This window comes from Helianthus annuus, chromosome 17 (genome assembly GCF_002127325.2).
Source record: "Helianthus annuus cultivar XRQ/B chromosome 17, HanXRQr2.0-SUNRISE, whole genome shotgun sequence".
In the NCBI taxonomy this organism is placed as follows: Eukaryota; Viridiplantae; Streptophyta; class Magnoliopsida; order Asterales; family Asteraceae; genus Helianthus; species Helianthus annuus.
The window spans coordinates 113,113,443-113,257,621 of NC_035449.2; positions in this window are offsets into that span (position 1 = coordinate 113,113,443).

Sequence of the window (144,179 nt, forward strand, 5' to 3'; positions counted from 1 at the left end):
TACTCCTCTCGTATCAACTCCTTAAAATCATCCCAAGTCGTTGCATTAGCCATTTCAATGCCCAACATCTGCACCTGGGCATTCCACCAAGTTAAGGCACCATCCTCCAAGGTGCCTGTAGCATACTTCACACGGTCCCCCTCGGGACAGTTACACATAGCGAAGACAGATTTAGCCTTCTCAAACCAACGTAGCAACCCCACAGCCCCTTCAGTCCCACTGAACGTCTCTGGCTTACAATCCATGAATGTCTTGAATGTGCAAGCAGGTGGATGGTTGTGATTCTGATGCGCTTGCTGACCTAATGGACGAAAGAAAATACAACACAGGGGTAAGAGTTGTGTACGCGACACAAGAATAAAGGGTAATTGGCACATATCGTACCAGCTTGATAGGCTGCCAAAGCCTCAGCCACGCGTGTGTTAATCAAGTTCGTCAGCTCAGCCTGGGTCATCGCAATGTGACCACGTCCGTGACCTCGTCCGCTCATGATTCTATATAAGAAGAGGTGAAGGGTTAAGGGTCGAGATAAGGTAGGAGTCAAACCTCACGATGACTTCTACAGACTACCAAGTTTTTGCCAAACACAGGGCGGAACCCCCCTCACACTCGTTAGATCTCACTGGGACTCACATGCACCCCACATTGCTATTATGTGTGCACCCATAATAGAGATGCGATTTGCATGTTCATCTCAGTTCCTCCCAACTCATGCTAAAAAGGTTCCTCAAATTCTCACAACAAGACAAAACACCACGAAAATCTAACGGAATTTAGCAGTGTGACTCTATCAATCACAAAACTCAGGTAAATACACATGATTTCAATTCAAAATGTTAAGTGTGTGCAATCGCATGCAACATTATACAATAGTGTATACTAGATATGTTGGGTTTTTCACATGTTTATCAAAGTAATTTATCCGTATAAAATAAAAATGCAGCGGAAAATTTTATTTAAAACATGTTACTTACAAGATATAAAACCCATTTTATATGTAAAACCCAATACTCGGATCCATATACGAACATGCATGCTATCAAAAATTAAAATACAACCATAGAGTGTTTAGAATACTACCTTCCAAGGAGTAAAGGATATGAAGAAGATGATGCTTCTTCAACGGTTGCCTTCAAGTGTAGAAGACCTTAAGCTTGTATACCCCAAGCCTTCCAAGAAACACCTTAGTTTTAGCTAGGATTTGAACACTTGTGAACTCACTAAAATTTCCTTCTTGGATCCAACCCTTGGCCTGTAACACCCCGAAAATGGGTTTGGTAATTAAACCCCGTTAATACTAAAGACGGGGAAAGTACCGTTAGTGGTAAAAGTAAACCGACAAATATTAGGAATTAAGGGAATAATCCTAATATTTATTTAAAGTGAATAAGAGCTTTCAAGAAAATAGGATGGATAAAAGGCCCGATTTAACGGGACTTAAAGTAAAACGGGTTACGACTTCTCGAACCCATTAAATTAACTAGGAATAATTAACCTAGTTACTAGTATGTGCCTAGTGATAAATGGTAAGTTATAGCTTCAATTGACCAAGATAAAACATGAGGGACTAATAATTGCCAAGTGGGGAAACTTGTTTTAATTAAAAACAAGTAATAACACACAACACACACACTAAGAGTGTGTGTGTGTGTGTGTACGTGATCGACCAGGAGACCAAAAGAAAAGGGGATGAACCCTAGTTCAACAAATCACCAAATTGAAGGAGTATTTGGGTCTCAAATTCGTGCATGAACGCGTAGAAACGATCACCAAGTCATGGGGATCACAAGGTATGTCACAAAACCTAGATTGGTTGAAGTTGAAATTTGAGACAAGTAGGTTACTTGCAAATAAATTGATGGATTATGATCCAAGGATGAAATTAGGAATGATTTTTATGTCTAGGAGTAAACCCTAGTCGTTAACTTGTTGAATTGAGGTTCATAATTGTGAATTTCATGATTATCCATTTATGTGTTAAATGGGTTTTGTAGAAATAAGATGAACCCTAGAATTATGACTATTAAAATGGTGATTAACGGATTTCCATGAGATGAATCTGAGATTAGTATGCATGCTAGACATAATGGAATTGAAATTATGTTTATGTTTATTAGAAATAACTAGTTATGAACTAGTTGTAAATGTATAAAAATTTATGCACATTAGGTGTTTGTTAAAATGCCTAAATGAGAACTAAAGTGTTGAAATTAGAGTGAAAATGTGTATTTGAATGACATGGCAATTGCGCATAATATGAAGTGATAAGGGTTCTAAATATTATGTTGATTTAGACTTAGTATTGTAACCCATGTGATCAAAAGTAGTTAACTTTAGATAAGCTAAGTTAACTAATCATGAAGTCGAATAGTAGCTTCGGCACAGAAAATAAGTGAGGTGGGATAGTCGTGATTTTATGACTAATTTAACCGCCTTGTAAATGATTGAAAATAGTTTGACGCCTAACGAGCTAGGTGGAGGCTTGGGAAAAGAAAGCGGGTCGAACAAATCAAGAATGGAGGAAAAGCATAATTCGGATGCAAGATAAGTATAGCTTGCACTAGTCTTATATTTCAGAATATCCTCTTATCGTATTAGTTACGAATAAGATAAATACATAATTGAGGTATGATGTTCCAGAGTGTAGACGTACGGAACAAGATAGTCGAGCATGACAAGAAACCATGTTGATGGTTTAAAAGGAGTTAAATCGGTAATTTCATCATTTTATGAATAATGGAAAATGAACTTTTGAATGGTTACCTTATAGGGTAAACCAAAACAAACAATAAGGGTAAAACGGTAAATTGGTCACGCGTTGACCATAACTATTGGTTTTGAAAGACATTGTATGACGTAAGTCATGATAGGCTAAAACGCGTTAAGAAATGATTAATAAGTGAAATGACCGCACGGTGTAAACCGGAGCGAGTCATGTAGATGAGATGGTAATAAATATCATCTCGCCAACATAATCGGTCACTTAGACCAAATGGGTCAAAAGGTGAAGATATCACCTTTTGACAATAACGACTAATGATTATTGTCGAGTTATATTATTTCAGGAGTAAATGTCAGATGGGTATTAGCAACGCTATGAATTAGCGGTTATAAAAGCAAGGTATTAAAAACGGGTCAATATATTGATCCGCGCCAGGTATGTGAAAAAGGGTAACACTCATTTAGAACATCTGGTTCAATGAGTGTTAAGAGAAGTCAAAATAAACATTTGGTTACTTGATAAGTAAAACCAAATGATTTAAATAATGAACATGGCGTTTGGAAAGCTTAATGACTTTTCAAACAAAATCATAAGTTAAAAAAAGGGATTATGGGTCAAATATACTTTCAAAAGTCCTTAATCGTAAATGATTGGCTAAATGGACTAAAACACCCTTATAAGCTAAATTGGACAAACGACCTTTAAAGGTAGTTTTGAAACAATTTTTATGATCAAATAAATAATTTGAATAAGTATAAGAAGCGAAAGATGTAAACCTTTGGTCAAATGACTCTATATGAGTCTTTGTCGTAAATTAGCAATCCGACGAGAAAAACTCGGATTATATAGATCGCCTCAGTAAATCCACCACAAATATAGTTGTGGTGGAAGATTACTTGATAAGAAATGTTGTATAATAACGCTAGAACGAATGAAAGCGTTTCATGCTCAAAATATGCCTAAATACCCTTAACGGGTCAAAATACGCAAATGAGCGTAAACGTGTTTAAGATACGTAAGAGACCCGCGACTTGAACCTAATATGATAGGAATTATCGAAATTATGAATATCATGAGAACAAGGATCAAATAAACATGTTTGTGTGATAAAATCACGAACGGGTCAAAATTTGGTAAAAAGGGTAATAAGTCGAAGACTTAAAAGTCTGAAATTTTATTAATCCGGATATTGGATTTTAACTCCATAAGATGGAGAATTAAATTACGGACGCGTAGGAAAAAGAATCACGCAAAACGAACATCTAGATCAAAAGTTATGAAGTTTTGAAGTTAAAATTTCGATCGAAAACGGAGCTGGGCAACTGCAGCAACAGTTTAAGCATATTCTGTGAAAAAGGGGGCTAGGCGTCACGCGACGCCCCCTAGTTCTGGGAAAAATTTTTATTTTTTTGTTGTTTGAATCATGAAACTTGTTTTAAACGTGTTGTTAACTACCAAAGCTAACTTTTATGTTGGTTTTGGTCTTAGGTGAATGTCAGGGGATTCCCGGATGAAGATCAAGCTCGAAGAAGAACCGGACACGATAAAGTTAAAAGCTTCCGCGCGGCATTTCGTCATATCTTTTAAACGACGAATTCAATTACATTAAGTTGTTCTATAACTTTTAAATTGTAAAAGTTTTAGTAAACTCGTATTGTCATACGTACGTGTAATCGTATAAACATGTATTTTTACGAAACTTATATAAAATATTGTATTAAACAAGCAAGGGTGTTACATGGCCAAAAATTCCACAAGGGAATTTGAGAGTTCTTGCCACTTGAATGTTCAAACTTTGAAACCTCTTGAACAACTACACCTTGGCCGATTTTTTAGAGGAGTTTTTCTTGAGTTCTTGCACTTAAAATTGAATTTGAAAACCGTTGAATCACACCTCTCTTGGCCGAAAATTTTTAGAGCAAAAATCAAGTCTTACCATAATTTTTGTCATCTAAAAATGTTTTATAAAAGTTGAGAGAATCTTGCCATCCTCCTGCCCAATCAAGTTCCCACTAACACATGCAAATGCATGCATCCCCATTGGACCAAAAAAAAACATGGGAAGAACACAAGGGGGTGGCCCACTTATTATTTTTATAAAAAGAATTCAAAATTTCTTTTAATAATAATTTAAGTCTTATATAATTTTATAACTTTTATAAAATTATAACATCACATGTTATAAGACTTATACTACTTTTATTATGTTATTTAACCCATTAAATAACAAAATAAAATATTCTCTCAAAATAAATTATCCATATAATTTATTAGTTTGTCAAGTGCAATTATTTAGAAAACCGATTTCTAAATATTATAAGTGTTAATATTTATTTGTTTGATCATATCTTAAATAAATATTATAAGTGTTTGTCTAGCTTGTATTTGGGTATGACTCGACTTGGATCATAACGTACTAGCCACATCAATTTAATATGTGTCTTGGGCATACAAAGTCCAACAATCTCCCACTTGCACAAGATACATAGAAAATTGATGCAAGCAGTAAAGACCACCTAACTATAGTTTACTATCCCTAATATGTATGACTATATGTCTCATTCAATCACATCATCCCCTTCAAGTCCCTTACTTGAATATGATTTAGGTGAATCTATCATTTATCCTTTCGTTACAGATGTCATGTCAAATCTAGAGACATAGAGTGATCACTCTCTGTTGATTTAACTTTAGCAGGCCTTAGACATCTTACTCTCAACGATAAGAGGAACAAATCCCTTCTTGACTACATACGTCTCTCACAATCACCTTGTACCACACCTGAGCTTAGCCTTATGTACTATCATATTACTGACAGCGAAGAAATAAGTTAAGGTACAATATTTGGTGAATATCAAGAACCAATATGTATCTCAGGTCAGAGGATACTATGATATTCTCCTTTACTCAAATTTACTTATGATCAATCACAAATGATTCCATGAAGTAATATTTGAGAGCGAGTCAGTCCAATATTTGTATCCCACAAATATCTATGAACTTTGGCAGCAACACTTTGCTCTATATTCATAACCAATGAACATCCACCAATCCAAGTTCATAACAGTTTTATATTCATATTTGTTCCCACAAGTATGATCGACTACGAACATTTAGAATAAGCAACTTATTCATGGATTTAAACATGCAAAAATGGAACATAACTCAAAATACCATAAAGAGTTATAATAACAGTTGTTCCAATATCCAAATACAAAATAGATCAAATCCAATCACTAGAATATCGAAGTCCTAAGGCACAAGTATGACCCCTCATGCTTTGCCCGTTCAAGGAGCTTCGTGAGTGGATCCGCAATATTTTGATCAGTGTGAACTTTGCGAATACATATCTTTCCCTTTTTCAACTTCATCCCTTATGTAGTTGAAACTTGTCACACCCCGACCACGTAGAACATACAAAACGTGGCGGAAACGTCGGGGAGTGTTGTAACAGAATCAATTGTTTCAAATCCATGGCAATTGAAGTTTCGTTTTATTAATCAAACATGAAAGTTTACATTGTTTTAAACAAGAACAAAAGAGTACATAACATAATTTAACTAGTTCTTGTCTCGTTTTAAGTCACTAGGGCACAGGTCCGCCTAAGTATGTCTTGATAAGTCCTATGCATCATCTCCTGAAAACACATGTGAAAATAGGTACGTCAGCATAAAAATGCGTGTGAGATACATTGGTTTTGTGAAAACGGAATTCATGACTTATGTTTGAGAGAATGTTTAGTCATGAACCTTGTAATTTGCTTTGTCTTGTAAATCATTTGAAAAACGATAAGATCAGATGATATGTATAAATAAGAGAACACTGTATGGTTAAATGGATAACCATGTAAAATGAGTTTGTATAAGATAAGTCGTTTGTAAATCAATGTTTCGTGAAAAGTGTATTATTTGTATAAAATGTTATATGTCTCAAATTTAAATGATTCAAATAACGCTACGATATGTAATACCATACAAACACTTATATATAGGAAGTACCAGCAGCGTATCCACCATGCTTGTATCATATTACACACGCTTCGTTACTTAGATCACTTGCTCAAACCAAACCATCAAGATGAAATGTTTAACAATGGTAGAAATGTTCATGTATAGTCAAATGTCTATTGTCAAATGTAAATCATGTCAACAGATACAACTGGTTCACACGGTTCAATGGTTACAAACGGTTCATATAATCAAAGGGTTAAGACGGTTCACATAGTCAAATGGTTACAACGGTTCGAAATGTAGTATAATGTGTTCATATGCTGGATGAGCATATGCAACAGAAATGCAATGTAAAACATTGTACTAAGTATGCACACAATGGGCGTACGTAACATGAAATGTATTGAAATCGTGTACTATAAATGTACTAATGAACATAGCAAGTATATGATGTGAAAACAGGAAAGCATGAAAGTAACAAGTAGGCACATGTGTTTCACCCCAAAACAGTTTGGAAAACAGTAAAAGAGGGGTTCAATGTACTCACCTGAGATTGCTTTGAAGTTCTTATATAATAACCAAATAATGCTAGATGTCACGGAATTTCAAACGGCACCTAATAGGTAGCTATGTTAATATACCGGACCTAAATCGGAGGATCGGATAGTATGCGAGTTCGTAAACCAAACGAGTATGGAGGCTCGTGTAATATGGTTTAACAAAGCCTACATACTAAAATGAAACCTAACCTAAGTGCTTGCGACCCATTACGACCTGTTTAGGTAGCTTATGCTACCTTAACGCGTCGTTCGCGTATAACGCGTTTGGAACGCCTAACATCGTGACCACAAGGTATAACCTCGGAAGGTTACAGCTATGGTCACCTAATGTGTTTGGTCGGATCCTAATGATCGACCAAATGGGCCGGGTTCGAAAGTATAAGCGATGGTTTAGATCGCTTACCTTACGACCCTATATAAGTACTATACTAAAAGTGACGAGCTAAGCATGTTAGAACATGCTTAACTAAGTTTAGAAAACAGGTTTGGCATCAAAACAAACGGTTTTGATGCTCACGAGTAGTTTGGTTACAAAATACGCAAGAATGCGCATTTTGGCCAAAACTACGACTCGTCACTGAGCCTAGATAACGTGGTAATCAGTAGGTATAGTCGCCATGGACTATAACCATCGTGATCACGCTCACGTTATGAAGTTCCAATGAACTTCGTGTTGACCATAGGCTGGTCAACGCAGAAAGTCAAACAAAACGTTGACTTTCGGACTCGAAAAGCGAATAAAGAACGAAAGAACAGTTACGAAGGGTCCCCGAAAGCTAATCTCGATCCAGGAGCTTAGGTATGAAGCAAAGGCCTCAACTTAGAGCTTTATATCAGATTTTGTGAGATTTTAACCAAAGGGGGGGGGGTATTTATAGGAAAAGTAAAGCCGTTAGGATCGTTTCTTGAATATCGTGCCACGATCTTATGCGTACACTTGTCGCAAAGTTGTGGTGGCTCAAAATAACCCTAACTCTACAGATTGTGAAAGGGCATTGCCCTTTGGAGTGTTTGAAAGGCCAAGTTCAGCCAAGAAAACATGTTTCTGCATCTGTAGGGGCCATGCGGCCCGCGTCAGGATATGCACCAAACTTAGGCGGGCCGCCTGGGCATGCCTGATCTGCACAATTTTTCAGAAATGGCAGTTTTGGTCCCTGTTGCATGTTTAAGCCATTTCCGACACTTCTAAGGCCCGTAAAGCCAACTTTAAGGCCCTAAAATGATGCCTAAACATTGTGGACATGAAACATGCTCGAAAATATGTCGGGTGTTGGTTCGTTTGGCCGTACGAATGCGATGTTCGGTTAATTACGACGGAATGCGCATAAGCGTGAAAAACGATCCAAATGACGCGACGAATGGATTTTTCTCATGCCAAACACTAAGGCATAATATTAGGATGCTTACATAAATTTTTGGATGTCCGGATGTATTCAGAACGTAAGTTATGCGCGAAAGTGCAAACTTGTGCACTTTTTGACGCTTTTAGCCACTGAATGATCCAAAAGTTTATTTTAGCATACCAAACCCCTCAAAGCCTATTTCTAAGCTATGTAAAGGATATTTAGGGTATGTTTAACTTATGGACATGTTCCGGAATGTTTGTTACAGTTCAAATTGGCATACTTTCGTAGTTTGTCAAGTTTAGTCCCTTTAAGCGAATTAACTTGTTTTTGCCATACCAAAGCCTTCAAAACTTATTTCTAAGTTATGTAAGGGTTATTTAAGGTATGTTAAGTATATGTTGATGTTCCGGAGTATTTATCGCATTTAAACTGAGTACGTTTACGCACCAGTTTGCGTATAATTCTCCAGAAAGCGATATAAAGTTTGAAATTGAACAAGAATTGATATGTGCAAAAGATACACATATTTATACAAGATCCCAAGTATGAAATACAATATTTCATCGGCTTGGTATTTGTTTGATGGTCGTGGTGACACAGGTGTCACAAAACTCCTCTCAATGTGCCTAAACTTTTGATGTGCACGAGATTCCTTGATTTGAGCAATCACACCATCGTTATCGCAAAGATTTCTAGGGGTCCTGAATGGTAGGGACTACCTCTAGATCGGCATTAATTCAAGTGGCAAATCCACATGAATCATCTCGATGAAGCGGCGATGTATTCTGATTCTGTAGTGGACAGTGCTACCCCGATTTTAATCGAGAATCATCTCGATCGGTTTGGAAACTCGTATCCATGTAACCCTTTACAACGAATTCCGAAACTCGCATCCCTGTAACCCTTTACAACGAGTTCTTCTTCACCAGATCCATATATTAGAAATATATCCTTAGTCCTTCTAAGGTATTTCAATATAATTTTTAACAGACACCTAATGACCGTTACTCGCTGGTATCTTCTCGTCATGCTTAAAACACATAACATGTCCGGTCTAGTGCATATCATTACATACCTAATGAATCCTATAGCAGACGCATATGGGATTCCATTCATTCTTTCTTGCTCATCCTTTGAGCTTGGACATTGAAACGCATTCAATATTGTCCCTCTTGATTAGGTACCAAACCTTTCATAGAGTTCTCCATCTTGAACCTTTTTCAAGACTTTGTCAATGTATGCACTTTAGTTTAAACCTATCAAGCGCCTTGATCTATCCCTGTAGATCTTTTATTCCCAAAATATAGGCGACTTCACCATGATCCTTATTGGAAAAATAACTTCCAAGCTAGGTTTTTACACCTACCATGGTTGGAATATCATTTCCATATAGTAGAATGTCATCGACATGCAATACTAATAAAGTAAAATGCTCTCACTAGCCTTCTTATACACACAAGCTTTATTGACGTTCTTGATGAATCAAAATTCCCAATTTCTTCATCAAAACGGTGATTCCAACTTCTCGATGCTTGTTTCAATCCAGAGATTGATTTCTTTAACTTGCATACTTTGTTAGGATGTTTTGGATCGACAAAACCTTCAGGCTGAACTATATAGACATCTTCCTCAAGATATCTATTAAGGAAAGGTGTTTTGACATCCATTTGCCAAATCTCATAATCATATTATGCAGGTATGGCAAATAATATCCTTATTCACTTTAGCATCGCCACAGGCGAAAAGGTCTCATCATAATCAACCCTTTGAGTTTGAGTGAAACCTTTTGCTACAAGTCTCGTTTTATAAGTATCCAAGTTACCATGCACATCCGCTTTCTTCCTGAAAACTCGCTTACCTCCAACTACTTTGGAGTTAAGAGGTGGCACAAGCAATTCCCATCCTTGGTTGTCATACATGGATTGCATCTCTACGTTCATGGCTTCAAGCCATTTGTCACAATCAGATTTTGACATTGGATCATGGTATGTGGTAGGTTCATCCGAATCTACCACGTAGCACCCATCCATGAAAAAATCCATATCTTTCAGGTGGACTACTAATTTTACCAGATCTGCGAACGTTTTGTGTGTATTGATCAACCACTTGATCGATTTTCAACAACCTCTTGTTGAGTGCTAGTTTTAACCAAACGTGTATCGGCTTGTGGTTCTTGATCCTTATCAAGTTCCACTGTTCTACTAATTCCTTCCACAAGGAACTTAGCTTCCAAGAACTCAGCCTTTCGAGCAACAAATACCTTTTGCTCTATTGGATCGTAGAAATAATATCCTATACCATCTTTAGGATATCCTACAAAGGTACACTTAGTGGATCGTACTTCCAATTTGTTTTGGGTGTATTGCTTCACATAAGCTTCACAACCCGTACCTTTAAATATGATAAATGATGGAGCCCTTCTATTCCATATTTCAAAAGGTGTCTTATCCACTTTCTTGGTTTGGGCCACAATGAATGTACGGGCCGCGGAGAGCAAAGCGTAAAATGATAGAGATAATGTGCTCCAAGCCATCATAGATCGGACCATATCCAAATAGAGTTCGATTCCTCCTCTATCAGAACGAAGAACTTCGATTGAGTTGATTTTGTACTTCACCTTTTGAAGGCTTTGAATATTTCAAAACTTCAACTTTGTGTCTCAGCATGTACACATAACCATAACTACTATAGCTGTCGGTAAAATTAATGAACTATCTTTCACCATACCTATTCATTGGCTTAAAAGGACCACATACATCTGAATATATGATACCTAATAAATCTTTTGTCATTTTCCACTAAAGGGTTTCTTGTGACATCTGTGCTTGTGATATCATTTTACAACTCTGAACAATATAATATTAATAAAACAGTGTGTTTTGATCCCAATGTTTGTCATTTTTGTTTGGTTTTGTGCCCATATTGATTTTTGATCGATTTTGAACTCTATATCGTTTTCTGGAAAGTTATACGCGAACTGATGCGTTAACACGATCAGTTTAACGCGACAAACACTCCGGAACATCATCCTAAACTTAACATACCTTAACTAACCTTTACATAACTTAGAAATAAGTTTTAAAGGCTTTGGTATGGCAAAAACAAGTTTATTCGCTCTCAGGGACTATTTGCGTCAACTTGCAAAAGTCTGCCGTTTCGTAAGGCAACGTACAGTCCGGAACTTGATCATAAGTTAAACATACCATATATAACCTAAACATGGCTTAGAAATAAGCTTTGATAGGTTCGGTGTGCGAAAACATGCTTATATGATCTTACAGGGACTAAAAGTGTCAAAAACGACGTAAGTTTGCAGTTTCGTGCATATCTTAAGTTCTGGACACATCTGGAAATCCAAAATTTTTGTACACACTAAAATATTTTTATTTTAGTGATCGGCATGCAAAAAATTCCATTCGTTTCACAATTTGGATCGTTTTCGCGCTCCTTACGGTTTCCGTCGTAATTAGCCGAACAACGCGACCGTACGACTAAACGAACCGACATCCGTGAGTTTTCCAAGCATATTTTGAGTCCCCTAAACTTTATTGACCTTGTGAAGCCTTGAAAATGGCTTAACGGGTGTCAAAAGTGCCTGAAATGGACTTAAACAAGTGCAGGGGCCAAAGCTGTCAAAATGTGAAAGTTGCTGATCAGATGCAGGGTCCTTACGGACCGTAAGGAGTCCCTTGCGGACCGTAAGGGATGCCCAGCGACCAGAAAATTCATTTTTGCTGCTGTTTGATAATTTAGGGGCTGTTTTGGTAAATTCTTTGTGTGGTAACCAAGTTATCTCTTCTCCAAGGCATGCTAGCTGTCCCTAAACACATGTATGGCTAGGATTTAATGCTTAATGACCAAGCAAAACACTTGTAATGACCCTAGTGCATTACTACAACTATAAATAGCTTGGTCCTTTCACTCATTTCTTTGCTCATTCCTTCTTTTCTCTCTTCACATCTGCTTTGGAGCTCTCTCTCAAGCATTTGGGACTTTGTCTTCTTGTAGAAAAGATAGCAAGGACCCTTAGTGAGTATTCTTTCATTTCTTTTTATGGTTTTTTCCTTATGTAGTGCAGAAAGTCAAACGTTTGGCCAACAGTTTGACTTTCGGTTTTGACCATCAATTGGTCAAGTCAAAGTTCAATTAAACTTTGAAACGTGATTGTAATCACGATAGTTATAATCCTTCGTGATTATAACCGTTGATTACCACGTTAGCTAGTTGTAGTATCGAGTCAAAGTTTGGGTCAAAATGCGTTTTAGCACGCATTTTGCCTCGGAACTACTTTAGGGTATCAAGGCACTTTGTTTTGATACCAAATCAGTAGGTTAAACATGTTTTGACATGTTTAACTCGACACTATTAGTTTGTGCTTGTTTAGGGTCGTAAGTTAAGCGGTCTAAACAATCGCTTATACTTCCGAACCCGACCTGGTTGGTCGATCTTTAGGATCCGACCAAGCTTAGTTAGTGATCATAGTTACATAGGGAATAACCTCTGAGGTTATACCTTATGATCACATAGGATTGGTTAGTCATTTGCTAGTTAGCTTGTATGCCCATAGGAAATGACCAAAATGCCCTTTTGAAGCATAAATCCGTATATTGACTATGTGAACATATTTTTGACATATAATCTGATTTAGTAACATGTTTAGGGATAATTGGGCATGTAAGACTTGACATAGCACATAGATAACCATCCGATCATAGTTTTACACTAATGACACATTATAGTGACTTATGTTACCATAATGGGTCAAAACGGGTCAAAAGCACTTAGGTAGGCTTTCCAATCAGAATGTAGGGCCTATTAAATCATACCATATGAGTTCAATTACTCATTTGATTTATAGAACCTAATTCTATCCTATCTCCCGATTTAGGGCCGTTTATTAACATAGTTACCTATACTAGGTGCCGGTTGATTCCGTGACCCTTGGAGCTTAAATTGGTCTTATTCTCAAGACTAATTAGCAATCCCAAGTGAGTACATAGTTCCCCTCTTTTACCGTTTTCAAATATTTTGGGGTGACACACATGTACATACGTGTTACTTTTGTGCATTTCATGCTTTTATGACATAAACATGCTAGTTTCACCTAGTACACTTATAGTACATGCTTTCAATTGCGTTTTGCTATGTATGTCAAGCATGCTAGCACATTGATTTGTTGCACATTTGTTGCATATGTTTACTTAGCATATGGAACACATTGTTTTACATGACATTTCTGCTATGTATGTTTACTGAGCATGCTAGCACATTGTTTTACATGAACATTTCTACTAGGCATGTTTACTTAGCATTCCTAGTACATGGTTTTCAAATGCTACATTGGTTATGACATTTGCTATGTTCAATCGGGACAATAATACATTCATTAACATTGATCACGCCGCTCGGACTTATGTAATGGTACCATAGGAATTGACAACTCCCGTTTCCGACTTCCTAGGTTTGTTTGGAAGTTGGGAATGACAGAATCCGACAACATAATTTAGATAAACCTTTAATTCGTTTAAGGGTTTGTCGCCACGGTCGCAAGGCTTGAATGTATGCGATTAACATTGCTGCATAAATGTTTGTAATCATAAAGCATTGTTTTTCTGCAAAACATAACATTTGATTTAAACTTAGGTTTATTCAAAAACATTGCTTTATACATTTTCTATGGGGTTGAGTAACTTCTAGTTATTCACCATACATGACATTTGTTTTCACATTTGACATCATTACATAGTTAAGTAGATGATTTCCTACTTGCTATGCATTTCATTGATTATACATGATACATATTACACATGACATTATACATGGTTTATACATGAACATTTTTGACATTGAACAAGACATTTTGGTTGGCTATTTATAAGTGACTTATGTAACGGGGCTATGTGTTATATGATAAAAGCATGGTGGATACGCCGCTGGTACTTCCTATATATAAGTGCTTTTATTGTATTATATATTGTTCCGTTATCTAAATCACTTGGACAAGGCATGAAACATTTTATACAAGAACAAGACATCGTTTTTACAAAGTACACATTTTATCCAAATTCATTTTCACTTGGTTATTCATTTAACCATGCATTATCATTTCATCATCATTTGATTTTCATCGATCTTTCACATGGTTTTACAAAGGAAAACATTTTACAAGGTTCATGACTACATTTTATTAAACACTTCTTTCAAATACAAGTCATGAATCTGCATAAACAAAACCTATGTATCTCACAGGCATTTTTATGCTGACGTACCTATTTTTACATGTGTTTCAGGTGCTAATGCATGATGATGTTTGTGCTTCAGTTAGGCGGACTTGGGCCTTAGTGACTTAAAAGACAGTTATTATGTAGTTTTAGTTGAACTCAAAGACAATGTAACTTTAATTTTAATAATACAAAACTTTATTTGCCATGGTTGTTGAAACAATAATTCGGTCGCTACTCACCTCCCCGGCGTTTCCGCCGCGGCTTTCGTTGTTTTACCACGGCCGGGTTGTGACAGAATAGTTGGTATCAGAGCCAATGGTTATAGGGAATTAGGTTATTAGCAATGCTTTGACCTAGACTATAACTTTAGGACCCTAACACAAGTTTACTTGTGTTTAGATTTTAAAACAATACCTGTCACCTATCCTTAGGTGATAACCACAACGAGAACACAATAACAAATCTGCTTTGAAAATTAATCATCTATCCTTGGATGATTGATTATATGGTTTTGAACCCTTCCGGTTTGATTCATTTTCGGCTTTATGCCTTCCGAAATTTTCAAATTCTCGTCAAAGTTTTGGGTCTAAATAATGTGAACACGTGCAAACTGGAAGAGTAAATGCCTATACCCTGAGTTTTCTGTCTAAGGCTAGAGTGTTCGTACAAATCCGCAGTATCAGACCAGTCACTCTTACCTGGGAACTCTTGGGGTGAGTGTTCACTTATAGGCGAGCATGTCTTCGTGATACATTGTTATGACTCATTTACTTTGATTTGTCACCGTGTGTTGTTTGTTTGCTTTGTGGTAACAAACAAATGACCACCTTCCTTGCTTTTTGTCAATTTTATTGTTATCTCATTTTCATCACATCATCTCACTCGTTTTCTCTCATGTTTCCTCTTTTAGAATGCCTCCTCGATGTAATGTTCCTCAACTTGATGCCGAACTGGCAGCTATTATAGCACAGCAGATGGCTGCTATGCTACCTGGTCTCATAACTCAAATAAACCAAGCCACCAATAACAATGTTAATGCACCTGCTCCGTGCAACTTTAAACAGTTTAACTCGGCTAAACCACTCAAGTTTAGTGGTACTGAAGGAGCAACAGGGCTTCTCCAGTGGTTTGAGAGTCTTGAGAGCACATTTCGCCATGTTCAGTGTCCGAACAACCGTAAAGTCGAGTTTGCTTCAAGTGTATTCCAAAAGAGGGCTCTTACCTGGTGGAATGGGGTAATGAGAGATAGAGGTGCTGATGTTGCTTGGGGTCAGACATGGGAGGAACTCAGGGCTCTCATGATGAGAGAATTTTGTCCTCGACACGAGTAGAGGGCACTCGAAGATGAGTTCAAGGATCTGAAGCAAGTTAGTGGTGAACACCGGGCTTACACTAACAGATACGAGGAGTTAAGCTTGCTCTGTCCGACAATGGTCACGCCTTTGGATAAGGCAATTGAGAAGTACATAGACGGTTTGCCAGATCCTGTTCAGGATATTGTCACTGGCAGTCATCCTACTACCGTCCGACAGGCCATTGAGCTAGCTGCTACCCTTACTGAATCGCAGATCAAGAAGGGTAAACTCCACAGGAAAGGTGACAAAAAGCAGAAACAGTCTGATAGTACCAAGGATAACAAGGGCAAGAAGGCTGCTGAGTCATCAAAGAAATCGAGGAAGCGTAAGGCTTCCAAGAACTTCGCTGTTACCACTCAGACAAACCAGGCTGCTCCTAATCAGGCTGCACAGAATCAGGCTGCACAACCTGCTGCCAAAAGGCAGTATGCTGGTAATGCACCTATGTGCAACAGATGCAACAGCCACCACCAGCCACAGATGCAGTGCCGCATCTGCACGAATTGTGGCAAGTCTGGTCATCTTGCAAACACCTGCCGTTTTGTTCCTAATCTGAACCCAGCTGCACAGAACCCTGCTCAGAATCCTGCACGACCTCACTTTCCGCCTGGTTCATGTTTCAACTGTGGGGATCTGACCCACTACAGGAACAACTGCCCGAGGTTGGCAAACGCAAATCAGGCACCAGCTCGTGGTAGAGCTTTCAATCTGAATGCCAATGAGGCGCGTGCAGATAACGAAGTGGTGAACGGTACGTTCCTTGTTAACAACCATCCTGTTTCTGTTCTATTTGATTCGGGTGCCGATAAGAGTTTTGTGTCCTTAGCATTTGAGCCTTTGCTTGCGATGACTAGAACAAAACTAGGAAAGCCCTTGACAGTAGAAGTAGCTAGTGGTGAACCTGTTGTACTCGACTCTGTTCTTCGAAATTGCCAGTTGAATCTCAATAACCATCTTTTCCCTATCGACCTCACACTGATGCAACTCGGGAGCTTCGATGTTATAGTAGGAATGGATTGGTTATCGAAGTACCATGCTGAGGTGGTATGTTTTGAAAAGTTGGTCCGTATACCGCTTTCGATTGGTGAGATCTTAGAAGTTCATGGGGAGAATCCCGTCAGTGGTCTTAAGCTTATGTCATGTACCCAATCCCGCAAATATCTACGCAAGAAATATGTTGCTTTCTTAGCACATGTCGTAGAGAATAAAGGCAAGGGTAAGACTATCCAAGATATCCCTGTTGTTCGGGGTTATCCAGAGGTATTTCCTGAAGAATTACCTGGTTTACCCCCTGTACGCCAAGTTGAGTTCCGTATTGATCTTGTACCTGGTGCAAATCCCATTGCTAAGTCACCTTATCGTCTTGCACCGTCTGAGATGCAAGAGTTATCTAACCAGCTTCAGGAGCTATCTGACAAAGGATTCATCCGTCCAAGCTTTTCCCCTTGGGGCGCTCCTGTCCTATTTGTGAAAAAGAAAGATGGATCTTTCAGGATGTGTATCGATTACCGTGAGCTTAACAAGCTTACCATCAAGAATCGATATCCCCTACCTCGCATTGATGATCTCTTTGATCAGCTACAGGGTGCTACTTGCTTTTCAAAGATTGATCTACGTTCTGGGTATCATCAACTTCGAGTTCTTGAAGAAGATATTCCCAAGACAGCCTTTCGTACGCGTTATGGTCATTATGAGTTTACTCTTATGCCTTTCGGTTTAACAAATGCTCCTGCTGTTTTCATGGACTTGATGAATAGGGTTTGTAAGCCTTACTTGGACAAGTTCATCATCGTCTTCATTGATGATATTTTAATCTATTCTAAGACTCGAGCTTATCATGAACAGCATCTTTGTCTTACAATGGAGCTCCTAAAGAAAGAACAACTTTTCGCCAAGTTCTCCAAGTTTGAATTCTGGCTTAAGGAAGTTCAATTTTTGGGGCACATAGTCAACGAACAACGTATACATGTAGATCCCGCCAAAATTAGTGCGATTAAGGATTGGGATACTCCTACTACTCCTACCGAGGTTCGTTCATTTCTTGGTCTAGCGGGTTACTACCGCCGTTTCATTGAAAACTTCTCCAAGATTGCGGTTCCTCTCACTGCTTTAACTCAGAAAAGCAAACCTTTTGAGTGGGGACTTAAACAGGAAGAAGCTTTCCAGACCTTGAAACAGAAACTCTGTGATGCACCTATTCTATCTTTGCCCGAGGGTAATGACGATTTTGTTGTGTACTGTGATGCATCCAACTTAGGCCTTGGTTGCGTTCTTATTCAAAGAAACAAAGTTATAGCCTATGCATCAAGACAGCTGAAAGTGCACGAGAAAAACTACACAACTCATGATCTTGAGTTAGGTGTAGTAGTCTTTGCTCTCAAAATCTGGAGACACTACCTTTACGGTACAAAGTGTGTAGTGTTTACTGACCACAAAAGTCTCCAGCACATCTTCGATCAAAAAGAACTAAACATGAGGCAACGACGTTGGGTTGAACTCCTAAACGACTACGATTGCGAGATTCGCTACCACCCTGGTAAGGCGAATGTCGTGGCTGATGCATTGAGTTGTAAGGAACGTGTCAAGCTTCACTGTGTTTAAGTTCGACCTGACATTCAATCCCGCATAATTCAGGCTCAACATACTTGTGTTGCACAAGATTTGATGGGTAAAGAGATACCGTGTCATACCAATCCTGAGCTTGAACTAAGAGACTTTGGGATATTCTATTACATGGGCCGTTTGTGGGTCCCAAGCATAGACAATCTTCGCACCTTGCTAATGGATGAAGCTCACAAGTCTCGTTATTCTATTCATCCTGGTGCAGACAAAATGTATAAGGATCTTCGAACCCAGTACTGGTGGCCGGGTATGAAGAAAGACATTGCCTTATATGTTTCAAAATGCCTTACTTGTCTTAAGGTTAAGGCAGAATATCAACATCCCTCTGGATTATTGGAGCAACCAGAGATTCCGGTTTGGAAATGGGAAAACATTTCTATGGATCTCATTACCAAGCTGCCGCGCACTAAAAAGGGTCATGACGCCATTTGGGTTGTTGTTGATCGTCTAACAAAGTCAGCACATTTCTTGCCGATCCGTGAGGATCTATCTGCTGACAAGCTTGCCAAAATCTATGTTGATGAGATTGTATCTCGACATGGTGTTCCTTTGAACATTATATCTGACAGAGATGCTTGATTCTCGTCTCGCTTTTGGAGAACCATGCAATCTGCCATGGGTACTCAACTTCATTTGAGCTCAGCGTACCATCCGCAGTGTCACACCCTGCTAGTTGCGGAAGCGTGTTGCGTGTGACGTAAGAAAGGTAATCATTGCATCCAATCATGTATCACTGGCTCAAGACTTGGTTCCTGAAATAAATGTAGTTTTAAAAAGTCAACAAAAGTTGAGCGAGTTCATGCAGTTTTTGTAATCATATGTAATCGTAGTAGTCATGAAAATGAAATCTTGGTATCGTAGTATTCATGAAAATGAAATCTTGTAATCGTAGTATTCATGAAAATGAAATCTTGTAATCATGGTATGTTCTGATTCATTCATGGAGTCTGTTAAGGATCTATCAGTGGGTAGCGAGCCCCTGACATAATGTACCATAAGTAAATAACCAAACCGAGAACACTTTGTTATCATTTGGGATCACAAAAGCACTCCACGGTTAACAACTAGGAGTGGGGTGTGCCTCAAGCCCAATAGATCTACACCTTTTGCACCTTGGTCACTAAGTGATTAATGGTTACTAATGTTATCTCCCTACTTATGCACATTGATCATGTTATCTACTACTCCGTAACTAACATACCAATAGTTTTAGCATGTATTTCCCCTCGATGTTTTTGAAAACAAAACATTGAAAACAGTGAAATGAGGGACATGAACTCACAAGTTTGCGTTCCGTGTATTATGATATCGAAGTGAGCGTCCGTACGTGTCAATAACCTACATGTGTACTAATCTCGTTAGACACTAGGTCTTTCGGACCTCGTACACGTTGTTCATCTTGAATTCTTTATTATGTTCTCGTTTGTCATCTTTGGAACAACTTTGTATTTTAGAGCGTTGATAGTTTACTCGCTCGATTGTTATGTATATACATATATTCTATACGTATTGAATTCATAAGCGTATTCATGTGTTTTATGTGTATTGACTTATGTGTGAACGGGCTTCGTTCTTCACATGTCCTCGTGCAGTGCACGCATGTCATTGAGCCTTTGCTCATGTCATTGGGCCGAGCCCATGTCATCTATGTTATCGTATTTAAACCATGTTTTAATGTTATTGGGCCGAGCCCATGTCATTGGGCTGAGCCCATGTTATCTATGTTATTGGGCCTAACCCATGTTTTATTGTTATTGGGCCGAGCCCATGTCATTGGGCCGAGCCCATGTTATCTATGTTATTGGGCCTAACCCATGTTTTATTGTTATTGGGCCGAGCCCATGCTATATCGTTATTGGGCCCTAGCCCAAGTATTAAGGAATTTGGGCCTAGCCCATTACTAGCTTTGATATGCCCAATTCTAACTTTAGGAGTCCATTAACATAATCTTGCAATTTTTTTTACCAAAATGTTACCAAGTAGTAAACTTTAAATAAGTTCATTTTTCCTATGAAAAATATACTTGGTAATTTGTATAGTTTTCGACTTTCCGGATTCGTGTTATTGATCGTTTAGATATGTGCTCGTTTTAATGTCTAAAATATGTTATTTTAGACTCGACTTTGTAGTAACTTGTTCACGATGTCGATACGCCCAATCTGTTGTCTTCAAGTGTTATGTATTGGCATTTCGGGCATTTTATTTAATTGTCCGATTTACTAGCATTTCTTGGACCATGTAGGAACATGTATGTGTATTTATTTTGATCACCCTCTAGGTATCTAATACATGCACATATAGCACATATTATACGCACTTGACATGTTTCTAAAAAATATATATATAATTTTTACCAAAAATTATATATACATATGTGGTTACATTTTTAACCATTTATTTTTGTAAAAATATAAGTTTAAGTTCATAAGAACTTCTTGAATATTTAAACCTTAAATATTCCCATCAAAGTTTCCATAAGACGTTAAAGACCACTAATCGCGTTTAACCTTGTTAATCACCCTTTAATCCCCTCTTTAATCGCGATTAGATTTTTAGAAAAATTCATCATAGTTTCCCCTAAAACTATGACGTTTCCCACGTTACAAAAACGCGTTTAAATCAATAATCAATTTCCAAACATCACTAAACTTATGTTTACATCACTAATCATACTTATTCCTTCAAAGATTCTCATGAGCATTATTTTGCTTAAACTTCCAAGTCTTCAAAGTTAACCATTTTTTTTAAGTTAATTACTTACATAAACTTGATTATAATTGTTTTTCACTTTTAAAGATTCACACATCTTTATGTAAAAAAATTCCAAGACCCCACTTTTGATAATTAATATCACATAAACTTATTTTATGTCAAAAAAATCAAGTTCATTAGTGTTGTTAAAAGCCTTGTCCCGTGATTATTCTTGGTTTAATCTTTCAAGGGTCACTTAATCAAGTTTATATACAAATGCTCATAATCTTTGAAGTTGATGATCTTGTGTGATTTAAATATACACATGTTTAAATCACATTTTAAGTGTAACATGGCTAGATTAACACTAATCTAAAATACTACATGAAACTAATCACAAGATCATCATAAATATAAACTTTAAACCACTAATCTTAACAAAATCAACATAATAATCAAGATTACACTAACTAGTTACACTAATCTACACAAATAACCACATAATAAGTTTAGATTAGTAGATTATTAGCTTTGAGATTAGGGTTTTTGGTGTGATTTTTATTAATATCTAAGATGATCAACTTGTACTTCCATAATCTATACATAATAAGAAGCTTAAAAATGGTTTAAAGAAGGCTTACAACTTTGCACAAGCTAAACAAGGTGATTAAGAAGTGATTAAGGCTCCAAAGAACTCCCTAATGCTTCTCCATGCTTAATCCTTGCATTAATGAACTTAAAGTGCCTTGAATGTGGGTAATTTATGGTGTTTAATGGTGATTTATGGTGGTGTATGTGGTGGTGTCTTGGAGCCGTGAACAAGGGAAAGAAAATGGAGGTTTTTATGTTTCAACTTTTGTGAAAAAATAAATGATAGATGATGGTGTATGTAGGTGTTATAATTTTCCAAGATCTTTTCAAGACTTATAAGCCTTACTTCCATTAATTTCCACCATACTTGAAATCTTATTATTTTCAACCAAATATTTAGTGGGTGGGACCCACTTTGACTTTTTATATAAATGGGGGGAGGTAAAGTGTAATTTTTTTTATAAAAAGTCTTAAAAGTATAGATATTTTGGTAATTAACCAAAGTACGGTGATTAAGGGTTAAATTGCACCATTAAGGGGTTATTAGGGATTCGGAATGATAATCGACATTAACTAGTTCACTTAACTAGTAGAAATTGTATTTCGACGCTTTAGATGTCTTCCGTTTGGTCGTCGGCGAGTTTACGGCACTTTTGCGTCGTACCGACGGAGTTTTGTCGCAAGTTGTCATCCCGCCGTCAAGCGATGCATGAAGCGATTCCGAGTCCTAAAATAAGCTTAACTAGTTCACCAGCTTCTTCGTTTGGTTGTTTTGTGACAAAAATACCGCGTACTAGTCTTTCGGGTCGATAACGGACTAGTTATATGAATGGCGATATAATACCGGGAGCTTATAATTTTGGACCCTACAATGATATTCCCAATGTGTTTTAGTGTATATGTCATCAATTGTCATAATTCCGGTGTTCCAGAAATGCTTAATTATAGTTTCGGACGAGTTAAAATTGTCATATTTTTAGCGAAACGGACGTTTTAGTGATCAGGGCGTTGTACCGAAAAGTCTTATATTTTTGCAAGATATGTTTTCATATTAGTGTTTTCTTATGTATATGGACTCAGTCATGTTGTTCGTGTGTCGTTTTTAATTGTTTCGTTTTTTTTTTCACGGTTTGCTTGCATGAATAGTGTAACCGTGAATAGTGCGCGCAACACTTTCTACCAACACTTTTAGGACATTGTTTGATTGGTTTCGAAATACGACGAAAACCAACATATGTTTTAGCATTGTTTTCTTGTCCTAACACTGTTATCTGTTTTACGACACAGTTACGTAATTAATTTACGCTAAATGCATGAGATTATGTGAATAAAATAGTGATTAGTTTGTACGGAATCACTGGTTATTTGCCATTTGTCACATTCTCCCCCTGTTAAAAAGAATTTCGTCCCGAAATTCACGTTGAGTTATCCTTTGCAGGAGTCTTTTCAAACAGGTGGGGATACTTTGTCTTGATTTGATCTTCACGTTCCCATGTATACTCGGGTCCGTGACGTAGTTTCAAGGGATCTTTACTAGTTTAATACGACTTTTCCTTGTCGTGTGGACTTTCCAGTCCATAACCTCAACAGGTTCTTTAGTAAACTGGAGTTCGTCGTCTACGTGAATTTCATTCACTGGGATGATAACGGTTTCGTTGGTTGGACTCTTTATTGAGGTCCGACACATAAACTGTCGTGTATGGCATTGAGTTCTTCTTTGCAACTTTAGTTTTTAAGCAACCGTACCAACCATTGCCACAATTTGAAAAGGCCCAATGTATTTCGGTTTTAGTTTTCCGCGTTTCCGAATCTAGCTACGCCTTTCCAAGGCGAGATTTTCAATAAGACTTTGTCTCCGCCCTCGAATGATAATAGTTTAGGTCTTCTGTCCGCATAGCTCCTTTGTCTGTCATGAGCCACTTTGATACGGTCTCTTATCTTCGATATCTTATTAGTAGTCTCTTGGACTAGTTCGGGGCCAATGAGTTGTTTGTCTCCGACTTCTGCCCAACACAGCGGTGATCAGCACTTTTGTTCGAATACTGCTTCGAATGGGGGCGGCTTTAATTCTTGTGTGATAACTGTTATTATAGGAGAACTCTACCAAAGGTAAATGAGTATCCCAGTTTCCGCCCAAATCCATCACACAAGCACGAAGCATGTCCTCCAACGTTTGGATGGTTCGTTTGCTTTGTCCATCGGTTTACAGATGAAATGTTGTGCTTAGATCTAAACAAGATCTAAATGATGCTTGAATTGATTGTCAATTCCTTGACATAAAGCGACCATCTCGGTCAGAGATTATTGAAACATACACTCCATGACGTGCCACAATCTTTCTAAGGTAGAGTTCAGCTAACTCCTCGGTACTGTCTTTTTCGTGAATCGGTAAGAAGTGAGCTGACTTGGTTAATCGAGCAAAGATAACCCAAATCATGTCATGACCTCGAGAGGTCTGTGGTTGTTTTGTGATGAAATCCATTGATATCTGTTCCCATTTCCAAATGGGAATCTAGGGTTACTGTAATAAGCCAGACGGCTTTTGGTATTCGGCCTTGACCTTTGCACAAGTTAGGCATTTCCCAACATAGGTAACAATATCTCCCTTGATATTAGGCCACCAATGGTATTCTTTTAAGTTTTAATACATTTTATCTGGATTCTGGATGTATTGAATATTTTGGCTTGGGTGTTTTATCCAGCACCAAGTCTCATAGACCGCCTAAATATGGAATCCAGATCCTTCACATGAAATATAAAGTGTCATCTTTGCTCGTTTCCCTTTGTTTTTCTAATCCTCGCAAGGATTCTGCTTAAATGTTTTCCGGCTTTAGAGCTTCCTTTTATACATCGTGCACTCGAGTGGTGAAAGTCGTTTGAATTGTCAACTCCAAAGCTCGTACCCGAAATGTTTTGACTCGTTCCTTCCGGCTTAAAGCATCCACTACAACGTTTGTTTTGCCCGGATGGTACTTGATTTCACGATGATAGTCGTTCAACAATTATACCCATCGTCTTTTGCGCATGTTTAGTTCCTTTTGATCGAATATGTATTGAAGACTTTTATGATCGGGAATATGGTACACTTAGTACCATAGAGGTAAGGACGCCAAATCTTTAAAGCAAACACCACCACGCCTAATGCTAGTTCGTGGGTGGTATAATTCTTTTCATGGACTTTTACTGTCGTGACGCGTACGCGATGACTTCCTCACGTTGCATTAACACACAACCCAAGCCTTGGTGCGATGCATCACAATACACCACAAAGTCATCGGTACTATCCGGGAGTGATAAGATTGGTGCTTGATATAGGTTACCTTTGAGTAACTGAAATGTTGTTTCTTGTTTTTCACTCCAATCGAACTTGTTAACCTTTGAGTGAGTGAGGTTAGCAGTTGAGAAGTTTTTAAGCAACCGTACCAACCATTGCCACAATTTGAAAAGGCCCAATGTATTTCGGTTTTAGTTTTCCGCGTTTCCGAATCTAGCTACGCCTTTCCAAGGCGAGATTTTCAATAAGACTTTGTCTCCGCCCTCGAATGATAATAGTTTAGGTCTTCTGTCCGCGTAGCTCCTTTCTCTGTCATGAGCCACTTTGATACGGTCTCTTATCTTCGATATCTTATTAGTAGTCTCTTGGACTAGTTCGGGGCCAATGAGTTGTTTGTCTCCGACTTCTGCCCAACACAGCGGTGATCAGTACTTTTGTTCGAATACTGCTTCGAATGGGGGCGGCTTTAATTCTTGTGTGATAACTGTTATTATAGGAGAACTCTACCAAAGGTAAATGAGTATCCCAGTTTCCGCCCAAATCCATCACACAAGCACGAAGCATGTCCTCCAACGTTTGGATGGTTCGTTTGCTTTGTCCATCGGTTTACAGATGAAATGTTGTGCTTAGATCTAAACAAGATCTAAATGATGCTTGAATTGATTGTCAATTCCTTGACATAAAGCGACCATCTCGGTCAGAGATTATTGAAACATACACTCCATGACGTGCCACAATCTTTCTAAGGTAGAGTTCAGCTAACTCCTCGGTACTGTCTTTTTCGTGAATCGGTAAGAAGTGAGCTGACTTGGTTAATCGAGCAAAGATAACCCAAATCATGTCATGACCTCGAGAGGTCTGTGGTTGTTTTGTGATGAAATCCATTGATATCTGTTCCCATTTCCAAATGGGAATCTAGGGTTACTGTAATAAGCCAGACGGCTTTTGGTATTCGGCCTTGACCTTTGCACAAGTTAGGCATTTCCCAACATAGGTCGCAATATCTCCCTTGATATTAGGCCACCAATGGTATTCTTTTAAGTTTTAATACATTTTATCTGGATTCTGGATGTACTGAATATTTTGGCTTGGGTGTTTTATCCAGCACCAAGTCTCATAGACCGCCTAAATATGGAATCCAGATCCTTCACATGAAATATAAAGTGTCATCTTTGCTCGTTTCCCTTAGTTTTTCTAATCCTCGCAAGGATTCTGCTTAAATGTTTTTCGGCTTTAGAGCTTCCTGTTATACATCGTGCACTCGAGTGGTGAAAGTCGTTTGAATTGTCAACTCCAAAGCTCGTACCCGAAATGTTTTGACTCGTTCCTTTCGGCTTAAAGCATCCACTACAACGTTTGTTTTGCCCGGATGGTACTTGATTTCACGATGATAGTCGTTCAACAATTATACCCATCGTCGTTTGCGCTTGTTTAGTTCCTTTTGATCGAATATGTATTGAAGACTTTTATGATCGGGGAATATGGTACACTTAGTACCATAGAGGTAAGGACGCCAAATCTTTAAAGCAAACACCACCACGCCTAATGCTAGTTCGTGGGTGGTATAATTCTTTTCATGGACTTTTACTGTCGTGACGCGTACGCGATGACTTCCTCACGTTGCATTAACACACAACCCAAGCCTTGGTGCGATGCATCACAATACACCACAAAGTCATCGGTACTATCCGGGAGTGATAAGATTGGTGCTTGATATAGGTTACCTTTGAGTAACTGAAATGTTGTTTCTTGTTTTTCACCCCAATCGAACTTGTTAACCTTTGAGTGAGTGAGGTTAGCAGTTGAGAAATTTTAGAAAATTCTTAATGAATCTTCGATAGTATCCCGCTAAACCCAGAAATTGTCTTACTTCTGTTGGGGTCTTTGGGCTGTTCCAGTTCTTTATGGGTTCTATCTTAGCTGGGTCAACATGTATTCCGTTCTCGTTCACCACGTGACCGAAAAATTGTACTTCGCGAATCCAAAATTCGCATTTTGAGAACTTGGCATACAATTGTTCTATCTTAAGTAGCTCCAGAATAGTTCTCAAGTGTTGTTCATGTTCCACCTCGGTTCGTGACTATATTAAGATGTCATCAATGAATACGATCACGAACTTGTCGAGTTATGATTTGCATACCTGGTTCATCAAATCCTTGAACACGGTGGAAGCGTTTGTTAAGCTGAAAGGTATAACAAGGAACTCATAATGCCCGTACCGAGTCCTAACGACGTCTTCGAAATGCTTTCCTCTTGAATTCTCAGCTAGTGATATCCGGGTCTTAGATCAATCTTGGAATAAGAGCTGGAACCTTGTAATTGATCGAACAAGCCGCCGATCCTTGATAAAGGATACCGATTCTTGATAGTTAGCTTGTTTAGTTCTCTATAATCGATCCACATCCGAAAGGTTCCATCCTTCTTCTTGACAGATAACACCGGAGCTCCCCAAGGTGAGAAACTTGGCTTAATGAATCATTTGTCAAGTTGTTCCTGAAGCTGAGTGGATAATTCCTACATCTCTAAGGGTGCCAATAGATATGGAGCTTTCGCCATAGGTGCAGCTCTTGGCACTAGGTCGATTCGGAATTCATCCTGTCGTGGTAGAGGCAGTCCCAGCAAGTCTTCTGGAAAGACTTTGGGGTATTCCTTCACTACAGGTATGTCCTCCACTTGTGCTCCTTGACCTTCTTGTCAAACCCATGGGCAAGAAAGGCAATGCATCCTTTTCTCAGACTCTTCCGAGCCGTCATGCAATTAATAATTCATAGTGGCATGTCTTAATTCTCCCCGTGCACTAAAATATGTTCTCTCGTCAGACAGGGGGATGCGAATGATCTTCTCGTGACATATGATTTCAGCTCGATTATCGGATAACCAGTCTATGTCAAAAACTACGTCGTAACAACCTAATTGAATGAGTAAAAGGTCGATATTAAATTTTCGCGCTCGAAGTTCGAGTGTACATCCATTAACATCTTCTCCAGACTCAACTAATTTATCGTCGGCCAGTCCTATGGAATGAGGGGACGTCTAGTTTACTTGACTATAGGCCAAGTATATTTCGAATTCTATGGGGATGCAACTAATACCGACACTGGTATCGAACAAAATGAATGCAACGAGTCGGTTAATAGAATGTATCGGTGACCCTTAATGACTTCACATGACTCCGCTAATTCCCCGTTAGCTAACTTGATAGAGTAAGACATTTCTAACCTACATGAATCTGTTTCGTGTATATGCATAGTAGCTAAAGACACTAAGTTAAGCCGATGTTGGTAACCAAAGAATTGATATATACTGGTTGTAGAGTAGAACGTACCCATGGCAACAATGGGATTTTTGGGGAGTATTCCTAGCTCTACTCATACACTCACTTATTCACTTGCTTGATTCGTCCTTAGACATCCATGCTTGTCGTGATTTCTTTGCCACAGTTAAAATCTCCTGGTTCTTTCTTGAGTATATCTAACTCATTAATTTCCATTTTGTGCCCAGTCTCACCACACTGCTACTCTTGGCACTTTTGCAAGTGCCCTTATGGTGAGAGTTTCACTTATCTCACTCAGAATTTTTGGCAAGTTATTAGCTTACTCCTTGATGTCAGATTCGTATCTCAGGCTAAACCCCAAATGTAGCGCTACGTGCATTTGGATTCGGGTGTTATCTAGTATGCAACAATCTTTTAGAGATCGTAGAGGCGTCGGGGGTAACCAGCTACGTTCGCTTTAATCATAATCGAGTTCTAGAGTTCGGTTCCAAACCTTGGAATTTTCCCACTAGCGAGCAATACTCTTCTCGCTTAAGATTCTTGAGTTCTTCCCACAATAACCTCTTTGTTGTATTACTCCCTATAGTTTGCACTTGGAGATTCCACCAAGTTAACGCCTAATTCAACAGAAGGCTATTCGTTTACCAAAACATTTACTTAGGAGTACATTTATTAGCAAGGTTAACTGACTTCCTTGTCTTTATCTAGCAGATAGAACTCACCGCACCTTCCATATCAATGAGGTCTCGCGGCTTATAATCCGGAAAAGCCTTAGGATTAAAATATGGTGTGATTGCATCTCCAAGTGTGGCATTGCCACTCATTCTCGTCCCATCGGGATTTGAACCACTTGAACTACCGGTACCATCAGTACCATCACTAGGGTTGACTCGACAACCTCATGTTGTTCCATATGACCTCTAGTTCAACTTTAATAGTAGGGCGCTGATTAACTGACCCTCTTCTAGGCGTAGATTTTCTTGTCGACGCCACGTTGTTTCCGATACATAGTATCATTGGGTCTAGGCTTTTATTTGGACAGATATAGCCTATCGTGCGCCTAAGAATTAAGAATGTGAATGGTCATGCAAACCTCAAGACAACGTTGCTCCAGTATGTTTGAACAATGATATTCATGAATAAATGCATTCCAAAATGCATAGTACCTCTTGAGTGTATTAGCCATGTGCCTAAATGGGAAAAGAAGTAATTCGTTGAGGAGGAGAAACCAAACAGTCATCTCCAATTTTTACAACGTGTATCCCATACTTCCTAGATCTCGATCGCCCAAAGTAGGAAAAATCCTTCGCCGTACTAGCCCGTGTGACGAATACGTTGACACTCCTTGAGCTCCACGAGCTTCGACAAAATTGTTATAATTTCCATAGATGCCGAATAATACAATGAAGGGATTGTAGCTTGGCTCATGCCATAGTATCCCTTGGAATAAGACAAATATCAAGCGACAGAGTTTAATGTAATCATCTCCGATAACTAAGATAAGGTAGGGTGTCATAGACACCAAAGAACCAGCCCATGTACAAGAATTTCGAGAATGTTGAGGAAAAATCCTCCATGAGTGGCTAACGAGTTTTGTTTGCTTTCAATGACTAGTCTCAGTCGACTCGTGTTATAGATCGAATGTTAAGTGCAAACAATACGTGTAGTCTTCCTGTATCATAGAGTGTTATAGTAACCATTCCGGTTAGTGTTCTACTAGATAGAAATTTGAACAACTTAAGAACTTCGAATGGATAGTGATCTCTTGGTTTGACCCGCAAGCCAACCAGGATTCCCATGTACTACAAGTTGTTATTACGTAGGCCCCCGTAATAATAAATTGTCTTGCATGGTCACCCCAGTGTCTCTCGTTCAAAGCAGACGATCAGTCAGAGAGAGGAGTCTATTATCTACATACCTTCAACATAGAAGGGACCTTCGTGCTGGTCCACGTGCCAATGCCCCTTGTCATTATTCGTGAAAGGGCACAATGTTAGTCTAAAAAAAATTCGTAATAATAACCACTGGAGGGGCACCTTCAAGATGAATACCTCATCTTCCTTGCCTTAACAAGAATGTAATCAATCATGACCTTTATGAATCTCAGGGACCTCTTCCCACTAGTAAAGTTGTTGTCCAAGGCTGCCACCTCCGCCTCGTCGTCACAACCGAAGCTAGACATATACTACCCGAGGGAAGCAACCATCTTCCACGGAATCAATGCTTTAGGGTCTCGATTAGGGACCACTTCCGCCAAAAGCTTCGTAATAGATGCGAGGTCGTCATTCTCATCGAGTGAGTTAAGTGTAATAATAGAATTTATAGTCGAAGGTATTTTCATTCATGGCAAATATTCCATACAACACATATATAAATATATTATATATATGATTAATCACTAAATCTCATGTTGTTTTTGTTCTCATGTTTCACATGTAAGCCTTAGTGTTTTCAAGTCTATTCCTTATAGACTAAACATGTATTGAAGCATATCAGTTACTTATGATTGAGCCCGCGTGATAGATCCTCATGTTATAGTGACACAATGAAAACCTTTTGTCATTTTGTCATACTTCTGAAATCGTTTTTGTAATGCTATGAAGTTTGTTTTCATGTAAGAGCCCTTTGGTGATTGTAGACCAAACTTTAATAAAAGTTTTTCCTCGGTTCACTACAATCGGAGCTCTGATACCAATCTGTCACACCCTGCTAGTTGCGGAAGCGTGTTGCGTGTGACGTAAGAAAGGTAATCATTGCATCCAATCATGTATCACCGGCTCAAGACTTGGTTCCTGAAATACATGTAGTTTTAAAAAGTCAACAAAAGTTGAGCGAGTTCATGCAGTTTTTGTTATCATATGTAATCGTAGTAGTCATGAAAATGAAATCTTGGTATCGTAGTATTCATGAAAATGAAATCTTGTAATCGTAGTATTCATGAAAATGAAATCTTGTAATCATGGTATGTTCTGATTCATTCATGGAGTCTGTTAAGGATCTATCAGTGGGTAGCGAGCCCCTGACATAATGTACCATAAGTAAATAACCAAACCGAGAACACTTTGTTATCATTTGGTATCACAAAAGCACTCCACGGTTAACAACTAGGAGTGGGGCGTGCCTCAAGCCCAATAGATCTACACCTTTTGCACCTTGGTCACTAAGTGATTAATGGTTACTAATGTTATCTCCCTACTTATGCACATTGATCATGTTATCTACTACTCCGTAACTAACATACCAATAGTTTTAGCATGTATTTCCCCTCGATGTTTTTGAAAACAAAACATTGAAAACAGTGAAAGGAGGGACATGAACTCACAAGTTTGCGTTCCGTGTATTATGATATCGAAGTGAGCGTCCGTACGTGTCAATAACCTACATGTGTACTAATCTCGTTAGACACTAGGTCTTTCGGACCTCGTACAAGTTCATCTTGAATTCTTTATTATGTTCTCGTTTGTCATCTTTGGAACAACTTTGTATTTTAGAGCGTTGATAGTTTACTCGCTCGATTGTTATGTATATACATATATTCTATACGTATTGAATTCATAAGCGTATTCATGTGTTTAATGTGATTGACTTATATGTGAACGGGCTTCGTTCTTCACATGTCCTCGTGCAGTGCACGCATGTCAATGAGCCTTTGCTCATGTCATTGGGCCGAGCCCATGTCATCTATGTTATCGTATTTAAACCATGTTTTAATGTTATTGGGCCGAGCCCATGTCATTGGGCTGAGCCCATGTTATCTATGTTATTGGGCCTAACCCATGTTTTATTGTTATTGGGCCGAGCCCATGTCATTGGGCCGAGCCCATGTTATCTATGTTATTGGGCCTAACCCATGTTTTATTGTTATTGGGCCGAGCCCATGCTATATCGTTATTGGGCCCTAGCCCAAGTATTAAGGAATTTGGGCCTAGCCCATTACTAGCTTTGATATGCCCAATTCTAACTTTAGGAGTCCATTAACATAATCTTGCAATTTTTTTTTACCAAAATGTTACCAAGTAATAAACTTTAAATAAGTTCATTTTTCCTATGAAAAATATACTTGGTAATTTGTATAGTTTTCGACTTTCCGGATTCGTGTTATTGATCGTTTAGATATGTGCTCGTTTTAATGTCTAAAATATGTTATTTTAGACTCGACTTTGTAGTAACTTGTTCACGATGTCGATACGCCCAATCTGTTGTCTTCAAGTGTTATGTATTTGCATTTCAGGCATTTTATTTAATTGTCCGATTTACTAGCATTTCTTGGACCATGTAGGAACATGTATGTGTATTTATTTTGATCACCCTCTAGGTATCTAATACATGCACATATAGCACATATTATACGCACTTGACATGTTTCTAAAAAATATATATATAATTTTTACCAAAAATTATATATACATATATGGTTACATTTTTAACCATTTATTTTTGTAAAAATATAAGTTTAAGTTCATAAGAACTTCTTGAATATTTAAACCTTAAATATTCCCATCAAAGTTTCCATAAGACGTTAAAGACCACTAATCGCGTTTAACCTTGTTAATCACCATTTAATCCCCTCTTTAATCGCGATTAGATTTTTAGAAAAATTCGTCATAGTTTCCCCTAAAACTATGACGTTTCCCACGTTACAAAAACGCGTTTAAATCAAAAATCAATTTCCAAACATCACTAAACTTATGTTTACATCACTAATCATACTTATTCCTTCAAAGATTCTCATGAGCATTATTTTGCTTAAACTTCCAAGTCTTCAAAGTTAACCATTTTTTTTAAGTTAATTACTTACATAAACTTGATTATAATTGTTTTTCACTTTTAAAGATTCACACATCTTTATGTAAAAAAAATTCCAAGACCCCACTTTTGAAAATTAATATCACATAAACTTATTTTATGTCAAAAAATCAAGTTCATTAGTGTTGTTAAAAGCCTTGTCCCGTGATTATTCTTGGTTTAATCTTTCAAGGGTCACTTAATCAAGTTTATATACAAATGCTCATAATCTTTGAAGTTGATGATCTTGTGTGATTTAAATATACACATGTTTAAATCACATTTTAAGTGTAACATGGCTAGATTAACACTAATCTAAAATACTACATGAAACTAATCACAAGATCATCGTAAATATAAACTTTAAACCACTAATCTTAACAAAATCAACATAATAATCAAGATTACACTAACTAGTTACACTAATCTACACAAATAACCACATAATAAGTTTAGATTAGTAGATTATTAGCTTTGAGATGAGGGTTTTTGGTGTGATTTTTATTAATATTTAAGATGATCAACTTGTACTTCCATAATCTATACATAATAAGAAGCTTAAAAATGGTTTAAAGAAGGCTTACAACTTTGCACAAGCTAAACAAGGTGATTAAGAAGTGATTAAGGCTCCAAAGAACTCCCTAATGCTTCTCCATGCTTAATCCTTGCATTAATGAACTTAAAGTGCCTTGAATGTGGGTAATTTATGGTGTTTAATGGTGATTTATGGTGGTGTATGTGGTGGTGTCTTGGAGCCGTGAACAAGGGAAAGAAAATGGAGGTTTTTATGTTTCAACTTTTGTGAAAAATTAAATGATAGATGATGGTGTATGTAGGTGTTATAATTTTCCAAGATCTTTTCAAGACTTATAAGCCTTACTTCCATTAATTTCCACCATACTTGAAATCTTATTATTTTCAACCAAATATTTAGTGGGTGGGACCCACTTTGACTTTTTATATAAATGGGGGGAGGTAAAGTGTAATTTTTTTTATAAAAAGTCTTAAAAGTATAGATATTTTGGTAATTAACCAAAGTACGGTGATTAAGGGTTTAATTGCACCATTAAGGGGTTATTAGGGATTCGGAATGATAATCGACATTAACTAGTTCACTTAACTAGTAGAAATTGTATTTCGACGCTTTAGATGTCTTCCGTTTGGTCGTCGGCGAGTTTACGGCACTTTTGCGTCGTACCGACGGAGTTTTGTCGCAAGTTTTCATCCCGCCGTCAAGCGATGCATGAAGCGATTCCGAGTCCTAAAATAAGCTTAACTAGTTCACCAGCTTCTTCGTTTGGTTGTTTTGTGACAAAAATACCGCGTACTAGTCTTTCGGGTCGATAACGGACTAGTTATATGCATGGCGATATAATACCGGGAGCTTATAATTTTGGACCCTACAATGATATTCCCAATGTGTTTTAGTGTATATGTCATCAATTGTCATAATTCCGGTGTTCCAGAAATGCTTAATTATAGTTTTGGACGAGTTAAAATTGTCATATTTTTAGCGAAACGGACGTTTTAGTGATCAGGGCGTTGTACCGGAAAGTCTTATATTTTTGCAAGATATGTTTTCATATTAGTGTTTTCTTATGTATATGGACTCAGTCATGTTGTTCGTGTGTCGTTTTTAATTGTTTCGTTTTTTTTTTCACGGTTTGCTGGCATGAATAGTGTAACCGTGAATAGTGCGCGCAGCACTTTCTACCAACACTTTTAGGACATTGTTTGATTGGTTTCGAAATACGACGAAAACCAACATATGTTTTAGCATTGTTTTCTTGTCCTAACACTGTTATCTGTTTTACGACACAGTTACGTAATTAATTTACACTAAATGCATGAGATTATGTAAATAAAATAGTGATTAGTTTGTACGGAATCACTGGTTATTTGCCATTTGTCACACACAGACAGGTGGTCAATCTGAGAGAACAATCCAGACACTGGAGGATATGCTTAGAGCTTGTGTGATTGATTTTGGTGGTAGTTGGGATTCGCATTTACCTTTGATCGAATTCTCCTACAACAATAGTTATCACTCTAGCATCAACATGGCTCCTTTCGAAGCTTTATACGATCGAAAATGTCGTTCACCGGTCTGCTGGAATGAAATAGGTGAAGCTCAGCTTACTGGACCTGAACTCATTCTAGAGACTACAGATAAGGTCAAGAAGATTGGTGAAAACCTTCAGACAGCTAGAAGCCGTCAGAAATGTTACGCGGATCGACGACGCAAGCCCTTGGAATTCCAAGTTGGTGATCATGTCCTACTCAAGGTATCCCCTTGGAAAGGTGTGATTAGATTTGGGAAGAAAGGAAAACTTGCACCTCGTTATGTTAGACCATTTAAGATCGATGAAAGAGTCGGAAAAGTAGCCTACAGACTAGAGCTACCTCCTGAACTTGGAAATGTTCATCCAACTTTCCACGTGTCCAATCTCAGAAAGTGTTTAGCTGATGAGAACCTCCACATACCACTTGATGAAATTCGTGTTGATAACACGATGCACTTCGTTGAGAAACCTGTGGAGATAGTGGACCGTTCATTTAAGCAGTTGAAGGGCAAGCAGATTAAATTGATCAAAGTTCGCTGGGAATCTAAACGTGGCCCAGAGTTTACTTGGGAACGTGAAGATCAGATGAAAGCGAAATATCCGCATCTTTTCTCACAAGTTTCCTCTAAATAAATTTCGGGACGAAATTTCCTGAAGTAGGGGAGACTGTGACATCTGTGCTTGTGATATCATTTTACAACTCTGAACAATACAACATTAATAAAACAGTGTGTTTTGATCCCAATGTTTGTCATTTTTGTTTGGTTTTGTGCCCATATTGATTTTTGATCGATTTTGAACTCTATATCGTTTTTGGAAAGTTATACGCGAACTGACGCGTTAACACGATTAGTTTAACGCGACAAACACTCCGGAACATCATCCTAAACTTAACATACCTTAAATAACCTTTACATAACTTAGAAATAAGTTTTAAAGGCTTTGGTATGGCAAAAACAAGTTTATTCGCTCTCAGGGACTATTTACGTCAACTTGCAAAAGTCTGCCGTTTCGTAAGGCAACGTACAGTCCGGAACTTGATCATAAGTTAAACATACCATATATAACCTAAACATGGCTTAGAAATAAGCTTTGATAGGTTCGGTGTGCGAAAACATGCTTATATGATCTTATAGGGACTAAAAGTGTCAAAAACGACGTAAGTTTGCATTTTCGCGCATATCTTATGTTCTGGACACATCTGGGCATCCAAAATTTTTGTACACACTAAAATATTTTTATTTTAGTGATCGGCATGCAAAAAATTCCATTCGTTTCACAATTTGGATCGTTTTCGCGCTCGTTACGATTTCCGTCGTAATTAGCCGAACAACGCGACCGTACGACTAAACAAACCGACATCCGTGAGTTTTCCAAGCATATTTTGAGTCCCCTAAACTTTATTGACCTTGTGAAGCCTTGAAAATGGCTTAACGGGTGTCAAAAGTGCCTGAAATGGACTTAAACAAGTGCAGGGGCCAAAGCTGTCAAAATGTGAAAGTTGCTGATCAGATGCAGGGTCCTTACGGACCGTAAGGAGTCCCTTGCGGACCGTAAGGGATGCCCAGCGACCAGAAAATTCATTTTTGCTGCTGTTTGATAATTTAGGGGCTGTTTTGGTAAATTCTTTGTGTGGTAACCAAGTTATCTCTTCTCCAAGGCATGCTAGCTGTCCCTAAACACATGTATGGCTAGGATTTAATGCTTAATGACCAAGCAAAACACTTGTAATGATCCTAGTGCATTACTACAACTATAAATAGCTTGGTCCTTTCACTCATTTCTTTGCTCATTCCTTCTTTTCTCTCTTCACATCTGCTTTGGAGCTCTCTCTCAAGCATTTGGGAACTTGTCTTCTTGTAGAAAAGATAGCAAGGACCCTTAGTGAGTATTCTTTCATTTCTTTTTATGGCTTTTTCCTTATGTAGTGCAGAAAGTCAAACGTTTGGCCAACAGTTTGACTTTCGGTTTTGACCATCAATTGGTCAAGTCAAAGTTCAATTGAACTTTGAAACGTGATTGTAATCATGATAGTTATAATCCTTCGTGATTATAACCGTTGATTACCACGTTAGCTAGTTGTAGTATCGAGTCAAAGTTTCGGTCAAAATGCGTTTTAGCACGCATTTTGCCTCGGAACTACTTTAGGGTATCAAGGCACTTTGTTTTGATACCAAATCAGTAGGTTAAACATGTTTTGACATGTTTAACTCGACACTATTAGTTTCTGCTTGTTTAGGGTCGTAAGTTCAGCGGTCTAAACAATCGCTTATACTTCCGAACCCGACCCGGTTGGTCGATCTTTAGGATCCGACCAAGCTTAGTTAGTGATCATAGTTACATAGGGAATAACCTCTGAGGTTATACCTTATGATCACATAGGATTGGTTAGTCATTTGCTAGTTAGCTTGTATGCCCATAGGAAATGACCAAAATGCCCTTTTGAAGCATAAATCCGTATATTGACTATGTGAACATATTTTTGACATATAATCTGATTTAGTAACATGTTTAGGGATAATTGGGCATGTAAGACTTGACATAGCACATAGATTACCATCCGATCATAGTTTTACGCTAATGACGCATTATAGTGACTTATGTTACCATAATGCGTCAAAACGGGTCAAAAGCACTTAGGTAGGCTTTCCAATCAGAATGTAGGGCCTATTAAATCATACCATATGAGTTCAATTACTCATTTGATTTATAGAACCTCATTCTATCCTATCTCCCGATTTAGGGCCGTTTATTAACATAGTTACTATACTAGGTGCCGGTTGATTCCGTGACCCTTGGAGCTTAAATTGGTCTTATCCTCAAGACTAATTAGCAATCCCAAGTGAGTACATAGTTCCCCTCTTTTATTGTTTTCAAATATTTTGGGGTGATACACATGTACATACGTGTTACTTTTGTGCATTTCATGCTTTTATGACATAAACATGCTAGTTTCACCTAGTACACTTATAGTACATGCTTTCAATTGCGTTTTGCTATGTATGTCAAGCATGCTAGCACATTGATTTGTTGCACATTTGTTGCATATGTTTACTTAGCATATGGAACACAATGTTTTACATGACATTTCTGCTATGTATGTTTACTGAGCATGGTAGCACATTGTCTTACATGAACATTTCTACTAGGCATGTTTACTTAGCATTCCTAGTACATGGTTTTCACATGCTACATTGGTTATGACATTTGGTATGTTCAATCGGGACAATAATACATTCATTAACATTGATCACGCCGCTCGGACTTATGTAATGGTAGCATAGGAATTGACAACTCCCGTTTCCGACATCCTAGGTTTGTTTGGAAGTTGGGAATGACAGAATCCGACAACATAATTTAGATAAACCTTTAATTCGTTTAAGGGTTTGTCGCCACAGTCGCAAGGCTTGAATGTATGCGATTAACATTACTGCATAAATGTTTGTAATCATAAACCATTGTTTTTCTGCAAAACATAACATTTGATTTAAACTTAGGTTTATTCAAAAACATTGCTTTGTACATTTTCTATGGGGTTGAGTAACTTCTAGTTATTCACCATACATGACATTTGTTTTCACATTTGACATCATTACATAGTTAAGTAGATGATTTCCTACTTGCTATGCATTTCATTGATTATACATGATACATATTACACATGACATTATACATGGTTTATACATGAACATTTTTGACATTGAACAAGACATTTTGGTTGGTTATTGATAAGTGACTTATGTAACGGGGCTATGTGTTATATGATAAAAGCATGGTGGATACGCCACTGTTACTTCCTATATATAAGTGCTTTTATTGTATTATATATTGTTCCGTTATCTAAATCACTTGGACAAGGCATGAAACATTTTATACAAGAACAAGACATCGTTTTTACAAAGTACACATTTTATCCAAATTCATTTTCACTTGGTTATTCATTTAACCATGCATTATCATTTCATCATCATTTGATTTTCATTGATCTTTCACATGGTTTTACAAAGGAAAACATTTTACAAGGTTCATGACTACATTTTATTAAACACTTCTTTCAAATACAAGTCATGAATCAGCATAAACAAAACCTATGTATCTCACAGGCATTTTTATGCTAACGTACCTATTTTTACATGTGTTTCAGGTGCTAATGCATGATGATGTTTGTGCTTCACTTAGGCGGACTCGGGCCTTAGTGACTTAAAATACAGTTATTATGTAGTTTTAGTTGAACTCAAAGACAATGTAACTTTAATTTTAATAATACAAAACTTTATTTGCCATGGTTGTTGAAACAATAATTCTGTCGCTACTCACCTCCCCAGCGTTCCCGCCGCGGCTTTCGTTGTTTTACCGCGGCCAGGGTGTGACATTACTTAGTCATTTTACCTAGTAAACAAGATTCACATATATCAAATGAACTAATTTCATTTGTCTCCAAAAGACCATTCTTTCGAAGTACTTATATGTGGCATCTTGTTTATATAACTAAGGCGATAATGCCAAAGATAGGTCTTACTCAAATCCATTTTGAGTTTCTTGGTGATTGCTTGGTACATTGAACTATCAAATGATATATCATCATGAACCAATTCATAATTACCATTTGAAAGCATAACTTTAAAGTAAAACATGTCATTCATCGAAATATAAATGTCATTGTTTACAAACTTTAAATCAAAACCATATTGTCTTATAAGGGAAGCTTGAATAATGTTCCTAGTCAAACTAGGAGCACACAATATATTTTAAAAACAATTTCCAAACCATTTGGGAGTTTCAAAATATAGTCTCCTTTCTTGTAATGCTTATTTCTTTTGAATTCTTGCAATGAATTGCAAATATGAGTTCCACATCCGGTATCTGATACCCATGTGTTAAAAGAAATAACATTAAGGTCAATATGTTTCATAAAGACTGTACCTAAGGTTTGCCCTGCATCCCTCTTGCTTTTCAACTCCTTGAGATATGTTGGACAATTCCTATTTAAATATCCTATCTCTCCATACTCAAAGTCTGGATCGTTCGTGGCAACCTTTGCCTTCTTATATTTTGGTTTCGGTGGTTCCACTTTAGCTTTTCTTTTCTTTTCGCTTTGAATTACCCGTTTCCATTTGCAACATTTGCTTTGGTGCCGGGGTGATGCCCTTTCTTGTTGCCAGCCTCATTGATCGTTAAAATGGATAAAGCCCTTTTACCCATTTTGAGCCTTTCGAGGCGATCAATGTGGCTTTTCATCTTAAAGACATAAGATTAGACCGATTAGGTTTCCTCCATTCGACATGCATGAAGCACTCGAACCGTTTCGAAGCGTTCTACCCTTAGGAACATTTCCTACAATTGGTTAATCATGTCGTATGCTCATGATGTTCAAAATCCTTTTGAATATCGGGAATCATAATTCCTAACATGAGGCAAGAGGCTTGCAGAGTATCCCCAATATACTTAATCCAATCGTTATAGGCATCCTTATCTTCCATAAGATGTTCATTGGGATTAGGATCGTTCAACACATAGGATATCTTTTCTTACTTGAGAACGATTCTTAAGTTTCGATATTAATCCATGAAGTGTTATGATTTAGACGATCCTTTTAAAGGATTGTTTTTAGTGATAGGTTACGGACGGTTTGGGTAATATTGTTAGCGGCCATCTACAAAATTTAACAAGGTTCAATTTTAGTATTTTCAATATTATTATATTTTAATCATTAATACCCTTTTATGTCTCATAGACAATTAATAATTAAAATCTATAATCCAACGTTACATTTAAATATTGGTTAGGTGACCTTTATCCCTCTATTTAAATTAACAAGGTAGTCAACGTTATCAAATTGCAACCCTTTGCAACTTCTAGCCATATGGGATCGGTTAAACATCTTTATGTTTAGTTGGCATATTTAATCCCATCAACACCTTTGTTCCCCATGCTTCGGTGACCCTAAGTTCATGGTTTCCAAATCAAGTCGTCCAACTTACACACACGTGTGAGTTTATACACATAAGTGGTTAGGTGACCTTTATCCCACAAACATAGTAAACCCACCTCGAATAAACAAGTTCCCTCAAATGTGGTTAGGGGACCTTTATCCCACAAAAGAGTTCCCAAGTGATTCGAGTGTTGTATAAAAGGATGGTGTTTGACTTGTTTTATAAAAGGGATTTTGAGTTTTCAAAATTCTAGTTAGAAAACCTTATGTACCATACATTTGCATGCATTCAAATCCTTGGTACTTTTATGAAAACAAATTTTTCAAGGTTCTTTTTAATAAAACCCATTTAATTATAAAAATAATTAATTTTTAACAACCTTTTATTAATCAATTTTAATGATTTCTAAAGAACCAATTTTAAGCTTGTTGTTGATTATTAGTTTATTAAGCATGCATATCCAAATATCTTCAAACCAATATAAATAAACAACCACACAAGCACAACACACATATCAATAGGTGCATAACCATAGCCAACTATTTTTTACAACACTTGTTAGCCGAAACAAGTGTGCCAAAAGGTCCTTCCTAAGGGATGAATATTGACACAAGAAATGTGTCGTTGAACTCCCACTTGATCCCGCATCCAAATGCTTCAAGTCTTCCTTGTGTGCTGTGATTTCTCCACTTTCTTTGAGCTTCCAAATGTCTTTTATATTCAGCTCCAAACTCCTTGGGACTTCAAAAAATGTGTTTTGGTTGTCGGGCTAAAATCCCGTTAAGAACTATGAAGTCCTTTAGGCCCGAAATTAGCCAAAACCAAAACCGCATTTTTGTGTGCATCTTCTTTTACAAAAAAATATCCTAATACTTTTTTTCTAGTAAAATGAAATGCACCTAATCTATTTATTTTACATAACAAATGAAAATAAATAAATTACATAACTTTACAAATGGAAGAACAAAATAATAATTATTACAACCTTTGAAATAATTAAATATAAATCATAACACAATCATTCAACATATTCACACAAGGTCATGGCTAGGTTATGAACACAAAAAATTATATATCCATATATATATATATATATATATATATATATATAATTCAAGAAGCAAAAAATGGTTTCCTTTTTACAACCTACTTTTCGGTCAAGAATGAAAAAAACGAAAAAGTGGGTTTTTGTCCAAACAAACAAATCATCCAAATGACATAATTTTTCAAGATACTTTTATGCATGTATGAAAATAATCTTGAAAAACAAAAGGATAACCATATATAAAATTTCGGCCAAAGGGTTTTAACCAAACCCGAAACCCGAAAATTTCATATCCTATGAAGCATGCACTCATATAAGCGGCTCTGATACCATTGTTGGGTTTTTCACATGTTTATCAAAGTATTTTATCCGTATAAAATAAAAACACAACGGAAAATTTTATGTAAAACATGTTACTTACAAGATATAAAACCCATTTTACATGTAAAACCCAATACCCGGATCCATATACGAACATGCATGCTATCAAAAATTAAAACACAACCATAGAGTGTTTAGAATACTACCTACCAAGGAGTAAAGGATATGAAGAAGATGATGCTTCTTGAACGGTTGCCTTCAAGTGTAGAAGACCTCAAGCTTGTATACCCCAAGGCTTCCAACAAACACCTTAGTTTTAGCTAGGATTTGAACACTTGTGAACTCACTAAAATTTCCTTCTTGGAGCCAACCCTTGGCCGAAAATTCCACAAGGGAATTTGAGAGTTCTTGCCACTTGAATGTTCAAACTTTAAAACCTCTTGAACAACTACACCTTGGCCGACTTTTGAGAGGAGTTTTTCTTGAGTTCTTGCACTTAAAATTGAATTTGAAAACCCTTGAATCACACCTCTCTTGGCCGAAAATTTTTAGAGAAAAAATCAAGTCTTACCATAATTTTTGTCATCTAAAAATGTTTTATAAAAGTTAAGAGAATCTTGCCATCCTCTTGCCCAATCAAATTCCCACTAACACATGCAAATATGCATGCATCCCCATTGGACAAAAAAAAAAAAAAAAAAAAAAAATCCCTGGGAAGAACACAAGGGGGGCGGCCCACTTATTATTTTTATAAAAAAAATTCAAAATTTCTTTTAATAATAATTTAAGTCTTATATAATTTTATAACTTGTATAAAATTATAACATCACATGTTATAAGACTTATACTACTTTTATTATGTTATTTAACCCATTAAATAACAAAATAAAATATTCTCTCAAAATAAATTATCCATATAATTTATTAGTTTGTCAAGTGCAATTATTTAGAAAACCGATTTCTAAATATTATAAGTGTTAATATTTATTTGTTTGATCATATCATAAATAAATATTATAAGTGTTTATCTAGCTTGTATTTGGGTATGACTCGACTTGGATCATAACGTACTAGCCACATCAATTTAATATGTGTCTTGGGCATACAGAGTCCAACAAGATATGCTATGCAATAACTAAACGAGAGACGAACCTTGCGATCTGGAGCTGAGTGTCATGGTCGATTTCTGAATTGTTCGATTATAGTCTGGTTTTATAAAAACGTTTTAAAACCTAGTTCACTATAACCAGTGGCACTGATACCAAACTGTCACACCCCCAAAATACAACAAGCGGTAACCCCGCTAGGCGTGTGACGTACCAGGATCTAGCCACCAATCACATTGAACTAACCATAGTATGTTTAACAAAGTTCCCATTCGTTAATTAGAATATCCATAGAACATAATCCAAGTTAAATAGTGACAGCGAAAGCAAATAATAAGTCATAGTTTAAATGTTTTAAAACCCAATGTATATGAATTCAGTAAACAAGACACGCATAGCTAAGCACTGCGACCCATGACCACTCCAGCCATCCAGATAGCAAGTTCCCATCCAAAGTACCTAACGACCTGCGAGCATGCAACAAGTGTATCAGACAACGCTGGTGAGTTCACAGCTTTCCGAAAATGTTAGTTACTAAGTGTTTATTCCAGTTCATTAACAAATCCGAAAGTAATGTTGATAATATCTCGTTACTGAACAAGACGGCTCCTGATGTATGATTTGCCCGTTCCCCAGTGCTCCTATCAAAACACTGGGCATGACTGGGTCATTAGTTCACACCCGTCCTCTCCGGTACGGGGTGAGGGTGCCAAACCTAAGTAGCGCTACCAACTAATACCTTGTTACCTCTCCGGTAACAAAAAGATGGGACTTAAGAGTGATAGGGTGAGAGTATTATCCAACACTCCAGTTTTTCCCAAAAGACTTATCCCTTCCCGGGATACCCACTAACTGTCCCAACCACCGGGACGCATGCTCAAGAGTAGTGAACTAACCTTTGATTTGCTCGGTATGTTTTAATTACCCGTCCAGTTGGTCAACCCAAACCCTAACGTGGTTACCAATCATCATTAGTCACATAATCAAGCGAGTCCCATGTTTGTACACAAATAGTCATGTAGTCGTACACGGTAAGTCACTAAATTAACACAGTTTGCATTCATTAAAGATCGATGTACGACATATATCAACTACTCAATTCACACACGAGTACACATCCCATGTGACCACATAACACTTAACAGAGAGTTATTATTATGCATTAGCTAATAACCACAAGTATTCCACAACCCATGCAACACACTGAACACTATTAAACTTAGTGCTCCCTCGGCGAAATACCTCGACGACGAAAGACCAATCTTTTGTCAAGATGGGCACGGCGAAACACCCAAGAGATTCGTCATGTACTGGTCGACGAAAGATCCAGCTTTCGTCGAATCATGTCTTTTGTCAGTTCACATCTTTCGTCACTCAATATATGCAGTCACAATTTACCAAACACACATACAGTTAACCTACTTACGACATGAACAGCGGATCAACAACAACAACTCGTGTTCATACTATCTTAATCATGAACGAACATTAACCATTCAAGCGTAACAGTTTGCATTCCACGCATATAAAATTGTAATCAACAATGATCATTAACACACACAAACCCTAACCCAATTCTACAAGATTCATGCATTTCATCATCTGATCATGACTATCATCACATCGATTCCCTAAATAAACATTTACCCTTAGTTTTCATAAAACCCTAAACATGAGTGTTGGTGCATACGTCTGTCGACTTCGTCTTGTATCGAGTCTTGCATTGTTGTAGGCACGTTAATCGAGAAAATATGTAATTTCGCATGAACTCGCTAATTCCGCATGAAGTGGGATCCAGTAATTTCGCACGAAATTACTTCGTAATTTCGTGTGGAATAATAATTCCGCTTGAAAGCTTAATTCCGCATAAGATGTAATTTCGTGTGAGTCAGTTTGGTGCAGAATTAGAAAGCCTGTAAATAGTTGCTCTGTAATTTCGTTTGTGAGAGTTATGTGTGTGTGTTTCCGGAGCCGAAGTGCTGCCGAAGTGTCGTTTCGTTGTAAAACTTTGTCAAATCAATCAGAAAGACAATTAAAGTGAATATCTTGCTGAATCTAACTCAATATGTCTGTTTCCGCCTTTCATATTGAGTAGAATGCCTCTGAATGACTCATTTTGGTTGGTAAAACGATCCTACAAGTGGTATCAGAGCTCAGGAGGAGGAGTTCTATCAAATTCAGCTTGATTTCATCTTATTTTCTATCTTCTACACCTTCTTTTCTAAATTGAACAAGATTTCACGGCTAAAATGGCTTGAATTTCACACATCATAAGCGAAATTGTGTTTTAACAAACCCTTGAAAGAATCGGACCTAAAATTGAGCTAAAACCTGATCAGTTTGATAAAAGTTGGACCGAAATGATGACATCAGCATAATTTCGCGTGGAATTACATCCTAATTTTGCACGGAATTATTGTTTGAGAGTAATTTCGTTTGAAATTGTGGTTAATTTCGCATGGAATTATAATTTCGTTTGAGTGATTCCATACGAAATTATAATTTCGTTTCAAAAAGGGTAATTTTGTTTGAACTTGTGCATAATTTCGTACAAAATTAAGTTTCGTTTGGCCGGTTCACACAAAATTACTAATTTCGTTTGAAATACTTATTTCGCTTGTGTTGTAATTTCGTTTGAAGTTGTTATGCAGGTAATTTCGCTTGAGAAGATAATTTCGTTTGAAGGGATTTTGTTTGAAAGATCTAATTTCGCTTGAAAGTGTCTGTTGTGAAAAACTTGTTACCGAATCATGGAAGAAGAGTTCTATAACGCGTTTGCTACATCACCAACTACTCCGGCTGCCATTGCTCAAAGCATGAACATGGAAAATGAAACCGGAACAATGCAAAACCCCCTAAACTAATGAGCATTAAGGAGTATTATGGTTGGAAAGATCAATTTGAAAATTGGGTTCAAGCTAACCATTTGAGATCTTGGGAGTGTGTTGAGAAAAAGTATGTGCTACCACTTACTGAGTTGGGAGTTGATAAAAAGATTTTTGAGTTTACAGATAAAGAACGAGATATGTACAAAGCAGAGAAGATGATGATCAGTTTACTCCAGCAAGCTATTAAAGAAGACATCTTCGTATTGCTTCAACATGATAAAACTTCACGATCTATTTGGGAAGCACTTAGAATAAAGTTTGAGGGAAGTGAGAAGATGATTAAGAGTAAAAAGGCTCTGCTTAAGAAAGAATTTGATCTTTTCACAAGTCTGCCAGGAGAAGATACAAAGAAGTTGATTGAAAGATATTGCCACTTAATGCGTTCAATGTCTTTGTTAAGTATCAATAAAGAACGAGAGGAATGGGTCGATAAATTGGCTGATGCTTTACCTCAGAAAGAATGGGGTACATTTTTGATGATTTTAAAGAATACTGGAGAATATGATGGCTTGACAATTTCTCAGTTTATTGAAAAGATTGAAGGATAAGATCTGGAACAACAAAAGATTGCAAGAATGAACAATCCGAGTGTACAACAAGATGTTAAAATGTACTTCAAAGGGAGTGTTCAGATTGTAGAAACAAGTCCGAAAATTCAAACTGCTTTCAGTGCAGAAAACACATCCAGATCAAACAATCAAAGTCCAAACAGTAGTAGTGGATTCTCTTCATACCCGAATGTTAATCTAAATGTTTCAGCTTCAAGCTATCAGTCTCAAGGATCAAAGAATGGAATGGGTATGTGATACAATGCAACATTGCATTGAATCTTCCAGGTGGTCAAAGTTTTTCTGAAGAAGTTGCAAAAGATCACATGGAGTTACTTGCAACTGTGCTAGAATCCTATGAGGGATTGGTTGCAGGAAGGATCGGAAATCCTATGCTGACGAAAGAGGATTACGATCAGATTGATGCTGAAGAGATGGAGCTCATGGATATAAAGTGGTGCTTGGCAAGTGTCTTGAGAAGAGCTGAAAAGTTTAAGATGATTACAGGAAGAAATGATTTCTTGGATGCAAATGTCTCTACTTTGGGTTTTGATAAATCTAAAGTTACTTGTTTTCGATGTAGGGAGAAATGACATTTTAAGAGAGAATGCAAAAATCAAGAAGCTAGTGGAGCAAAGAATCCATTTGGAAAAGATGATTACTATCGGAAGGCCATATATCAACAAGTTGCTCATCAACCGCATCAACAAAAGGAACCACAAACTGCACATGCTAAAATGATCGAAGATGCAAATAAGAAGGCTTATTATGGTATCATTGATCAAGATGATGAAAAAGCGGCAGAAGGGTTCAGCTGGGACAAATATATTCCACCTGATTCAAAAGTTGTAGCTCTCATTGCACAAGTCATTCAAGAGCCTGATTTGCTGACAGAATGGATGAAAGTGTTTGATAGTAATAATACAAGTCAAGAAGAAGAGTCTGTTTCATTAGATGAAAGTTCAGAAAGAACAATGGTTTTTGACCAAACACCATCTGATTCTGGTTCTTCAGATGATAGTTCAGAAAAGAAAATAATGTTTGATCAATCACCAACTGATGACAGTAGTGATGATGAGGAAGAAAAGCATATTAATGTTGCAAAAACTCATTTATCTCCTGAAAGTTTTCAATTTTATTTTGCAGATTGCTTGGAGAAGTTGAAGAAGAAACGAGCAGCAAAAGAACTGAAAAAGGAGAAATGTGAAAGCAAAGATCAAAATGAAAAGATTATTCAAAATGAAGAAGTTAAAATTGCTGAGGAGATTGTTGAAACGGAGAAGGTGATTGAAGTTGAGAAAGTTGTTAAAGTGGAGAAGATAATCGAAGTTGAAAAGATTGTTGAAGTTATCAAACCATGTCTTAAGTGTTCAGAATCTTGCAAACTATGTGAAGAGAAAGATGAGAAGTTGTGTGAGTTTGACAAGATGAAGGAACAATTATTGTTCAATCTCAATTATGTGAAAGAGTCGTATGACGTGTTGAATAGAACTGTGAATGGTCTACAAAAGATGAATTCTGAAAGAGAAGATGCATTAACCATGATGAATGCAGTGATGATGTCCAAGCAAAAAGCTATCAATCATTACATTGAAGAATGTGCAAAGTTAAAGCAAGAGTTGGAGACTGAGAGGATTGAAAATGAAAGAATTAGACGTTTACTGCAAAGTTATTCTAGTTCTGATTATTTGATTGATTTGATTGATCGAATTTATCCAACTGTTGCAGGTTTTGAAGTGTTTCAAGATGAGAAGCCGAAAAAGAAGGATACTGGTAAGAAATAGAGTGTCAGTTATAACAAGTGTCCGCCTCCGATCTGGGAAGGGTATTCTCCCAGAAAACCAAACGAGGAGCAATTTAAAAAGGCTGTCAATATAAAGTTAAAATCCGAAACAACTGATGAGTTACCAGAAAATATTAAAGTCACATTCACATCGTCTGACACTGATCATGAGTCTGAGTTAATAAAAAAGGTGGTCGATCAGGTGTTGGATACAGATGAGGAGTCGGAGTCAAAGTCTGAGTCTAAAAGTTCGGGATCATCATCAGTTGACAGTAAAAAATTGTCGGTTCAACGGGTTTACAATAAAGAATTTCTGTTATCAAAATCTAATTTGAATGATGAACTATTCAAAGTTGCTTATACTTTGAATGATTCAGACAAATTATATTCTGATGAGGAATTTCCAATAAGAAGTGTTCAAACTAAAAAGATCAAAAAGGTTTTCAAATTAACAGAAATGAATATTTCTGAAATAAAAGATGTAAATCTAAATGAAAAACCTAAAAAGTACACTTCAAGAGTTCAACATCGTTTAAACAAGAAAAAGGGTTACGTGTGACAACTGTGTTCTGTAAGCATCGTATAATGTAAAACAATGTGGATTATCAATAAAACAATGTGCTTTGGTGTTATTATGTGTGTATTTATGTTTGATGATTTTACAATTTGATTCGATTCCGATTTCAAGCTTTAAATCACTTTCTGGAGGGTTATACGCAAAAACTGGTGCATAAACGCAATCAGTTTAACGCAACGTACACTCCGGAACTGTGATGTAAGCCAAACATACCATAAATATCCTTTACATAACTTAGAAATAAGTTTCAAAGGATTCGGTATGGCAAAAACATGTTTATTTGAACTAAAGTACTATTTACGAAAAAAATGCGAAACTAACGTTGGTGACCGTCCGGATAATATTTAAATCCCAAAAATATTCTGTTATGATTAAAATTCTATTTTAATCAGGTTCGTGATGAAAAATAAATTAAAACGCCTATAAACGTTAATTTTCAAGTTTAAGCGCGTGCCGCGTGTTTCTGCGCGACACAGTGCTTCTACTGCAAAACGCAGACAACGCAGCCAGTCTTGGCAACTGAAATTTATTTCAGCAATATTTTGGCATGTTTATTTTTTTAGAATAATAAAAATAATTTAGAACGCCATAAACCGGGGTTTAAACGCTAGATAAAATACCCGGTATCCAGATAAACACCCGTTTTAGCCTACATATAGCATATTTATATAAAAAGTTACACATGGACCCCCTCCCCCATCTAATTTTTGGTTTTAGCAATGCGGCCCCCACCAAATTTTGCAAGATTCCTTATAAAATATTATGTAAGTCTTTATATGACACTTGTCCATGCATGCCACCCCCATAATCATTCCATATCTCTATATAATCTTCCAAGTTCCAAGATTCATCATCACTCCCCTCTCCCTCTCTCCTCAAAACCGTCCCCCGTCTCTCTCTCTCTCTCTACCTTCCAATCTTCAAGTCTGGTTCTTCATTCAAAGTTTTGAAGGTGATCCATGGAGGTTGCAAGTTGAAGGGCATTCAAAGAAGTTTTGTTCTAGTCTTGTTCATCATCTTTTCTCACCATCATCTTCACACTAGAATTTCTACCCTAGCCTTGTGCTAGTAGTAAGTCTTACACCTTTCTTCATTTTGTACTTAGTCAAGATATCTAGTATGATGAAATTTACAAGAACACTAGAAAGTTAAAAAAAGAAATATGAACAAGAAACATGCTGATCTACATTTTCAGCCGACTTCAACAGGCTGTAACTGGACCATTATAAATCAAAAAACTATTTTTCTAAATCCTAAATTATGTATTTTTGAATAACAGATCAAATGGCACTGGAATCGTAAATTTTCGAGGTCGTTTACTATTTTTAAAGGACTGTTTTTGGACAGCAGCTCAAGCTGTGTTTTTACTGCAGAAAAAGTGTGTTGTATTCGGAGTCATAACTTGAAACCTGAGTAGAATCAGCTCATGGGATTTTTACTGTAGGTGGTCACTGTTGTCACCGTGATCCTCCAACTGGAATTTCGTCAATCGGACTTACGATTAATTTTTAGTGAATTATTCCGTAGACTGCAATCAGAAAGTAACAAATCTGATTGCAGTCGAATAAATGAATTTCTATAAAATATTGGTGATGAACTGGACCCCGATATTTTTACATAATAAAATTTGGGTTGTCTGAGACATTCTATAAATATTTGGGAATTTTTGGAGAAGGTTAACTATTTTATAAAAATCCTCGAAAATAGTCCAGTTTTGATTAATAAAGCTGAAACAACATAAGTAATGCTTTGCATGTCTAAATGTCGGGTTGGTTATTTGAGCCATTGCTTCGCGTGTCTAGAACGAAACTAGGTAAGTCTTTGACAGTAGAAGTTGCGAGTGGTTATCCCGTTGTTCTTGATTCTGTTCTTCGTAATTACCAATTGAACCTTAACGACCATCTTTTTCCTATTGACCTCACGCCCATGCAACTTGGAAGCTTCGACATTATTGTGGGTATGGATTGGTTAGCCAATCATCACGCGGAGGTAGTTCGTTTTGAGAAGATTGTTCGGGTGCCACTTTCGTCAGGTAAGATCCTACAGGTTCGTGGTGAGAAACCTGCTAGTAGTCTCAAGCTCATGTCTTGTACTCAAGCTCGGAAGTATCTGCGAAAGAACTATGTGGCCTTCTTGACACATGTTACAGCAGATAAAGGCAAAGGTAAGACTATTCAAGATATTCCTGTTGTTCGGGATTTTCCGGAGTTGTTTCCTGAAGAGTTACCTGGTCTACCCCCAACACGCCAAGTCGAGTTCCGTATTGATCTCGTACCTGGTGCAAATCCCATTGCCAGAGCTCCATATCGTCTTGCACCGTCTGAGATGCAAGAGTTGTCTAAGCAGCTTCAGGAGCTATCTGACAAAGGTTTTATTCGTCCTAGTTTTTCACCTTGGGGTGCTCCCGTTCTCTTTGTCAAGAAGAAGTATGGATCCTTCAGGATGTGCATCGATTATCGTGAGCTAAACAAGCTTTCCATCAAGAATCGATATCCCCTACCTCGCATCGATGATCTTTTTGACCAGTTACAGGGTGCTTCTTATTTTTCGAAGATCGGTCTTCGTTCTGGGTATCATCAACTTCGTGTGTATGAAGAAGATATTCCCATGACTGCCTTCCGCACTCGTTATGGGCATTATGAGTTCACAGTCATGCCGTTCGGTTTGACCAATGCTCCTGATGTTTTCATGGACTTGATGAATAGGGTTTGTAAGCCTTATTTAGATAAGTTCATCATCATTTTTATTGATGACATCTTGATATACTCTAAGACGCAAGCTGATCATGAGCAACATCTTCGTCTTACTCTGGAACTCCTAAAGAAAGAGAAACTTTTCGCTAAATTCTCCAAGTGCGAATCTTGGCTTAAGGAGGTTCAATTTTTGGGCATATTGTCAACGAACAAGGTATTCATGTAGATCCCTCTAAGATCAGTGCAATTAAGGATTGGGATACACCTACTACTCCTACTGAGGTTCGTTTTTTTCTTGGTCTCGCGGGTTATTACCGCCGCTTCATAGAGAATTTCTCAAAGATTGCAGTTCCTTTAACTGCTCTAACTCAGAAGAATAAGCCCTTTGAATGGGGTTCCAAACAAGAAGAAGCGTTTCAGACCTTGAAGCAGAAGCTTTGTGACGCGCCCATTCTATCTTTGCCTGAGGGCAATGATGATTTCGTCGTTTATTGCGATGCATCTAAATTGGGCCTTGGCTGTGTTCTGATGCAAAGGAACAAAGTTATAGCCTACGCATCAAGACAATTGAAGGTGCATGAGAAGAACTACACCACTCATGATCTTGAGTTGGGTGCAGTTATGTTCGCTTTTAATATCTGGAGACACTATTTGTATGGTACAAAGTGTGTGGTTTTCATAGAATACAAAAGTCATCAGTACATCTTCAATCAGAAAGAACAAAACATGAGGCAACGGCGTTGGGTTGAGCTTCTAAACGACTGTGACTGCGAAATTCGCTACCATCCTGGTAAGGCGAATGTCGTAGCCGATGCTTTGAGTCGTAAGGAACGTACTAAGCTTCATTGTGTTCCTGTCCAATCTGATATTCAAGCTCGATCCGATATCTAAGCACGCATTTCCCAGGCTCAACACACTTGTGTTTCACAAGACATGATGGGAAGGAATTACCCTATCACATTAAGCCTGATCTTGAACTAAAGGACGATGGATCCTATTATTTCATGGACCGTTTGTGGGTCCCAAGCCTAGATGATCTTCGCATTTTGCTTATGGATGAAGCTCATAAGTCTCGTCATTCTATTCATCCTGGCTCAGATAAGATGTATAAGGATCTTCGTACTCAGTATTGGGGGCCCGGTATGAAGAAAGACAATGCCTTGTATGTTTCAAAACGCCTTACTTGTCTTAAGGTCAAGGCTGAACACCAACATCCTTCTGGTCTTTTGGAGCAACCAGAGATTCCAGTTTGGAAATGGGAAAACATTGCTATGGATCTTATTACCAAACTTCCTCGCACTAAGAAAGGTCATGATGCCATCTGGGTAGTTGTTGATCGTCTTACTAAGTCAGCACATTTCTTGCCAATACGTGAGGATTTTTCTGCTGAAAGGCTGGCAAAAATCTATGTGGATGAAATCGTATCTCGACATGGTGTTCCTTTGAACATTATTTCTAACAGAGATGCTCGCTTCTCTTCTCGTTTTTGGTGAACCATGCAATCTGCTATGGGGACCCAACTTAATCTGAGCACAGCTTATCATCCACAAATAGATGGCCAAACTGAAAGAACAATCCAGACTTTGGAGGATATGCTTAGAGCTTGTGTGATCGATTTTGGTGGTAGTTGGGATTCACATCTTCCATTGATTGAATTCTCCTACAACAACAGTTATCACTCCAGCATCAACATGGCTCCTTTTGAGGCTCTCTATGGTCGAAAATGTAGTTCACCAGTCTGCTGGAATGAGATAGGTGAGGCCCAACTTACTGGACCTGACCTCATTCTAGAGACAACTGATAAGGTTAAGAAAGTTCGTGATAACCTTCAGACCGCTCGAAGCCGTCAAAAGAGTTACGCGGACCAACGACGCAAGCCCTTGGAATTTCAAGTCGGTGATCGTGTATTACTTAAGGTCTCACCTTGGAAAGGAGTGATCAGATTTGGAAAGGAAGGAAAACTTGCACCTAGATACGTTGGACCATTCAAGATCGTCGAAAGAATCGGTAAGGTAGCCTACAGACTTGAGTTACCTCCTGAGCTTGGGAATATTCATCCAACCTTCCACGTATCCAATCTCAAAAAGTGCTTAGCTGACGAGAACCTCCACATACCTCTTGACGAAATTCGCGTTGATAAAACACTGCACTTTATCGAGAAACCTGTGGAGATAGTGGACCGTACAAATCCACATAATCGGACCAGTCACTCTTACCTGGGAACTCTTGGGGTGAGGGTTCACTTATAGGCGAGCATGTCTTCGCGATGCATTATTTTTGACGCATTTACTTTGATTAGTCACTGTGTGCCGTTTGTTTGCTTTGTGATACGGACGAATGACCACCTTCTTTGCTTTTGTCGATTTCTGTTTCATCTCATTCTTTTCATCTAACCTTCTCACTCGTCTCCTCTCATGTTTCCCCTTTTTAGAATGGCTCCTCGACGCGAAAATCAGCTACCAAATGCCGAACTGGCAGAAATCATCGCGCAACAAATGGCTGCTGCGTTCCCAAATCTTATTGCTCAATGGAACCAAGCTAACAACAATAATAATGCTCCATGCAATTTCAAGAGTTTTAACTCGGCTAAACCGCTCAAGTTTAGTGGTTCTAAGGGAGCAACTGGGCTTCTTCAATGGTTCGAGAGCATTGAGAATACTTTCTGTCATGTTCAATGTCCTGATAATCGCAAGGTCGAGTTTGCTTCCAGTGTGTTTCAGAAAAGGGCGCTTACATGGTGGAGCGGGGTTATGAGAGACCGTGGTGCAGAAGTTGCTCTAGCACAAAATTGGGATTCACATCTTCCATTGATTGAATTCTCCTACAACAACAGTTATCACTCCAGCATCAACATGGCTCCTTTTGAGGCTCTCTATGGTCGAAAATGTAGTTCACCAGTCTGCTGGAATGAGATAGGTGAGGCCCAACTTACTGGACCTGACCTCATTCTAGAGACAACTGATAAGGTTAAGAAAGTTCGTGATAACCTTCAGACCGCTCGAAGCCGTCAAAAGAGTTACGCGGACCAACGACGCAAGCCCTTGGAATTTCAAGTCGGTGATCGTGTATTACTTAAGGTCTCACCTTGGAAAGGAGTGATCAGATTTGGAAAGAAAGGAAAACTTGCACCTAGATACGTTGGACCATTCAAGATCGTCGAAAGAATTGGTAAGGTAGCCTACAGACTTGAGTTACCTCCTGAGCTTGGGAATATTCATCCAACCTTCCACGTATCCAATCTCAAAAAGTGCTTAGCTGACGAGAACCTCCACATACCTCTTGACGAAATTCGCGTTGATAAAACACTGCACTTTATCGAGAAACCTGTGGAGATAGTGGACCGTACAAATCCACATAATCGGACCAGTCACTCTTACCTGGGAACTCTTGGGGTGAGGGTTCACTTATAGGCGAGCATGTCTTCGCGATGCATTATTTTTGACCCATTTACTTTGATTAGTCACTGTGTGCCGTTTGTTTGCTTTGTGATACGGACGAATGACCACCATCTTTGCTTTTGTCGATTTTTGTTTCATCTCATTCTTTTCATCTAACCTTCTCACTCGTCTCCTCTCATGTTTCCCCTTTTTAGAATGGCTCCTCGACGCGAAAATCAGCTACCAAATGCCGAACTGGCAGAAATCATCGCGCAACAAATGGCTGTTGCGTTCCCAAATCTTATTGCTCAATGGAACCAAGCTAACAACAACAATAATGCTCCATGCAATTTCAAGAGTTTTAACTCGGCTAAACTGCTCAAGTTTAGTGGTTCTAAGGGAGCAACTGGGCTTCTTCAATGGTTCGAGAGCATTGAGAATACTTTCTGTCATGTTCAATGTCCTGATAATCGCAAGGTCGAGTTTGCTTCCAGTGTGTTTCAGAAAAGGGCGCTTACATGGTGGAGTGGGGTTATGAGAGACCGTGGTGCAGAAGTTGCTCTAGCACAAAATTGGGCTGAACTTAGAACTCTTATGATGAGGGAGTTTTGTCCTCGTCATGAACTGCGAGCCTTGGAAAGGGAGTTTGATGACCTGAAACAGGTTAGTGGCGAGCACCGGGCGTATACTGATAGGTATGAGGAGTTGAGTTTGTTATGCCCAACAATGGTTACCCCACTCGATAAGGCTATCGAAAGGTACATCGATGGTCTACCTGACTCAGTGCAAGACATCGTTACTGGTAGTAACCCTACCACAGTCCGTCAGGCGATCGAGTTAGCAGCGGCATTGACTGAGTCGCAGATTCGGAAGGGTAAGTTGCACAGAAAAGGCGAGAAAGGTAAGAAGCAGGCGTCTGACAAAGAGGATTGCAAGAAAGGTACAAACAAGAAGGGTAAGGATTCTGGTTCCTCGAAGGGTTCTAGGAAGCGAAAGGCTTCCCAAAACTACGTCGTTACTGCAGAGGCTCAAGCTGCACCAAATCAGCCTGCACAACCACTTGCCAAGAAACCTTATCCAGGCAATGCACCTTTGTGCAACAGGTGTAACGGTCATCATCAGCCACACCTCCAGTGTCGTCAATGTACCAACTATGGAAGACCTGGTCATCTTGCCGCTACATGCTGCATTCCTGCTAATCAGAATCGGGCAGTTCAGAACCCGGCTCAACAAGTTGCTCAGCCTCTTGCTCAACAACAAGGTCAAGCTGCACGACCTCACTACCCACCGGGTTCTTGTTATAACTGTGGAGATCTGACACACTACCGTAACCAATGTCCAAGATTGGTGAATGCGAATCCAGCTCAGGTTCAGGCTCGAGGTCGAGTCTTCAACATGAATGCACAAGAGGCGCAAGCAGACAATGAAGTGGTTAGCGGTACGTTCTTTGTTAATAATCAACCCGCATCTGTTCTCTTTGATTCTGGTTCCGATAAGAGTTTTGTGTCGTTATCTTTTGAGCCATTGCTTCGCGTGTCTAGAACGAAACTAGGTAAGCCTTTGACAGTAGAAGTTGCGAGTGGTTATCCCGTTGTTCTTGATTCTGTTCTCCGTAATTGCCAACTGAACCTTAACGACCATCTTTTTCCTATTGACCTCATGCCATTGCAACTTGGAAGCTTCGACATTATTGTGGGTATGGATTGGTTAGCCAAGCATCACGCGGAGGTAGTTCGTTTTGAGAAGATTGTTCGGGTGCCGCTTTCATCATGTAAGATCCTACAGGTTCGTGGTGAGAAACCTGCTAGTAGTCTCAAGCTCATGTCTTGTACTCAAGCTCGGAAGTATCTGCGAAAGAACTATGTTGCCTTCTTGACACATGTTACAGCAGATAAAAGCAAAGGTAAGACTATTCAAGATATTCCTGTTCTTCGGGATTTTCCGGAGTTGTTTCCTGAAGAGTTACCTGGTCTACCCCCAGCACGCCAAGTCGAGTTCCGTATTGATCTCGTACCTGGTGCAAATCCTATTGCCAGAGCTCCATATCGTCTTGCGCCGTCTGAGATGCAAGAGTTGTCTAAGCAGCTTCAGGAGCTATCTGACAAAGGTTTTATTCGTCCTAGTTTTTCACCTTGGGGTGCTCCCGTTCTGTTTGTCAAGAAGAAGGATGGATCCTTCAGGATGTGCATCGATTATCGTGAGCTAAACAAGCTTACCATCAAGAATCGATATCCCCTACCTCGCATCGATGATCTCTTTGACCAGTTACATGGTGCTTCTTATTTTTCGAAGATCGATCTTCGTTCTGGGTATCATCAACTTCGTGTGTATGAAGAAGATATTCCCAAGACTGCCTTCCGCACTCGTTATGGGCATTATGATTTCACAGTCATGTCGTTCGGTTTGACCAATGCTCCTGCTGTTTTCATGGACTTGATGAATAGGGTTTGTAAGCCTTATTTAGATAAGTTCATCATCGTTTTTATTGATGACATCTTGATATACTCTAAGACGCAAGCCGATCATGAGCAACATCTTCGTCTTACTCTGGAACTCCTAAAGAAAGAGCAACTTTTCGCCAAATTCTCCAAGTGCGAATTTTGGCTTAAGGAGGTTCAATTTTTGGGGCATATTGTCAACGAACAAGGTATTCATGTAGATCCCTCTAAGATCAGTGCGATTTAGGATTGGGATACACCTACTACTCCTACTGAGGTTCATTCTTTTCTTGGTCTCGCGGGTTATTACCGCCGTTTCATAGAGAATTTCTCAAAGATTGCAGTTCCTTTAACTGCTCTAACTCAGAAGAATAAGCCCTTTGAATGGGGTTCCAAACAAGAAGAAGCGTTTCAGACCTTGAAGCAGAAGCTTTGTGACGCGCCTATTCTATCTTTGCCTGAGGGCAATGATGATTTCGTCGTTTATTGCGATGCATCTAAATTGGGTCTTGGCTGTGTTCTGATGCAAAGGAACAAAGTTATAGCCTACGCATCAAGACAATTGAAGGTGCATGAGAAGAACTACACCACTCATGATCTTGAGTTGGGTGCAGTTATGTTCGCTCTTAAGATCTGGAGACACTATTTGTATGGTACAAAGTGTGTGGTTTTCACAAACCACAAAAGTCTTCCGCACATCTTCAATCAGAAAGAACTCAACATGAGGCAACGACGTTGGGTTGAGCTTCTAAACGACTGTGACTGCGAAATTCGCTACCATCCTGGTAAGGCGAATGTCGTAGCCGATGCTTTGAGTCGTAAGGAACGTACTAAGCTTCATTGTGTTCCTGTTCAATCTGATATTCAAGCTCGATCCGATATCCAAGCACACATTTCCCAGGCTCAACACACTTGTGTTTCACAAGACATGATGGGTAAGGAATTACCCTATCACATTAAGCCTGATCTTGAACTAAAGGACGATGGATCCTATTATTTCATGGACCGTTTGTGGGTCCCAAGCCTAGATGATCTTCGCATTTTGCTTATGGATGAAGCTCATAAGTCTCGTCATTCTATTCATCCTGGCTCAGATAAGATGTATAAGGATCTTCGTACTCAGTATTGGGGGCCCGGTATGAAGAAAGACAATGCCTTGTATGTTTCAAAACGCCTTACTTGTCTTATGGTCAAGGCTGAACACCAACATCCTTCTGGTCTTTTGGAGCAACCAGAGATTCCAGTTTGGAAATGGGAAAACATTGCTATGGATCTTATTACCAAACTTTCGCGCACTAAGAAAGGTCATGATGCCATCTGGGTAGTTGTTGATCGTCTTACTAAGTCAGCACATTTCTTGCCAATACGTGAGGATTTTTCTGCTGAAAGGCTGGCTAAAATCTATGTGGATGAAATCGTATCTCGACATGGTGTTCCTTTGAACATTATTTCTGACAGAGATGCTCGCTTCTCTTCTCGTTTTTGGTGAACCATGCAATCTGCTATGGGGACCCAACTTAATCTGAGCACAGCTTATCATCCACAAATAGATGGCCAAACTGAAAGAACAATCCAGACTTTGGAGGATATGCTTAGAGCTTGTGTGATCGATTTTGGTGGTAGTTGGGATTCAAATCTTCCATTGATTGAATTCTCCTACAACAACAGTTATCACTCCAGCATCAACATGGCTCCTTTTGAGGCTCTCTATGGTCGAAAATGTCGTTCACCAGTCTGCTGGAATGAGATAGGTGAGGCCCAACTTACTGGACCTGACCTCATTCTAGAGACAACTGATAAGGTTAAGAAAGTTTGTGATAACCTTCAGACAGCTCGAAGCCGTCAAAAGAGTTACGCGGACCAACGACGCAAGCCATTGGAATTTCAAGTCTGTGATCGTGTATTACTTAATGTCTCACCTTGGAAAGGAGTGATCAGATTTGGAAAGGAGGGAAAACTTGCATCTAGATACGTTGGACCATTCAAGATCGTCGAAAGAATCGGTAAGGTAGCCTACAGACTTGAGTTACCTCCTGAGCTTGGGAATATTCATCCAACCTTCCACGTATCCAATCTCAAAAAGTGTTTAGCTGACGAGAACCTCCACATACCGCTTGACAAAATTCGCATTGATAAAACACTGCACTTTATCGAGAAACCTGTGGAGATAGTGGACCGTACATTCAGACAGTTGAAGAACAAACGTATTCATTTGGTCAAGGTTCGTTGGGAATCCAAACGTGGCCCCGAGTTTACTTGGGAACGTAAGGACCAGATGAAGGCGAAATATCCGCATTTGTTTTCACAAGTTTCCTCTAAATAAAATTTCGGGACGAAATTTCCTAAAGTAGGGGAGACTGTAACAACTGTGTTCTGTAAGCATCGTATAATGTAAAACAATGTGGATTATCAATAAAACAATGTGCTTTGGTGTTATTATGTGTGTATTTATGTTTGATGATTTTACAATTTGATTCGATTCGGATTTCAAGCTTTAAATCACTTTCTGGAGGGTTATACGCAAAAACTGGTGCATAAACGCAATCAGTTTAACGCAACGTACACTCCGGAACTGTGACGTAAGCCAAACATACCATAAATATCCTTAACATAACTTAGAAATAAATTTTGAAGGATTCGGTATGGCAAAAACATGTTTATTTGAACTAAAGAACTATTTACGACAAAACTGCGAAACTAACGTTGGTGACCGCCCAGATAATATTTAAATCCCAAAAATATTCTGTTATGATTAAAATTCTATTTTAATCAGGTTCGTGATGAAAAATAAATTAAAACGCCTAAAAACGTTAATTTTCATGTATAAACGTGTGGCGCGCGTTTCTGCGCGACACGGTGCTTCTACTGCAAAACGCACACAACGCAGCCAGTCTTGGCAACTGAAATTTATTTCAGCAATATTTTGGCAGGTTTATTTTTGTATAATAATAAAAATAATTTAGAACGCCATAAACCAGGGTTTAAACGCTAGATAAAATACCCGGTATCCAGATAAACACCCGTTTTAGCCTACATATAGCATATTTATATAAAAAGTTACACATGGACCCCCTCCCCCATCTAATTTTCGGTTTTAGCAATGCAGCCCCCACCAAATTTTGCAAGATTCCCTATAAAATATTATGTAAGTCTTTATATGACACTTGTCCATGCATGCCACCCCCATAATCATTCCATATCTCTATATAATCTTCCAAGTTCCAAGATTCATCATCACTCCCCTCTCCCTCTCTCCTCAAAACCGTCCCCCGTCTCTCTCTCTCTCTCTACCTTCCAATCTTCAAGTCTTGTTCTTCATTCAAAGCTTTAAAGGTGATCCATGGAGGTTGCAAGTTGAAGGGCATTCAAAGGAGTTTTGTTCTAGTCTTGTTCATCATCTTTTCTCACCATCATCTTCACACTAGAATTTCTACCCTAGCCTTGTGCTAGTAGTAAGTCTTACACCTTGCTTCATTTTGTTCTTAGTCAAGATATGTAGTATGATGAAATTTACAAGAACACTAGAAAGTTTAAACATGAAATATGAACAAGAAACATGCTGATCTACATTTTCAGCCGACTTCAATAGGCTGTAACTGGACCATTATAAATCGAAAAACTGATTTTCTGAAGCCTAAATTATGTATTTTTGAACAACCGATCAAATGAACTGGAATCGTAAATTTTCGAGGTCGTTTACTATTTTTAAAGGACTGTTTTTGGACAGCAGCTCAAGCTGTGTTTTTACTGCAGAAAAAGTGTGTTGTATTCGGAGTCATAACTTGAAACCTGAGTAGAATCAGCTCATAGGATTTTTACTGTAGGTGGTCACTGTTGTCACCATGATCCTCCAACTGGAATTTCGTCAATCTGACTTACGATTAATTTTTAGTGAATTATTCCGTAGACTGCAATCAGAAAGTAACAAATCTGATTGCAGTCGGGTAAATGAATTTCTATTAAATATTGGTGATGAACTGGACCCCAATCTTTTTACATAATAAAATTTAGATCGTCTGAGACATTCTGTAAAAATTTGGGATTTTTTGGAGAAGTTAACTATTTTATAAAAATCCTTGAAAACAGTCCAGTTTTGATTAATAAAGCTGAAACAACATAAGTAATGCTTTGCATGTCTAAATGTCGGGTTGGTTATTTGAAAACGATCTACGGAATATATGTAAAAGAAAATGATATGCTATTAAGCATGGACATCTCCATTTACAAAGGAGACCATGGCGAAATTTTCCGAAAATCCAACACTTAGTAAATATTTTCTAGACAAGAGTTTACTAGAACATTGAACGAACAAATATCTCAACATGACATATGATTAAGTTAAAATATTAACTATTTTGACAAATAATTATCACGCGGAACAATATAAGAAACGTGACTAGAAATACTAAACTCTAAGCCAAGGCACGGCCCGTTCGTCTAATAGACATTAGTACGTTGTAGGTCGTCGAGTAGCTGATCAGGTTTGAGTGGACGTTACGATACAGGAGACGCAGTACAGTGAGTACATAGACCCCTCTTTTACTGGTTTTCAAACGTTTTGGGGTGAAACACATGTGCCTACTTGTTACTTTCATGCTTTCCTATTTTCATATCATATACTTGCTATGTTCATTAGTACACTTATAGTGCATGATTTACATTACATTGTTTTGCTATGTATGTTTGCTTAGCATACTTAGTACATGGTTTTACCTTACATTTCTGCTATGTATGTTGACTGAACATGCTAGCACATTGATTTACATGACTTTTCTACTTCGTATGTTAACTTAGCATACTTAGTACATCGTTTCATATAACATGTTTACATTTGGTATAACATTTGGTTTGTACAAACTGGACTTGAATACGTTCATTGACATTAGCTACGCTGCTCGGTAATAAGTACTGGTACCATAGGACTTGACAAATCCCGTTCCTGACATCCTAGGTTTGTTTGGGTGTACGGAATGACTGAAATCCGAAAACATTTCTTTTGATAACCTTGACTTAGGGTTATCCGTCTGTCTCAAGGCTTGAATGTATGCGTTAACTTACCACATAAATGTTTGTATCAGCAAAACATGCATTTACTTTGCAAAACATAACTTTTTGATATATTCAAAATACCTTGTTTTGTACATTTTTAAATTTGGATTATGTGACTACACTTTACTTACCATATATAACAATTGTTACACGTTATTTGACTACATTTGGATTTTTACATGGGTTATACAAGGACTTTTTGACAATTGGTTTAAACATGGACTTTATACATTGGTGGTTTGTTTAAGTGACTTAAGTAACGAGATGTGTGTAGTATGATACAAGTATAGTGGATACGCCGCTGGTACTTCCTATATATAAGTGCTTGTATTGTACTACATGTCGTAGCGTTATTTAAATCATTCAATTTGGACTTATACATTTTACACAAACAACATATTTTTCACAAGACTTTGGTTTACAAAACAGTTTACTTTATACAACTCATTTTACTTGGTTATTCATTTAACCATATACTATTCTTTTATTTATACATATCATCTGATTTTATCGCCTCTCAAATAATTTACAAAACAAAACAATTTGCAAGGTTCATGACAAAATTTTATTAAGCATTTTCTTAAACTTTAGTCATGAATCCTAATTTCACATGTGTTTTCAAGAGCTGTTGCTTAGGATGATCGTGATACACTAGGGCGGACATGTGCCTTAGAGACTTAAAATAAAGATGGAACTAGTTTAATTATATGATGAACTTTTCGTTTCAGTTATTTTAAGACAATGTAACTCTTGGTTGATGAATAAAACATAACTTTTAATTACCATGGTTGTGGAACAATAATTCTGTTACAACACTCCCCGACGTTTCCGCCACGATTTGATGTTTTACGTGGTCGGGGTGTGACATTACGGTTCAGGTTCTGGTTTTCAAAAGAAACCAAACCATAATGGTAATTTCAAAAAGAAAGGATTGGGTTTTATTCCACCCGAAAATTATAAAAATGAGAAAAGTTCTAAACCAAAAACTACATTTGTTTCAGGGACAAGTTCGGAAGAAGAAGCAAAGAGCAAATTCTGGAAACAATCGAACAAAGATTTCCTTGCGAAGAGGCAAGAAGGAATGAAGAATGAAGCCAATCAGAGAAAGGAGACAAGAACCTGTTTTAGATGTCAAGAAATTGGTCACATAGCCTGGAACTGTCCATTGGCTACCAAAACAAAACAGGAAGTTGTTTCTAAACTGAAAGAAAAAGTTGTTGAGAAAAATGAACCACCAACTGAAAAATTCAAAATTTTCAAAAACTCAACATATGAAGTTGGTGAATGTTCAAACAGGTTTTACAAGAAAAGGGGAAATCTTGACAACCAAACTTGGGTTGTTAAGAAATCAGATGTGAAATTTGGCAATGAATCTGATTCCACAAAGTCAGAGGAGCCACATGTTGAGGTTAAAGAAGAAAACTCAGTGCCTCCAATGGATGATGTTAATTTTCCACCATTGACGGCTGAGAATTTTAAATCAAAAGTTGGGAAGGTTGAGATCTCGAATCAATTCTATTCTGATAAGAAAGAATTTGATGTCGAGAAAGCGTTTAATGGAAATGCGAAAAAGATTTTTGGAAAAATGGTTGAGGGTAAGGTGAAAGGGGTAAAAGACTTTTATGAAACAAAGAAATCAACTTTTTACCCAAGTGAAGATGAGGAGGAAACAACCAAGTTTGGTCAGGCTTGGATGGCAGTTTTTCACAAGTAAAATCCTGACTTGCCGGAGCTTCCAAGTGGGTAATCGCGGAGCATGAATTGGCATCATTCTTGATAAATTTGTTTTTGTGAATGAATCTTAAAAATTGTTAAATTTTTACAGGTTGAGGACTTGCCGGAACTCCCAGGTTGGTAAGTGAGGAATAGGAATCGGCATCTTCTACAAGTGGTATTTTCTTAATAAATCAAGGTCATTAATTTGAACTTGATGTAACTATAATCCAAATGGTTGGAAGAACAATGTGATGAACCCCTAACTTACAAGTGGTAAAATCAACAGAAGTTATTTTCCGGAAAAACCATTTTGATTAAAACAAACTTAAGTGTTTTGAAATCATAATGGGAAAATAGTTTGTTGTGATGGGAAGTTCTGATTGTTTAAGCCAAGTGGATGGAGAATTGAAGCTTGGTACATCATGTTGTCACATTTCATGTACAGTTTTATTTTCAAATTTTCTCAGAAAATCAAAATTGAAATATATATTGATTTTAGGGGGAGTAAAAATTTTTATAAATTTCGAAAATTTGAAAAATACAAAAACATGATAAAACCAGAAAAAGCCAAAAACATAGAAATATGAGTTTTGTTGTAAAAAGCGGAAATGATAGTACATCAGTGGACTATCACGACATGCTAAAGATTTGAAAAGTCAAAAAGTGATAAATGATCTCATTAATGATGTGTCAGTAGGTTTTTACTCATCTAGTAGACTGTTTTCGGGATATAAACATAAATATCAATGCTTACTTATCTCGTGGGGAACATCTCTCGGATATATGGGTAACCCCCGAAATCTTGTTTGAAAGATTTTCTTTTTCTGACATACTAGGTCTTTGTGCGTGGTGATATCTGGGGTATTATACCAGGACTTCTGATTTTGCGGGAGCAATAGCCTAGTCCTCGTATAATACTTTGCATAAGCTTTAATCTTAAAGCCAGCCCTCTGCTAAAAAATTGAAAGATATCGAACGATATGTATCAATGGCAGTTGAAGAAAAGATCCCCAAACGGGACACACCTAAAGTCGAACCGTCATCTCTCTGCACGAACGGAAGTTCTGACCTGAGCTCTCACGGTTTCGCATTACCCATTTACAGATATCATTAGTGTACACTCACCTGTAAGACTGAATATAGAAGTCTGGATACAGGAGTATATTCTGAGGTGGGACACGCGAATAAGTTAAATTTCTTAAAGCACTAATCTCGTATCTCGGAACAGTTGAACTTTGTGTGAAAATTTAAATGGACAAGTATACTGACAATCTAAGTGAATTGTTTACAACTTAAAATATTTAAAGCTTAACGGTGTTAGTGTTTTATCTCAAAAACTGATATGATCCTCTTACACAAACTCACAAAAGATTGAATGTAAATATTTCTTTATTGCATTTCTTTAAAATCAAAAAGTCAAAGAGATTTTAGTGTGTTTTAGCATAAATTTTGAAAAATACAAAATATTTTTGACAACTGGTGTTGAAGAGCTGATTTTCAAAATTCCAAGTGTTAAACATGATGATCATTTTGTGAGGGGGAGCATGTGTTCTTAATTGATAATATTTAAAAAAAATATTATTATCTACAAGTGGTTCATCAGAGTTTAACTTTATTAAATCATTCTGGATAAATATCTGCATCTGATAAAAATTTATCAAATATTAAATTTGTGAAATTTATTGTGAGGTAGAGAATGTGCAGGATAGCCAGGTTTCAGATCCTAATTCTGAGTTATAGAGAGCCAGGTTTCGATACCTGAGGATTCTGTGATTTCAAAAAGCCAGACTGCGATCCCAGCATATCAAAAGGGGGAGTCTGAAGACATCCGAGGGGAGATTTATTGGTTCGAGGGGAGTCTATTGGTGCTGATAAAAAGAGAGGAGAAAAGATGAAAGTTTTACACTGTCAGATACTTCAGAGAGAACAGACAGACTGACAAAGACTGAAGACGTTGAAGACTCGACACTTAAGACTCGTCAACATCCGAGGGGGAGTCTGTTGGTGCATACGTCTGTCGACTTCGTCTTGTATCGAGTCTTGCATTGTTGTAGACACGTTAATCGAGAACAATATGTAATTTCGCATGAACTAGCTAATTCCGCATGAAGTGGGATCCAGTAATTTCGCACGTAATTACTTTGTAATTTCGTGTGGAATAATAATTCCGCTTGAGAGCTTAATTCCGCATAAGATGTAATTTCGTGTGAGTCAGTTTGGTGCGGAATTAGAAAGCCTATAAATGTGACACCTGTGTCACTTCAATCATCAAACAAATACCAAACTAATGAAATATTGTATTTCATACTTGGTATTTGTAAAAATATGTGTATCGTTTGCACATATCAACTCTTATTCGATTTCAAGCTTTAAATCGCTTTCTGGAAGGTTATACGCGCTCTGATGCGTAAATATAACCAGTTTAATGCAACAAACACTCCGGAATAGTGAAATAGGCTTAACGTACCTTAAATAACCTATACATAACTTAGAAACAAGTTTTGGAGGGTTTGGTGTGTTGAAATCAAGTTTGTTCGATCGTAGGGACTAATTATGTCAAACTGCAAAACTATACCGATTTGTATAGTAACAAACCTTCTGGAACTTGATCATAAGTTTAATATGCCCTAAATATCCATTACATAGCTTAGAAATAGGCTTTGAGGTGTTTGGTGCGCAAAAATAAACTTTTGGTCATTCAGGGACTAAAAGCGTCAAAAAGTGCACAAGTTTGCATTTTCGTGCATAACTTACGTTCTGAATACATCCGGACATCCAAAAATTTATGTAATCATTAAAATATTTTATTTTAGTGATTGGCTTGATAAAATTTCATTCGTCGCTTAATTTGGATCGTTTTTGCGTTCGTTACGACTTTCGTCGTAATTAAGCGATTAACGCAACCGTACGACCAAACGAGCAGACATCCGAGATGTTTTTGAGCATGTTTTGAGTTCCCTATACTTTAACTTCATTTTAGAGCCTTAAAATGAGGTTAACAGGGTTCAAACGCATCGAAAAAGGCCTGAAACATGTGCAGGGACCTATTCTGCCAATTCTGTTTGAAACTGCAGAAGGGAGGCTAGGTGTGACGCGAGGGTACCTAGGCGTCATGCGAGGCCCCCATCTGGGCAGAAAGTGGTTTCCAGCTATTTCCCACATTTTCACATGGTTTTGGGCAATTCTAGGGGCTATTTTGGGCTCCAATGGTTTTGTAAATCAGTGGGCTTGATGTGTACGGCTTAGATCAAAGCTCAATCTTCGAGAAACGATCCTAACAGTTCTTGATTCTCTATAAATACCCCTCACCCATTTCCCTCATTTCCTCACATTTGATCTGATTCAAGCTCTCTAAGTGGAAGTATATGCTTCCTACCTGAGAGAGAATCGGAATCAAATCTTGCGGGGACCTTCTGTAAGTATTCTTTCGCGTTTTTCGTTTGTTTTAGCGTTAAAGTCAAACCGCATTTGACTTTCTGCATTGACCAGTTTATGGTCAACGCGAAGTTTATTTGAACTTCATAACGTGAGCGTAATCACGATGGTTATAGTCCATAGTGACTATACCTACTGATTACCACATTATCTAGGCTCAGTGACGAGTCGTAGTTTCGGCCAAAATGCGTTTTCTCACGTATTTTGTAACCAAACTACTCTAGGGTATTAAAACCGTTTGTTTTAATACCAAACCTGTTTTCTAACTTTACTAAGCATGTTCTAGCATGTTTAGCTCGTCGCTTTTAGTTTAGTGCTTGTGTAGAGTCGTAAGTCAAGCGGACTAAACACCCGCTTAGACTTTCGAACACGACCCGTTTGGTCGATCATTAGGATCCGACCAAACATGTTTAGTGACCATAGTTGCATAGGGAATAACCTTCTGAGATTATACCTTATGGTCACCTAGTTTAAGTAGTTGTATGATAAGTAGCTTATATGCCTTAGGTAAATTACCAAAATGCCCTTTTCATACATAATTGGTAATTAAGCATATGTAACCTAAATTTTTGTCACATAACTGATTATGTAGCATATTTAAACATGTTTTGGCAGATAATACTTATCATAGGGCTAGTTAAACGTCTCGAACGCGCATTGCGCGCGCGACGCGTTAAAGTAGCGTAAGCAACCTTAATGGATCATAATGGGTCGAAAGCACTTAGGATAGGTTTCATTTTAGTATGTAGGCCTTGTTTGACCATATCATATGAGTTCCCACGCTCATTTGGTTCACGAGACCTCATACTATCCGATCTCCCGATTTATGTCCGGTTTATTTATGTAGTTATCAATATTAGGTGTCGTTTGATTCCGTGCTCCCTCTAGCTTGCTTGGTAGTTGTTCAAGACTTCTAAGCACTCTCAAGTGAGTACATAGTCCCCTCTTTTACTATTTTCAAACTGTTTTGGGGTGAAGCATGTGTACCTATCTGTTATTTTCATTATTTCAAAGTATAATTGATTATACATACTAGTACTTATCTTTTTACAAACTGAATGATTATTTATGGTTTAAACTCTAAATTTTTCTTAAATATTACAAAATAAATGTTTGGAATAGTACTTATTTTGTTCACCAGACCGGTTGGTAGTATGATATAGCGCTATAGGATTTGACACCCCATTCTTGTTGTCATGGAATGTCTAAAACCAATTTGTTGCTCCATCCAAATAGGGATTGCCTTTGTGGTATTTCTATAGTCTCAAAGGTGTATTTTGATGCACTAGGTCTGAATGAATTCTTAAATCACATTATTTTTGTATATTAAGTTATACTCCCAAAAGTATAGTCTGATATGCTCTCATATGGGATATTGTACAAAAACCAACATATATTTTGTTAATCATTAAAACATAGTTTGATATGTTATTTTCATAATCCAAAGCATAGTTTTAATATGTTATTTTCAAACCAAAACATAGTTTAATATGTTATTCATAAATCCAAAGTATACTTTTAATATACTACTGAAAATTATTATTTTTAACAACTAAAGTATATTTAATATACTATTTGTTTTACAATTGGGTTTTGGTTAGTGTTTAGATAACTGGACGGGTGTAATATGATGAAAACATGGTAGATACGCCGCTGGTACTTCTTATATATAATTGTTTTCATCAAATTACATACCGTGGCGTTATTTGGTACACTTGGGTTAACGATTTTGGAACTAAAATATATTTTAATATATTACTTATTCGACTTTCTTAAAACCAAAGTATATTTTTATATATACTATAAACCTTTTCATCAAAATATTGCTTTTCAAACAATATATTTTATACAAACTCATTTTACTTAGGGGCTGTTTGGTAGCCTCTGAATGGTCATTAAGAGGCTACCTCTTAATGGAACCATTAAGAAATTTACTAATGAGAAGGTAGAAGAATGTGACATGTGATGATTTATCATTCAGATGTTACCTCTTAACCATTCAGACTTGAGGGTACCTCTTATTCATTCAGAGGTTTTAAACCATTAAGAGGTAGCATCTGAATGGTCATTAAGAGGCTACCAAACAGCCCCTTAGTTATTTATTTACCTATGTATTATTATTTTATATCATCTGATTTCTTATAAATTTTAGTATGATTTATAAAAGAAAAACCTTTTTCAAGGATCATGACTACTTTTATTAAAACATTTTCTTTAAACTTATAAGTCATGAATCCTAATCAATAAAACCTATGTATCTCACAAGCATTTTTATGCTGACGTGCCTATTTTTACACATGTCTCAGGTACTGCTCTATGATGATTGATGATATATGCTACACTTAGGATGGACTCGTGCCTTAGCGACTTTAAAATTTGAAAGACAATATTTGTATTTATTTGATTTATAATAAAACAATGAGTTCAATGACTCAATAAAACAAAATTATTTGATCCATAGTTGTGAAACAATGATTCTATTACAACACTCCCCGACGTTTCCGCCACGTCTTGTTGTTTACGTGGTCGGGGTGTGACAGAAAAGTTGGTATCAAAGCCAATGGTTATAGGGAATTAGGTTATTAGTCTTAAAACAAGTTATCTCGTGTTTAGTCTTAAAACAATACCGTCACTTATCCTTAGGTGACAACCACAATAAGAACACAAATTTCTATCCCGCTTTGAAAACTAATCATCTGTTCTAGGATGATTTATTATATGGTTTTGAACCCTTTAAGTTTTCAAAATCCCGTCAAAGTTGGGTCTAAATAATTTGAACACGTGCAAACTGGAAGGGTGGGTGCCTGTACCCTAGGTCTTCTGTCTAAGGCTAGAGTGTTCGTACAAATCCGCATTATCGGACCAGTCACTCTTGTGACAACCCTCACAAAACCAGGTATCCGTACGATTTGATTAATAATTAATTGCTACTTAATTACTGTGCTTACTTGAAATTACTGATGAACTGCTACTTGATTTCTGATACTTGTATATTCTTGCATCATACTCTATTTGCTGTCACTACATTATTTACATGCTGAACTCTAGTGACAAACATGATGCACAAAAGCACAGTAGCACTATGAACGGATAACCTATTGAACATGCTTATAAAGCCAGCATCAGGCAGATACTGCCTCTAAGGCCTGTATGATCCAGAATTATTTTACTACACCCATAGTGAGTGTAGGGATACCAGGGTTGTAGAACTGCGTCTCTAGGAATAAGTTACGATGACTGGATGTGCTTAAAATATACACTGAGCACAGAACACAACACTTTAATTAACATTTCAGCTTCTGGCTAGCTAATAAAGTGCCAAAACATGAGGAAAATATTCCTGACACTTTGGGGAATAAGTTGTGTCACTAAAAATGGTATTTACAACACATAAAAGCTTTGTTAAGCGCTTTAACGGATTACTATCCAACCAAACAACCGGACTATACCCGGAACATAAAAATATTGACATTAACAATATGGATCTTTTTCTGAGCCAGTTAGGGTCCCTGAACACCCCAACACCCGCGTTAGGTTGGAATCAAACTAGGAACCCCCCCCCCCCTGGGCCGATCGGTCACTATGTGACCAAGACTTGTACCATTTATTGAATATTATATAAACTCTTGTCTAATATCTAGACAACACATTAACCATTAGATTAAAACTTCCTAATTGCCTATAAGTAACATGTCATGGCACACAAGATAAATCACTCTACACATCACCGCAAAGCTCTCTCTCTCCCTCTTGCTCTACTCACGGCCGAACACCCCTCTTCTCCTCCATCCATTTTCGACTTCCATATTGCAAGTTCCAATCATCTACAAGTGTTAAGGGTCGCATATAAGGAGCCTTGGAGCAAACGGAAGACGAAGGACCTCTCTACCTAGCTTTTATCCACGCATTTTTCGCATAGATTCTTCCCTAGCCTCGAGCTAGAGGTATAATGCTTAAAACACTCTCTCGAACTATTCTAAAGTGGTTAATATGTTATGTAACGGTTAAAATTCGGAAACTTGCAATTTGAAGCACAAAAGTCTACTAAAAACATGAATAATGTTGGTTAAAAGCTCACTAGTTGTGTAAATGTTGTAGTATTGATTTTGTGTGGTTATCTAGACCCGACCTATGTTGTGCTAGCTCGGATCATCATTTAACCCGGTTTGGTTAAGGTCATGGATCTTGACATAAGCTTGTTTTGAATGGTACAAGGGTTAAAAGGTGAAACTCTACCACACGCGAAACATGAACTTGTGTGAAAATGTTTTACTTGTAAAATAGTATTTAAAACTAGCAGATCTACTTATCTGCAAGTGGTATTTTCAAAGGACCAAGCGTCAAAGAAAATCATGTTTTCTAAAAATAGATCTTACATTAACAAGCATGATTTTTATAAACTACAAGTGTGTGAACACTTGTGAAATGAAAGGTTTCGACAAAATAACAATCTTTGAAAAAGATGACGGGAAGTTGTAAAGACGGATTTACTTTAAAAACGAGGTTTTTACGAGATCAAATTACTTTATATAAAGATCCACAAAATATAATGGGATTTACACTATAGTTTCGGAAAAACTACAAGTTCATGTGACTTATGCGATTTGCATACTTGTCGATTAGTTGATTTGTCGGAAATTGTTTGATTGACTAAAGAAGTTGTTGAAATAGATTTTGTAAAAGAAATTGATACGCTTGAAAGCGTGGCCACCTCCAGTTACAGAGGAAACTCTGGCGAAATTTTTCTAATAACCTAACACTTAAAACTATTTACACTACAAGTGTTAGAATTATTTTGACATGTTTTCAAAATATATTTCGCCACGACTTTATTTACAAATATTCGGAGGTGGGATTTTCATAAAAACTAAACGTGATAAATATATATATATATTTATATTTTCACCACACTGTTTATGATTATTTTGTGAAAAATACATAAATATTATTTTTAGAGTAAAAATAATATTTGCGAACGTTAACAGATCCAAAATAATACAAACGCCTCTACGATAATAATATAAGTTACACCGGTAATCACTATTACCACACGAATGATAAAACGTAACTTACGCATTATACGGAAATATTTACGAACGCGTATTCTATCAACGTATTATTTTTGGGGAAAATTATGTGAAATGGAAATATAATATTTTTGAGAAAAATATTTATATTTTGGAATTAGAAGCAAAAATATATTAAGTGAGACTTAATGATATAACTCGAACGCACATGTATTAAATCCCCCATCCTTGGGAAGGAGATTAACTACAAAGTATATACGAAAAGTAAACACGGAATAGTTGTCTAACTATTTCCCAAAAACTTAAACTATAAAGCTAAGGCACGGTCGTCCGTCTAATAGATTTAGCACATGTAGGTCGTTGCACAGCTGCCCGATTTGGAGTACTTGGTAGAGACGCACCGACTGTGAGTTCATGTCCCCCTTTTCTCTTAACTGTTTTCAGTTTTCTAAACTGCGGGGGTGAAATACATGTTACTATGATTACGAGTACTTTTTACATGGTATGATTAGCGTAAGGAGGGTTACTACTTAGATCATGTGAGTGGGTAGGCGGGAACTGGAGGCCATTAATCCTCATTGTAGGACCGAGGGACGTAAGCGGTAGATCTATCTGGGTGTAGCGAGCCCAACCCCAGGTCCAGCATAACGGACCTCGGGGTGACTTTGTGCCCCGACGCAAAATCGCAAGGGTTGGGTCTTCCTACTTGCACTTCACACATATCAATGGCCTTGCAAACCATTGGTGATCTCTTTTTCCTTATTTGCTACATACCAGGATTTTGATAACTACAAAGGTTTATTTACTCACTTTCGCATGAACTCGCTCAACATTATTGTTGATTTTTCAACTTACATGTATTTCAGGGAATTAAAGATCTGGCACGGTATGGCACGTTTTCCCGCTGCACTAGTTTCCGAGGTTATCCGGGGTTTAGGGAATGTGACTCTTTCCTGGACAAGTCACAGTCCTTAAACCATGATTATGTTTTGTTTGTTTGTTGAACAATGTTATGGTTATTAGGGTGTTTTCCCCGTTAAGACAATGGTATTGTATTTGGTTTTTAATACTTAATGGATGATCTTGCATGTTTTTAATTCATATAGCTTTGTTATGATTAAGCTATGGTATTAAGAAGTCACACCAAATTAACCACGCTTCCGCAAAGCCAGGGTGTGACAGCTTGGTATCAGAGCTCTGATCATAGCGAACTAGGATTCCTTCTCGAGTCTAGACTATGATCACTAGGGCTCTCACGAAAACATTTTTACTGCATACCACTTAAGTCCAGATCCAAAACGTTTTTACAAACACATGTTGAGCACATTTTATTATTTTTAGGCTCAGTCTTGGAGGCTGAGGCTCGGTCTTGGAGGCCGAGGCTCGATCTTAGAGATCGAGGTAGATGTTTATTGTTTTAGGCTCAGTCTTGGAGGCTGAGGCTCGGTCTTGGAGGCCGAGGCTCGATCTTAGAGATCGAGGTAGATGGCTAGTGAGACTAGGAAGAGTAGGCTCAGTCATGAAGGCTGAGGCTCGGTCATGGAGGCCGAGGCTCGATCTAGGAGGTCGAGGTGGATGATAGAGCAGTCTTAGAGACTGGGAAGAATTTGGCTAGTGGGACTAGGAATGTCAGTCTAGGAGACTGGGAGGCTAGTGGGACTAGGAGGACTATGTGATTTCTTACTTGGTAACTTATGTGATTACTTGATTGTATGACTGATTATTTGTGCATATTTGTGTTTATGTTACAGACTCATGGACTCGCCCGGTACCGGCGATTCGGACACCACTGGACCCATACCTATAGTATCTGATGACCTCCCATCCTCAGAGCACGAGGTGCACACTTCTGACTACACCAGCACTGACGAGGACGATTTTTAGCCCTTCGCACTACCTGAGGGTGCTGATGAGCCTACAGATGGCCCTCCCGCTGAGTACCTACCATTAGTAGAGATTCCGGCTCCTATACCCTTAGCCGTTTATCCTGCGTATGATTTACTTCTTGACGCCGAGGCTGACGGCGATATCGATCTGTATGATGACGAGTCGATCGAGGATGAGATCCAGGACGCGGCCCTACTTCCTGCTGGCGATCTTCTGATGATCGCTGATGCTCCCGCCAAGGATTCGCCTGCGCATTCTCCGGTCCCAGACTCCTTTGAGTCTGTGGCATCCGCACCTTCCCACCCTTTGAGCGCACAGCACTTTTCGCATGGTTCGGACCCCGACCAGGCATCCTCTGTTGCTCCTATTCCCAGTTTTGCGTTTGACCATGATGACATAGAGGATTCGGATCCTATCTTTCCTCCAGGATTCGACCCGGATCATGATATAGAGTTCATACTGATGGATCAGCCCATAGAGGATCCAGCTGACCCAGTCGATCCTATTGACCCCGAGTTCGATTTCGAGATGGCTTTTGATGACCCTGAGCCCGCCTTGGCTCCTAAGCAGGCAGCTGCTCTAGACCCTATGCCTGAGCATGACCCCGTACATGCTGGCATCCCTGTTGAGCCTATTCTAGCTGACCCGCCTGTCGATGATCATCTGGAGGGTGATCATGTTATTGCTGCCGATCATGTCGATCCACCTCTTATTGTTGATATACCTGTTGACCATCCTGTCGATCACATTGCACCCGTTCACCCTATTGTTGCTCCCCCACCTGATCCCGTTCCACTAGAGCCCGAGCATGCACTGTTCGCGGCACACATGGATCCACCGGACGAGCACGCACAGCACGGGTGGATTCCTGCTGATGAGGATGTTCCCCCTATTCCCCCACACCACACTGATACACGACATGTTGATTTCTCTTTTCAGGTTCCTCAGTTTGTACCTCCAGCGAGACCTAGAGAGGGTTCGTCGGCCCATCCCTTTGGGCATATACTGACATCTGTTCCTGTTATGCCACAGTTTCCACCTGTTGTACCCCCTGTCTCTCCTTTTCATGTGGCACCTTTTAATCCCACCAGTACGCCATTCCTTTGGCCGTCATCGCCTGTCATGCCACCTACTAATCCTTACCATCCATTCCATGTGGGACACACTATAGAGGACGTTTTGATGTCTTTTGTTTTTCAGCATGAGTCACACACGCAGCGTATCCAGGAGCTTGAGAGAGCTCAGCTGCCACCATGTTCGTGCCACGGTCAGACACACTCTCCTTTGCAGCCATTTCGACCTGTACCCCCAGATTATGCTGCACGCCTCTTTGCTTTAGAGCAGCAGGTCGCTTCTTTCATCCGTACTCAGAGAGCCATGGAGGAGGACTGGCTCCAGTTACGTCGTTTGTTTTACACTCACTTTCCCCCTCCTCCACCGCCATCTGTATAGAGCTCATCAGTACTGTTTGGGTAGACGTTGGTGAGAGGACCGCGATTGCTTTTGACTGCACAGCATTTTTGGAGACTACATGATGATACTGACTTTTGTTGACATGTATTTGATGTATTTGACACTAACTTGATATAGTTTTTAGACAGGGGTGATGTAGCCCCTAGTTGATTGATGATTGTATGACACAGTGATGTACTGATACACTTACTACGTTGTCTCGATATATAGCAATCGCAGTATTCTCATCATATTTGATTCGCTTGATTGCTTATTTATATTTTTATGACATGGGATGTTGTGTGATTAGTATTTGTGATATATTGATAACATGAGATGTTACGTGCTATTACTATTACTATATACGTACGCTCCACTATGGCCTGACCAACGTAAACACATCTTTAGAAGATGCCGCCAAAACGTCAACAACAGCAAATGCCTACCACTCAGGCCGAACTACAGCAAGTCATTGCTGCTGCTATCGCTCAATATGCTGCCTCTCAAGGAGGAATGAGTGGAAGCAACTCTGGCAACACTGGCAACAACAACAATCCACCTCATGGTAACCCTAAGTCATTAAGACATACCATGACCTAAATGAATTTCCTTAGCAAGAATGCTAATGCCAATCATATGTTATAATGTATGTGCAGGGTGCACCTACAAACAGTTCTTAGACTGTAAGCCCGTAAACTTTGATGGCACAGGAGGTGCTGTCGCCTTTGTCCGCTGGGCTGAGAAAACAGAATCCGTTCTTCGCATGAGCAAATGCGCACTGGATCAGCATGTCACCTATATCTCTGGGCTATTTTTGGATGGAGCCCTATCCTGGTGGAATTTGCAAGTACAGACACTTGGCGAAGCTGCTGCCTACGCGCTGACCTGGACCGAACTGAAGGAACTCATGCGCAAAAAGTACTATTCCCGCGCTGAAATCCAGAGATTGGAGACCGAGTTCTGGCATTTGAAAATGGAAGGCCCAAAGATAGCAGAGTACGTTCAGAGGTTCCACGACTTGTCGCATGTGGTACCCTACATGGTCACTCCTGAGTTCAAGAGAATTGAACGCTTCATTTGGGGATTAGCTCCTCAAATCATAAGCATGGTGACCTCCTCCAAACCTGCAACTATCACTGAAGCCATTGATTTGAGCGTGGCTCTCACAGAGGAGGCAATTCGTTTGAACAAGTTTGATGAAGTTGAGCCAAAGAAGAAAGAGACTCATGTGGAGTCATCAGGAGGGAACAAGCGGAAGTTTTCAAACTTCAAGCAGGGCACCGGGGTGGTGGTTAAGAAAGGGGAATCAAGTATGCCAGCTCAGGATACAGCTAGTGGTAGGAGGAAAGGTAAGGGATATATGGGTGCACATCCCAAGTGTAACTCTTGCCAACGCCATCATTCTGGTCGATGCGGGCCAAAAGTATGTGAAGCTTGTGGAAAGACTGGTCACTTGAAGGATTCCTGTTGGGCTAGTGCTGGCCGAGGAGGCCAAGGAGGATTTGGGAATAGAAATAATCGTGGTGGTAATGGAAATCGCCCCCAAGGGAACAATGGAGGTGATGGGAATCGGGTCAATAATGCAAACCAAGCGGGCGCCATGAATCGTAATCAGAGAAACAATCAAGCTGGAAACGGTGGTGGAAATGGGCAGAGACCCGGATGTTTCAACTGTGGTGATCTTGGGCACTACAAGAGGAATTGCCCGGAATTAAACCAAGCCCGCGGAAGGGTCTTCAACATAGAAGCAAGGGAAGCACGCCAGGATCCCAATGTTGTCACTGGTACGTTCCCTGTAAACCAACGCTATGCATCCATCTTATTTGATACTGGCGCCGATTATAGCTTCGTGTCATTAGAGTTTAAGAATATGCTTGGTTTAGCCGCTAGTAAATTAGATGTTCCGTACTCGATCGAATTGGCGAATGGGAAGTTAGTAGAAGCTAATGAGGTGATTCGAGGCTGCGTAATCGAATTGGGAGAGCGTGAGTTCGCTCTAGATCTACTACCAGTCCAGTTGGGAAGCTTCGACGTGGTAGTAGGAATGGATTGGTTATCGAGTAACAAGGCTGAGATAGTTTGTCATGAGAAGGTCATTCGTATCCCGACCGAAGATGGTGAGACCATTGTCGTTCACGGAGAGAAGCGTGAGACGCCGTTGAGGATGATTAGCTGTCTGAAAGCAAGAAAGTGTTTGCAGAAAGGATGTGTTGCTTTTCTGGCACACATTGTGGATAAGAAAGCTGAAGAACCAAAGATCGAAGACATCCCTGTCGTGAGGGAGTACCCAGAAGTCTTCCCAGAAGATTTGCCTGGCTTGCCGCCTCAAAGGCAAGTGGAGTTCCGCATTGACTTAGTTCCAGGCGCCGCGCCTGTGGCTAAGGCACCTTACAGACTTGCTCCGTCTGAGATGCAGGAACTGTCGACGCAACTACAAGAGTTGTTAGACAAGGGATTTATCCGACCGAGCTTCTCGCCTTGGGGAGCTCCAGTTTTGTTTGTCAAGAAAAGGGACGGTAGTTTCCGTATGTGCATTGACTATAGAGAGTTGAACAAGCTGACGATCAAGAATAGGTATCATCTGCCAAGGATTGATGATCTGTTCGACCAACTTCAAGGTTCAAGCTTTTACTCGAAGATCGATTTGCGATCTGGTTACCATCAGCTAAGGATACAAGAGGAAAGTATCCCGAAGACAGCCTTCAGAACCCGTTATGGGCACTACGAGTTTCTCGTTATGCCATTTGGTCTGACAAACGCACCTGCAGTGTTCATGGACTTGATGAATCGAGTTTGTAAGCCGTACTTGGATAAGTTCGTGATTGTATTCATCGATGATATTTTGATTTATTCAAAGACGAAGGCTGAGCACGAGCAGCATTTAAGAGCCATTCTTGAGCTGCTAAAGAAGGAACAGCTATACGCCAAATTCTCTAAGTGCGAGTTTTGGCTAAGAGAAGTGCAATTCCTTTGGCACGTGGTAAATGGAGATGGAATCCACGTGGATCCAACCAAGATCGAGGCGATCAAGGATTGGGAAACGCCAAAGACGCCAACCGAGATTCGGCAATTCTTGGGTTTGGCTGGCTATTACCGAAGATTCATTGAGGACTTTTCAAAGATCGCTCAACCATTGACGCTCCTCACTCAGAAGGACAAGAAGTTTGATTGGGGAATCAAATAGGAAGAAGCGTTTCAGGTATTGAAAGATAAGCTTTGCAACGCGCCAATCTTAGCCCTACCAGAGGGTACAGATGATTTTGTGGTATACTGCGACGCATCGCGTCAAGGATTGGGTTGTGTGTTGATGCAACGCCAAAAGGTTATTGCCTACGCGTCACGCCAGCTGAAGGTACATGAAAAGAACTATACCACACATGATTTGGAATTAGGCGCAGTGGTTTTTGCTTTAAAGATCTGGAGGCACTACCTTTATGGTATGAAGTGCACAATCTTCACAGATCACAAGAGCCTCCAGCACATATTCAACCAGAAGGAGTTGAATATGAGACAAAGACGATGGGTAGAGCTGTTGAATGACTACGACTGCGAGATAAAGTATCACCCAGGGAAGGCGAATGTGGTCGCCGATGCCCTAAGTCGAAAAGAGAGGATCAAGCCCATAAGGGTTAGGGCTTTGGAGATGGTTGTTCAGACCGATCTTTCCTTACGCATTCGTACAGCGCAGCAAGAAGCTCTCAAGGAAAGAAACCTTGAAGAAGAGTATCTCCGTGGGATGGAGAAGTTATTGGTACCAAACAAGGAAGGAACGTTGTGTTTCGAGACAAGGATTTGGGTTCCTTTGTTTGGAGGTCTAAGGAAGGTTATTTTCGATGAAGCTCACAAATCGCGGAACTCTATCCACCCTGGAGCAGATAAGATGTACCAAGATCTTAAGGATTATTATTGGTGGCCTAGGAGGAAAGGCGATGTGGCTGTTTATGTGAGCAAATGTTTAACTTGCGCTAAGGTTAAAGCGGAATACCAGAAGCCTTCAGGACTTCTGCAGCAACCAGAGATTCCCAAGTGGAAGTGGGAACAAATCTCCATGGATTTTATTACGAAGTTGCCAAGAACGCCAAGAGGCCACGACACTATCTGGGTGATAGTGGATCGATTAACGAAGTCAGCACACTTCTTGCCTATCCGAGAAAAGGATAATACAAGCAAATTGGCTGAGATCTACATGAGAGAGATTGTTACACGCCATGGAGTACCTCTCTCAATCATCTCCGATAGAGACGGAAGGTTCGTGTCAATGATATGGCAATCCTTCCAAGAAGCTTTTGGCTCGAAGTTGAATATGAGCACCGTGTTTCACCCGTAGACCGACGATCAAAGCGAGCGGACGATTCAGACGTTGGAGGACATGCTGAGAGCATGTGTTATGGATTTGGGCGGTAGATAGGATAAGTATTTGCCTCTGGTTGAGTTTTCTTACAACAACAGCTACCATACCAGTATTGGTGTCACGCCATTCGAAGCTTTATATGGGCGCAAATGCAGATCACCGCTCTGTTGGTCTGACGCCGGTGATAGACAGTTGGTTGGCCCTGATGTAGTCCAGGAAACCACCAACAAGATTGCACAGATACGAGATCGCATCAGTGCGGCTCGTGACCGGCAGAAAGCCTACGCGGATCGAGGCAGGAAACCTCTAGAGTTTGAGGTTGGTGATATGGTTTTGTTGAAGGTATCACCCTGGAAGGGTGTGGCACGCTTTGGGAAGCGTGGGAAGTTGAATCCGCGCTACATTGGTCCTTTCATGATTTTGGAAAGAATCGGGACCGTAGCTTACAAGCTGGACTTACCTGCTGAACTGAATGGAGTTCACGATACATTTCACGTATCCAACCTAAAGAGAAGTCCTACGCAAGATACCGTTGTCATTCCTACCGACGAAATTCATGTTGACGACACGCTCCACTTCGTTGAGGAACCTGTTGAGGTCACGGATTGGAAAGTGAACAAGACCCGCCAGAGCAGTGTCAAGCTCGTCAAGGTTCGTTGGAATGCCCGCCATGGTCCTGAGTTCACCTGGGAGCGTGAGGACCGAATGAAAGAGAAATACCCCCACTTATTTCCTAAGAACCCTGCTTCTACAAGCAGAACTTAAAATTTCGGGATGAAATTTTTCTAACGGGGGGAGAATGTGACAACCCTCACAAAACCAGGTATCCGTACGATTTGATTAATAATTAATTGCTACTTAATTACTGTGCTTACTTGAAATTACTGATGAACTGCTACTTGATTTCTGATACTTGTATATTCTTGCATCATACTCTATTTGTTGTCACTACATTATTTACATGCTGAACTCTAGTGACAAACATGATGCACAAAAGCACAGTAGCACTATGAACGGATAACCTATTGAACATGCTGATAAAGCCAGCATCAGGCAGATACTGCCTCTAAGGCCTGTATGAGCCAGAATTATTTTACTACACCCATAGTGAGTGTAGGGATACCAGGGTTGTAGAACTGCGTCTCTAGGAATAAGTTACGATGACTGGATGTGCCTAAAATATACACTGAGCACAGAACACAGCACTTTAATTAACATTTCAGCTTCTGGCTAGCTAATAAAGTGCCAAAACATGAGGAAAATATTCCTGACACTTTGGGGAATAAGTTGTGTCACTAAAAATGGTATTTACAACACATAAAAGCTTTGTTAAGCGCTTTAACGGATTACTATCCAACCAAACAACCGGACTATACCCGGAAAATAAAAATATTGACATTAACAATATGGATCTTTTTCTGAGCCAGTTAGGGTCCCTGAACACCCCAACACCCGCGTTAAAGCACAACACATGACTAACCAAGTTAATCCCTAAATCTAACCTAGTTAACCTAACTAAACATCAACTAATGGTTGGAATCAAACTAGGAACCCCCCCCCCTGGGCCGATCGGTCACTATGTGACCAAGACTTGTACCATTTATTGAATATTATATAAACTCTTGTCTAATATCTAGACAACACATTAACCATTAGATTAAAACTTCCTAATTGCCTATAAATAACATGTCATGGCACACAAGATAAATCACTCTACACATCACCACAAAGCTCTCTCTCTCCCTCTTGCTCTACTCACGGCCGAACACCCCTCTTCTCCTCCATCCATTTTCGACTTCCATCTTGCAAGTTCCAATAATCTACAAGTGTTAAGGGTCGCATATACGGAGCCTTGGAGCAAACGGAAGATGAAGGACCTCTCTACCTAGCTTTTATCCACGCATTTTTCGCATAGATTCTTCCCTAGCCTCGAGCTAGAGGTATAATGCTTAAAACACTCTCTCGAACTATTCTAAAGTGGTTAATATGTTATGTAACGGTTAAAATTCGGAAACTTGCAATTTGAAGCACAAAAGTCTACTAAAAACATGAATAATGTTGGTTAAAAGCTCACTAGTTGTGTAAATGTTGTAGTATTGATTTTGTGTGGTTATCTAGACCCGACCTATGTTGTGCTAGCTCGGATCATCATTTAACCCGGTTTGGTTAAGGTCATGGATCTTGACATAAGCTTGTTTTGAATGGTACAAGGGTTAAAAGGTGAAACTCTACCACACGCGAAACATGAACTTGTGTAAAAATGTTTTACTTGTAAAATAGTATTTAAAACTAGCAGATCTACGTATCTGCAAGTGGTATTTTCAAAGGACCAAGCGTCAAAGAAAATCATGTTTTCTAAAAATAGATCTTACATTAACAAGCATGATTTTTATAAACCACAAGTGTGTGAACACTTGTGAAATGAAAGGTTTCGACAAAATAACAATCTTTGAAAAAGATGACGGGAAGTTGTAAAGACGGATTTACTTTAAAAACGAGGTTTTTACGAGATCAAATTACTTTATATAAAGATCCACAAAATATACTGGGATTTACACTATAGTTTCGGAAAAACTACAAGTTCATGTGACTTATGCGATTTGCATACTTGTCGATTAGTTGATGTGTCGGAAATTGTTTGATTGACTAAAGAAGTTGTTGAAATAGATTTTGTAAAAGAAAATGATACGCTTGAAAGCGTGGCCACCTCCAGTTACAGAGGAAACTCTGGCGAAATTTTTCTAATAACCTAACACTTAAAACTATTTACACTACAAGTGTTAGAATTATTTTAACATGTTTTCAAAATATATTTCGCCACGACTTTATTTACAAATATTCGGAGGTGGGATTTTCACAAAAACTAAACGTGATAAATATATATATATATATATATATATATATATATATATATATATATATATATATATATATATATATATATATATATATATATTTATATTTTCACCACACTGTTTATGATTATTTTGTGAAAAATACATAAATATTATTTTTAGAGTAAAAATAATATTTGCGAACGTTAACAGATCCAAAATAATACGAACGCCTCTACGATAATTATATAAGTTACACCGGTAATCACTATTACCACACGAATGATAAAACGTAACTTACGCATTATACGGAAATATTTACGAACGCGTATTCTATCAACGTATTATTTTTGGGGAAAATTATGTGAAATGGAAATATAATATTTTTGAGAAAAATATTTATATTTTGGAATTAGAAGCAAAAATATATTAAGTGAGACTTAATGATATAACTCGAACGCACATGTATTAAATCCCCCATCCTTGGGAAGGAGATTAACTACCAAGTATATACGAAAAGTAAACACGGAATAGTTGTCTAACTATTTCCCAAAAACTTAAACTATAAAGCTAAGGCACGGCCGTCCGTCTAATAGATTTAGCACATGTAGGTTGTTGCACAGCTGCCCGATTTGGAGTACTTGGTAGAGACGCACCGACTGTGAGTTCATGTCCCCCTTTTATCTTTACTGTTTTCGGTTTTCTAAACTGCGGGGGTGAAATACATGTTACTATGATTACGAGTACTTTTTACATGGTATGATTAGCGTAAGGAGGGTTACTACTTAGATCATGTGAGTGGGTAGGCGGGAACTAGAGGCCATTAATCCTCATTGTAGGACCGAGGGACGTAAGCGGTAGATCTATCTGGGTGTAGCGAGCCCAACCCCAGGTCCAGCATAACGGACCTCGGGGTGACGTTGTGCCCCGACGCAAAATCGCAGGGGTTGAGTCTTCCTACTTGCACTTCACACATATCAATGGCCTTGCAAACCATTGGTGATCTCTTTTTCCTTATTTGCTACATACCAGGATTTTGATAACTACAAAGGTTTATTTACTCACTTTCGCATGAACTCGCTCAACATTATTGTTGATTTTTCAACTTACATGTATTTCAGGGAATTAAAGATCTGGCACGGTATGGCACGTTTTCCCGTTGCACTAGTTTCCGAGGTCATCCGGGGTTTAGGGAATGTGACTCTTTCCTGGACAAGTCACAGTCCTTAAACCATGATTATGTTTTGTTTGTTTGTTAAACAATGTTATGGTTATTAGGGTGTTTTCCCCGTTAAGACAATGGTATTGTATTTGGTTTTTAATACTTAATGGATGATCTTGCATGTTTTTAATTCATATAGCTTTGTTATGATTAAGCTATGGTATTAAGAAGTCACACCAAATTAACCACGCTTCCGCAAAGCCAGGGTGTGACAACTCTTACCTGGGAACTCTTGGGGTGAGTGTCCACTTATAGGCGAGCATGTCTTCGCGATACATTATATTGACCCATTTACTTTGATTATTCACCGTCTCATTTGTTTACCTTAGGTAACAAACAAATGATCGCAATTTTATTCATTGTTATTCTATTTTCATTTCCCTTGTTTCCTCCCATGTCTCCCATTTTCTACATGGTGCCTCTTCATCGCAACAACAATGTCCGAACTAGGTGCTGCAATTGTCCATCAATTAGGCGTCATACTACCAGAAGGCCGTTGATTTAGCTATTACCGTGACTCGTCTCAGGGATGAAGCCATACAAGGGAACCGATCCTTAGAGCAATCAATGCCACCGTCATCATCCAAATCAAATATCTTGTTTCAAATGTACCCACGGTGGACGATGGGGACATTTGGTTAACATGTGTCGCTTTGCAATCCAAAGCAAAGCTGTTACAAATCCTGCTGCTGCTCAACCTTCAAACTCTGCTTCATATGTCGCCTGGCATATCTAGCGCCTCAACCTCATGAACTTTCTACCTTGTGTATCGACTTAAGCACGCCTAGTGCAAGGTGTCGAAACACCTCTCGTTACACAAATTCCAAAATCTATATAGGATCTTTTTATCTTCACAATTAGATCTTTATGGATGATTATCGCTCAAATCGAAGCCCTTAATTGAATTATTCGTATGCCTTAATACGTATATTACGATTCAACAAGGATAAATCCAAATTCCTATTAAAGATATTTCTATCTCCATAGTTAGATTCTTATGTTTAAAGTGCCAAATGAAATCCACGAATTGGATTCCTGGTCTGCTTTAAATATCCTTGTCCAAAGATAACAAATTAATAATCAAGTTAATTAATTATGTGATTATGTGCTTATGTGTTTTCTTATATGTTTTGTATTTTTATGTGATCCATCCAAATCCTCATAGAATCTTCCATATCTCATATGAGGGATTCATAGTAGGACATCTAAAGGTACTATCTTAAATCCTTAATGGACTTCTACGTTGTAGTTAAAGTCCCTTGGGTTTTAAAGTACTATTCAAATATTGGACCCCTTGAGTGGTCTAGTTAAACAGATTGATTTGAAAATCTGGATAGTAGGACATCTAAAGGTACTATCTTAAATCCTTAATGGACTTCTACGTTGTAGTTAAAGTCCCTTGGGTTAAAGTCCCTTTGACCGATGTCATTTTATCTTACACTCCCCAATTCTGATTTCAAGCACACACAAGTTTCCTATGATAATTCTTCATAAGAAACGTTCTCATGTCCATAGTTTGAAACTCCATGTTTTGCTACTACAAGGACTTCACTTTAAGGGTTGACAATTTCGCTAAGAATCCTAACATGGCCCAGAGTTTTACTTAGGGTTCGAGGGATTCGTTCGAAAACGAAACCATCACAGTTGTCTTCACAAGTTTCCCCTAAAATTAAATTTCGGGATGAAATTTCCTAAAGTAGGGGAGACTGTGACACCTGTGTCACTTCAATCATCAAACAAATACCAAACTAATGAAATATTGTATTTCATACTTGGTATTTGTAAAAATATGTGTATCGTTTGCACATATCAACTCTTATTCGATTTCAAGCTTTAAATCGCTTTCTGGAAGGTTATACGCGCTCTGATGCGTAAATATAACCAATTTAATGCAACTGTCACACCCCGGCCGCGTTAAAACAACAAACCGCGGCGGAAACGCCGGGGAGTGAATTGCGACAAAATTATTGTTTCAACAACCATGGCAATTTAAGTTATGTATTATTGAATAAAGAGTATACATTGTCTTTAAGTTCAAACTAAAATAACGTAATTAACTGTCTTTTAAGTCACTAAGGCCCGAGTCCGCCTAAGTGAAGCACAAACACCATCATGCATTAGCACCTGAAAACACATGTAAAAATAGGTACATCAGTATAAAAACGCCTGTGAGATATATAGGTTTTGTTTATGCAGATTCATGACTTGTGGTTTGAAAAGTGTTTAACAAAATGTAGTCATGAACCTTGTAAAATGTTTTCCTTTATGAAATTATATGAAAATTGATATGAAAATCAAATGATGATGAAAGGACAATGCATGGTTAAATGAATAACCAAGTAGAAGTGACTTTGTATAAAAATGTATACTTTATAAAACAATGTCCTGTTCTTGTAAACATGTTTCATGTCTTGTCCAAGTGATTTAGATAACGTAACAATGTATAATACAATAAAAGCACTTATATATAGGAAGTACCAGCGGCGTATCCACCATGCTTTTATCATATAACACATAGCCCCGTTACATAAGTCACTTATCAATAACCAACCAAAATATCATGTTAAATGTCAAAATGTTCATGTATAAACCATGTATAATGTCATGTGTATAACTGTATCATGTATAACTAATGAAATGTATAGCAAGTAGGAAATCATCTACTTAAACTATGTAATGATGTCAATGTGAAACAAATGTCATGTATGGTGAATAACTAGAAGCTACTCAACCCCATAGAAAATGTACAAAACAACGTTTTTGAATAAACCTAAGTTTAAATCAAAAGTTATGTTTTGCAGAAAAACAATGCTTTATGATTACAAACAATTATGCAGTAATGTTAATCGCATACATCAAGCCTTGCGACTGTGGCGACAAACCCTTAAACGAATTAAAGGTTTATATAAATTATGTAGTCGGATTCTGTCATTCCCAACTTCCAAACAAACCTAGGAAGTCGGAAACGGTAGTTGTCAATTCCTATGGTACCATTACATAAGTCCGAGCGGCATGATCAATGTTAATGAATGTATTATTGTCCCGATTTAACACACCAAATGTCATAACCAATGTAAGCATGCTATGAAAACCATGTACTAGGGATGCTAAAATGACATGCCTAGTAGAAATGTTCATGTAAAACAATGTACTAGCATGCTTATTAAACGTACCTAGCAGAAATGTCATGTAAAAACAATGTGCACATATGCTAGATAGACATGTGCAGCAAATGTGTAACAAATCAATGTGCTAGCATGCTTGACATACATAGCAAAACACAATTGAAAACATGTACTATAGGTGTACTAGGTGAAACTAGCATGTTTATGTCATAAAATCATGAAATGCACGAAAGTAACACGTATGTACATGTGTATCACCCCAAAATATTTGAAAACGGTAAAAGAGGGGAACTATGTACTCACTTGGGATTGCTAATTAGTCTTGAGAATAAGACCAATTTAAGCTCCAAGTATCACAGAATCAACCGGCACCTAGTATAGGTAACTATGTTAATAAATCGGCTCCTAAATAGGGAGATAGGATAGAATGAGGTTCTATAAATCAAATAAGTAATTGAACTCATATGGTATGATTTAATAGGCCCTACATTCTGATTGGAAAGTCTACCTAAGTGCTTTTGACCCGTTTCAACACATTATGGTAACATAAGCTACAATAAGGCGTTGTTTGCGTAAGATTATGTTCGGATGGTTAACTATGTGCTATGCCTAGTCTTACATGCCCAATTATCCCTAATCATGTTACTAAATCAGTTTACATGTCAAAAATATGTTCATATAGTCAAAATACGGATTTATGCTTCAAAAGGGCATTTTGGTCATTTCCTATGGGCGTACAAGCTAACTAGTAAATGACTAACCAATCTTATGTGATCATAAGGTATAACCTCAGTGGTTATTCCCTATGCAACTATGATCACTAACTAAGCTTGGTCGAATCCTAAAGATCGACCAAACGGGTCGGGTTCGAAAGTCTAAGCGGTTGTTTAGACCGCTTAACTTACGACCCTAAACAAGCACTAAACTAATAGTGTCGAGTTAAACATGTCAAAACATGTTTAACCTACTGATTTGGTATCAAAACAAAGTGTTTTGATACCCTAAAGTAGTTCCGTTGCAAAATGCGTGCTAAAACGCATTTTGACCGAAACTTTGACTCAACACTACACCTAGCTAACGTGGTAATCAGCGGGTATAATCACTAAGGATTATAACCAACGTGATTACAATCACGTTGCGAAGTTCAATTGAACTTTGACTTGACCTATTGATGGTCAAAACCGAAAGTCAAACTATTGGCCAAACTGTTTGACTTTCTACACTAACATAAAGAAAAAGCAATAAAAGGAATGAAAGAAGGCTCACCCAAGTCCTTGCTATCTTTTCTACAAAGAAGACAAGTCCTAAATCTGATTGAGAGAGCTCCAAAGCAGATGTAGAGAAGAGAAGAGAGGAATGAGCAATGAATGAGTGAAAGGAGTGGGCTATTTATAGTTGTGGTGAGTTAATAGGATCATGCCAAGTTTTGTGTGGCCATCAAGCAATAAATCTTGACCCTCCAATTGTCACAAGCAGGTACAAAGCCTTGGTGATCACTTAAACTTGCTAAACACACCAAAAATTTACCATAACAGCCCCTGAAATTCAAACAGAATGCTAAATTACAATTTCTGGTTGCTGGGCTGCTCAGGCGCCCCGCATAAGAGGTGGGGGTGGGCTTACGCGCCCCGCCTGAGCTCCCCAGATCAGCAAACTTTCAAATTTGGCAGCTTTAGTCCCTGCATGCATTCAAGTCCATTTCAGGCCCTTTTGACCCCCGTTAAGCCATTTTCAAGGCTCTACAAGGTCAATAAAGTTTAGAGGACTCAAAATATGCTTGGAACACTCTCGGATGTCGGCTCATTTGGTCGTACGGTCGCGTTGTTCGCTAAATTACGATGAAACTCAAACGGACGCTAAAACAAACCAAATTAAGCGATGAATGGAATTTTTGCATGCCGATCACTAAAATAAAAATATTTTAGTGTGTACAAAAATTTTGGATGTCCAGATGTGGCCAGAACGTAAGATATGCGCGAAAATACAAACTTACGCCGTTTTTGACACTTTTAGTCCCTGTAAGATCATATAAGCATATTTTCGCACACCGAACCTATCAAAGCTTATTCCTAAGCCATGTTTTGGTTATTTTTGGTATGTTTAACTTATGATCAAGTTCCGAATAGTACGGTTCCATACGAAACGGCAGACTTTTGCAAGTTGACGCAAATAGTCCCTGAGAGCGAATAAACTTGTTTTTGCCATATCAAAGCCTTTAAAACTTATTTCTAAGTTATGTAAAGGTTATTTAAGGTATGTTAAGTTTATGATGGTGTTCCGAAGTGTTTGTCACGTTACACTGATCGTATTTACGCATCAGTTCGCGTATAACTTCCCAGAAAGCGATATAGAGTTCAAAATCGATCAAAAATCAACATGGGCACAAAACCAAACATAAATGACAAACATTGGGATCAAAACACATTGTTTTATTAATATTGTATTGTTCAGAGTCTGCAGAATGATAACACAAGCACAGATGTCACAGTCTCCCCTACTTCAGGAAATTTCGTCCCGAAATTTATTTAGAGGATATTTCGCTTTCATCTGATCTTCACGTTCCCAAGTAAACTTTGGGCCACGTTTAGATTCCCAGCAAACTTTGACCAACCGAATCCGGTTGTTCTTCAACTGTCTGAATGTACGGTCCATTATCTCCACAGGTTTCTCAACGAAGTGCATTGTGTTATCAACACGAATTTCATCAAGTGGTATGTGGAGGTTCTCATCAGCTAAAGACTTTATGAGATTGGACACGTGGAATGTTGGATGAACATTTCCAAGTTCAGGAGGTAGCTTAAGTCTGTAGCCTACTTTTCCGATTCTTTCAACGATCTTAAATGGTCCAACATAGCGTGGTGCAAGTTTTCCTTTCTTTCCAAATCTAATCACACCTTTCCAAGAGGACACCTTGAGTAGGACGTGATCACCAACTTGAAATTCTAAGGGCTTGCGTCGTCGATCCGCGTAACACTTCTGACGGCTTCTAGCTGTCTGAAGGTTATTACGAATCTTCTTGACCTTATCTGTAGTCTCTAGAATGAGTTCAGGTCCTGTAAGCTGAGCTTTACCTATCTCATTCCAGCAGACCGGTGAACGACATTTTCGACCGTATAAAGCTTCGAAAGGAGCCATATTGATGCTAGAGTGATAACTATTGTTGTAGGAGAATTCGATCAATGGAAGATGTGAATCCAAACTACCACCAAAATCAATCACACAAGCTCTAAGCATATCCTCCAGTGTTTGGATTGTTCTCTCAGATTGACCATCTGTCTGCGGATGGTATGCTGAGCTCAAATGAAATTGGGTACCCATGGCAGATTGCATGGTTCTCCAAAAGCGAGACGAGAATCGAGCATCTCTGTCAGATATAATGTTCAAAGGAACACCATGTCGAGAAACAATCTCATCAACATATATTTTGGCCAACTTGTCAGCAGATAGATCCTCACGGATCGGCAAGAAATGTGCTGACTTTGTAAGACGATCAACAACAACCCAAATGGCGTCTTGACCTCTTTTAGTGCGCGGTAACTTGGTAATGAGATCCATAGAAATGTTTTCCCATTTCCAAACCGGAATCTCTGGTTGCTCCAATAATCCAGAGGGATGTTGATGTTCTGCCTTAACCTTAAGACAAGTAAGGCATTTGGAAACATATAAGGCAATGTCTTTCTTCATACCCGGCCACCAGTACTGGGTTCGAAGATCCTTATACATTTTGTCTGCACCAGGATGAATAGAATAACAAGACTTGTGAGCTTCATCCATAAGCAAGGTGCGAAGATCGTCTATACTTGGGACCCACAAACGGCCCATGAAATAGAAAATCCCAAAGTCTCTCAGTTCAAGCTCAGGATTAGTATGACACGGTAACTCCTTACCCATCAAGTCTTGTGTAACACAAGTATGTTGAGCCTGAGTTATGCGAGATTGAATGTCAGATCGAACTTGAACACAGTGAAGCTTGACATGTTCCTTACGACTTAATGCATCGGCCACGACATTCGCCTTACCAGGATGATAGCGAATTTCGCAATCGTAGTCGTTTAGGAGTTCAACCCAACGTCGTTGCCTCATGTTTAGTTCTTTCTGATTGAAGATGTGTTGGAGACTTTTGTGGTCAGTAAACACTACACACTTTGTACCGTAAAGGTAATGTCTCTAGATTTTGAGAGCAAAGACTACTGCACCTAACTCAAGATCATGAGTCGTGTAGTTTTTCTCGTGTACTTTCAGCTATCTTGATGCATAGGCTATAACTTTGTTTCTTTGCATAAGAACACAACCAAGACCTAAATTAGATGCATCACAATATATGACAAAATCGTCATTACCCTCGGGCAAAGATAGAATAGGTGCATCACAGAGCTTCTGTTTTAAGGTCTGGAAAGCTTCTTCCTGTTTAGGTCCCCACTCAAAAGGTTTGCCTTTCTGAGTTAAAGCAGTGAGAGGAACCGCAATCTTGGAGAAGTTTTCAATGAAACGGTGGTAATAACCCGCTAGACCAAGAAATGAACGAACTTCGGTAGGAGTAGTAGGTGTATCCCAATCCTTAATCGCACTGATTTTGGCGGGATCTACATGTATACCTTGTTCGTTGACGATGTGCCCCAAAAATTGAACTTCCTTAAGCCAGAATTCGCACTTGGAGAATTTGGCGAAAAGCTGTTCTTTCTTTAGGAGCTCCATTGTAAGACGAAGATGTTGCTCATGATCAGCATGAGTCTTAGAATAGATCAAAATATCATCAATAAAGACGATGATGAACTTGTCCAAATAAGGTTTACAAACCCTATTCATTAAGTCCATGAAAACAGCAGGAGCATTAGTTAAACCGAAAGGCATAACAGTAAACTCATAATGACCATATCGAGTACGAAAAGCTGTCTTGGGAATATCTTCTTCGAAAACTCGAAATGTGATACCCAGAACGCAGATCAATCTTTGAAAAGCAAGTAGCACCCTGTAGTTGATCAAAGAGATCATCAATGCGAGGTAGGGGATATCGATTTTTGATAGTAAGCTTGTTAAGATCACGGTAATCGATACACATCCTGAATGATCCATCTTTCTTTTTCACAAATAGGACAGGAGCGCCCCAAGGGGAAAAGCTTGGATGGATGAATCCTTTGTCAGATAGCTCCTGAAGCTGCTTAGATAACTCTTGCATCTCAGACGGTGCAAGATGATAAGGTGACTTAGCAATGGGATTTGCGCCAGGTACAAGATCAATGCGGAACTCAACTTGGCGTACAAAGGGTAAACCAGGTAATTCTTCAGGAAATACCTCTGGATAATCCCGAACAACAGGGATATCTTGGATTGTCTTACCCTTGCCTTTATCCTCTATGACATGTGCTAAGAAAGCAACATACTTCTTGCGTAGATATTTGCGGGCTTGGGTACAAGACATGAGTTTAAGACTACTAGCAGGTTTTTCCCCATGAACTTCTAAGATCTCACCAGTCGAAAACGGTATACGGACCAACTTCTCAAAACATACCACCTCAGCATGGTACTTAGATAACCAATCCATTCCTACTATAACATCAAAGCTCCCGAGTTGCATCGGTGTGAGGTCAATGGGGAAAAGATGGTTATTGAGATTCAACTGGCAATTTCGAAGAACCGAGTGGAGTACAACAGGTTCACCACTAGCTACTTCTACTGTCAAGGGCTTTCCTAGTCTTGTTCTAGTCATCGAAAGCAAAGGCTCAAATGCTAAGGACACAAAACTCTTATCGGCACCTGAATCAAATAGAACAGAAGCAGGATGGTTGTTAACAAGGAACGTACCGTTCACCACTTCGTTATCTGCGCGTGCCTCATTTGCATTCAGATTAAAGGCTCTACCACGAGCCGGTGCCTGATTTGCGTTTGCCAACCTCGGGCAGTTGTTCCTGTAGTGGGTCAGATCCCCACAATTGTAACACGAACTAGGCGGAAAGTGAGGTCGTGCAAGATTCTGGGCAGGGTTTTGTGCTGCTTGGTTTTGAGCTGCCTGATTCTGATTAGGAGCAAAACGGCAGGTATTCGCAAGATGACCAGACTTGCCACAATTTGTGTAGATGCGGCATTGCAACTGTGGCTGGTGGTGGCTATTACATCTGTTGCACAAAGGTGCATTTCCAGCATACTGCCTCTTGGCAGCAGGTTGTGCAGCCTGATTCTGTGCTGCCTGATTAGGAGCAGCCTGGTTAGTCTGAGCAGTGACTGCGAAATTCTTTGAAGCCTTACGCTTCCTCGATTTCTTTGAAGACTCAGCAGCCTTCTTGCCCTTACTTCCTTGGTGCTATCAAACTTTTTCTGCTTCTTGTCACCTTTTCTGTGGAGTTTACCCTTCTTGATTTGGGATTCAGTAAGGGTAGCAGCTAGCTCAATGGCCTGACGGACGGTAGTAGGGTGGCTGCCAGTGACAATATCCTGAACAGGATCTGGCAAACCGTCTATGTACCTCTCGATTGCCTTATCCAAAGGCGTGACCATTGTAGGACAGAGCAAGCTTAACTCCTCATATCTATCTATATAAGCCCGGTGTTCACCACTATCTTGCTTCAGATCATTGAACTCATCTTCTAGTGCCCTCTGCTCGTGACGAGGACAAAATTCTCTCATCATGAGAGCCCTAAGTTCCTCCCATGTCTGACCCAAAGCAACATCAGCACCTCGGTCTCTCATTACCCCATTCCACCAGGTAAGAGCCCTCTTTTGAAGTACACTCGAAGCAAACTCGACCTTACGGTTGTTCGGACACTGAACATGGCGAAAAGTGCTCTCAAGACTCTCAAACCACTGGAGAAGCCCTGTTGCCCCTTCAGTACCGCTAAACTTGAGCGGTTTAGCCGAGTTAAACTGTTTAAAGTTGCACGGAGCAGGTGCATTAACATTGTTATTGGTGGCTTGGTTTATTTGAGTTATGAGACCAGGTAGCATAGCAACCATTTGCTGTGCTATAATAGCTGCTAGTTCGGCATCATGTTGGGGAACGTTACGTCAAGGAGGCATTCTAAAAGAGGAAACATGAGATAAAACGAGTGAGATGATGCGATGAATAATGAGACATCAATAAAATCGACAAAAAGCAAGGATGGTGGTCGTTTGTTTGTTACCACAAAGCAAACAAACAACACACGGTGACAAATCAAAGTAAATGAGTCATAATAATGTATCACCGAAGACATGCTCGCCTATAAGTGAACACTCACCCCAAGAGTTCCCAGGTAAGAGTGACTGGTCCGATGCTGCGGATTTATATGAACACTCTAGCCTTAGACAGAAAACTCAGGGTACAGGCATTCACCCTTCCAGTTTGCACGTGTTCACATTATTTAGACCCAAAACTTTGACGAGATTTTTAAAATTTGGAAGGTACAAGACCAAAAGAAATCATCTAAGAATAGATGATTGATTTCAAAATCATTTTAGAAAATTGTGTTCACGTTTTGGTAATCACCTAAGGATAGGTGGCGGATATTGTTTTAAAATCTAAACACAAGTAAACTTGTGTTAGGGTCCTAGAAGTTATAGTCTAGGTCAAAGCATTGCTAATAACCTAATTCCCTATAACCATTGGCTTTGATACCAACTCTTCTGTCACACCCCCGGCCGCGTTAAAACAACAAACCGCGGCGGAAACGCCGGGGAGTGAATTGCGACAGAATTATTGTGTCAACAACCATGGCAATTTAAGTTATGTATTATTGAATAAAGAGTTTACATTGTCTTTAAGTTTAAACTAAAATAACATAATTAACTGTCTTTTAAGTCACTAAGGCCCGAGTCCGCCTAAGTGAAGCACAAACACCATCATGCATTAGCACCTGAAAACACATGTAAAAATAGGTACGCCATCATAAAAATGCCTGTGAGATACATAGGTTTTGTTTATGCAGATTCATGACTCGTGGTTTGAAAAGTGTTTAACAAAATGTAGTCATGAACCTTGTAAAATGTTTTCCTTTATGAAATCATATGAAAATCAAATGATGATGAAAGGACAATGCATGGTTAAATGAATAACCAAGTAGAAGTGACTTTGTATAAAAATGTACACTTTGTAAAACAATGTCCTGTTCTTATAAAAATGTTTCATGTCTTGTCCAAGTGATTTAGATAACGTAACAATGTATAATACAATAAAAGCACTTATATATAGGAAGTACTAGCGGCGTATCCACCATGCTTTTATCATATAACACATAGCCCCGTTACATAAGTCACTTATCAATAACCAACCAAAATATCATGTTAAATGTCAAAATGTTCACATATAAACCATGTATAATGTCATGTGTATAACTGTATCATGTATAACTAATGAAATGCATAGCAAGTAGGAAATCATCTACTTAAACTATGTAATGATGTCGTGAAACAAATGTCATGTATGGTGAATAACTAGAAGCTACTCAACCCCATAGAAAATGTACAAAACAACATTTTTTAATAAACCAAAGTTTAAATCAAATGTTATGTTTTGCAGAAAAACAATGCTTTATGATTACAAACATTTATGCAGTAATGTTAATCACATACATTCAAGCCTTGCGACTGTGGCGACAAACCCTTAAATGAATTAAAGGTTTATCTAAATTATGTAGTCGGATTCTGTCATTCCCAACTTCCAAACAAACCTAGGAAGTCGGAAACGGGAGTTGTCAATTCCTATGGTACCAATACATAAGTCCGAGCGGCGTGATCAATGTTAATGAATGTATTATTGTCCCGATTTAACACACCAAATGTCATAACCAATGTAAGCATGCTATGAAAACCATGTACTAGGGATGCTAAAATGACATGCCTAGTAGAAATGTTCATGTAAAACAATGTGCTAGCATGCTTATTAAACATACCTAGCAGAAATGTCATGTAAAAACAATGTGCACATATGCTAGATAGACATATGCAGCAAATGTGTAACAAATCAATGTGCTAGCATGCTTGACATAAATAGCAAAACACAATTGAAACATGTACTATAGGTGTACTGGGTGAAACTAGCATGTTTATGTCATAAAAGCATGAAATGCACGAAAGTAACACGTATGTACATGTGTATCACCCCAAAATATTTGAAAATGGTAAAAGAGGGGAACTATGTACTCACTTGGGATTGCTAATTAGTCTTGAGAATAAGACCAATTTAAGCTCCAAGTATCACAGAATCAACCGGCACCTAGTATAGGTAACTATGTTAATAAATCGGCTCCTAAATCGGGAGATAGGATAGAATGAGGTTCTATAAATCAAATGAGTAATTGAACTCATATGGTATGATTTAATAGGCCCTACATTCTGATTGGAAAGTCTACCTAAGTGCTTTTGACCCGTTTCAACACATTATGGTAACATAAGCTACTATAAGGCGTTGTTTGCGTAAGACTATGTTCGGATGGTTAACTATGTGCTTTGCCAAGTCTTACATGCCCAATTATCCCTAATCATGTTACTAAATCAGCTTACATGTCAAAAATATGTTCATATAGTCAAAATACGAATTTATGCTTCAAAAGGGCATTTTGGTCATTTCCTATGTGCATACAAGCTAACTAGCAAATCACTAACCAATCTTATGTGATCATAAGGTATAACCTCAGTGGTTATTCCCTATGCAACTATGATCACTAACTAAGCTTGGTCGGATCGTAAAGATCGACCAAACGGGTCGGGTTCGAAAGTCTAAGCGGTTGTTTAGACCACGTTATCTAGGCTCATTGACGAGTCGTAGTTTCGGCCAAAATGCATTTTCTCACGTATTTTGTAACCAAACTACTCTAGGGTATTAAAACTGTTTGTTTTAATACCAAACCTGTTTTCTAACTTTACTAAGCATGTTTAGCTCGTCGCTTTTAGTTTAGTGCTTGTGTAGAGTAGTAAGTCAATCGGACTAAACACCCGCTTAGACTTTCAAACACGACCCGTTTGGTCGATCATTAGGATCCGACCAAACATGTAAAGTGACCATAGTTGCATAGAGAATAACCTTCCGAAATTATACCTTATGGTCACCTAGTTTAAGTAGTTGTATGATAAGTAGCTTATATGCCTTAGGTAAATTACCAAAATGCCCTTTTCATACATAATTGGTAATTAAGCATATTTAACCTAAATTTTTGTCACATAACTAATTATGTAGCGTATTTAAACATGTTTTGGCAGATAATACTTGTCATAGGGCTAGTTAAACGTCTCGAACGCGCATTGCGCGCGCGACGCGTTAAAGTAGCGTAAGCTACCTTAATGGATCATAATGGGTCGAAAGCACTTAGGATAGGTTTCATTTTAGTATGTAGGCCTTATTTGACCATATCATATGAGTTCCCACGCTCATTTGGTTCACGAGACCTCATACTATCCGATCTCCCGATTTAGGTCCGGTTTATTTATGTAGTTATCAATATTAGGTGCCGTTTGATTTCGTGCTCCCTCTAGCTTGCTTGGTAGTTGTTCAAGACTTCTAAGCACTCTCAAGTGAGTACATAGTCCTCTCTTTTACTATTTTCAAACTGTTTTGGGGTGAAGCATGTGTACCTATCTGCTATTTTCATGATTTCAAAGTATAATTGATTATACATACTAGTACTTATCTTTTTACAAACTGAATGATTATTTATGGTTTAAAATCTAATTTTTTTCTTAAAGATTATAAAATAAATGTTTGGAATAGTACTTATTTTGTTCACCGACCCGTTGGTAGTATGATATAGCGCTATAGGATTTGACACCCCATTCCTGTTGTCATGGAATGTCTGAAACCAATTTGTTGCTCCATCCAAATAGGGATTGCCTTTGTGGTATTTCTATAGTCTCAAAGGTGTATTTTGATGCACTAGGTCTGAATGAATTCTTAAATCTCATTATTTTTGTATATTAAGTTATACTCCCAAAAGTATAGTTTGATATGCTCTCATATGGGATATTGTACAAAAACCAACATATATTTTGTTAATCATTAAAACATAGTTTGATATGTTATTTTCATAATCCAAAGCATAGTTTTAATATGTTATTTTCAAACCAAAACATAGTTTAATATGTTATTTATAAATCCAAAGTATACTTTTAATATACTACTGAAAATTATTATTTTTAACAACTAAAGTATATTTAATATACTATTTGTTTTACAATTGGGTTTTGGTTAGTGTTTAGATAACGGGACGGGTGTAATATGATGAAAACATGGTAGATACGCCGCTGGTACTTCTTATATATAAGTGTTTTCATCACATTACATACCGTGGCGTTATTTGGTACACTTGGGTTAACGATTTTGGAACTAAAATATATTTTAATATATTACTTATTCGACTTTCTTAAAACCAAAGTATATTTTTATATATACTATAAACCTTTTCATCAAAATATTGCTTTTCAAACAATATATTTTATACAAACTCATTTTACTTAGTTATTTATTTACCTATGTATTATTATTTTATATCATCTGATCTCTTATAAATTTTAGTATGATTTATAAAAGAAAACCTTTTTCAAGGATCATGACTACTTTTATTAAAACCTTTTCTTTAAACTTATAAGTCATGAATCCTAATCAATAAAACCTATGTATCTCACATGCATTTTTATGCTGACGTACCTATTTTTACACATGTCTCAGGTACTGCTTTATGATGATTGATGATATATGCTACACTTAGGATGGACTCGTGCCTTAGCGACTTTAAAATTTGAAAGACAATATTTGTATTTATTTGATTTATAATAAAACAATGAGTTCAATGATTCAATAAAACAAAATTATTTGATCCATGGTTGTGAAACAATGATTCTGTTACAACACTCCCCGACATTTCCGCGACGTCTTGTTGTTTACGTGGTCGGGGTGTGACAATAAATAGCTGCTCTGTAATTTCGTTTGTGAGAGTTATGTGTGTGTTTCCGGAGCCGAAGTGCTGCCGAAGTGTCGTTTCGTTGTAAAACTTTGTCAAATGAATCAGAAAGACAATTAAAGTGAATATCTTGCTGAATCTAACTCAATATGTCTGTTTCCGCCTTTCATATTGAGTAGAACGCCTCTGAACGACTCATTTCGGTCGGTAAAACGATCCTACAATGAGTCAACCAACACACATGAACAAGGATCACAGAAGGTTTACTCTAATCACGATAACATTACTAACCGTGTTGTTGTGTGCACAAAGGTGTTGGAACGATTGATCGACGATGCAGGCTTCTAGAGTATAATTGTCGTCGACAGAGAGCAAGGTGGGTAGTTCTAGGGTTTCGCTAACTTTCAACCTGCATACGGTTATGCGAATACACGTTCTTATAACCTAGACACATTTGGGCTTCACATAGGCCAAAAGCCCATTTCGGCGAAACAACCCCACTGGACGAAAGTCCAGTGTTTCATCCCTTGAAGGGTGTGATGAAAGTCACATGTTTCGTCGAAGAGGAATGATGGCGAAAGTCTTGTGTTTCGTCTCACAGAGAATGCATGTGATAAGTCTATCTAAATCTTAAACAGTTATAATGCAAACGAATATATCAAACACCAAAGCACCAAACTTATATCAAACATGAACAAGTTATAATGCAAACGAATTACGAAAACACTATGCGAAACGAGTAACGTGTCGAGGAAAGACCTTGAAAACCTGGGTTGTCACACAAACACCCAATCAACATGCTTTAGGTAAAACACATTTTTATGTGTTTTCAGTCCATTGCGTTTTAGGTAAAACACTTTCTTTTGTGTCTTCTGGCCATTGCGTTTTAGGTTAAGCATTTTCTTTTATGTTTTTAGGCCATTGCGTGTTAGAAATAAGACATTTCTTTGTGTTTTCTGGCCATTGTGTTTTAGAAATAAGACATTTCTTTGTGTTTTTGGTGCATTGCGTTTTAGAAAAAAAAAGTCATTTTTTATGTTTTTTGTCCATTTCGTTTTACGCAACTGGGTTTTCGATAAAAAAATTTCAAAAATATAGCAATAGTATACTCGTTTTAAAGATAATAAACGCTCGTTTTTTGGTGCAATTTTTATAAAAAAAATAATGTCGTATGAAAAAGTTGTTAACGTTAAACAATGGGGGGATGGGGGAATTAGAGGAGAGAGAAACTATTGTTCTGGATTTACTAGAATGCCCTTACACAAACCCACCGTCTCTTTTCTTCCCTTCAATTTCTCTCATTTAATCTTAGCTCTTGATTAAATTAATTGATGGTCAAGATTACTTCCTAGCCTTTCTAGCAAAAAAAAAACTTTCTATTATATCCTAACCCTAAGATGACTAATCCAATTACCAAAATATTGAAACCGAACCAAGTTTATAAATACTTTAACCATAATCCAATTACCAAAACATTGAACCAGTACCGAAATATTGAACCAGAACCAAGTATATAAATAGTTGTTTTTGGACGGCAAGGAACGACATGCCAACCACCGTGACACCGGGCGCTGTGGCCAAAGTCGACTACTCGATCGCCGCTAGCCTCTTGGCTCTCCCAGATACGCGGAAACCCGACCTCCACCCGCCCGAAGGCACGACAGTGGAATAATCGATAAAACCTCGCCTCCCATCCAAGACGAACCGGCTTTCACCTAGATGCCGCAGAAAATAATGGGGAGAGTGGGAGTCGAACCCGTGTCACAAGAAACACCAAGTCTTTCCCCAACCGCTCCACCACTACTCATTGGCAAGTATATAAAGGGGAATAATATTGGCACACCATTCAATCTATCCGCACACTTTGCTTTTTCAATACGGGTCGTATAGATTCAAAAGTCAAAAGTCAAATCTGCATGTGTCAGTTCTTGTCTGGCGGCTGGCTGGACCTATACGGGTCGTCTTGCTATGTTGTTTTTTTTAGAAATTTTTGTATACATTTAATCACAGTTTTAACAAAGTTTAATAAAATAATTCTTTTATTTTTTAAACAAAAAACATTTTTAAAACTTTATCATGTAGTATAGGTTTGGTACATGTTTATTATACTATATACTATCTATGTTATAACAGTATTGTCTATTACACTTTTTTTACAATTTTTTGTATACATTTAATCATAGTTTTAACAAAGTTTAATAAAAGAATTCTTTTATTTTTAGACAAAAAAACATTTTTAAAGAATTATCATGTAGTATAGGTTTGGTACATGTTTATTATACGATATTATCTATGTTATAACTGTTGGCGACATGTATGTCCGATCGTAATTAAAGTCAACGTAACTAACTCGGTACGATCTGAAGAGTTACACATTGGTACACGAATCATATTTGTTTACGAGTAAGTGGATTATTATTTGTAAAATAATAATAGTTTAAACCCGATGGACTTAGTATTAATTAGATTATTATTAAGAGGATTATAATTGTAAAATCTTAAAGGAGGCTTAAAGTAAGATTACGTTTTATAAAAAGGAGATTATGGTGCAAACCCTAATTACACTTTTAATAAAACAAAATCCCTGCCTCCTTCCCCAAGTTTGGCCGACCCCATCCATAGGGCCGCCGCCCACCTGCTCGACCAAACACCACCGCCGTCGCCTCACCCTTGGCCGCTCCTACCTTCGGGTATCTTATGCTCAGTTGTGAACTTCCTACTAGCGATGATTCATTGTAACCCGCGTGTTACGATCCTGGTGTAGTCGTCAAAGGTTGATTACTAAAACCCTCTATGGTTGTTTATTTTTATTTGTTTATACGTGTATAGCCTTGATCCTGATTGGGAATATTTGTTAATTGGATTAATAAATCAAACATATAGTTTATATATAAGAATCATCCATGATTATATATGTATATAATCGGCTCGTGTTAAAATATATAAATCGCTTCCAGTTCTGTTTTGATATCAGAGCCTCGGTTACATGTGTATAGATGATAAAGTTATTATTTTGATCTATGTTTTGCTTGTCAAAAACTATTTATTTTGACAAAAGATCAAAAGCTTTTTGTTGTCTATGGATTGTGATGTGAATCGAGCCCTAGGTTATGACCCTTTCCATGGTTGGGTTTGTTATGGTTTTATTTATTATTTATCTTTTTTCGGATATTGGAACCGATGTAATAGTATTTTTTTATTTGTATTTTTTTGCGGATATTGGATCCAATGTAATAGATATGATTAGAATGGATTTGGTTTTATTGTATTTTCAAATTTATTATTGTAATCCTTCAAGTACAAGATCAAGATCGAGATCAAGATAAATGGCGAACATGTACCATGATGATAGAGATCGCGGGTCAAGTGGGAGTTTTCAAAAATAGCTTTTGAAACCCTTTAGACTAGTTCGTTTCGTTTCTGGTTAAAACGAAACGGGCGACCTATTAGGGGCTCGTTTCGATTATTTTATTATTATGTTTTGTCGTTGTGTTTTACTTATTGTAAATAATCTAGAAAACCCAAAATAAATAAACTTTTTTCACAATCAAGACAATGGTTTTATTAAAACAAGTTTTATAAAACTAAAAAGTATGTTTAATGTTGGTGCACGAATGTCTAAAGCCTGCGTCTTAGTCTTAGTTGATCATGTATAGGGTCTAGGAATGTTAATTATGTAATGTACAGGGGGTTGTTTTGTAAAAGTGTGATTTTAACGTTCTGATTTCGCCCCAAATGACAATGTGTCATTTGGAGCGAAATCACATCATGCTGATTTCGCCCCAAATGACACATGGTCATTTGGAGAGAAATCCCAACCCTATATATAGTGGTAGTGTTTTCTCATTACGTACGTGCATCTTTACTGTGTAGCCGAACTGCTGCTCGACTTTTTCGTGAAAGATTAATGAGAAAACCAGTTTAAAGTGATATGCTTCTGTTTCTACTCAATTTCTACTTTGATTCATGCTGATTGTGTATTTCCGCTGCATAATCAGTAGTATCTAGCTCTGATTAACTCACTCGATTGTCAATAACGGTCCTACAATTGGTATCAGAGCCAGTTGTGAGCTAGTATACCAGAATCAAAGCCTTTTTCTTGCACATTTTGAGTTTCTGGACTTTCCAACGGACAAAATGGACTGAAATTTGGACACATAGTGTAAAACTGTCTAATAACAAACCCTTGAGATTTTCAGACCTAAAAACAGCTTAAAACTGACCAAAAATGGCTCGTAACCTGATTTCGCTCGAAAGTGTACTTGAGTGATTTCGCTCGTAATTTCAAGCCAAATCAAGTTTGTGTTACAAAGGTATTGATTTCGCTCCAAGCAGTAGAAGCGAAATCACTGATTTCGCTCTTGACGCCTGATTTCGCTCGAGGATTGTCATTGATTTCGCTCCTGAAGTAATTTCGCTTGAAATTACTTCTTGATTTCGCTCCTCAGGGTCATTATCTGATTTCGCTCCACAGAGCAAAAGTTGATTTCGCTCCAAACAAAGTTTAAAATCTGATTTCGCCTGAAAAGCTTGTTTTTGTGTAAAAATCATGGTTTGAGCGTTAAGTCCGTTTCGTACGTGATAGAGTGTTGGAAACTCAGTTTGTGTTAAAAGTTTTTCGATAAAAGCAAAATGTTTGTCAAAAAGTTAAACATTTTTGAAATTTGTCACTTTAAATGGAACATCTAGATTTTTACAACTTGTTTACGGGAAGCGGCATGACGGCTACGCAAAGTCCAGCGAGTATAGTTCAGAATGTTAACATGGAGAATGAGTTAGGGACGATGCAAAAGCCACCGAAGCTTATGAGGTTGGACGAATACACCGGATGGTCAGGCCGTTTCAAAAACTGGGTCCAAGCAAACCACTTCGAATGTTGGATGAAAATAGAAAAGAAGTATGTACCACCGGTTGATGGTTTGGGATTGTGTGACAACTCGAACTTTAGACCTACTTTGTGTAACGTATGTGAACGTGTTATGATTATATGAACATTGATTTATTGAATGTTATGACAGGTGATTATATAAACGTTATGTGCTATATGTGTTACGTGCATGTATGATAAACACACAACCTGAACCGCACAACACGAACCGATCGCACAAGGCCATTGGGCCGTATTGTTTGCACACGGACCAAAAGGGCAGCCCATGATTGGGTTCGGCCCACCCTCCTCACACGCATAACACTTGGTGTGATTGTAATCCTTTCACTTTTACAAAACACTTCAAAACACACAAAACCCTAGACGACTTTCTCTCTCTCTCTCGTCCCTTTCTCTCTCGAAGCCGACGGCACCCAAGGCTCACAGTTTGGAATTGTTCTTGTATCATCTATCATTCGGTTAGTGTTTGGTTATTTGATTGGTTTATGTTATGTGATTTCACGTGTTTTAGAGTTGCATGATAATAAACTAGGGCGGATCCGATTATGTTGATATGCTTGGTTCTCGGATTGATTTGTCATGATGATTTTAGATTGGATGTTTGTTAATCGTCTGATATGTGTTTGTATAAGGATGATGTGCGCAACTGTTGAGTTAATATGCATGTTAGTAATCAGACCATATCACACGATTTGATAAGATGATGGATATATTGTTTATGTTCTTGATAGATAAGTGTTTATGTTTGAATTAGGGTTCATGTGAATTGAAATGCTAGATATGCTAGTTTGATCGATTAGAGGCATGATTGGAAACTGATTAGTTGTTAATTGATTGTAAATATGGAAACTATTAAAAACATTGTAACTGATTGCATGACATTCGGAAGTTATTACGGATCGCACAAGGTCTCTTGATTGTATAAGAGGCCCACACGTACAAGGCTTGGATCGCACACGGCTGCCTATCGCACAAGATCTCTCGGATCACACAAGGCAGCTGGATCGTACAAGATCCCTCTGGATCGCACAAGAAATACGGCATCGCACAAGCTGCATGTTGTTCGACAGTTGGGCCAGGTACTGTTGGGCCTCAAAGTCCAAAGACCAATCGGACAGCCCAAGTGTCCATTCGCACAAGCTTATCCGGGCCGCACAAGAGTTCTGTTTATTTGTTGTTTGGACTATATGTTTACCTTATGGGCTTCTAATCTTTGGGCCGGGTTTATGACGAATCGCACAACCCAAGCAGAACGCACAAGTCTGTTTGGATCGCACAATGCCACTTATGCTCACTTTTATTTGGGCCGATATGTTTTGACTACTTATGTTACTGGGCCGGGCGCTATTGAACTTCATTGGGTGGACCGCACAAGGATGTTGGGCTTGTGCGAGTCCAAATATTGCATACGTTATTAACTGTTGAACGTGTTAGTGTATGTTGCCATGATCAGTGTGTGTTCTTTATCTGCTAGCCTACATGAAACATGCGTGTATTACTCGAACCAAACCTGACTTATATGGTAACCCTGTTAGGACGTGGTTGACCACCCTTAGTTCAAGAAACCCTCTTTGTGTATCTGCCGAGCAAACCAAGGTGAGTTCACACTCTTACCAAGGCATGGGATTCCCGGGGTGTTGGGAATGGGATTGATAAGGATAAGGTTGAATAGATTCATATGGACACTGTTACTAGACTACCAAACCATCGTCCTCGGTTGTGCAGGACACATACGTAAAACCTACGTATAACTAAGTTACTCGCTATCCTCGGTTGTGAAGGATACTCACGTAAAGCCTGCGTGAACGGATACTTACTACTGCCTCGGTTGTGTCAGGCACTTACGTAAAACCTACGTAAACCCCCACGTACCCTATCCTCGGTTGTGAAGGATACTTACGTAAATCCTGCGTAAACTTGTACGTATTACTGTTCTCGGTTGTGAAGAACACGTATGGTTACGCATAATCTAGTGGATTAATATTTGGGAAGCCCCCACCAATAGAAACCTATATTGGCCCAGTAGAGCCACTTGATACTCACGAACTTACTGTTACGCATTTACTTTCTGTGAACTCGCTCAACTAGTTGTTGACTCTCTCTGCTGCATGCCTTGCAGGACCTTAGGTACTAACGGAGCTTGCATAAGGAGGAGCAGGTCGTTGTGGGCAGATGGATCGTGATTACTTATTAAACACTTATGACATTTCAAACATTAATACTTATGTTGGGTTTTACATGAATGCTTCCGCTACATTTACTTATGTTGGTTTTGATAAACACCTTTCGTGTTGATGGATAACTTTTACTATTTAATTACATGTTTAATATGATTGGTGGCTTGATCCTGGTCATGTCACGCTCCCGAGCGGTGATACTCCGCACGTGGATTTTGGGGGTGTGACAGATTGGTATCAGAGCCATTGGTTATAGAGAACTTGGTTTTAATATGGGAAAACGTTTTTATTAAAACCAGACTATAACCAGAACAGTGCTCTCAACGATCCACAACGACGCTTCGCTCCACGTGCAAGACTCGACATCCTAGGTAATAAGGTTTATGTTTATTGCCTGTATGCTAGAACTGTATAGAACTTTGCTCGCATTACATTTAGATACACATAACTTTATTACATGAGAATACCTACGTGCTTACGCTTTTCCGTCATCGCCCTACTCGCGAACCACTCTCACTTACGTTACTTTTACTATGAAGATCATGTCTGGACGAATCAACATGACTCAAGCCCAGCTAGAGGCTCTCGTTCAAGCTCAAGTTGCTGCGGCACTTGCAGCTGCTCAAGCAGGTCAATCCGCGCAGCAACCTGTCTGCACTTTCAAGAACTTCATGGACTGTCGTCCAAGTACCTTTAGTGGCACTGAAGGAGCAGTTGGACTCCTCCACTGGTTTGAGAAGCTCGAGTCTGTGTTCGAGATGTGTGAATGCCCTGAGGCTCGCAGGGTGAAATAGCACTAACTTGGTGGAACGCCCAAGTTCAGATCTTAGGGTTGGCGGCTGCTAACGCCACACCCTGGAACGACTTCAAGGAACTGATCAAGAGGGAGTATTGTACTCGGGAAGACATCCATAAGCTGGAGGATGAGTTTTACCATCTGAAGATGACTGGATCGGAAATTGAAGCTTACACCAAAAGGTCAAACGAACTGGCCGTGCTGTGTCCAACTATGGTGGACCCTCCGATTAAGCGCATTGAGTTGTATCTCAAAGGGTTGGCGCTAGAGATCCAGAGCCATGTTACTTCGGCTAATCTTGATAACATCCAGGATATTCAACGCCTCGCTCACCGCATCACAGACCAGGCAGTGGATCAGAACAAACTGCCTAAACGTATCAGCGCTACTGCTACCGTTACTACTTCAGCTACTCCTACTACTCCCAGTGACAGCAAGAGAAAATGGGATGGGGATTCCAGCAAGGGATCAGCTTCAGTTTAGTCTCAGGCCCAGCAGCGAAAGACTGATAATTACCAGAGCCCTAGCCAACACTCTTCGGGTAGTCACAGGCAGGGCGGATATCGAGGGAACCTCCCAAAGTGCAACAACTGCGGTAGACACCACGATGGCCAGTGTAACAAGGGTCGCTGCCAAAGATGCCTCAAGATGGGTCATGAGGCTAAGGATTGTAGAAGCCCTCGTCCTGCGAACCAGAACCAGCAGCAGCCACAGGCACAGCAGAATCAGCAACAGGGCAACAAAGTATGTTTTCAGTGTGGGGCAGAAGGTCACTTCAAGAGGCACCGTCCTCAGCTAAACAGGAACCAGAACAACAACCACAACAATCAAGGCAATGGCAACAACAACAACAACGGGGGAAACAACGGCAACGAGGCAAGGGGTCGTGCATTCGTACTAGGTCGAGGTGACGCAGTGAACGATCCCAACGTAGTTATGGGTAAGTTTCTCCTCGACAATATTTATGTTACTGTTTTATTTGATTCGGGCGCGGATACAAGTTATATTTCTGTGAAAGCTAGTAAATTGTTAAAACGTACATCAACACCCCTAAACAACAAACACGTCGTAGAACTAGCTAATGGTAAGAGTTTAGAAGCCACGCAGATAGTCAGGGGTTGTAGTATCGTCTTAGCCGGTCAGACATTCTCGATCGACCTTATTCCCATAGTCTTGGGAAGCTTCGACATCGTCATAGGGATGGATTGGTTATCCCAACATCAGGCAGAGATCTTATGCAGCGAGAAGATTATTCGCATTCCCCGTTCTGGTCAAGAACCTCTCGAAGTTCAAGGCGACAAGAGTGGTGCTGTGGTAGGCATCATCTCTTTCTTGAAGGCTCAGAAGTGTCTGCGGAAGGGTCACACCGCAATCTTGGCACTCGTTACAGACGCATCAGCAAAGGAAAAGAAATTGGAGGATATTCCAATTGTACGCGACTACCCTCAGGTGTTTCCTGAAGATTTACCTGGATTACCGCCTCATCGTCAGGTCGAATTTCAAATCGAGCTCGCTCCAGGAGCAGCACCCATAGCTCGCGCACCATATCGTCTAGCTCCGTCAGAATTGGAAGAATTGTCAAAGCAGCTACAAGAGCTCTTGGAAAAGGGCTTCATTCGTCCAAGCTCTTCGCCATGGGGAGCTCCAGTATTATTCGTAAGAAAGAAAGACGGTACGTTCAGAATGTGCATCGACTACCGTGAACTGAACAAGGTGACGGTGAAGAACCGTTATCCTCTTCCACGCATAGACGACTTATTCGACCAGTTGCAAGGGTCGTGTTACTATTCCAAGATAGACTTGAGGTCTGGTTATCATCAGCTGAGAGTCTGGGAGGAGGACGTCTCCAAAACTGCATTCAGAACTCGCTACGGCCACTACGAGTTTCTTGTCATGCCGTTCGGGTTAACGAACGCGCCTGCCGTATTTATGGATCTTATGAACAGGGTTGCAAACCCTATCTTGACAAGTTCGTCATAGTATTCATCGACGACATTCTGATTTACTCCAAGAGTCAGGAGGAGCACGAGCAGCATCTACGCCTTATTTTGGAACTTCTTCGAAAGGAACAGCTGTACGCCAAGTTTTCGAAATGTGACTTCTGGCTTCGTGAAGTCCACTTCTTAGGCCACGTGGTGAACAAGGATGGGATCCATGTCGATCCATCCAAGGTAGACTCGATCAGAAACTGGCCTGCACCACGTACACCAACGGAAATACGCCAATTTTTGGGTTTGGCGGGTTACTACAGACGATTTATCAAGGATTTCTCAAAGATTGCTCAGCCGCTTACGTTACTGACACAGAAGGGTGTCACCTATCGCTGGGGAGAGCCCCAGGAGACTGCTTTTCAGCACTTAAAGGATAGACTTTGCAGTAAACCTATCCTCTCATTGCCAGAGGGCACGGACGATTTCGTAGTCTATTGTGATGCATCCATCCAGGGTCTTGGATGTGTATTAATGCAGCGTGACAAGGTCATTGCTTACGCTTCGCGCCAACTTAAGATACATGAACGGAACTACACGACGCACGATCTAGAGTTGGGAGCTGTTGTTTTCGCACTCAAGATATGGCGACACTACCTGTACGGTACCAAGTGCACAATTTACACCGATCACAGGAGCCTCGAGCATATCTTCAGGCAGAAGGAATTGAACATGCGTCAACGACGATGGGTTGAACTACTGAACGATTACGAATGCGCTATTAAGTACCATCCAGGCAAAGCCAATGTTGTGGTTGATGCCCTCAGTCGGAAAGACACTCTACCACGGCGCGTGCGAGCGCTACAGCTTACGATTCAGTCTAGCCTTCCTACACAGATACGAAATGCTCAGGCAGAAGCATTGAAACCAGAAAACGTAAGGGCAGAAGCCCTACGCGGCTCACGGCAACGAATGGAACAGAGGGCAGATGGCGCCTACTATGTAACGGGGCGTATTTGGGTCCCACTTTATGGCGGTCTACGCGAACTTGTGATGGACGAAGCTCACAAGTCTCGATACTCGGTACATCCAGGGTCGGATAAAATGTACCACGACATCAGAACTACTTATTGGTGGCCTAGCATGAAGGCCCATATCGCTACGTACGTTGGAAAATGCTTGACCTGTGCGAGAGTCAAGGTTGAATATCAGAAACCAGCTGGCCTACTTCAGCAGCCTAAGATACCTCAATGGAAATGGGAAGAAATTTCCATGGATTTCGTTACAGGCCTACCTAGATCCCAGCGTGGGAATGATACCATATGGGTGATCGTGGATCGACTCACCAAGTCTGCACACTTCCTAGCTATAAAGGAAACGGATAAGTTCTCCACTCTCGCAGACGTCTATCTTAAAGAAGTTGTTTCGAGGCACGGAGTGCCCACCTCCATCATTTCGGATCGCGATGCACGATTCACGTCAGAGCTATGGCAAGCGATGCACAAATCTTTCGGCTCACGATTAGACATGAGCACAGCATATCATCTTCAGACGGATGGGCAGTCTGAGCGAACGATTCAAACACTTGAAGACATGCTTAGGGCATGCGTTATCGATTTCGGCAACGGCTGGGAAAAGCACCTCCCTTTGGTGGAGTTCTCATACAATAACAGTTATCACACCAGCATACAAGCCGCTCCATTCGAGGCATTGTACGGACGTAAATGCCAGTCACCTCTCTGTTGGGCAGAGGTGGGCGATAGTCAGATTACGGGTCCAGAGATTGTAGTGGACGCCACAGAAAAGATAGCACAGATACGACAACACATGGCGGCAGCACGCGACCGTCAGAAAGCCTACGCGGACAAGCGTAGAAAGCCATTGGAATTTCAGGTCGGGGACCGGGTTTTATTAAAAGTTTCACCCTGGAAGGGTGTAGTTCGTTTTGGCAAACGGGGCAAACTCAATCCGCGGTATGTCGGACCGTTCGAGATCATTGAGAAAATCGGCAAAGTAGCCTACAAGTTGAACTTACCAGCTGAACTCGGTTCAGTTCACAACGTCTTTCACGTGTCGAATCTGAAGAAGTGCCTATCAGATGAGACCCTTATCATTCCTTTCAAAGAACTCACTATCGACGAGCGGTTGCAGTTCGTCGAGGAACCAGTAGAAATCACGGACCGGGATGTGAAGGTCCTCAAAAACAAGAGAATCCCTCTTGTTCGAGTACGTTGGAACTCCAAACGTGGCCCAGAGTACACCTGGGAACGTGAAGACAGGATGACAGAAAAGTACCCCCAGTTATTCGGAACCAATGCAACCACTACTGAGGCTGAAGCTACTACTTCGGAATTTCGGGACGAAATTCCAGATCAACGGGGGGAGGATGTGACACCCCAGGAAAACCAGTGAACGATTGAACTTATCTAGCTTCCTCAGTGAGTGCATACCAAATTTCGGGACGGAATTTCTTTTTAGTTGGGGATAATGTGACAACTCGAACTTTAGACCTACTTTGTGTAACGTATGTGAACGTGTTATGATTATATGAACATCGATTTATTGAATGTTATGACAGGTGATTATATAAACGTTATGTGCTATATGTGTTACGTGCATGTATGATAAACACACAACCTGAACCGCACAACACGAACCGATCGCACAAGGCCATTGGGCCGTATTGTTTGCACACGGACCAAAAGGGCAGCCCATGATTGGGTTCGGCCCACCCTCCTCACACGCATAACACTTGGTGTGATTGTAATCCTTTCATTTTTACAAAACACTTCAAAACACACAAAACCCTAGACGACTTTCTCTCTCTCTCTCGTCCCTTTCTCTCTCGAAGCCGACGGCACCCAAGGCTCACAGTTTGGAATTGTTCTTGTATCATCTATCATTCGGTTAGTGTTTGGTTATTTGATTGGTTTATGTTATGTGATTTCACGTGTTTTAGAGTTGCATGATAATAAACTAGGGCCGATCCGATTATGTTGGTATGCTTGGTTCTCGGATTGATTTGTCATGATGATTTTAGATTGGATGTTTGTTAATCGTCTGATATGTGTTTGTATACGGATGATGTGCGCAACTGTTGAGTTAATATGCATGTTAGTAATCGGACCATATCACACGATTTGATAAGATGATGGATATATTGTTTATGTTCTTGATAGATAAGTGTTTATGTTTGAATTAGGGTTCATGTGAATTGAAATGCTAGATATGCTAGTTTGATCGATTAGAGGCATGATTGGAAACTGATTAGTTGTTAATTGATTGTAAATATGGAAACTATTAAAAACATTGTAACCGATTGCATGACATTCGGAAGTTGTTACGGATCGCACAAGGTCTCTTGATTGTATAAGAGGCCCACACGTACAAGGCTTGGATCGCACACGGCTGCCTATCGCACAAGATCTCTCGGATCACACAAGGCAGTTGGATCATACAAGATCCCTCTGGATCGCACAAGAAATACGGCATCGCACAAGCTGCATGTTGTTCGACAGTTGGGCCAGGTACTGTTGGGCCTCAAAGTCCAAAGACCAATCGGACAGCCCAAGTGTCCATTCGCACAAGCTTATCCGGGCCGCACAAGAGTTCTGTTTATTTGTTGTTTGGACTATATGTTTACCTGATGGGCTTCTAATCTTTGGGCCGGGTTTATGACGAATCGCACAACCCAAGCAGAACGCACAAGTCTGTTTGGATCGCACAATGCCACTTATGCTCACTTTTATTTTGGCCGATATGTTTTGACTACTTATGTTACTGGGCCGGGCGCTATTGAACTTCATTGGGTGGACCGCACAAGGATGTTGGGCTTGTGCGAGTCCAAATATTGCATACGTTATTAACTGTTGAACGTGTTAGTGTATGTTGCCATGATCAGTGTGTGTTCTTTATCTGCTAGCCTACATGAAACATGCGTGTATTACTCGAACCAAACCTGACTTATATGGTAACCCTGTTAGGACGTGGTTGACCACCCTTAGTTCAAGAAACCCTCTTTGTGTATCTGCCGAGCAAACCAAGGTGAGTTCACACTCTTACCAAGGCATGGGATTCCCGGGGTGTTGGGAATGGGATTGATAAGGATAAGGTTGAATAGATTCATACGGACACTGTTACTAGACTACCAAACCATCGTCCTCGGTTGTGCAGGATACATACGTAAAACCTACGTATAACTAAGTTACTCGCTATCCTCGGTTGTGAAGGATACTCACGTAAAGCCTGCGTGAACGGATACTTACTACTGCCTCGGTTGTGTCAGGCACTTACGTAAAACCTACGTAAACCCCCACGTACCCTATCCTCGGTTGTGAAGGATACTTACGTAAATCCTGCGTAAACTTGTACGTATTACAGTTCTCGGTTGTGAAGAACACATATGGTTACGCATAGTCTAGTGGATTAATATTTGGGAAGCCCCCACCAATAGAAACCTATATTGGCCCAGTAGAGCAACTTGATACTCACGAACTTACTGTTACGCATTTACTTTCTATGAACTCGCTCAACTAGTTGTTGACTCTCTCTGCTGCATGCCTTGCAGGACCTTAGGTACTAACGGAGCTTGCACAAGGAGGAGCAGGTCGTTGTGGGCAGATGGATCGTGATTACTTATTAAACACTTATGACATTTCAAACATTAATACTTATGTTGGGTTTTACATGAATGCTTCCGCTACATTTACTTATGTTGGTTTTGATAAACACCTTTCGTGTTGATGAATAACTTTTACTATTTAATTACATGTTTAATATGATTGGTGGCTTGATCTTGGTCATGTCACGCTCCCGAGCGGTGATACTCCGCACGTGGATTTTGGGGGTGTGACAGATTGGAAAAGGACATCGGGAGTTTAACCGAAACTGAACAGATTCAGTTCAAGGCTGAGAAGAAGATGGTGAGCATTGTGCAACAGGCCATCAAAGAAGATATTCTCGTTTTACTGCAACATGATGATAATTCTCAGTCGATGTGGCAAGCTTTAAAACTGAAGTTTCAAGGCAGTGTATCGATGATTAAAAGCAAGAAGGCTTTAATCAAGAAAGAATTTGACATTTTTACTGGGATTAAAGGCGAAACGACAAAGCAGTTAATCGAACGATACTGTCATCTTGTGGTAGAAATGAAGCGGTTTGAAATTACAAAGACAAATGAAGAATGGATTGATAAGCTGTGTGATGCACTACCGTATGATAAATGGGGCACTTACTTAATGATGCTGAAGAATAATTCTGATTTTGTGAATCTCAACCTCAGCTCATTCATCGAGAAGATCGAAGCCCATGAGCTGGAATTGCTGAAAATCAAGAAGATGAACTCAGCGAGTGTGCAGCAAGATGTATCTCTGTATTACAAAGGCAACACTCCAGTTGCAACCAATCAAAGTCCAAAGATACAGGCGGGGTTTATTGCTGATAACACCTCAAGTGCTTCTTCAAACACTCCTCAATCAAGCAATTCTTCACCATTCATGAACTTTGAACCAAATGTCAAAGCTCAGGAACAGCCTTCACCTCAAAGTTCTACATGATCCAATCATCAGGCATACGTTTCTGGGGTGCAGTGCAATATTGCGGTAAATATAAAGAATGGAAATGAGATTACTGAAACAGCTGCAAAACAACACATAGCACTACTTGCTTCCGTTCTTGAGGCTTATGAGGGCTTAGTGGCGGGGAGGATTGGTAATCCGGATATGACGAAGGAAGATTATGACCAAATCGACCCCGAAGAGCTTGAATTGATTGATATTAAGTGGTGTATGGCGAGTTTGGTTCGAAGGGCTCAACGTTTCAGGGAAATCACAGGCCGGAACAGTTTATCAGGTACCGATCAAAAGTTAGGGTTCGACAAGTCGAAAGTTACGTGTTTTAAGTGTAAAGAACGTGGTCACTTCAAACGAGAATGCCCTAACCGTGAAGTGAACAACCACCAGAACCCGTTCACAAACGACTATTATAGGCAGGTGTGACAACTGTGCTCTGTAATCTCCGTACGATGAAAAACAATGTTGATTATTAATAAAACAATGTGCTTTGGTGTTATTATATGTGTTTTGTGTGTATTTGTGTTTGGTAATTTTACAATTCGATTCGATTCCAATTTCAAGCTCTAAATCGCTTTCTGGAAGGTTATACGCGCACTAATGCGTAAATATAACCAGTTTAATGCAACAAACGCTCCGGAATAGTGAAATAGGCTTAACATACCTTAAATAACCTCCACATAACTTAGAAACAAGTTTTGGATGGTTTGGTGTGTCGAAAACAAGTTTGTTCAATCGCAGGGACTATTTGTGTCAAATTGCGAAATTTTACCGATTCGTATAGTAACGAACACTCCGGAACTTGATCATAAGTTAAACATACCCTAAATAACCTTTACATAGCTTAGAAATAGGCTTTGAGGGGTTCGGTATGCTAAAATAAACTTTATTGATCAATAGGGACTTAAAGCGTCAAAAAGTGCACAAGTTTGCATTTTCGCGCATATCTTACGTTCTGAATACATCCGGACATCCAAAAATTTATGTAAGCATTAAAATATTATGTTTTAATGTTTGGCATAATAAAAATCCATTCGTCGCGCAATCTGGACCGTTTTTGCATTCGTTACGACTCCCGTCGTAATTAACCGAACAACGCAACCGTACGACCAAACGAACCGACATCCGAGATATTTTTGAGCATGTTTTGAGTTCCCTATACTTTAACTTCATTTTAGAGCCTAGAAATGAGGTTAACGGGGCTTAAACGTGTCAAAAATGAGCCGAAATGCAAGTTTTGCAAGTTCAGGGGCTAAACTGTCATTTTATGAAAGTGCTGGTCTGCAGGTCCCTTACGGACCGTATGGGCATGTGCTTACGGTCCGTAAAGCCTCCCCAGATCAGCAAACTTTATTTTTAAAACCCAGCTGTTCCCCATTGTTTTGCACATGGTTTGAGCAATCTATGGGCTGGTTTTGGATGCCCATAGTATTCCAAATCAGTGGGTACAAGTGTAGGGCCGAGATTAAACGCTTGGGGAACAAGAAACGATCCTAACGGTTGTGAATTTCCTATAAATACCCAACCCAACTTCATTTCTCCCCACTTGAATTCTGAGTTTGTTCTCTAAGTTGGAGTGTTTTAGCACTTCATACCTGAGAATACTCGGAAGTTCAATCTTGCGGGGACCTTCTGTAAGTTTCCTTTCGCGTTTTTCATTCGTTTTAGCGTTAAAGTCAAACTGTATTTGACTTTCTGCTTTGACCAGTTTATGGTCAACGCGAAGTTCTTTTGAACTTCATAACGTGAGCGTAATCACGATGGTTATAGTCTCTAGTGACTATACCTACTGATTACCACGTTATCTAGGCTCAGTGACGAGTCGTAGCTTCGGCCAGAATGCGTTTTCTCGCGTATTTTGTAACCAAGCTACTTGTAGGTATCAAAACCGTTTGTTTTGATGCCAAACCTGTTTTCTAACTTAACTAAACATGTTTCGACATGTTTAGCTCGTCACTTGTTAGTTTTGTGCTTATGTAGAGTCGTAAGTCAAGCGGACTAAACACCCGCTTAGACTTTCGAACACGACCCGTTTGGTCGATCATTAGGATTCGACCAAACATGTGTTGTGACCATAGTAGCGTAGGGAATAACCTTCCGGGGATATACCTTATGGTCACTTAGATTTGATTAGTCGCATGATAAGTAGTTTATGTGCCCTTGGTAAATTACCAAAATACCCTCTTTATACATAATTGGTAATTAAGCATATGTAACCTAAAATTTTGTCACGTAACTGATTATGTAACACAATTAAACATGTATGGGCATATAATACTTGTCATAGGACTAGTTAGACGTCTCGAACACGCTTTTGCGTGCACGACGCGTTAAAGTAGCGTAAGCTACCTTAATGGGTCGCGATGGGTCGAAAGCACTTAGGTTAGGTTCCGATTTAGGATGTAGGCTTTGTTAAACCATATCACAAGAGTTCCAACACTCATTTGGTTTACAAGACCTCATTCTATCCGATCTCCCGAATTAGGCGCCTATTGTTTGACTAGTGGTTCGATTATTAGGAACTACTTGATTTCTCTGGTTTGCTCGAGTTTGTTGAAGTTCTATTTGATCAAGGATACTTTGCACTACATGTGAGTACATAGTTCCCCTATTTTACTGTTTTAAATGTTTTGGGGTGATTCATATGTACCAAATGTTTTCAAAGCTTAAGCGATGGTTTCAAAAACGATTATGACGATTTTACTAAACTAATAACGATTTCGATAAGGTGTACACGACTTGTTGGTTGTAAATACATGATGAATGACATTCATTAGCATTGATCAAGCCGACCAGTATTAGGTTATGGTACCATAGGATCTGACAAATCCCGTTATTGCACTGCACCCATAGTTATGTGTGGGGGTTGTGGGTAACGACTGAATCTGATGATTGTTAACTTACCCTTTGGTGGTTTGTTAATACGAAACGAGAAACGAGTTAGACGAGTCACGAAGGTTTGAATGTTGTTAACAAGACGACCAAAAGTAGTTTCACTATTAAAAACGAATACGAACGAGTAGACGATTTGGAAACGATGTTAAACGATTTGGAAACGATGTTAAACGATTTGGAAACGATGTTAAACGATTTCGATAAACGACTGGTTTTTGGTTAAGTGTTTAGATAACGAGACGGGGGTAATGTGGTGAAAACATGGTAGATACGCCGCTGGTACTTCTTATATATAAGTGTTTTCATCATATTACATACCGTGGCGTTATTTAGTTCACTTGGGTAAACGATATTTAAAACGATGTCACACAATGATGTTTTACAAGATGTTTTTCTAAAAACAAAATGTCTTGGGGTTAAGAACTATGGCTACGAGATTTTATAAACTTAACCAACTTGATTTGAGTTGGTTAACTATGTTGCAATACACTTTTCAAAACGAGGTTTGTATTTCGACTCTTGTAGTCTAATAAAGTATTGCACCATACAAACAAGCCATGATTCCAATACCCTTATAAAACCTATGTACTCGCCAGCAATTTCTTTGCTGACTTTGTTTTTTTTTACATATGTTTCAGGTGTGGTTGAATGAGGTGATTTTCTAGGATGCATGCGTCACGTAGGACCTGGACGAGGCCTTAGTGACTTTAAAACTATGATAGTTGATAAGAAACTTGTTTGTTTTATGTTAAGACAATGTAATGTTTGATATTATCAATAAAACGAAACTATTTTTGAATCCATGGTTGTGAAACAATTATTCTGTTGCAACACTCCCCGACGTTTCCGCCACGGTTTGTTGTCCTACGTGGTCGGGGTGTGACAGAAAAGTTGGTATCAGAGCCAATGGTTATAGGGAATTAGGTTATTAGTAATGCTTTGACCTAGACTATAACTTTAGGACCCTAACACAAGTTTACTTGTGTTTAGATTTTAAAACAATACCGTCACCTATCCTTAGGTGATAACCACAACGAGATCACAAATCCGAATCTGCTTCGAAAATTAATCATCCATTCTAGGATGATTGATTACTAGGTTTTGAACCCTTCCAGTTTGATTCATATTTGGCTTTGTGCCTTTTGAATTTTCAAAATCTCATCAAAGTTTGGGTTAAAATAATGTGAACACGTGCAAACTGGAAGAGTGAATGCCTGTACCCTGAGTTTTCTGTCTAAGGCTAGAGTGTTCGTACAAATCCACATAATCGGACCAGTCACTCTTACCTGGGAACTCTTGGGGTGAGTGTTCACTTATAGGCAAGCATGTCTTCGTGATGCATTATTTCGATTCATTTACTTTGATTAGTCACTGCGTGTCGTTTGTTTGTTCGAGGTAACAAACAAATGATCGCCTTCCTTGTGTTTTGTCGATACATCTTTTGCTCTTCCTAATTATCAACCTTACTCGTTTCTCATATTTCCTTGTTAGACAATGCCTCCACGACGTGAAGCACAATCCTTCACCATTGAAGAAATCGCAGCCCTAGTCTCTCAGCAAGTGGCTGCTGTGCTTCCCGGTGTTGTAACTCAAGTTCATGAGATATACAACAATAACAATAATAACCACAACAATGCGCAGTGTAATTTCAAGAACTTCAATTCTGCTAAGCCTCTTAAGTTTTCTGGCTCGCAAGGAGCAACTGCGCTCCTACAGTGGTTCGAGAGTATTGAGAACACATTCAGGCATGTGCAGTGTCCGAATGCACGTAAGGTTGAATTTGCTACCAGCGTGTTTGAGAAGCGAGCGCTTACCTGGTGGAATGGTATTATGCGCGATAGGGGTGCCGAAGTGGCATTGGCACAAACATGGGATGAGCTTCGGGCTCTCATGATGAGAGAGTTCTGTCCCCGTCACGAGATTCGAGCTTTGGAGCGAGAGTTTGACGATTTAAAACAAGATGGGGCTGAGCACCGTGCGTACACGGATCGCTTTGAGGAACTCAGTCTATTGTGTCCCACCATGGTTACCCCACCAGAGAAAGCAATCGAAAGATACATCGATGGTCTACCCGATTCTATGATGGATATTGTGACCGCTGTTAATCCTACTACCCTTCGCCAAGCAATCGAATTGTCTGCTACCCTAACTGAATCCCAAGTCAGAAAGGGTAAACTCACTCGCAAGGGTGACAAGAAGAAATCGTCTGATTCTGCTAAAGACAAGAAGAAGGGTAAAGGTAAAGAAGGTGAGTCGTCGAAGAAATCAAGGAAGCGAAAGGGTGCCCAAAACTTTGCTGTCACCAATCAAACTGCTCAGAACCCACCGACTCAACCTCCTGCGAAGAAAGCATATGCTGGTACCGCACCTCACTGCACTCGATGTAATGGTCACCATGTTGCCCAACAGGCCTGTAAACAGTGTGCTACGTGTGGTAGACTTGGGCATTTAGCCAATGTTTGTCGTTCAGGACAAAATTAGTTCGCCCAGGTTCAAGCTCCGGCACAAGGGAATGCTGCTAGATTCCCACCAGGTTCATGTTTTAATTGTGGAGAGTTTGGCCACTTCCGCAACAACTGTCCGAGGCTGGCAAATGCTAATACGATCCCGAATGTGAACGCCAATGTGAATCCTGCTCGAGGGCGAGCTTACAACTTGAATGCAAACGAAGCGAGGGCTGACAACGAGGTTGTCAATGGTACGTTTCTTGTTAACAACCAACCTGCATCTGTTCTTTTTGATTCTGGTGCCGATCGAAGTTTTGTTTCATTATCTTTTGAGCCTTTGCTTGCGATACCTAGAACTAAATTGAGGAAACCCTTGTCTGTCGAAGTTGCTTCTGGTAAACCTCTTGTTCTCGATTCTGTTATTCGTAATTGTCAGTTGAACCTTGATAACCACCTCTTCCCTATCGACCTCACGCCAATGCAACTTGGAAGCTTCGACATTATCGTTGGAATGGACTGGTTAACCAAACACCACGCTGAGGTGGTTTGTTTTGAAAAGATTGTTCGTTTTCCTCTTCCGTCTGGCGATGTTTTGGAGGTTCGTGGTGAGAAACCTTCAGGGGGATTGAAGCTTATGTCATGTACAAAGGCCCAGAGATATTTGAGAAAAGGATATGTTGCTTTTCTAGCACATGTCACTGAGGAGAATAGCAAGAGTAAGAGTATTCAGGATATTCCGATTGTTCGAGACTATCCAGAGGTGTTCCCTGATGAACTGCCTGGTTTGCCTCCAGTTCGTCAAGTTGAATTCCATATCGACCTTGTACCTAATGCCAACCCGATTGCAAAAGCGCCTTATCGTCTTGCACCATCAGAGATGCAAGAATTATCGAAACAGCTTCAAGAGTTATCTGATAAAGGATTCATCCGTCCGAGTCATTCACCTTGGGGAGCTCCTGTCCTCTTCGTGAAAAAGAAAGATGGGTCTTTTCGAATGTGTATCGATTATCGTGAGCTTAACAAGCTTACCATCAAGAATCGATATCCCCTACCACGAATTGATGATCTCTTCGATCAGCTGCAAGGTGCTTCATGTTTTTCTAAGATCGATCTGCGTTCTGGGTATCATCAACTTCATGTTCTCGAAGAAGATATCCCCAAAACTGCTTTCCGCACGAGATATGGGCATTACGAATTCACAGTCATGCCTTTTGGCTTAACGAATGCTCCAGCCATCTTTATGGACTTAATGAATAGGGTTTGTAAACCTTATTTAGACAAGTTCATTATTGTGTTCATCGACGATATTCTCATTTATTCGAAGACTCGAGCCGATCACGAGCAACACCTTCGCTTAACATTGGAACTCCTTAAGAAGGAACAACTTTTCGCTAAATTCTCCAAGTGTGAATTTTGGCTTAAAGAAGTTCAATTTCTGGGTCATATAGTCAATGAGCGAGGTATTCATGTGGATCCATCCAAGATTGTTGCTATTAAGGATTGGAGTACGCCAACGACACCTACAGATATTCGATCTTTTCTTGGTCTTGCTGGATATTATCGTCGATTCATTTCCAATTTCTCGAAGATTGCGGTTCCACTCACTGCTTTGACTCAGAAGAATAAGCCTTTTGAGTGGGGACCCAAGCAAGAAGAAGCGTTTCAAACGCTGAAGCGGAAGTTATGTAATGCTCCTGTTCTATCTCTGCCCGATGGAAACGATGATTTCGTTGTCTACTGCGATGCATCTAACTTAGGCCTTGGTTGCGTCCTCATGCAACGTGGTAAAGTTATTGCCTATGCATCTAGACAGTTGAAAATCCACGAGAAGAACTATACAACTCACGATCTCGAGTTAGGAGCTGTGGTTTTCGCGCTCAAAATCTGGAGACATTATCTTTATGGCACGAAGTGTGTGGTTTACACAGACCACAAAAGTCTCCAGTATATTCTTAATCAGAAAGAGCTGAACATGAGGCAACGACGTTGGGTGGAACTCTTGAACGACTACGATTGCGAAATTCGCTACCATCCTGGTAAGGCGAATGTCGTAGCTGATGCGCTTAGTCGAAAAGAGCGAGTCAAACTTCATTCCGTTCAAACGTTATCAGATCTTCAATCTCGTGTTCTTCAAGCTCAGCAATTTTGTGTTTCACAAGATTTGATGGGTATGGAATTACCACATCAGCTTGAGCTTAAACTCGAAGCAAAAGGCGATGGTTTGCTTTATTTCAAGGATCGTTTGTGGGTCCCGAAACAAGACGATCTCCGCACCCTAGTGATGGACGAATCTCACAAGTCCCGATATTCTATTCATCCTGGTACTGATAAAATGTACAAGGATCTTCGTACTAAGTTCTGGTGGCCTGGTATGAAGAAAGATGTCGCCTTGTATGTCTCAAAATGCCTAACTTGTCTCAAAGTCAAGGCTGAACATCAACGACCTTCTGGTTTGCTTGTACAACCAGAGATACCGGTTTGGAAGTGGGAGAGCATTGCGATGGATCTCATCACTAAGCTACCGCGTACTTCTAAAGGTCATGATGCTATTTGGGTTGTTATCGATCGATTAACGAAGTCAGCTCATTTTCTCCCGATTCGCGAGGACCTATCTGCTGATAAACTTGCAAAGATTTATGTTGATGAGATTATTTCACGACATGGTGTTCCTTTGGATATCATTTCCGATCGTGATGCTCGATTTTCATCTCATTTCTGGAAAAACATGCAAACTGCTATGGGAACCCAACTAAATCTAAGCACTGCTTATCATCCCCAAACAGATGGGCAATCCGAAAGGACGATTCAAACTTTGGAGGATATGCTTAGAGCATGCGTGATAGACTTTGGTGGTAATTGGGATTCTCATCTGCCAATGATCGAGTTCTCTTACAACAATAGCTATCATGCTAGCATTAAAATGGCACCATTCGAAGCTCTCTACGGTCAAAAATGTCGTTCACCCGTCTGTTGGAACGAGACCGGTGAAGCTCAGCTTACTGGACCTGAGCTCGTTCTAGAAACAACGGACAAAATCAAGAAAATTCGCGATAATCTTGTGACAGCTAGAAGCCGTCAAAAGAGTTATGCGGATTTAGGACGCAAGCCCATGGAATTCCAAGTCGGAGACCGTGTCCTACTCAAGGTTTCACCTTGGAAAGGAGTCGTGAGATTTGGAAAGAAAGGAAAACTTGCACCTCGATATGTGGGACCATTCAAGATTGTGGAAAGAGTTGGGAAAGTTGCCTATCGACTAGAGCTACCTCCAGAGCTTGGAAATATTCATCCGACTTTTCACGTGTCCAATCTGCGAAAGTGTTTAGCTGACGCTGATCTTCACATACCTCTTGACGAAATCCAAATCGATGAAACAATGCACTTTGTCGAGAAACCCGTGGAGATAGTGGACCGTACATTCAAGCAGTTGAAGAACAAACGAATTCATTTGGTTAAAGTTCGTTGGGAGTCCAAACGTGGCCCAGAATTTACTTGGGAACGTAAGGATCAAATGATGACCAAATATCCACATTTGTTTCCACAAGCTTCCTCTAGTTAAAATTTCGGGACGAAATTTCCTGAAGTAGGGGAGACTGTGACAACTGTGCTCTGTAATCTCCGTACGATGAAAAACAATGTTGATTATTAATAAAACAATGTGCTTTGGTGTTATTATATGTGTTTTGTGTGTATTTGTGTTTGGTAATTTTACAATTCGATTCGATTCCAATTTCAAGCTCTAAATCGCTTTCTGGAAGGTTATACGCGCACTAATGCGTAAATATAACCAGTTTAATGCAACAAACGCTCCGGAATAGTGAAATAGGCTTAACATACCTTAAATAACCTCCACATAACTTAGAAACAAGTTTTGGATGGTTTGGTGTGTCGAAAACAAGTTTGTTCAATCGCAGGGACTATTTGTGTCAAATTGCGAAATTTTACCGATTCGTATAGTAACGAACACTCCGGAACTTGATCATAAGTTAAACATACCCTAAATAACCTTTACATAGCTTAGAAATAGGCTTTGAGGGGTTCGGTATGCTAAAATAAACTTTATTGATCAATAGGGACTTAAAGCGTCAAAAAGTGCACAAGTTTGCATTTTCGCGCATATCTTACGTTCTGAATACATCCGGACATCCAAAAATTTATGTAAGCATTAAAATATTATGTTTTAATGTTTGGCATAATAAAAATCCATTCGTCGCGCAATCTGGACCGTTTTTGCATTCGTTACGACTCCCGTCGTAATTAACCGAACAACGCAACCGTACGACCAAACGAACCGACATCCGAGATATTTTTGAGCATGTTTTGAGTTCCCTATACTTTAACTTCATTTTAGAGCCTTGAAATGAGGTTAACGGGGCTTAAACGTGTCAAAAATGAGCCGAAATGCAAGTTTTGCAAGTTCAGGGGCTAAACTGTCATTTTATGAAAGTGCTGGTCTGCAGGTCCCTTACGGACCGTATGGGCATGTGCTTACGGTCCGTAAAGCCTCCCCAGATCAGCAAACTTTATTTTTAAAACCCAGCTGTTCCCCATTGTTTTGCACATGGTTTGAGCAATCTATGGGCTGGTTTTGGATGCCCATAGTATTCCAAATCAGTGGGTACAAGTGTAGGGCCGAGATTAAACGCTTGGGGAACAAGAAACGATCCTAACGGTTGTGAATTTCCTATAAATACCCAACCCAACTTCATTTCTCCCCACTTGAATTCTGAGTTTGTTCTCTAAGTTGGAGTGTTTTAGCACTTCATACCTGAGAATACTCGGAAGTTCAATCTTGCGGGGACCTTCTGTAAGTTTCCTTTCGCGTTTTTCATTCGTTTTAGCGTTAAAGTCAAACTGTATTTGACTTTCTGCTTTGACCAGTTTATGGTCAACGCGAAGTTCTTTTGAACTTCATAACGTGAGCGTAATCACGATGGTTATAGTCTCTAGTGACTATACCTACTGATTACCACGTTATCTAGGCTCAGTGACGAGTCGTAGCTTCGGCCAGAATGCGTTTTCTCGCGTATTTTGTAACCAAGCTACTTGTAGGTATCAAAACCGTTTGTTTTGATGCCAAACCTGTTTTCTAACTTAACTAAACATGTTTCGACATGTTTAGCTCGTCACTTGTTAGTTTTGTGCTTATGTAGAGTCGTAAGTCAAGCGGACTAAACACCCGCTTAGACTTTCGAACACGACCCGTTTGGTCGATCATTAGGATTCGACCAAACATGTGTTGTGACCATAGTAGCGTAGGGAATAACCTTCCGGGGATATACCTTATGGTCACTTAGATTTGATTAGTCGCATGATAAGTAGTTTATGTGCCCTTGGTAAATTACCAAAATACCCTCTTTATACATAATTGGTAATTAAGCATATGTAACCTAAAATTTTGTCACGTAACTGATTATGTAACACAATTAAACATGTATGGGCATATAATACTTGTCATAGGACTAGTTAGACGTCTCGAACACGCTTTTGCGTGCACGACGCGTTAAAGTAGCGTAAGCTACCTTAATGGGTCGCGATGGGTCGAAAGCACTTAGGTTAGGTTCCGATTTAGGATGTAGGCTTTGTTAAACCATATCACAAGAGTTCCAACACTCATTTGGTTTACAAGACCTCATTCTATCCGATCTCCCGAATTAGGCGCCTATTGTTTGACTAGTGGTTCGATTATTAGGAACTACTTGATTTCTCTGGTTTGCTCGAGTTTGTTGAAGTTCTATTTGATCAAGGATACTTTGCACTACATGTGAGTACATAGTTCCCCTATTTTACTGTTTTAAATGTTTTGGGGTGATTCATATGTACCAAATGTTTTCAAAGCTTAAACGATGGTTTCAAAAACGATTATGACGATTTTACTAAACTAATAACGATTTCGATAAGGTGTACACGACTTGTTGGTTGTAAATACATAACGAATGACATTCATTAGCATTGATCAAGCCGACCAGTATTAGGTTATGGTACCATAGGATCTGACAAATCCCGTTATTGCACTGCACCGATAGTTATGTGTGGGGGTTGTGGGTAACGACTGAATCTGATGATTGTTAACTTACCCTTTGGTGGTTTGTTAATACGAAACGAGAAACGAGTTAGACGAGTCACGAAGGTTTGAATGTTGTTAACAAGACGACCAAAAGTAGTTTCACTATTAAAAACGAATACGAACGAGTAGACGATTTGGAAACGATGTTAAACGATTTGGAAACGATGTTAAACGATTTGGAAACGATGTTAAACGATTTCGATAAACGACTGGTTTTTGGTTAAGTGTTTAGATAACGAGACGGGGGTAATGTGGTGAAAACATGGTAGATACGCCGCTGGTACTTCTTATATATAAGTGTTTTCATCATATTACATACCGTGGCGTTATTTAGTTCACTTGGGTAAACGATATTTAAAACGATGTCACACAATGATGTTTTACAAGATGTTTTTCTAAAAACAAAATGTCTTGGGGTTAAGAACTATGGCTACGAGATTTTATAAACTTAACCAACTTGATTTGAGTTGGTTAACTATGTTGCAATACACTTTTCAAAACGAGGTTTGTATTTCGACTCTTGTAGTCTAATAAAGTATTGCACCATACAAACAAGCCATGATTCCAATACCCTTATAAAACCTATGTACTCGCCAGCAATTTCTTTGCTGACTTTGTTTTTTTTTACATATGTTTCAGGTGTGGTTGAATGAGGTGATTTTCTAGGATGCATGCGTCACGTAGGACCTGGACGAGGCCTTAGTGACTTTAAAACTATGATAGTTGATAAGAAACTTGTTTGTTTTATGTTAAGACAATGTAATGTTTGATATTATCAATAAAACGAAACTATTTTTGAATCCATGGTTGTGAAACAATTATTCTGTTGCAACACTCCCCGACGTTTCCGCCACGGTTTGTTGTCCTACGTGGTCGGGGTGTGACAGCAGGCGATCTATCACCGACCAAACCAACAGCCAGCTGTTCAGAGGCCGCAGATTGAGAATAAGCCGGAAAAAGCACTTATCGTAAATCAAGACGATGAAAAGGTAGCTGCAGGATTTAGTTGGGATAAATACATCCCAGGTAGCGATGGGCAGGCCATGATGGCAGAAGTAGTTGAAATATCTGAGATAGTGTCTGAGCCAGAAATAGTTACTGAAGATGTTTCTGTGGTTGTTGAAGAGATTCCTACTGAGAATGTGATCGATATTGAAGAAATAGCTGCTGAAGTGTATTACTACCAGTCAGAGCAGGAGGTATTGGCAAGTTCAATGAAATCGATTATGCCTCCTAAAATTTTTGAATCTTTTGCAGGTTATTTCGAAGAACCAAAGACCGGATCATGCCCAAGATTTGAAGAGAAGAAAGGAGTCGTTGAAGAATTGATAGATGTGTCGAAAGAGCTGACTGGAGAGGCATTAAAAGACATAGCTGACAAAGCTCTTATGGGAAAGCTCAAAGAGGTAGACTCAGAACTCGAGGAGTAAAAGTCTGTCAGTAGTGTGTCAGTCAAACGGGAGGAATCTGGAGTTCAGGAGATCAAATCTGTCAAAATGTCTGAGTCTGAGTTAGACAATGTCGGTAAAATTGATTGTGTTAAGCAGGTTGTGAAAAAGTTGTTTCAATCCCTGAAACACCATGCCAACAGTGTTTAGAACCGTGCATGGAGTGTCTTGAAAAAGACACTAAGTATCAGGAATTGAAACACCATGCTGATATGATTAAATTTGACCTTGGCCAAGTTAAAGAGGCGTATGACACTCTTGCCAGGTCAATCAAGATGATCCAAAAAGAAAGTGTTGAAAACGATAAAGCAACAAAATTGGCTAAAGCAACACTATTTGATAAAAAAATTGAGGTCAATTTTCATTTAGACACGATCGCATCGCTTAAGAAAGAACTTGAATTGGCTAAAATTGAAAGCGATCGGATTGATAAAAAGTTAATGAGTTATGTGGCTTCATCGTACGTTCTTAAACAGATTGTCCCTCAGCAGCCACATGCTGCACCAGTCTTTAAGAGCGTTCCACCCCCAATGTGGAATCATTATACACAGAAGTATCCAGATGGGGTGGAAGCTGCTTTGAATCTCAAATTGAGATCGATAGAGGATGATTTGCCTGAAAGCATAGATGTCACATTCTCAGCATCCGATACCGACAACGAATCACAGTTTATCAAAACAGTTGTCGATCAGGTGTTGGATGAGGAGAGTGATAAATCTGAAAAGGTTGTTAGTGATTCTGAATATGAAGGTAATTTCTTAGATCGGTTCATACCGAAATCGGATAAAAGTGCGAATGATGATCCGATTATGGTGGTATACACTATGATTGGAACAGACAAACTTTATTCCAATTTCGAGTATCCTCTTCAGAATGTGAAGATTGAGAATGTTGAAAAAGTGTTTAAATTGGTTGAAATGAACATTAATGAGGTCAATAACAATGAATTCTTTTCAAAACCTAAAAAGTCGTTTGTTACATCACGTCCTACAAGTTCGGGAAAGAAAGAAGGGGATGGTAAAAGTAATAACAAGAAAAACAATTTTAAAAACAAAGGAATCGGTTTTGAGAAGAAAATGGCTAAGCAGGTGTTTAAGCCGAAAGAGAAGATGACTGATATTTTTGTCGCTGGTCCAAGTGTCGATGATGAAAAAGATTATATTTTTAGTCAAAAGTCTGTGGACGATTTCAATGCAGCGAAAAAGTTGAAAGAAGAAGCAGTCAAATCAACTTTTTTTGAATATGAAAAAAGGGTGTGTTATCGCTGTAGTGAAATCGGGCACATGGCGAAACAGTGCAAGAAAGTGATTGAGAAACCGGTTCAAAAGCAAATTGTTCAAAAACCAAGTGTTCAAAAACAAATTGTTCAAAAACCAACTATTCAAAAATCAAATGTTCAAAAACCTCGACCTAAATCACCGATTGATACAAAAGGCAAAAAGCCGATGGTTTCTCCGATTCGCATTTTAAAGAGAGGTGAATCTTTGAAGTCGGAGGATAAGCCGAAATCGACTTTCGAGATTGGCGAATCCTCTAAGTCTCGCAAGACTTCAAAAATTTACCCCAAAACAAAATTTTCGAAAACCAATCTTAGATCGCAAAGTCGAAACCATCTGTTGAGGTCAAAAAGATGGAGAATGCTTTGAAAATTGAATCAAATATCTTTAAAAATGATGTTGTTGAGTTTGAAAATGAAATTGATAAATTTCTTGCTGAGTTTCCCCCGATAACCAATAAAGTAAAATCAATTGTGAAAGAAGAGGTTCCTAATGTCACATTTGACTTTCCGAAAACAGATGAGAAGTGTGATGTAGTATTCGGCAGTGTGTCTAAGGTTAAGAAATCATGGGCTTCATTGTTTGAATAAGTTGATTTGATGTTTGCAGGGGCTGCCCAAGTCTATACTGTCAAAGTGGATCATGGATAGTGGTGCTTCAAGGCATATGACTGGGACGCTAGCTCTTCTCTATGATGTCAAATCCATAAACGGAAGCTATGTAGGATTTGCCGGGAATCAAGGCGGGAGAATCGTTGGTCAAGGAACGCTGACAAATGGCGTGTTTTCGTTCGACAAAGTGAATTATATAGTAGAATTACAAAACAATTTACTCAGTATTTTGCAAATTTGTGATAAAGCCTTTAGTGTACATTTTACAAACAAAGAATGTGTGGTTTTGAAACCAGGGTTTAAAATCCCTGATAAGATGGTGTTGTTGCGCGCTCCGCGGGAGAACGACCTTTATATTCTTGATATGAGCGTCGCAACACCAACAACTCATCAGAAACAATGTTTTGTGTCAAAGACTAAAGCGACGGAAAAAGATTCGATAATGTGGCATCGTAAGATGGGCCACATTCATGTTCGCAAAATGAACTTTTTAGTACACAGACTCGGAAGTCACACCCACTGAAGATCCTCAACACAATCAGGTTACCTCTTGAGAGATTACACATGGATCTCTTTGGGCCTGTCAACGTAAAGAGCATCAGCGGAGACTTGTATTGCCTGGTGGTAACTGATGACTTTACGAGATTCTCATGGGTAGTGTGCTTAGAAAGAAAAGATCAAACCTTTGAGTCGTTGATGGTGTTATTCAAGAAGATGGAAACGGTGTATAAACTGCCAATCCAGAGGATTCGTAGTGACAACGGAACGGAATTTAAAAACAACAAGATGTACGAGTTTTGCAATGAGAAGGGAATTCTTCATGAGTTCAGTGCGCCGTACACACCACAACAAAACGGCGTAGCTGAACGAAAGAATCGGACCCTGATAGAGACAGCTCGTACGATGTTAGCCGATTCCAAGCTATCAATCTTTTTCTGGAGCGAAGCAGTATCTGCAGCCTGCTACACGTTGAATCGTGTTCTTACTGTCAAGAAGTACAAAAAGACATGCTTTGAGCTGCTGCACCGTTATAAGCTGAATCTTGAGTTTTTGGAGCCATTTGGGTCTCCTTGCACATTTATTGATGAAAACGGTAAATTTGGCGCTAAATCTAATGAGGGTTTCTTTGTAGGTTACGCAAGCCCACTGAAGAGGGTGTTCGTACCGTGCCTAGGGAAAGTGATTCAAGTCCAGCATGTGGATTGTCAGAAGCATACTCCATCACCACAACTTCCCGGATAAAGATTCTTGTTCGATTACGATAAGCTCTGGGAGTCGTTTCAACTACCGGTTCAGCCGAGTGATGAGGAACTAGCTCTTCTGTACCAGTACCAGCAAAATATGTCACAAGAGCCAGTGTCTAGACCACTAGAAGTTTCTCAACCCACCGGGGGTACTCACGATGATGAAGCAGGACCGAGTGGAACAGCTCACGAACCACCAGAGGAACCAGCTCCAACATTTGACAATTCTGACGACTCAGAGGTGGAACCCGCTCCAACCTTTGACGAGGAGCCAAATGATACTTTGATGGAAGCTGAGGATCAAACCGTTGATCTTGATATATTGAATTTGGAGTCGGAAGTGATAGTGCCTGACACTGCTATGCCTAGGACTTTGTCTTACCACCCGTCAGAGCAGATAATTGGTGACCTGCAAAGTGGTGTCAAAACCCGAGATCAAATAAACAGAGCTCTTACATGTTTCTATTCTTCTATTGCTAATTTACAAAAAGAATTCTCATTAAAGTGTTTTATTTCACAGATCGAGCCCAGAACTTACAAAGAGGCATTGACCGAGGATAGCTGGGTGAATGCGATGCAGGAGGAGCTGCAACAATTCGAAAAGCTGGGTGTCTGGAGACTCGTCGATCTGCCTGAAAATCAAAAGTTAATCAAAACAAAGTGGGTTTTTAAGTGTAAACGGGATGATAGAGGTGTCGTGGTGAGAAACAAAGCGCGACTAGTGGTACAAGGCTTTAGTCAACAAGAAGGCATCGACTACGATGAAGTTTACGCGCCAGTTGCCAGACTCGAGGCAATTCGGATCTTTCTAGCCTTCGCGTCATGGAAAGACTTTAAAGTGTACCAGCTGGACGTCAAATCTGCCTTCCTTTACGGAAAAATCAAAGAAGAAGTGTATGTGGGGCAACCGCCGGGGTTCACAGATCCACTGCACAAAAACAAGGTGTATCTACTGGACAAAGCGCTTTACGGACTTCACCAGGCCCCGAGAGCCTGGTACGAGATGCTTTCCCAATACTTGTTGGCCAACGGGTTCACAAGAGGGACAGTAGATTGCACGTTGTTCACCAGGGAAGAGGCAGGACATTTGTTGATCGTGCAGATTTATGTTGACGATATCATCTTCGGTTCCACCAACGACGACCTGTGTAAAGAATTTGAGAAGGTGATGAAGAAAAAGTTTGAAATGAGTTCAATGGGGGAGATGAAGTTCTTCCTCGGGCTGCAGGTGGAGCAAATGCCCGATGGAATCTTCATTCACCAAACGAAGTATGTGAAGGATGTGCTTGACAAGTTCGACATGACAGAATGAAGTCCTGCATCAACCCCCCTTGCACAGAATCACGGGATTTGTCCAGATGAAAATGGAGTGAAAATGGACGAGACATTGTACCGATCAATCATTGGATCTCTGATGTATCTCACGGCTTCCCGTCCAGACATCATGTACCCTACATGCCTCTGTGCCAGATATCAGTCGAATCCAAAGCAGTCACACCTGACCATTGTGAAACGTATCTTACGGTATTTGAAAGGCTGCCCAAGCGTCGGCTTGTGGTATCCTCGATCGGGTGACTTTTCTTTATCAGGTTTCGATGATTCTGACTTTGGAAGCTGCAAGCAAAACGCAAAGTCCACCACTGCTGGGTGTCAGTTCTTCGGAACTCGACTCGTCACCTGGCAGTGCAAGAAAAAAACCGCAGTGGCGCTCTCTACATGCGAGACTGAATACGTTTCAGCCTCCAGCTGTTGTTCGCGGATCCTTTGGATCCAACAGCAGATGCGCGACTTCGGTTTGCAGTTCTTAGATACTCCGATCTATGTGGACAATGAAGCAGCTATCAATATTACTAAAAATCCGGTTCACCATTCTAAAATGAAGCATATTGAAATCCATCACCACTTTATCCGTGATTGTCACGAGAAAAAGTTAATTCGGATTGAACACTTACACACCGATGATTAGAAAGCAGATTTTTACACAAAACCCTTTGATAAAAAGAGATTTTATTATCTTCTGAAATTAAACGGGATGAAAAATCTGCAATCTGGGAGGGTAATAGAATGTGAAGCCGAGTTGGGCGGCGATCTGACGTGAACCATGTCGTGTTGTCAATTTTGTTTGTACAGTTTATTTTCTGCTTTTCAATAAAAACAAAAACACAAAAATATGTTTTTCTTTATAGGGGGAGAAATTCGCAGAAAAATACAAAAATATGATAAAATACAAAAATCCATAAACATTAGAAAAACTTCAAAAAGAGTTTGTGTAGAATAGGGGAAATGATAGTACATCAGCTAGACGGACACAGTACGCTAAAGATTTGTAATGTTTAAAATGCAATTAAGCAGTCTCGCTAAAGATGTGCCGATAGGTTTTTGCAAAATTAGTAGATCAGTTTGGGATATAAACATAAAATTTACTTGCGTCAACGTGGGGAACACCTCCAGGATATATGGGTAACCCCCCGAAATCCTGTTTGAAAGGTCCCGTATTCTGAGATACTAGGTCTTTATACTTAGTGATATCTGGGGTATTATCCCGGGACTTCTGCTGTATGGAAATACGGACCTAGTCCCCGGATAATGCTTTACACACTGCTTTACTTGTAAAGCCTCCCCTCATCATAAAAAATGATGACGCATTGAAAAATGTTAATCATGTGCTGTTGTAATCAAAAGATCCTCTAAAGGGGACCCACCGTAAAGTCGAAGCCGTCATCTCTCTGCGCATACGGAAGTATCGACCTGAGCTCTCACGGCCCTCACAATTCACCCCATTACAGATATCATCTAGATATACTCATCTGTAAGACTGAATACTGGGATCTGGATACGGGAGTATATACTGAGGTGGGACACATGTAGAGGTTTAAGTCTTAAAACACTAATTCTGTATTCCAGACAGATTGAAAGTTTTGTGAGAATTTAAGAGGATCAGTATATCGGCAATCTACGCGAATTGTTTAATGCCTAGTATGAAATTATAGCTTAACGGTGCTTGTGTCTAGTCGGCAGCTGATATGATCCCCTAACACGCTTACAAAAAGATTGTGTGTACAGTTTTCAGTCTATCCTGTTAAAAATCCAAAAATATTTTAGTTTCTCATCTTATTTTAGACAACTGACGTTGGGAATCAGACGATCAAAGCTTTGTGCAGATCACGTCTGTGATTGATGAGGGCTGGGTAAGCAGAAGATACTTAAACTGAGATTGGTACATTGTTTGACAGTTTGAAAAGTGTTTGAAAGTTCAAAACGTTCAGAAGTTCATTAATTTGAACTGTTTTTAAACAAAAAGACAGCATACTTCATAATCCGGTCAACCAAGGTCATTAACTTGGACTTGGTAGGCCAAGCAGTTGACCAAGGTCATTGACTTGGACTTGGTTAACTGGGTGTGTCGGTGTACAATCAGAAATTGCTAAAATGTTAAAACTTTTTGAAAAACAGTTTCTGAGTTCGCCCCAAAGCACATGTAACACTGATTTCGCTCGAGTTGCTTCAAGGTGATTTCGCTCGTAGCCTTCAGAGTTGATTTCGCTCGAGAGGACCTTTGGTCATTACGAGCGAAATCAGACCAGCTATAAAAGCTTTCTAATTCCGCTCATAAGTCATTTATCTGATTTCGCTCAAACTATTTCTCTCTCCGGCGAAACTTAAGCGAAACCCTAAAAACGTTGTTTTACTACCGAATTGCTGCCCAAATCTCATCAGATCTTGTGATTATCATATTGATTAATCATGGGCAAGGTAGTGTGTGCCTCAATTTGACCGATATTATACTTTTATTGAACTGTCGGCATGTCTGTTGAGCCATAACGTAGATTTAGGGTTTTATATGTTAAATCTGAACATAAAAACAAACATGTGCAGTCGTTTTAATGTATAGGTTACATATTTGTGTTTGATTGTATCAGATTTGGTGTTGTTTGAGTGTTTGTCGTTGGGTGAATGTTCAAACCTAGATCTAGGATGTTTGAAAGATCAACAGTGAAATTAAAGCATATCCCTAGTATCGGAATCATCAGGCGAACAAGATAACATAATCAATTTCATCATCCAGTGAGTTTTGAATGATTGACTGTGATTTTGCCCCAAAGTGAAGTATCATGAGATTTCGCTCCTATGTACATAAAGTGATTTCGCTCCAGAACGCATGTCTGATTCCGCTTTTGAGCATAAGTTGTGATTTCGCTTAGTGTGCACATCTTTGATTCCGCTTATAATGCTCGTTATGATTTCGCCCCAAATTGTTACATGTATGATTTCACTTTTGAGTACATGTTGTTATTTCGCTTCTAGTGAACATCTTGGTGATTTCTCTCTTACATCAATATGTGTTTTCGCTTTTGGTGTACTTAGTGTGATTTCGCTTGTATTTTCACTTGTAACAGTTTTGATGATTGAAAATTTTCTAAGTGTATTGATTCTTTGTGTGATGTTTGATATGCAGGGTTCTAGTGTGATCTTTGATCCTCTTCACAACAGCTGTTGTGATTTGGATGTACAGAAAAACACAGAATTGGCCAAGTTCGGTAGTATTTTGGAGTTTATGGGCCGAGTTCCAATCCAGAAAGCACTTACAGATCAACGTCCAGTGTACAGGTCACATATAGAACGTTTCTGGAAAAATGCAAGTTATGATAATGAAAACAAAGTAATTTCTTCAATCGTTGAGGTGCATGGTAAAAATGAGAAGATACTTGTCACTGAGGTGCTTATTCGTGAGGTTATCAATTTTTCGGACGATGCAGAATCGCCAACAAGATTTCCAGAACGAATGGTAAAAGGCTGAATGCTCAGGATGGGTTATCAGGGAGCATTGAATGTTGGGAATTACTTGAAGTCGAAATTCCAGAAACCCTACAAGTTCTTTATTCACTGTATTTTGATGTCGCTGAGCCATACAAAGGGAAGTTATGATACAATGCGTGACTATCAGATGAACATGGTCACTGCATTAGTCTTGAACAAGAAGTACAACTTTTCGCATATCGTTTTCCACTACATGACAGAAAATATTACGACGAAGTGCAAGACTTGGATGTATCCTAGATTCGTGCAGATATTGATCGACCATGCTTATCCAGAGATTGATCGAAATATAAAGAACGATATGTTGGTGCAATCACACATGAGCAACGATTCGCTCAAACAGCTTGCGAGATACCATCCAAATCACCCTGAACCAAAAGTTGGTGCTGAATTCTTCGGATTTATAAAGGATGAAAATTACGTTGATCCTGATCCAGTTGATCATAAAAACTGGAGAAACGAAGAAGAAATGAAAGAGGCCGCCTATGCTGAAGAGCTGAAAACACTTGAGGAGTTTAAAAACACCAAAAATGAATGGTTTATCAAAGAAACGGGGAGGAGACGCAGAAAGGCCACTCCTAAAGTTCAAGAGGGTGAGGGGTCATCATCAAAACCAAAGAAAAAGCAAAAGAAAGCCACAAAAACATCATTGATTGATGAACCTGAAGAAGATGAGCCAGTTGTAGCTGCGGAAGACGATCCATATAATGTTGGTGAAGATATGATGTTTAATGTTGATGTCTTAGAAACTGGGCCAACAGTGACTGTTGAAGCTGAGCAAGTTGTTAATGTCGAAGCTCAGAAAGAGAAGGTTATTGACGATATTGAAGGTGATGATGTGAATAAGAGCACTACAAGCTCCTCGAGTTCTTCAGAAGATGAAGTAGATGAAACTGCACGTTTAAGAAGAATTCAGGAAGCAAAAGAGAAAGAGAAGGAAGAGAAAGAGACAGGAAAAGGATGATGATGATGTTTATGTTCCTTCTCCAGAACATGTCTCTGAGTCACAATCTCCTTCAGGCGGTCGAAAGAAAGCTGGAGCAAGAAAGAAAGTTGTATCTCCAAAGATTCGAAAAGTTACACCAAAGATTACAAAGCTGAAGATCGTCTTAAAGAAGAAACCTTCCAAAGAAACCTGTAAACCATCAACACCACCACATGAACCAACACCACACCAATCACCAATCCAATCACCTCCACGACAACCTACCCCTCCACAACAACCTTCACCACCACAACAACCTTCACCACCAAAACAACCAACACCACCCAGACAACCATCACCTATACAACTCTCACCACTACATCTTTCACCACCACCACAACAAACCCTATTCACATCACAAGAACTCTTTCAAAAACCACCACCCACCCAAATTCAACTAACACCTGGTTCTTCTGGCAAAGGTCTTCACATTCCTCATGATAATCTTGAAGACATTGGAGATTTCGGCTTTGCCAACGATGAACAAGTAAAGAAGTTGGAAAAGAAGATGGATGAAGTGATGGATGATAATAGAAAGTTAGCTGCTGAGAACAAGAAAGTTTCGGATCATGAGAAAATTCTTGAAATGCGTGTGAAGAGGCTGGAGTCTGATAACAAAGAGTTGTTGAAGAAGATTGACATTGATCAATCAGAGATTGATATATTGAAAGTGCGAGTTGCTGAACTTGAGGAAGAAAAAGCTCGAAGAGATGAACAGAACGAATACTTCAAGATGAAAAACAAAGAGCTAGAAGCGGCTAAAGCATTTAGAGATCATGAATTCTATATGTTAAACAAAGTCGTTGAAAGTATGCTCGGAACGTCAGTTGAACAAAAGTTTGAAGAGTTACAAGTTGAAGAATTCAGGGCACAACGCCAAGTAGAGATTAATGAACAGATGAAAGATAAAGGTAAAGGCGTTGAAGGTAGTTCAGCAGTGACATAGAGATCAATTGTTCCTTCCATGGTTGTTGAAAATCCTGAACCTATAACTGCTATATCTGGTCTGTTTGAAGAAGAAACACATCTTGAAGAGTTAGTTGGTGATGATGATGAAGAAGATGATGATGATGATGAAGATGATGATGATGAGGATGACGAGGAAGATGATGATGATGAGAAAGTCTTTTCAGCGAGCAGTCATGGTTCTGAAAACGACGATGACGATGCTCAAGGGGGTATGGGTTTGAAAGTAACTGAAGCTTCCACTGAAAAAAAAGTTGATGATTTGATGAATGATTCTGTGAATGAAGAATCAGGGGGAGCTGAAGGAAAGGGGGGGTCAGGTGATGCACAAAATGTTCAACATGCCGAGAAGTTAATCTTGAGATTGGATACTTACAGAGAAGAAGGTGAACATTTTCATACGTACACGTTGGAAACAATTAAAGAAATGACTCGTATGGTGAATCCTGACTTCAAGTTCGATTTTGAGGAAGAATTGAATGCCTTCGACATCAACCAACAGCCTGAATACGAGTATAAGTATGTTGAAGAGGCTGACATGTACGACAAAGTTGAAGTTGAGGATTGGACGGATGATGAAAGTGTTAGTGAAGATACTTCACAGTTGCCTACGCTGATGGAGTTCTTTACAGAAGAGAATAGAGATGAGTTGAGAAGAAAGGTTGCTGAGATCTTAAAAGATAAAAACTTTGATGGCACTCCCAAAGACATGGAAAAGGAAGAAAAGAAAAAGTGGTTCAAAGACAGTCACGAGAGGAAGTTCAAAAGACCGTTGAAGTACTATCAACGTGATCGAAGTGTGCCTCTCGGTGACATCATTAGCTGGGGTTTCTTACCTCAAGTGAATGCTTACGCAATCAGGAGAGAATGTGGGGTGCAATACTTTGAATATTTATATGACGTGATGTCATTGCCCTGGTGGGATGTTGAAGAGCTGTCTAAAGTAAGAACTCTAGGGTATCCAATTCGGAAGAATGATATTTCGATGTGGGGGTATATCAAGTTTGAATCGTTGAAAGAGTTTCGTCATTGGAAACCGCATTACCCTAAAATAGTGCAGAGGGTAAATCCGGAAACAGGAGTTGAAGAAATGATACTCAATGTGAAAAAGCCGAAGACAATGAAGACTATCCCAGTGCCACCAATGGAGCAGGATTTCTATAAAAGATTCTTGGGCTGGGTTTATAGTTACATTTCAACTGGGGCTGTCATTACTTACCGAGCAGGAAGTGAACTAAGAGAGATGCATGTGTATGGCTTGATGTGGTTAGTGAACTGCTCTGCAAAAGATATTGAATGTCTGTTCATCAACAAGATTCATTATCAGGCAGAAGATAAAGAGCAGGCCATGCAGTTTCAGCGAGTTGCTACTCTTTGCTTTCAGAAAGTTCTGAGAGTAAATGGAAGTCATCTTGGTGGTTGCTCGATGAGAAGATGAAAAGGAAAGCTGAGCGTGAACGTAAAAAGTGAAGAGAACAGAGGTAAATGGATGAACATTCAAGCTGAAGAGGATAAGAAGAGGAAGAAAGAGAACGACAGAGTGAGAAATTTGCTTAGGAAGAAGCCTAAGCAGCATGAAGAAAAGTTCAAGTCACTCTGAAGACCCGAAGACCAAGACTGAAGACTGCGGCTGTATCCAAGGGGGAGTTTGTTGGTGTACGAATGTCTAAAGCATGAGTCTTAGTCTTAGTTGATCATGTATAGGGTCTAAGAATGTTAATTATGTAATGTATAGGGGGTTGTTTTGTAAAAGTGTGATTTTAACGTTCTGATTTCGCCCCAAATGACAATGTGTCATTTGGAGCGAAATCACATCATGCTGATTTCGCCCCAAATGACACATGGTCATTTGGAGCGAAATCCCAACCCTATATATAGTGGTAGTGTTTTCTCATTACGTACGTGCATGTTTACTGTGTAGCCGAACTGCTGCTCGACTTTTTCGTGAAAGATTAATGAGAAAACCAGTTTAAAGTGATCTGCTTCTGTTTCTACTCAATTTCTACTTTGATTCATGCTGATTGTGTATTTCCGCTGCATAATCAGTAGTATCTAGCTCTGATTGACTCACTCGACTGTCAATAACAGTCCTACATTTAATAAAAGAGTTTTAATAAAATTTAAAACAAGATTCTTCGCGATAAAACGACCAACATAGTTTAATAGAGTATTTAAAACTATATCATGTTGAGTGTGGAAAGGAGTTTCTATTATCACGAATGGTATAAAATTGGATTTTATAAACTGTTATGTAACTCGCCTCGTACTACGAGTTATTCACAATATTTTTGGTAAATATTAAAATCCCAAATTTTAAATTGATGTTTTATGCCACCCGTAACGAGTTAACACTTCATTCCATATCGAACCCAAATGTTAGTGATTTACCCTGCATCTGGGCGTCCATCATGAAAGAAGGTAATCATCATGTTTCCTGTGTAATATAGGCCAGTGTTACAATTAATAGTAAAGGACAAAACATCGCTTGTTTATCAAGTGGGCATAGTTGGGGTTAAACATACATCGCTTTTAAGCGATAACCCCAAATGGAGAGTTGTGTAGTAGACATAATTAACTTCGTTGTTTGTAGGACCGGTTTTTCGACCGTTCGATTGCGTAACGAACGTTTCACGTGCGGAATCCGTATGGTCAAGGCACTTTAATGATAGTTCTCATTAATTAAAAGTTTGCCACCTTGCCATTTCTAACTAAATAAGACATTATGCGCATGATTCCTTCCGGTTTTTCACTACGACTCGGATTGACGAAGGCGATAGACATTAAGTGCACCAACATTGTTTACCTACATAATCATACCAGTGGATTGTGCTTAAGCCAATTCACTATGATTTGATGAATTGGAGTCTCGTCTTAATTAAAATTTTGCTTTTGGGTCATAAAATTAAATTAGGATATTCAAAACATAAAATACTAATAAATTAATTTTGAATTTTGTAGATGTAAACTAAAAACAATTCCTCCCAATTCTCTCTCAAGTCCATCTTAGAAAAGGACAAACTAAACCACTCCAACTTCATGGACTGGCACCACAATTTGAAAATTATTCTCAAGGCGGAGAACAAACTGTATGTTCTTGATATGCCAGTCCCTAATGAACCCATTAATCAGCTACTGTTGTGTATAGAAACTATGCGAAGCACTTTGATGACTCTATGAAAGTCTCATGTCTGATGTTTGCATTCATGATCCCTGAACTTCAAAGGACCATGGATGATATGATGACATACGAGATGAATGAGCACCTGGTGGAAATGTTCCAACAGAAGGCTCGTCGTGAGAGGTTTGATATGATAAGATCACTCATAACCACTCGTATGCAAGAGGGTACATCAGTTAGCGCTCATGTGCTAAAAATGAAGGCATATGTTGATCACTTGGCTCGCCTGGAATCCCCCTTGAGGGATGAGTTAGCTGGGGATATTATCCTCAACTCATTACCCAAGTAATATGATCAATTCACTATGAACTACAATATGAATGGGATGGAGAAGACACTTGCAGAGTTGCATCAGATGCTCAAAATTGCTGAGGTGAATATACCCACCAAGACTGCACTAGTGCTGATGATCAAGGAGGGTCATGTTAAGAAACCTAACACCAAGAAAAAGGGCAATCAGGCCAAAGGCAAATCTGTTGCAAAACAAGAAGCCTAGAAAGGATGCCAAGTGTTTTCATTGTAATGAAATTGGACACTGGAAGAGAAACTGTGCTAAGTATTTAGCTGAACTGAAGCAAGCCAAGGCTTCAGGAGGAAAGTCCTCAGGAATATATGTTATTGAAATCTTTTCTTTTTCTGGTAAAACATGGGTGTTTGACACAGGATGTGGTTTTCACATTTGTAATGTTTTGCAGGGACTAAGAAAGATTAGGAAGCTGAAACAGGGCGACTTGGAAGTCCATGTTGGCAATGGACAAAGAGTTGTTGTGAAGGCGATTGGAGAATATGTTCTTTTACTTCCTTCTGGTTTAGAACTTTTTTTGAACGATGTTTATTTTATTCCTAGTGTTACTAGAAATATTACTTCGGTTTCCACTTTGCATGGACAAGGTTTCAGTTATCGTTTTAATGGTGAATTTATTTCTGCTTACTTTGATGCAAAACCAAACAATGGAATCTATAAGATAGAAATCCAAAACAATAACATATTATGCAACATCTCCCATAAATGTAATAAGTTAGACTTTAATGATACGCATATGTGGTCACATAAGCGAGAATCGTGTTAAACAACACAAAACCGCAGGAATCCTAGATTCTAAGGGTTCAGAAACGTTTGGCAAATGCGAATCATGCTTAAGTGGAAAGTTAACAAAAGCACCTTTTTCAAATGTTGGAGAAAGAGCTAATGATCTGTTGGGACTTGTACATACAGATGCATGTGGTCCGTTCAGAACAATGTCAAGACATGGAGAAGGATACTTTGTTACATTTACTGGTGATTTCAGTAGATATGGTTATGTTTATCTTATGAAGTATAAACATGAAACACGTAAAAAGTTTAAGGAGTACCAAAACAAAGTAGAGAATAAGCTAAATAGAACTATTAAGATGCTTTGATCAGGTCGAGGCGGTGAATCTCTTAGTCAGGACTCAGGAGTTCATCGACCATCTAAAGGATTGTGGAATAGTTTCACAACTCACTCCACCTGGAATACCACAACATAATGGAGTATCAGAGCGGAGAAATCGAACTCTATTAGATATGGTTCGATCAATGATGTGTCGAACAACCCTTCCACGCTCCTTTAGGAGTTATGCTCTGGAAACTACAGCAAGACTTGTGGATATAGCTCCAACGAAGAAGGTTGACAAAACGCCTTATGAGATATGGCATGGAAAGAAACCTTAAGTATCCTATCTTAAGGTCTGGAGATGTAATGCTTATGTCACTCTAGAATCTTCGGATAAACTAGATTCCAGAAGCGAGAAAGTGGTTTTCATCGGATACGCTAAAAAGACCGGTTACCTTTTCTACCACCCCACTGAAAGTAAGATTTTCGCCAAACGAGAGACACTTTCTTGGAGGAAGAGCTTCTGGCGCGAGGGATTGGAGAAAACCATGTGGATTTTGAAGAAATTCGAGAATCACAAGTGATTGAACCAGTTGTTCAGAGTTCAGACAGAACCAGAAGTAACTGATCCAGTTGTTGAAGTTGGGCCTGGGAGGACTCAAGAAACAACAGAAACACCAAGTGTTCGAAGAAGTATTAGGGATCGTCGTGCACCTGAAAGGTATGATGATATCTTCATGATTGATGAAGCTGAACCTGCTACTTACAAAGCTGCGATCTTGGATTCAGAATCCAAGAAATGGCAAGAAGCCATGAATGCAGAGATGCAATCCATGTATGATAACCAAGTCTGGGATTTGGTTAATCTTCCTACCAAATGTCGAACCGTAGGAAACAAATGGATCTTCAAGAAGAAGACAGACATGGATGGAAATGTGCAAACTTACAAAGCAAGGCTTGTAGCGAAAGGGTTCACTCAGACTCAAGGAATTGATTATGAGGAAACTTTCTCGCTAGTAGCCATGCTTAAGTCTATTAGAATTCTACTTGCCATTGCTACGTGTTATGACTATGAGATATGGCAAATGGGTGTCAAGACCGCATTCCTTAATGGACACTTACTTGAAGATGTCTATATGGTTCAACCTGAAGGTTTTGTCGATCCAAAGAATCCTAATAAGTTATGCAAGCTAAATAAATCCATCTATGGATTAAAGCAAGCATCTCGCAGCTGGATTCTCCATTTTGATTAGAAAATCAAAGAGTTTGATTTTATTAAAAACGAAGATGAACCGTATGTTTACAAGAAATCTAGTGAGAGCCATATCACTTTTCTCATTCTGTATGTAGATGACATACTAATCATTGGAAACAATATCCCTATGCTAAAAGATGTTAAGGCTTGGT